Source organism: Falco cherrug, chromosome 19 (assembly GCF_023634085.1).
Source record: "Falco cherrug isolate bFalChe1 chromosome 19, bFalChe1.pri, whole genome shotgun sequence".
Classification (NCBI taxonomy): Eukaryota; Metazoa; Chordata; class Aves; order Falconiformes; family Falconidae; genus Falco; species Falco cherrug.
In genome coordinates, this window is record NC_073715.1 from 3,161,967 (window position 1) to 3,297,145 (window position 135,179).

The 135,179-nt window shown below is 60.2% G+C and overlaps 10 protein-coding genes and 1 long non-coding RNA gene across 15 annotated transcripts; 5 read left to right on the plus strand and 6 right to left on the minus strand.

Annotated features, from left to right (window-relative positions):
• Positions 1-8,144: 8,144 nt before the first annotated feature.
• LOC129734238 (uncharacterized) lies at positions 8,145-12,582 on the minus strand. The gene is made up of 3 exons (XR_008729915.1): positions 12,495-12,582; positions 8,682-8,808; positions 8,145-8,388 (listed from the first exon to the last, which is right to left on the minus strand). It is a non-coding gene; the product is annotated as an uncharacterized LOC129734238 (long non-coding RNA).
• A 20,744-nt stretch (positions 12,583-33,326) lies between these two features.
• On the minus strand, positions 33,327-50,811 carry LOC102048006 (ras GTPase-activating-like protein IQGAP3). Its single transcript, XM_055696561.1, is given in 40 exon segments — positions 33,327-34,604; positions 34,871-34,979; positions 35,468-35,569; positions 35,735-35,904; positions 35,984-36,196; positions 36,478-36,565; positions 36,760-36,904; positions 37,065-37,167; positions 37,466-37,598; positions 37,696-37,928; positions 38,211-38,295; positions 38,796-38,936; positions 39,016-39,240; positions 39,397-39,560; positions 39,642-39,794; positions 40,041-40,249; positions 40,625-40,694; positions 41,248-41,319; positions 41,672-41,755; positions 42,016-42,186; positions 42,268-42,410; positions 42,532-42,699; positions 42,781-42,871; positions 43,467-43,630; positions 43,811-43,935; positions 44,114-44,274; positions 44,402-44,565; positions 44,717-44,804; positions 44,980-45,143; positions 45,417-45,504; positions 45,776-45,954; positions 46,764-46,877; positions 47,153-47,220; positions 47,375-47,406; positions 47,408-47,452; positions 48,243-48,320; positions 49,572-49,661; positions 49,663-49,729; positions 50,097-50,184; positions 50,804-50,811. Coding segments are annotated over 39 exon segments (4,878 nt in total). The 5' UTR covers positions 50,162-50,184; positions 50,804-50,811; the 3' UTR covers positions 33,327-34,490.
• A 1,753-nt stretch (positions 50,812-52,564) lies between these two features.
• Positions 52,565-55,562, plus strand: TTC24 (tetratricopeptide repeat domain 24). The gene is given in 13 exon segments (XM_055696874.1): positions 52,565-52,628; positions 52,921-53,227; positions 53,230-53,363; positions 53,365-53,704; positions 53,799-53,830; positions 53,832-54,012; positions 54,087-54,103; positions 54,105-54,216; positions 54,386-54,423; positions 54,425-54,508; positions 54,601-54,852; positions 55,251-55,318; positions 55,439-55,562. Coding segments are annotated over 13 exon segments (1,617 nt in total). The 5' UTR covers positions 52,565-52,580; the 3' UTR covers positions 55,443-55,562.
• Positions 55,563-55,658: 96 nt separating this feature from the next.
• LOC129734228 (cuticle collagen 40-like) lies at positions 55,659-57,102 on the minus strand. Its single transcript, XM_055696819.1, has one exon. It carries the CDS (start codon positions 56,637-56,639, stop codon positions 55,710-55,712), a length of 930 nt encoding a protein of 309 aa, XP_055552794.1. The 5' UTR covers positions 56,640-57,102; the 3' UTR covers positions 55,659-55,709.
• Positions 57,103-57,232: 130 nt separating this feature from the next.
• Positions 57,233-59,840, plus strand: NAXE (NAD(P)HX epimerase). The gene is made up of 6 exons (XM_055696821.1): positions 57,233-57,439; positions 58,435-58,543; positions 58,628-58,738; positions 58,878-58,991; positions 59,074-59,221; positions 59,297-59,840. Exons 1-6 carry the CDS (start codon positions 57,258-57,260, stop codon positions 59,497-59,499), a joined length of 867 nt encoding a protein of 288 aa, XP_055552796.1. The 5' UTR covers positions 57,233-57,257; the 3' UTR covers positions 59,500-59,840.
• LOC102048353 (G patch domain-containing protein 4) lies at positions 59,803-62,756 on the minus strand. Of its 2 annotated transcripts, XM_055696779.1 has the most exons (8): positions 62,603-62,756; positions 61,904-61,977; positions 61,723-61,815; positions 61,392-61,499; positions 61,112-61,218; positions 60,956-61,006; positions 60,539-60,833; positions 59,803-60,466 (listed from the first exon to the last, which is right to left on the minus strand). In XM_055696779.1, exons 1-8 carry the CDS (start codon positions 62,676-62,678, stop codon positions 60,152-60,154), a joined length of 1,119 nt encoding a protein of 372 aa, XP_055552754.1. In that variant the 5' UTR covers positions 62,679-62,756; the 3' UTR covers positions 59,803-60,151. The 2 variants fall into 2 exon arrangements, with proteins under 2 accessions (XP_055552754.1, XP_055552753.1); XM_055696778.1 differs by having other exon boundaries at positions 59,803-60,833.
• Positions 62,757-67,760: 5,004 nt separating this feature from the next.
• Positions 67,761-81,025, minus strand: UBQLN4 (ubiquilin 4). 3 transcript variants are annotated; one of them, XM_055696700.1, is made up of 11 exons: positions 80,831-81,024; positions 78,536-78,687; positions 75,851-76,056; positions 75,260-75,522; positions 73,845-74,003; positions 72,909-73,134; positions 72,376-72,515; positions 71,841-71,924; positions 71,105-71,220; positions 70,367-70,544; positions 67,761-69,038 (listed from the first exon to the last, which is right to left on the minus strand). In XM_055696700.1, exons 1-11 carry the CDS (start codon positions 80,978-80,980, stop codon positions 68,886-68,888), a joined length of 1,827 nt encoding a protein of 608 aa, XP_055552675.1. In that variant the 5' UTR covers positions 80,981-81,024; the 3' UTR covers positions 67,761-68,885. The 3 variants fall into 3 exon arrangements, with proteins under 3 accessions (XP_055552675.1, XP_055552678.1, XP_055552677.1); XM_055696703.1 differs by lacking the exon at positions 73,845-74,003 and having other exon boundaries at positions 80,831-81,025; XM_055696702.1 differs by lacking the exon at positions 71,841-71,924 and having other exon boundaries at positions 80,831-81,025.
• Positions 81,026-81,893: 868 nt separating this feature from the next.
• LAMTOR2 (late endosomal/lysosomal adaptor, MAPK and MTOR activator 2) lies at positions 81,894-83,935 on the plus strand. Its single transcript, XM_055696856.1, has 4 exons — positions 81,894-82,018; positions 83,030-83,192; positions 83,303-83,392; positions 83,683-83,935. The coding sequence occupies exons 1-4, from the start codon at positions 81,921-81,923 to the stop codon at positions 83,737-83,739; spliced, it is 408 nt and encodes a 135-aa protein (XP_055552831.1). The 5' UTR covers positions 81,894-81,920; the 3' UTR covers positions 83,740-83,935.
• A 175-nt stretch (positions 83,936-84,110) lies between these two features.
• Positions 84,111-87,882, plus strand: RAB25 (RAB25, member RAS oncogene family). Of its 2 annotated transcripts, none has more exons than XM_055696844.1 (5): positions 84,111-84,637; positions 85,531-85,726; positions 85,842-86,035; positions 86,192-86,272; positions 86,600-87,029. In XM_055696844.1, exons 1-5 carry the CDS (start codon positions 84,598-84,600, stop codon positions 86,608-86,610), a joined length of 522 nt encoding a protein of 173 aa, XP_055552819.1. In that variant the 5' UTR covers positions 84,111-84,597; the 3' UTR covers positions 86,611-87,029. The 2 variants fall into 2 exon arrangements, with proteins under 2 accessions (XP_055552819.1, XP_055552818.1); XM_055696843.1 differs by lacking the exon at positions 86,600-87,029 and adding an exon at positions 87,056-87,882 and having other exon boundaries at positions 84,112-84,637.
• Positions 87,883-89,230: 1,348 nt separating this feature from the next.
• LOC102055591 (ras-related protein Rab-11A) lies at positions 89,231-94,471 on the plus strand. Its single transcript, XM_027799073.2, has 5 exons — positions 89,231-89,313; positions 92,816-93,011; positions 93,106-93,299; positions 93,386-93,466; positions 93,721-94,471. Exons 1-5 carry the CDS (start codon positions 89,274-89,276, stop codon positions 93,858-93,860), a joined length of 651 nt encoding a protein of 216 aa, XP_027654874.1. The 5' UTR covers positions 89,231-89,273; the 3' UTR covers positions 93,861-94,471.
• Positions 94,472-107,374: 12,903 nt separating this feature from the next.
• Positions 107,375-121,424, minus strand: MEX3A (mex-3 RNA binding family member A). The gene is made up of 2 exons (XM_055696736.1): positions 120,884-121,424; positions 107,375-109,092 (listed from the first exon to the last, which is right to left on the minus strand). Exons 1-2 carry the CDS (start codon positions 121,353-121,355, stop codon positions 107,987-107,989), a joined length of 1,578 nt encoding a protein of 525 aa, XP_055552711.1. The 5' UTR covers positions 121,356-121,424; the 3' UTR covers positions 107,375-107,986.
• Positions 121,425-135,179: the final 13,755 nt, after the last annotated feature.

Sequence of the window (135,179 nt, forward strand, 5' to 3'; positions counted from 1 at the left end):
AGCCAAAGGCTTCGCACGTGACTGAAAAACAGGTAGAAAAAAAAAATATAGGCTTGAACAGCTCCAAAAAACCCACCTGAGCTGATTTTTCCCGGCTGTTAGCATCACCTAACCCACTGCTGCTGCTGCTGCTGCTGTGGGAGGTGCCGGCACAACCAGCAGCATCGCTGCCCCCCACCACACCGGCAGCCCTCGCCTCGCCATCCCCCCCCACCAGCATCGCCGATGGTTTTCCAAAAATTTTTTGAAATTTTGGAAACCCAACCCACCGTAGGCGAGGCCGTAGAGGGTTTCGCCGGGGCCAGAGAGGAGCAGTGTTGGAAACTTACTGTAGAAAATTGGCCGCTCGGCTCCGGCTCCTTGTCCCTACTGGTGGGAAAGTCTATAAATCTCTAATAAAGAAAAAAAAAAATATCCCCTCCCATTTTATTCCTTCTCTCTCTCTCCCCCTCCAAAGGATTGCGAAACCAAGAGGGCAGCCGGGGCTTGGATCTGCAGCATTTCTGAGTTCCTACGGAGTCTGGGCTCCCTGCCACCAGCAACAGCGGCTCTGGGGGTGTGGAAAAAGGGAGGGGAAAAAAAAAAAAAAAAAAAAAAAGAAGAGGAGAAAAAAAAAATTATATAAAAAAAAAAAAAAAGTCCTGTTTATTTTGGGGGATGAGAGAGAAAACTTGCAATGCACAAACGAGGGGGGGTGGGAGTGCGGCTCTGGCATTCCCGCAGGCACCACGCGCTCTGGCATCGGAAAGACTTTTGGGTTAAAAAGCCTGGATTATGGGTGGGAATACCGAACTCTGCGAGGATGCTCTTTCCTGGGGTGCACGCAGGCAACAAGCAATCTCCTCCACAGGGAGCACAGCACCTCCCGGGGCTGAGGGACCCCCCCAGGGAGCACCCATGGGTGCTAAGGGTGGCTCTGCCCTGCCCTGACACATCCCCCAGGTCGCAGTAAGGGGAATTACTGAAGACAGGCTGGAAGAAAAGCCTGCTCCAGCCGTGACCCAGATTCCCCTCCAGCCTGATCCCTCACTGAAGTCATAATCCTTGGAGGGCTTCTGGTCTTTTTTTTTTTTTTTTTTTTTTTTTTTTTAAATACATCCCTGCGCATTGCCATGGCGACGAGGGTGATGCTATAATTTCAGCATTATAGACTTCAGCGCAAGAACAGGAGGGAGAAGGTGGTTGAAATATGGACGAGCTGCACTGGTAATGTATTTAGGGAAAAAATTCCAAAAAAAAATAAAGAAAGAACCAACCCACCACGGTGGCACCTTCATTAGAAGGTGCTGGAGGAGCGGGGCTGACCCTCTGAGGCAGGCGATGGGGGTCACCTCCTGCCCCCGGGCACGGGTCCCGCTTTTGGGCATCACCTGGGCTTTGCCAGGCACGGATGCTGCAGACCCCGCAGGGCTTTGGGGGATGCAGGCTGCCACCCTGCCAGGACCGAGGGACACAGCCGAAGCTCCCAGGCAGCGCGGGTGGTACCCGAGGCAGCCCCCAGCAGCAAGACCCCCTATTTCAGCCTTAGCTCTGCCCACCACAGCTCAGCACCCGGGCAAACCAACCAACTTTGCAAAGCAGCAGCTCCGAAATTGCTGCCCAGCCCTTTTTGAAAATCTGGTTTTCATGCCTTTTCCTCTCCGCCTTGCTCTGCCCACGTCAGGTGCTGGTAGCATCCCATCGCCGATGGGATGCAGGAGCCCCCCAGCTCCTGCCCATCTCCCAGCAGGATTAAAACCCGCTGCTGCTCTGTGGTTTTGCATGGCCAGGAGACACCTCAGCGCGCTCACCGCCTCGCACGCTCACGGTCCAGCCCCAACGAGCCCCCGGGCTGGTGGTGGCCAATTTGTTGGCTGGAAGGAGACCCATGACCCCACAGGAGGGATGGACTGGGAGCAGAGCCGGAGCCCCCAAGTCGCTTCAGCCCCCCAAATCCCAAGAGCCTCAAGGTGTCCTGCAGCAGAGGAACGGGAAAATTGCACCAGCAGAAGTTAAACCCGTTTTAGCCCTGTCTCCATCCCCGCCACGCCCCATCGCCAAGCACTGAACCGGCACCTGCCGTGACACAGAATTTCCAAAAGACACACAAATAAAAATAAGCTCGTACACAAACAACCTCTGCCTAAACGCAGCCCAACGGCCCGTGACCCCCACCGCCAAGGAGGTGGGCTACCGGTGGGCTCAGGGGGGGTCCCAAAGGAAGCCAGAAAGCCCCGGGGGACGCCTCACCTCACACCACGCTCGCCCACGCGCCCTGCCAGTGGGGAGGCGAGAAAAAGATGCTCCGGTCCGGTGCACGGCACGTGGCACGGCATCCAGCACGGCTCCAGCCCTGCAGCCTGCACCCCTCCGTGGTGGGAAAAAGAGCCTGATGGCAAAAGCTGGGGGGGCGATGGGGGGGGGCGGTATGTGGAGATCACCATCATGCCAGCGCCACGGTGCCTGGCCACAGGTTAGAAAGGCGGCGTGAAGCAGTGGTCCTCGGAGGGCAAAAGGATGCTGGGGCAAAAGGGTCTCCCCCCAAGCCCATAAGTGCTTAGGAGAAAATAATAATAATAATTATAATTTAAAAAAAATCACCGCACATCACCACCAACATGGGAAACCCAAGCGCAGCGCAGCGGGTGCAGCCACAGGACCCCCAGCAGGGCTTGCAGTGCTCCTTGGGGCAAAAAAAAACTTATCAAAGGGGGGGGGAAAAAAGCACCATGGAGCATTTTGTTTCAGTCCCCAAAGGGGAGCCAACCCCCCCAAACCACCAGCTTGAGCATCCAACCTTCAGCCCTTGAGCCAGTGGGGCTGCTTTTAGCTCCGTATTTAGCCCCCAAGGTATTTCTTGTCGAGAAGTTAAACCCCAAACTGTGTTTTTGCATAAAAAAAAGACCCGGTTTGCTCGGTCCATGTGTAGCATCGAGGCGGGGGGGGGGGGGGGGGGGAGAAGGCATGCAAAGCAGCTCTCCTCCCTTGCCAAAGCAGAAGGCGCTGAAGGTCACCCCAGCGGATGCTGAGCTCACGGTGGCTGGTCCTCTCCGCTGGAAAGGACAAGGCAAGAACATCTTGGCTTACGGGAAAGCTCTTCCCGACCTTCCCGCTTCCATCTCATCCAGCTGGAGCAGCCCTCCGCGGCGCAACGGCGGGCGTGAAATTCTGCTAAAGCGCACGCTCCTGCCTGGCCTTAAACCTCCAAGATCAGAGGGCAATTAACGGGTTTTTTCCAAACATCTTGATTTGCAACCAGAGCCCGTCTCACCCTTTCCTCTCCTGGGTGCCAGCAGGCAGGCGGAGCCAGGACAGGCGGCTTCATCCCCCCTCGGGACCCCGACCCCGGTTGAGCCATGGGGACCCCTTCCCCCACTGCGTTCCTGGCCCCCACCATGGCTCCCACGACACCCAAGGTCCCCAGGACCTCATCCCACCGGGACCCCCCGCCTTGCCACAGGGAGAAAACACGGCACGTTCACCCATCCCACCGGTGCCCGAGGCTCAACCCCGGCACCTGTGGCGGCGTTTTGGGGCAAAGCCCCTTCGCCAACTGCCACCACCACCCACCCCCCCAACTCCCCATCTCCTCCTTCCCCCGCACCGGCGCGCAGCACCGCGGCCGCTACCCAAACCCCTCATGCCCCACCATCCTGCCCCTCCAGAAAAGCTCAACCCCCCCAAAAAAAACCCAACAAAACCACCAAGGGGGATCACACCCCAACCCCCCAAAAAGCCCCGGCATGCCCAACCTCGCCCCAAAAGACAGATGCTCGCCTCTCCCCTGGCAAGCCCACCCCAGCGCCGGGGAGAGGATGGATGGATGGAGCAAGGAGCAGCATACCAGCCACCAGCTGCCGCGGGAAGAGGCTTGGCTGCCTTCGCCACCGCCATCCTGCTCCAACCATTTGTTCTGCTTCTATTTTAGAAGGCGATGGGGCTCGGCGCTCCCGCGGCTCCCAACCTCCCCACCGCCGAGCGAGGCGACAGATTTCTGCAAAGAGGTAGCGCCGGCTCCTCTCCCCATCTTGGCAGCGGCAGCCGCGCGGGGCCGGGGATATTTTTGAACGAGCGAAGTCGAGAGGTGCAAGTTTTCCCGGCGGCTCGATGCCGGCGCGTGGGAAGGACGGCCGTGCCGAGTCACGGAGGGTTGGCGATGGATCTGGGATTGATCCCCCTCTGGTTAAAACCCAAGGGATGGGGTGTCCACGGCACACGGGGGGGGAAAGCCTCAGCCAAGAGGCTGGAGAGCAGCCTGGCTCCTGCTGCATCCCAACACCACCACCCTCAGCCCCCCCCCCGACCCCCCCCCCACTGGTCCATGCATGCACTGTGCGATCCCAAGCATCGCTCCTCGCCAGAATACCAGCCCGAAAACTGCTCCGAGCCCACATCCCAGCAAGCCCTGCCTTCACCCAACTCTTCCACCCCAATTCCCAGCTCCTGAAATAAATCAGCTGCTCTCGCAGGGTTTTGTTGAGGGCACAGGGAGCAGGCACTTCGTCCCCCGCGCCTCCGTGAGCACCGCAGGGGATGCTCAGGGCCACGCACCAATGCTTTGCTGTCCCCCCTGGTTTTTCCAGCAAGTTCCCAACCGGCCCGAGCGCCGGGTGCTGAGCTCTGCGCCCGACGGCAGAGCCGAAGCCAACGCTCCCTTTGGCAAAATTTTAAAGGTTAAAATTCCCCCAACGCTGCGTGGTGGGGAGAGGGGGCCGGCGGCAGAGCCGGGCTCCAGTAACACCGGGGTGTTAGCAGGCGGCAGGTTCTTCAGCCACCCCAACCCGCTGTCCCCTCGTCTGGCCGAGGGGCACCCCAGGGTCTTCTCCCAGGCCAAGGTGATGCTCCATCACCCCACATCAAGGGTCTCCCTCCAGGCAAGGTGATGCTCCATCACCCAGGGCCTCCCCCCAGACAAGGTGATGCGCCATCACCCAGGGTCTCCCCCCAGACAAGGTGATGCGCCATCACCCCACACCCAGGGTCTCCCCCCAAGCAAGGTGATGCGCCATCACCCCACATCCAGGGTCTCCTCCAGGACAAGGTGATGCCCCATCACCCAGGGTCTCCCCCCAGGCCAAGGTGATGCTCCATCACCCAGGGTCTCCCCCCGGGCCAAGGTGATGCTCCATCACCCAGGGTCTCCCCCCGGGCCAAGGTGATGCTCCATCACCCAGGGTCTCCTCCAGGGCAAGGTGATGCTCCATCACCCAGGGTCTCCTCCAGGGCAAGGTGATGCTCCATCACCCCACACCCAGGGTCTCCCCCCAAGCAAGGTGATGCTCCATCACCCCACATCCAGGGTCTCCTCCAGGGCAAGGTGATGCTCCATCACCCAGGGTCTCCCCCCAAGCAAGGTGATGCTCCATCACCCCACACCCAGGGTCTCCCCCCAAGCAAGGTGATGCTCCATCACCCCACATCCAGGGTCTCCTCCAGGGCAAGGTGATGCTCCATCACCCAGGGTCTCCCCCTGGGCCAAGGTGATGCCCCATCACCCAGGGTCTCCCCTTGGGCAAGGTGATGCTCCATTACCCAGGGTCTCCTCCAGGGCAAGGTGATGCTCCATCACCCCACACCCAGGGTCTCCCCCCAAGCAAGGTGATGCTCTATCACCCCGCCCCCAGGGTCTCCTCCAGGACAAGGTGATGCTCTGTCACCCAGGGTCTCCCCTCAGGCAGGTGATGCTCCATCACCCCGTACCCAGGAGCCCAGCCACTCCACAGGGACATTTATCACGATGTTTTGACAACGCTCAGACCCCAGGGACGGTTACGCACACACAGAGCCCCTCCCTGCTGCCATACCGCCTCAAAATTAGTAAGAAACCACTCATTTCTTCGCAGCCCTGAGCTTTGCAGGAGGTCACAGATGCCAGCACGGACCCCTGGCCATTCCCCACCGCACCCCCCCCTCACACCCCTGCACCCCTTCTTCCCAGGAGATGATGCTCCACCGTGGTCCAGGGTTGTGGGACAGGACAGGCTCGGTGACCGCACTTGTGAAAAAACAAAAATAATTAAAAAAAAAAATCTGGCTGGCTGAAATAACTCGTCCACGTTATTCTTTTTTTTTTTTCTTCCCTGTCAGTGGAAACTTGTTCTACGGCACCATGTTTCAGGGTTACTGCTTGGGGTGGGGGAGGATTTCAGGTTTTACAACCAAAAAAGTCCAGACAGAAACCCAGAAACGTTGCCAGTTTTTTACCAAACAGAAGGTCCTCCAGCCAATTTATTTCATTTACTGAACTTTTTGCTTTTTTCAAGCTTGCTGCAGCAGGTTCGAAGCAAACCCCACTTTTTCCAGCCTCCAAAATTTTGACCGCTCCGATAGAAAACTCTCAGTGACCGTTTTCCAACGTCAATTTCTTTTTTTGAGGAAAAGCAAACCAAAAAAATCCAACTCCGCATATTTTCCCAACCTGCACGATATGGGGTGCGTTCCTGGGTATTTGTCCCTAGCAATTTTTCCCTGAAGTCCTCCAATAATCAAAAAGGGGGGGGGGAAAAAAATCTCTTTTTTTTAAATGAAAACCCCAAAATTTTCATCTTCAAAATAAGAAAAAAAAAAAAAAAAAAAAAAAAAATGCTTTCCAAAAGGATGGAGAAAAGTCACATTGTTCCAAAAGGCACTTTCATTTAAAAAGGAAGATGAAAACTTTCAACCAGGGCTATTTATAACCACCGCTTAAATCCATCAATAACCGACCACCCCGCAAGCTCCACTGCATCTTCCCGGGCAGGTACCGCCCTGCCGACAGCCCCCAGCACCCCGCCGGGGGGTGCAGGATGCAGCCTCACAGGAGGAGAAGGAGGAGGAGGAGGAGGAAGCCCTTTGCCACCTACAAGAGATGACCCCTTTGCAGCCCTGAGGTGGGCTCAGGTCGGAGACCCTACCCCACGGGGAGGGGGGGTGGGTGTGCATCTCCTTACAATTTTGGGAGGCTGGGGAAAAAAAATAATGCATAACATTTTAAAAATAAAATAAAAATGTGGGAGCTGCGGCTTTGCCCTTCCTCCTTCCAAAAAAAAAAAAAGGCTGATGCAGCAGTAGTGCTGCAGGGGGGTCACCCATCCCCAAGACCCCCAAGCATCCCAGCTCGGGGAGGGGGGGGGCACCACCTCCTGGAAGCGGTTTTGGGTTTGTGCCGGCCGCTTGCTGGAAGCTGTTTGAAGTTCTGGAAAAAGTAACAATTCCTCCTCCTCCTCCTCTTCCTCCCTGCCCAGAAATAGGTCGTTTAATTACCACCTCGCCAACCCCAAACCAAGGCTGACTCAAGGCAGGAGGTGGGAGCCCAGCACCGCGGCACGGCTTTGACCTTGAGACCAGGAGGTTCAATTAAAGCCAGGAGGAGGGGTGGTGGTAGATGCGGGTGCTGCTGAGCCCCTCCACGCGCCGGCTCCAGGAAAACCAGCGGCTTAATTGCACGTTGTGAAATAATCCAGCACCGAGGGGAACGTGTGGCCCCAGCACCGCCCAGTCTGGCCGCTTCAGGATGGGACCCACTGGTGGCTCCTGGGTGACACATCCCAGCGCGGGCATCATCCTGCCCTACCAGCTCATCCTCACCGCGCACACATAGGACACCGGCACCGCTCTTGCCGATTCAGGCTTGGCTTTTGGCAACCAAGGGAGCAGCGGCACCGGCCCCACGGGGACCCGAGCAGCACGGAGCTGTTAAAAGCCCCGTTGGGCACCGCGGCGGCACCCGGCAGTGGGGCGACTGCTCCAGCATCCCAGCGCATCCCACCACCACCAGACCCCTCCAGGCGACATGGACCGTGGCAGCGTGGAGCATCGTGTGCACCTGGTCTCATCCGTACCCACCACCACCCTGCTTTTATACAGGGCAAGGAGCTCTATAGAGGGGGCAAGGAGCTCCACACGGGGGGCAAGGGGCTCACCTATAGCTGGGGAATCGGGCAGCAGCTCCCGCATCGTCCCAGCCTCAGCGCAAACCACGCGGGAATGGGCTGAGCTTCCCCTAAAAATGCTCCCCCCCCCCCCCAACCTTTTCACCACCATCTCAGAGAAAGCCAACCTACAGCCCCCCCCCCTCCAAATCAATCACTCTGGATCGATTTAACAATATTTAACAAGTCCTTGCTCCACGTGGGCGCTTTCCGCCCCCCCCCCCCTCAATTTTTTTTTAAGGATGCAAGCTCTTTTTTTTTTTTTTTAAGCAGCAGGGAGCTACCACCAGGAGATACCGGGAGCGAGGGAAAAGGGGAAAAATGAAAGGAAAAAACCCACGAGCGAACCAAACCAGAGCACGAGATGAAAACCAAGGGATCGGCGGAGGTAGAGCTGCTGGCTGGCAGGCGGCTCGATCCATCTTGAAAGCAAAAAGCCAACCGCTGCTCAAACAAGGCGGAGGGAAAAACCGAGAGGTCTGCCGGCACTGCCGAAGCTCTGATCAAACAAAACGATTAACCAATTTCAGCTTTTTTGGTTTTGGTTTTTTTTTTTTTTTTTAGCGAAAGCTTCTCTAACGAGAGAAAAAAAAGGAAAAGGGGGGGGGGGAAATATAATAAAGCAGAGAGGCGCAGTGGATGGTGGAGGAATAATTGTTTTGGGGAGGCAAGGGGTTGATGCATCCTATAGCCTCACCGGTACGGGCACCCAGCTCCCACCCCGTGGCACCTGGCACGGCCTGCCCTCCCTCACCAGCCTTCCTCCTCCTCCCTGCCCCTGCTCTGACTCACTGGTTTTGTGCTGGGCGCGCGTCTGGCTCAGCGGCAGAGCCGTACCTTCCCGGGGGCAGGACTGTCATTTGCAATAGTGTCACCTCTGAACTCCAGCCAGCTCAGCCTCTAGGAACTGCCAAAATAGCTATCAAAAATTAAAAACAAATAAAATAATAAAATAATTTTTTTAAAAAAAGAGTCCCTGGCCCCCAGGAGCTCGCCCTCCAACAGATGGGTGGCTACGGGGTGAGGCAGGGGGGTATTTTTAGCTCGCGGTGCAGATGGGGAAGTCCGGCACGGCATCTTCGCGGCCGCCCACGCCGGCTCGCCACGGCCCCGCTCCGAGCACCCCCACGTGCGCTCCCGGGTATTCCCGGGATTTAACGGGATGCTGCCCGCTCGCTTCCCAAAGCTTGGCCAGCTCCTGGCCAGGGCCGGCTGGCATTTCCACCCAGGGGCACCCGGCGCTGGTGGTTGGTGGTGATGCCAGCGACGCGTATCCCTCTCCATCCTTCCACTCCGATCCCGAACAAGCCACAGCAGAACGGTGGCGGCCAGGGGGATCCCAAGGGATCCCGACCCGACCCCGGCAAGCGCTCCAACTCGGTGGAAAAAACATGGAAAAGCAATTTCTACCCCTCACCACGGATTTTTTTTGTAGGTTGAAATCACTCGCCCAGCGGCGCAGCCTGCACCCATCCTGCTCAAAACCCTCCTGGTCCTTCGGGATTGGGTGGGCAGCATCACCCCCCTACCCTTGCCTCCATCCTTCCTCCATCAGGCCGCACCGGCATTGACACCCCCCTGCCCGGCAGGCTCCCGGCACGTGCCGGCACCACGGCAGCTGGGTCCCGCTCCCGTACTTTTTTTTGTCCGACACTTTGGGCTTTGTTCTCCCTCGCACAAAGCCGCCGTCAAGGAGGGACCTGGGAGCCGCTGTGGTTTATGACCATATTTAGGCTCCTTTACGTTGCCAGAGTCGCAGTAAAGGGCTGCGGCGTTAAATGAGAATCAGACCCCACTTGTTTCACTTGGCAGCCTGGGAAAAAAATTTAAAAAAAATAAAATAAAAAAAATCCACCCCGGGCCACTCCGGCATGGTCCGTGCCTCCACCCTGCCCGCTCGGGGCCAGGATAAAATAGCAACAGCCCTTTCCAGCTCCGCAGTCACACTTCCCAAGCAGAGCCCTGAGCCCCAGCGAGGGGGGAGGAGGGGCAGAAGGGAGAGGGGGGGGATGAAACACATTAACCACCCCAGAGCAACACCGAAGCGCGGGGAAGCAAAGGGACTTGCCCAAGGTCACCCACTGACAAAGGCGGCACTTCCCAAGGTCCCCCCAGAGCCCCCCTGGCGCACACCGGGACGCACACACACACACCCCGGCACCAGCAGCTGGTTTATACTGGGCGGTGTGGGCGGGAAACTGGGGCAGGAATGGGACGGGGGAGCGAATGCCCCGGGAACATGAGGTCGTTCCATCCGTGGCGGAGGCGACGGCGCTGGCAGCACCGGTGAAACCCGAGCGGTGGCCGCCACCGCGGCAGGGCCACCGGCCACCTGCTCCCAGCCCTGCACAAGTGCCCACGACAACTGCAGGGGCTGAAGGACGAGGTGGCGGGGGGGGGGGTGGGGGGGGGTGGGGGGGGGGAACACGAGCGGACACACACACACACAAAGGAGAAGCCATGAGGCACATCCTGGAGGTCCGTGACCTTCAGCGGTGCCCAGGGCAGGAGACTCGAGGGACACGGACACCCCCAGTGCTCCCCAGGCTGGGGCCACCAGCATCGAATCAGCCTAAGGGGGGGGCAACAAAATTTCCCAAATATTCCCAAAATTCGCAAAATAAGGCAAATCTGCAGCCCCTCGCCCAGAGCCGGGGGGACACACGGTGTCACCCCGAGCCCATCCCTATCCCCAGTGAGGTTTTGGGATGGATGTCCTGGGACCGGGGGCAACACCAGCCTGAAAATCCACGTGGGGCCACAGACGGTGGGAGAAAGGCTTGGGGGGGCGGGGGGGGGCAGGATCAGGCCCTTCCCAGTGGGGGGGAGGTAGAGATGCTGTGCCAGAGCGCTGGGGGAATTGGCACCAGCTGTGCTCCACTTACTGGTGTCAGACCCCTGCCTGCAGGTCTGAAGCACGGCGGGGGGGGGGGGGGGGGGGGGGCACCGGCCAAAACCACGTGGCAGCTCCTGATAGCTGGGAATGACAAGGAAAATTAAAATTGGGGGGGGGGGGGGGGGGCACCCCAGCTTGTGGCTGCGCAGACCCATGGGGTGCGGAGGGAAGAGCCATGTGTGTGTGTTGGGGGGGGTGGTGGTGGTGGAGATAAATAAAAAAATAAAAGGCAACAACAAAGCCGGGGGGGGCAGGGGGGGGCAAGCTGTTGGGAAGGAGATAAGCCGCTGGCAACCAGGCGTTACAGATGCTGAGCAGCATCCAGCTGCCAGGATGCCCTGGCCGCCGCATCCCTGGCCGCCAAGCCGAGGAGATGCTCAGCATCCCAGGGAGGCCGCGGTGGTGGGTACCGGGGTTCACCCCCCCAACCCCCCCAAAAAAATAAAAGCTCTAACCACTGTCAAATGGCAGCCCCGGTGCCGTGCCCCCACCAGCCCGGAGGAACAAACAATCCCAGCTGTCAGCTCCGGAGCCGGCAGCCGGCCAAGGCATGGAAGCTCCAGGACTGGGAAAAGCTGCTCTTGCCACTCAAAGCAGAGCCCCCCCCCTGCACCAGCACCCCCAGCCCCACCGGCACCCCCAGCCCCCCACCAGGGTGAGCACCCCCAGCATCTCACCGGCACCCCCAGTATCCCACCGGGGTGGGCACCCCCAGCATCCCACCGGCACACCCAGCATCCTCCCGGGGTGGGTACCCCCAGCATCCCACCGGGGTGGGCACCCCCAGCATCCCACCGGGGTGGGCACCCCCTTCCCCCCCCCACCCCACTTCTCCCTCGGGCTTGCCAAGGCCACCGCTGGGGTCGCCGTGGTGTCACGGGTGGGCTCGTGGGGGTCCAACGGGGGTCCCACCTGCCCCAGTGCTACTCCGGGGGGGCACCCTCCCGGCGAGGGGAGAGGGGGGGGGGGGCACCCTCCCAGTGCATCCCCCAGGACCCAGCGGGCAGGGGGACCCAGCGGGCAGGGGGACCCAGCGGGCAGGGGGACCCAGCGGGCAGGGGGACCCAGCGGGCAGGGGGACCCATCCCCAAGCCTCGCACCCTGCACCCACATACCCCCCCACCCCCCTCTCTCCATCCCGCGACCCCCCCCCCCACGCCCCCCTCCCCTCTCACCTGTCCCCCGCAGCGCCCAGGCCACGCTCCTTCCCCTTCCTCCCCGCTCCCTCCGTCACCTCTGCACCATTTTGGTGACGGTTTGTTTTGAAGCGGCGCCGGGGGGGGGGGGGGGAGGGGGCGGGGGGGGAGGGGGGGGGAGGAAGGATGTGCTCCCCGCCCCCGCCGGCTCCGCGCTCCGGCCGCGCTCCGCCGCCCATCCCCGCCGCCTCGGGGCGGCACCGCGCAGCGCAGGGGGGGGGGGGACGGGACACACACGACTACCGGGGGGGGGGGGTGTGTGTGTGTGCTACCGGGATACCCACACACACACCGAAACACACAGAACACGGAGCCGGTCGCCCTCCCAAAGGCGGAGGGGGGAGGGGGGATGGGGGGGGGGGGGGTTCTCGGAAGTAGCGCCAGCCGCGGGGGAAATAAATAAATAAATAAATAGGTAAATGAAAAATCGTCATTATTAAAAGGGCAAAAGATGGAAGCGAAGGAGAGGGGGGGTGCGGGCGCGGGGGGGGAGGGGGGGGGACGCGGACCCACCTCTGGCGGGGCGCGGGGCCCGGCCGCTCCCGGGGCTGCGGCGGAGCCGGCGCGGAGCGACCATGGCCGGGCCCGGCCCAGCCCAGCGTCAGGGCGCGGCGGCGCAGCGCGGGCAGCCAATGGCCGCCGGGGCCCGGGGCAGCGCGGCGGGGCCGGGGGCTGGGCCCGGCCGGGGGGCTGAGCCGGGGCCGGGGGGGCCGGGCGGGGCTGGGGGACCAAGGGAGGTGGGGGGGGCGGGGGGGAGTAGAGCCTGGGGCTGGGGGGGCTGGAGGGGGCGCAGAGCCGGGGCTGGGGGGGGGCCGAGGGGGGTCGGGGGGCTGAGCCGGTGCAGGGGGGGCCGAGGGGGGGCAGGGGGGAGCAGAGCCGGGGTTTGGGGGGCTGAGGGGGGGGCCGGGGGGACCGAGCCGGTGCAGGGGGGGCCGGGAAGGGGGCTGGGGGGGCCGGGCTGGGCCAAGGGGGTGGGGGGCCCGGGGGGGCTGAGGGGGTCAGGAGCCCTGAGGAGGGGCTGGGGGGGTTGGGGGAGAGCAGAGCCTGGGGCTGGGGGGGCTGGAGGGGGCGCAGAGATGGGGCTGGGGGGGGGGGGCTGGGGGTCGGGGGGGGGGGAGGGCGAGCCAGGGACAAGGGAGACAGAGGTGGGGGCTGAGGGGGGACACAGAGCTGGGTTGGGGGGGCACAAAGGCGGGGGTCGGGGGGCAGAGCTGGGGCTCTGGGGAGCAAGGGGCACAGACAGGGCTGGGGGGGCCACAGAGCGGGGCTGGGGGGCAGAGCTGGGGCTGGGGGCTGTGTGGGCAGAGCCTGGGGGGGGGGGGGGTGTGGGGGGGGTGAGGGGCCGGAGCCAAGGCCCAGGGGCAGACCCAGGGGGGGCAGAGCCGTGACCCCCCCCCAGCACCACCCAGAGGGTCTGGCCCAGCCAGCCCACCCCACTGGTGTGGGTGCTTCCCCCAGCACAGCGCTGGGGAAACCTGGGGGTCCCCCCCCGTGCACCCACCCCCAAGCAGCTGCCCTGGGGTGATGGTGGGGGGGGGGGGCACAATGAGCCTCAGGGGAGTGGGGTCAGGGGGTTGGATTGTGTCCCCCCCCCAGCCCCAGCACCCAGTGTGTGTCCCCACGAGCCAGGCTGGGACACCCCAGTGACCGGTTCTGCCATGGGGATGCTGGATCCGGCACCCGGTGGTAGCCAAAGGTGCCGGTTCCGTGGCCAGCGCCGGCGCAGACCCCTCATGGGTACAGCCCACCCGGCTGGCCCCGGTACCAGCCGTGCCGTGCCACGTGGCCGCTCTCGCCTCCACCATCCCCGACGCACATGGATCCCGCGGGACACGAAGCCACCTCCGGGTCCCCAGGGCCGGCAACGCGCCACCGGCACCGGCCGGCCGCGGCAGAGGGGTCCCAACGCCCCATCCCAGCGCCGAGCCAGGGCGCCACGTTCCCTCTTCTCCCCGCTCCTTCAACCCGGATAAATTGCTCCGTGGTTACCCTCAACAAAAATCGAACGTGTTGACCAACGACTCCCACTGGAACCGGAGCGGTCTGGGGGCAGGACTCTAGGGGGGGTTTAGGGGGTTGAGGACCCGGTGCCAGGATGCAGCGGCAGCAGCGTGGCGGCCTTGGAGCTGGGGATGCGGATGGGGCTGGAAGGATGTGGGCATCCCGCCCGTGGTCCTGGCTGTGCACCGGGGGGGGGGGGGGGGGCACGGCAGGAGCTGGGTGTGAGCTCTCCCACCGCAGGGATTGTCCCACCGCAGGGATTGTCCCACCGTGGAGCTCTCCCGACTCCAAGCACCAACCGGAGAAGCGGCGTTGGGCACAGCTGGGGCTCAGCCATCCCTTTCCTTTCCCAGGGATGCAGGAGCCATGGCCCGATGCTCCAGAGGATGGGGATGCTGAGGGGTGACCATCCCAACCTAAAGGCTGGGGACCAGTGACAAGGATGTCCCAGCCCCGGTGGGTCACATCCAGCTGGAGCGCTGGGAATACGGGTGCTCTGTGTGGAGCCGAACAGCCGCAGGGGCGATGCCGGGGCTGGGGGGGGGGGGGGGCCCAGAACCAGCCACCACATTTTTACCGATGCCCGTAGCCATTAACTATAGGGGGGTCCCGCTCTGGGGGGTGCTCGGGGCCGGGATGCCAGCCACTCCGCGATGGGATTTCTGGGGATTGGGTGCATGCACCCCACACCGGACCGCGCCCCCTGCGCCTTTCCCTGCATTATTTTGGGGGGACACAAATATCTCCAGTTGGGGCAAGGGGTAAAGGCGCACGTGATGGAGAGGCTGGATCTGACCCCAGCATCCCCAGTGCCACGAGCACCTCCATCACCATCACCCCCCTGACTCGGTGACACAGTTCCCTGCCGGCTCCTTCCCCTATTCCTAGTGGACTTTCCAGCGTGTTTGGCTTTTTGGGGCTGTTTGTTGTCAGTTCGTTATTTTATTATATTTATTGTTAGAAATAGGGCTATTTTTAGCGCCCTGTTGGTTTAGATAGAGATGGGATTAGTCATCTCACCAAGAGCTGTTTGCAGTCTCTCCTCAAGGATTCTCTGGGGTTTGTTTTCCAATCAACTGAGATCATGTATCCAAAGAAATAAAAAATAAAAATAGTCATAATAATGTGCAGCAGCCAAGCTCCGGTGCCTTTCCGTGAGCTACGAGCTGGAAACGAGGGAAGGGTCCAACCCAGAATATTTATGAGACGAAGACGAGAACATTACTATGAACCTCAAAGTATTTTGGAAAGTCAGTTGGAGCTGGTCTGCTGGATTTTTTTGTTGGGTTTTTTTTTTTTTCATTTTTTGGTATTTTTTTTTCTCTTGGGAACCAAATGCTGAGTAACTCCCTTCCCACACCGGGCTGATGGCTTCCTACAGCTGGTCCGCAGCCTCTCCATGGTGGAAATTGCTTTCCCTTGCCCTATGCCAGCGGGGAGGAGGCAGGACTCCTGGGTCTTCTAAGATACGCAGCCACCTTCGAGCTATTTTAAAAAAAAAAAAAAAAAAAAAAGACACCCAAAAACCTAAAGTGGGAAAAATGCTCGCTCCTTTCCCGCACCAAAAGGAGAGGAGCCGGTTGAGGGCTGGTTTCAAAGCCGAGAGGTCATCCCGTGCGGCGGAGCAGCATCCCTACCCTCCTCGCCGTGCCTTTGGGATTCTCTGCCACCCTTTTCCCTCCGTGCCACGTGGGAACGGAGCTCCCACACCCGTTTTGGAGGGTTGAAAATTTCGGCGTCAGATGCGGCATCAACGTTCGAGGCTCATCCCATCGGAAGCGCTGCCGCCACCGCGTCCCCCGGCAGCGCCGGTGCCCTTGGGATGCTGCAGAGCTTAAAGCGAGGGAGGGGGCTGCGTGCCTCCCGCCAGCCCCACCGCAGCCGGACCCTCGCCCCGGCGTGGGTGGCGATGGCACAGCCCACCTTTGGGGGAGCGGTCGCCCACCAGGATGCCGGCGGGTGCCACGGGATGCGCCCAGGGCACGGCACGGCGCCCAGGCTGGCACCTTGGCTGCAGGGCGAGGGTGACACACGTGCGGTGACAAGGCACGGGGAGGGGTCTGCGAGGGCAAAGAGGAAGCATCGCCTTCACGTGGCCCACCCCGGCTTATTTGCCGGATTATTTGCCCTGGCAGCTGGTGGAGGCCCCAGAGTTTGCCAGAGATGGAGGCGGGGGGGGGGAACGTCGCACGGAGCGACGCTGCTGGCGATGCTCCTGGGGGACCCCGCAAAGCTGGGGGCCAGGTTCCCCCCGTCTCTGGCCATGCACCCCCCCTAGCCCCACGGCCCCATGGCTCCCTGCAAACGGTCCCTTCCTCCCTGCCCCCCCCCCCCCCCTTCCTCTCCAAGTCTAAATTCTCCCACAGCGGCCATTGACGTCCTGCCTGCGTCACCGTCTCCAGCACAACCAGACAGCACGTGGGAGAGGCAGATTTAAAGCGGCAGGGCCCTGTGAGGGCTCCAGCTGCGCGCCCCAGCCGTGGGGCCACATGGGACGGGGGGCGTGGGACCCCGGCCAGGGGTGCTACCCCCTCCCCCCAATTGCACAAAGCCCCTGGTGCAACCGGGAGGTGTTTCCCGGGGGCACCCAAGGGAGACACGGGGCAGGCTGAGGGGGAGACGAGGTTTTTTCCCTCCCGTAGCAAGGTCTGCATGGGAGCGTGAAAACATTTTGCTTCCAGGTCTGTGCCTGCATCCTCCCTTCCTCCCCGCCGCTCTCCAAATGTGGTCCAGGAGCGCTGGCGGCCAGGGAAAGCAGCTTGCATCAGCCACGCGAGCTCGCAGACCCCGCTCCAAAAGCTGCAACCAGACTCCTTGTGGGTTTTCCCAGTTGCCAGGATCTGGCCCAGTCCTGGTGCCGCCTCTCCATCTGCCCTTTGCCTCTGCCCAGATGAAGCGGTCCAGCTCGGCTGGCTCCGGAGGGCCGGGAAGGGGGTCAGCATGCGGGGAAAACACCAGAGCTCTGCAAGGCTGTGGGGTGCAGCGAGTTTTGCAAGGGCTCAGGTGCCGTCCCCCCCAAGCCCACCCAGCCTTTCTGCTCCTGGATCTTGTCTTCCAGCTGCAGCACTGCGGGACATCGACTTCCCCGTGCCTCAGGTCTTCAGAGTGGGGTGGGAGAGCAACCACCCCCCCAGCCCCAAAACAGCCCTGCTTCCTCTCTGTGTCCACAGTGCAACCCTGGGGGCTATTTTTGTCCCTTCCCTTCTATTTATTGTGCCAAAGCCATGTGTGGTTGGAGAATGCTGTGGTGTTTGCTTTACGATTGCTTCCTTCCCACCCCATAACCTTTTGCCTTAAAACAGGATTCGCCCTGATCCTCAACCCAAAGCCGGGAAGCCTGGGCAGCGTGCCACCGGCACTGGCACCACGAGGCTCTGGGGGGACAAAAATTCCTGCTTCCAATTTTGATGCAAAGCTGAGCGCAAATGAGCTGCCCTGCAGCTCCCCAAGGTGTTTTCCCAGGGCACAAACTGGCAGCCCCAAAACCTTCCCCCTCGAGCATCCCCCAGCCCCTGCTCGGTGCTGCCGCGCTGGCAGCCAGACCTGTGCAACACTCTGCTTTGGAGGGCAGACAGATGGGGGAGTGGGAACCATCGCGGCGAGCCCTCAAACGCCAGCCGCCATGAAAAAAAGGGAGGGGGGGGGGAATAAAAAATAAAAAAATAATAATTAAAAAAAAAAAGCGCATTTTACAGAAGGCAGCCACCCCCAGCGTCCTGCCTGATGTCCCACAGACCGTCTGCGGCCGAGAGAGGAACTGAGTCAGGGCCACCACGGTGGCCTGTGCGAGCATCCCTGAGGCCAGCACCGGGCTCACGGCGGGGCCGGCTCATCCTCGTCTTCTCCAACACCCTGCTCAGGGCACGGGGGCAAAGGCATCGCCCCCCCTGAGCTGGGCTGGGGGCTTGGCACAGCTTGCGGGGGTGCTGGCAGGGGGTAGGACCCCTGCCATCGTAGGTAGGTACCACTGGTGGGGTCCTTTTGCCGGCACCCCGGCACACTGCTGCCTTCACCCCGCCGCAGCTCGTGCTCCCTGGGGTAACCACCGGCGCCAGACCTTGATGGGAAACAGCCAAAAACTTCCGACGGGCAGCAAACCCAGCTGGGACTGGCAGCAACTTTACTGGTCTGTACTGGGGAGGGGGGTTCCAGCCAGGATGGCGGCAGGATCTGGGGCAGAGCGGGCACAGCAGACCGTGCCCCAGCTCCCACTGGTGGGGCTTTTATCAGCGAGGGAGGCATCTTTTAGCCCCCCCGAGGCTTAAGCCCAGCACCAGCTTATCAGCTAACTGAGGTTGTGAAAACGTCTGTCTGGGAGGAAAAACCGCTGAGCATCTTGCAATATCAAATTAACTAAATCTCTCTTTTTTTTTTTTTTTGGTTTTTGGTTTGTTGTTTTTTTTTTTTTTTTTTTTTGCAAAGCAGCAAACTGCAGCTATGCTCCCCCTTTTCTGGTGCACGCGGTGGCTGCTGTGGGGTAGAGCTTCAACCGGCTGCCCCCCAGCCCGTGCAGATCCTCAGCGTGTGGGAGTAGCTGCCGATCAGGAGCAGCCCAGTTTCAAGGAACTGCCCAAAGTTCAAAAGCTTTAGCGTCTTGCTCAATCAGAGCACGAGATCCAGAGCAGCTCCGTGCTCTGCAGCCCGGAGAGAAAGCAAAGATTCTGGGTTTCTACAGCCAGAACTTCCTCGCTTTGCACGACACCCTCCGCTCCCCTCCTGCAGCCCCCATCCTTGAGATGCTCTTTGCGATGCCTGCACACACGCCCAGCCCTAATGAAAGGGCTCAGCACCTTCCCCACCACCCAGCCAGTCCAACTTGCACTGAACGGAGCCCAGTGTGCAGGATAAAACCCTTTCCTGGGTGAGGTCCTTATCACCCCTGAGTCAAAGCAGCCTCCCAGCCGTGGCTCTGACCCATCTCAGCGTTGCTGGGAGGTGCCCAGGGCTCCGCACCATGGCATCGGCTGCGTGCCACTGCGGTTCGGCTGCGTGCCACCGCCTTTTGCCCCACAAAAAGGCTGGAGCCCTCGAGACCGGGGTCCTGGGGAGCATGACCCCCCTGGCAAGGCAACGGCCAGGCTGCCATGGCTGCTGCTCACTTGATCCCGTCTCCTCCCTGTCTAATCCACGCTCCCCTCCCGGTATCCTCTGCTCGGCTTTAATGCCAACCGTTGGCCGGCAGCCACGTGGCTCCGGAGGACGCTTTTGATTCCCCGCTTATGCAACGGGTGGCTGAGCTGTTCGCCTTTCGCTGCAAGGGGCTTTGGGGGGCTTGGGTACCCCGGCTGGGCAGCTCCTGGGGTGCCCCCCATGGGAACAGTGGGGCAGCAACGCTGGCTCCCATCCTCTCCCTGCCCTTGGGGCTGCTATCCATGCCTAATTCCATCTTTTCTCCTCTTTCCAGGCATCCCAGCGTTCGCACAGAGTCCAGCCCTGCTCCTTTTGCCCCTGGGCTCCTCCACGCTGCGGCGCAGCATCCCGGCAGCATCCTGGCTAACCCTGCCGTCTCGCAGCCGGAATAATTAATTCCACACCGAGCTGCGGCTGCAGCCCCATTTCACATCGCCGTGCCCCAGGACCGCTGGCACTGAACCCCGTTTTGCTTCTCCCCACGGGACAGAGGCGCGCAAGCCCCCCCCCCCCCCCTCAGAGGGATGGGGTGGCACGGGCATGGTCCCATGTCCCTGCACCCAAGGTGCTGAGCCCTCCCCAACCCAGGGCCTCCCCTTGCAGCCCCTCGAGCGGCGCCTTCACCTTCCAGGCGATGGGCTTATCTGCTCCAGCGCAGCCCTGCTTTCACGCTGGAGAGCTTTGAAGATAAGCAAAAGCTTGGGAACCTGGGGATTGAAGGCTCAGGCTGCCCCATCCGAGGATGCTATTCCTGGGCTGCCACACACTGCAGCATCAGAACCACCGGCTGGGTGGCCAACCGTGCCACCCGATTATTTCAGAGTAGATCCGTGGTACCTGCCACCTGGGCACGGAGCGGAGGAGAAACCTCCGATCTACAACAGGGTGCCCAAACGGGTCCCTTCCTTGCTGCAGCCCAGGACCCCCCAGCCCCCAGCCCAGGCTGCCATGCCCTTCCAAAACCCACCACGGCAAAAAAAAACCTGCTGAAGAGCTTTTTCCAGGGAAGAAAACTTCCTCAAACCTGGCTGCTTTGGAGGGCATGCTGCTGGCAGAGCTCTGCTCCCAAAGCCCAGCACCCTCCCCGCGCCCGGCCGGTGCCCACCGCATCCTCAGAGGGAAGGTTGGGACACCAAGGACATCTTGTTCCCAGCTCTCCCCTGAAATTATCCTGCCACATATAGTAGATCTCGGTGCTATTTTTAGGCCTGGCTCGTTTAATTATTGAGAAAGATTTTGAAGGATCTCTTGACGGCGAGGAGATGAGCACCCGCGGGTGCTCACCAGATTTCTCTTCCCGCTGCGGAGGCTGCTCAGCTCCGAAGCCCTGGGCAGAGAGCGGGGCCAGAGCAGCTGCCATCCCCCTTTGCCACACAAATCCTCCAACACCAGCTCCTGCCTGTGCTTCATCTGCCTGTGGCGATGGCCGTGGGGATGGGGAGAGCGGGGCTGGGCTTGGAAACCGGTGGGCAAGCAGCCCCCCTGCCATAAGCCCAGCGATATCCCCTCTTATGCACCGGGAAAGCGGCGTGGGGGCTGGGATGAGGGATGAACCTGGTCTCCAGGACAAAGCTTTGCCAGCACAAGGGACCCTGTGGGAGTTGGGAAACGCTGGGTCCCAGCTAGCAAAAACCAGTGCAAACCAGTGCCGGCTTCCACCAGCAACAGATGTGGCCCAGAACTCACCATTTTTATTTTTAACTGAAACGGCCACCTTTCTTACAGAAAAATGACCTTTTTCTCAGCTCACCGAATGACATCGCAATGGCAGGGGATTTTCTTTTTTTTTTTTTTTTCCCCAAATCGGTTCCTTTCATGTTTCTACTTCCAACAAGCCAAACAGGGGATGGCCTTTATTTGAGATTAAAGGGTTACGGTCCACCCGAAGTCTGCTGAGATTTCAGCAAAATCGTACATAACGAAGGAAAAGCCAGTTCCTCAGCTGGCACCTACTGCCACAGTTTTATTATCTTTGGGTTTGCAACACCTATTCGTACCTGCCAGCAACCTGGCCCCCCGACTTCAAGGAAAACATTGATTTACCCCAGCTGCCGGGCTCAGCCAGCCGGGATTAACTTCCACCAGCTGAGGAGATGGGCTGCTCCGGGTATCCGTGAGCTGTCCACATTCCCTAAGGAGCCAAGATGTATAGATATATAGGGAGAGCCACGTATTTGGTCTGGTCATCCTCCCCCTCTCAGCCCTGTTGGGCACAAAGGTCCAGATATTCCTTGGAACGGCGCGGGTCCTAAGGTGCTACAGGTTGCACGGAAATAATTAGCCTTGATGAAAGACCCCGTACTTGCTCCAGGGAAGGCTGGTAGCCCAACCCCCGCATTGGCCATGCCACAGGGTGGGTGCCCCAATGCAGGGAGCATCTTTGGTCCAAAGCCCCATCTACCGCGGACCCACCCCACCCCCCAACCTGCATCCAGCCCCTGGTTGTGCGCCGGGTCTGCCTCTCCCCGGGGAGGTCATCGGGTGATGCCACACTGCCAGGATGCTCCCAAACCTGGCCTAAACTAATTGCTGTAATTAAGGATGGTGGGATGAAGCCCGGCTGGAGGGCCTGGGATGGGCATGGCGAGGCAGATCTGCTCCCGGCGCTGGAGCCGGGCTGGGCTGCTCTAGCGGGCGCAAGCGAGGAAGGGGGGGGGGGGGGGGGGTGCGAGTTGTCAGCCCCTGCTCCTTAACACCCTGACAAGCTTATAACTATTTCATTTGTTACACTGTGAACCTTTTTAAATTAATGAACATAAGGTTGTCACGGTTGCTGTGGCGACGACACGTTGCTGGGGCAACGGCAGCGATGCAGAGCCTGCGGAGTGTAATCAGGGGTCAGGCTAACGATGGAGCCGGGATGCATGTGGGGGCTGCGGGAAGGGGCAGCGAGCCCCGGTGCTCCCACCAACCCCCTCTCTGACCCCCAAACCCAGCACGGATGGGTGGGATGAGCCCCCTCCCAGCACTTCGCTCCCACCACCGCCCTGACCCCAGCGAGTCGCCTTGGTACCCCCGATGCCCAAGGATGCACGTGCTCCGCGCGAGCCCCATGCCCTCACTGCCTCCCCTTCCCATCCTGCCCGTCTCCCTGGGGTCTATCCAGGTCTCCACCTCCCCCACCCCACCCCGCAACGGGGTTCCACCCAGACCAAGGGTGGCCGAGGCAGGACAGATGTGGGGCAAAGAGGCACCGCCGGGTGCCCTCCTGATGGGACACGAGGACAACGGGGTGGATTGCAGGGGGTTGGGAACAGCTCGCCCTGCCTTGCTCTTCCCACCAGGCAGGGGTTTGGGCCAGGATGCCTTGTCCCACTGCCCCAGCATCTCCCCACCCTGGCGGTTCAGCAGCTGCGACTCACCCGGAGCAGCAGAGATGTTGCAGCCTCCAAATTCCTGAAATGCATTTATTCCCCGCAAGGTGCTGGGCAAGGGCAAGGAGGGAACGGGCAACCCAGCACCTCTGCAAAAACCTCACTGCAATTCCAGGCAGGAAAACACCTTTGCAAGTGGGTTTTGAACCTCTCACTTTTGAAGTCCAAGCAGGAGGAGCTCCAGCCCTCCTGTGCCGTGGAGATGCCACCACGCAGGTGGCACCCATGTCCCGGGAGCCCCCGCAGCGGGTTCCAAGCCTGCAGGGATGGGGTGGGTGGGGGTCTGGCCAGCTGGCCCCAAGGATGGCAAAGCCCCGTCAGGGTGCAGAGCGGGGCTCTGTGCCCCTCGGAATTAGGCACAGAGATGGGGTGAAGCCTGAGCAGCTGGGATGAAGGGATGGGGGTGCAGGATGGGAACCATCCCCTCCCCAGTGCAGGGTGCGGGTCCACCCTCCGCTTGGGGCAACGTGGCTGAGATCTCCCCGAGACCAAAACCTAAGGGTGTGAGCGGGAGAAAAATGGGGTGGGGAAGGCAAGTTTCGGGGCTGGGGATGTCCCTGCCTCCTGGGAAGGGAGGTCTGGGCTCATCCCAGGGCCACTGGCATGGAGGAGGGGGACTCTGTCCCCAGCTGCCCTCAGTGACACCCCTGAGGTCCCTGCAGCATCACAGGGTGGGCTTTTCCCCCAGCCCACTTCTGTTTGCCCCCGGGTGCCCCTCCAGTGGGAAAACAGGTGGCTGCTGTGAACCACAAACACCAGCTCCCTTCCCAGCCCTGGCAGATGCACAATGTAAAGCAAAATGTGTATTTTTTCTGTGTGCGTATATACAGATATGAAAGACGTTTTTGTATGTTATATATCTATTTGACATACATAAGATTTGTAGGGTTTATATACATAAATATAGCGATAGCTATTCCCAAAACCTCCCCAAAACCAGCTCGAGCCCGTTTTCTTCCGTAGCTTTTGAAGGTAACTTAGTGCTGGGCTGCTGGAAGGTGGAAGGAGCCCTCAGGGGTGAGCAGTGTCATCCCACCCATCGAAAGGAGCCCTCGGGGGTCAGCGGTGCCATCCCACCCATCGGGGCTCGCAGTGCAGCGCAGAGCACGGCTGCCAAGGATGCGGGCAGCCCCGAGCCCGACTCTTTGTGCTGCGGTTTCATAAGCGCGCATGTGCACGACGCCACCGCGCCAGATCCTTCCGAACCCTTCCAGCTCTACCGCCCATCAGGGAAACGTCTAAATATTTCTATTTTCCCCAAATACATTTTTTCATCCAAATTGGAAGAGGTGTGTGTGGGGGGGAAAGACTAAAATAACATAAAAAAATTCGTGAAAACACCAAAATCCACATTAGGGTTTGAACAAAAGCAGCATCTCGTGTTTGGGAGGAGGATGCATCCTCAGACCCCCAAAGGGATGGATCCCTGCATCTCTCTTGGGGCTTTGCCGGGCTGCAGCGTAGCACAAAGCCCAGTTTCCATCCGTTGATGGGAGGTGAAGCACGTGGAGTCCCAGGGGGACCATTTGCCCGGTTATCTCCCGAGGATATCCACCGCCAGCCAAGCAGCAGGGACCAGAGCGGAGCCAGGCTCTGCTTGTGTCCCAGATAACGCTGTCACCCCACAGAAACCAGGCTGGTCCCAGGGAGCTCAGCAGAGAGGCCAAAGGGTGAAGGAGATATGTCAGAGCATCCCTCCCGCTGGTAAAAGCAGGACTGTGACGCCCAGGAGGGACGAGTGTCCCTGAGACCTTCCCCGGCTGACCCCGGCTCTGCTCTCCATCACTCGCAACCGGCCGCTGGCAGCTGTGGCACAACCTCCCAAGCACAAACCAAGAGAAAACCGAGAAAATTAAAAATGTAAAATAAAATAAAGTAAAATTTTGAAAATTTTTAAAAACCAAACATCCATGACTTGCAAGGGTGCTTGGGTTAACCTGGGGCTTGTTTTCCAGCATGTCACCTTTGGAGGCTGGAGGGTTTGTGGTGGGGAAAAGCACAGAAGCCGGTTTCCCCACAGCCCTGTGCAGATTGAGCAGCTGGAGCTGAGCCCCGTTGCTGCAAGGGGCTGAGCATCACCCTGGGGCCGAGCATCACCCCGGGGGCCGAGCATCACCCCAGGGCTGAGCATCACACTGGGGGCTGAGCATCACCCCAGGGCCGAGCATCACCCTGGGGGTTGAGCATCACCCCGGGGGCCGAGCATCACCCCAGGGCTGAGAATCACCCCAGGGCTGCTGCTCATGAGATCCCTTGCTCCCACTCCAGATGTTCTGCCACCAACACTGCTGCCTCTCCCGGGGGGTCTGCGCGAGCCCCCAGCCTGAGCTTGGCAAGTCGATGCTTATCTTTCCAAGAGGGTCATTTCCAGAGGCCAAAATACGACCCAGCAGCTAAACCACAGCTTCCCCTTCCAGCGGCACCAGAGTCAGCATCATGTGCCTTGGGCGATGCTGTGCTCCCTCCCTCCGCTTTCCTTTTTTATGTGCAAGAATTAAAAAAAAAAAAAAAAAAAAAAGCACAAGGAGCCGAGACTCGTGCAGCCCTGCAAATTCAAGCCAGGGCCAGCTTTAGAGAGGAAAAGACCAGCAAAATCTGCTCCAGCAGCCGTCAAGGCTAATTAAATAGCAAATGCATCCGTTCCCAAAGGATTCGGCACTTGCTAGGCGCAGCTGCTGCTGACCTGCAACGCAACCTTGGGCTGCAGCCGGCGTTGTTCCCTCTGTCCCCGCTGCTCAGCACCCCAAAACCCAGGGTAAAGCTTGCTGCTGCGGGTCCCCTGTTTGGCACCACCGCCTGCGTGCTCCCACCGGCTCGGCCGGGGACCACCGGGTGCCACGGACACATCGTGGGGGCTGCTGGCCCCCCGCCGGTCCTGCTGGTCCCCCTGCCCTAAAGTCAAAGTCATTCTTGCAGAAAGTACCTGCCGGCTCTTAGCATCTCTGGGCGCAGGGGACTAATCCTGTTTTACAGATTAAGGAAGCTTTTTTGCCACGCGATGGGTTGGGAATAGTGCCCAGCTCCCTTCCCTGCTCCAACCCCCCGCCAACCCCACCCCTCCCTCACCGGGGCCGGGACCCCTGTTTTAGGGTGGGAGCCCTGATCCCAGGGTTTCGTTCCTGCCGTGGCACTGGGATCGGTCTCTCCGGTTGGGACCTGGCACCTCCTTCCCCTCTCCCCTTGCCCAGCGCTGGGCACCCACCGCACACCCACCTCCTCTCCCTAATCCCCCCTAATCCTCATCTCTGCCTCCGCCTCGGAGAGCCTTTATCGCGCTCCCTCGTCTAACTCGGAGCAGAGAGAGCTCGCTATCTCCCACCCCAATCTCTTCCATAGTCTATTTTCTTCCTGCCCAGGGTTGATTTCCCTCGCCTAATTGCCCGGAAAGCTCTTTTCCCTTCCTCTAATCAGTCTGGAGCAGACTTTCTCTAGATAATTGTGCCGAGACCTGATCACCCTTCTCATCTCCGTCTCTCCAACACTCCTATTTCTTCACTAAACTCATCTGCCGGAGCTGCGTTCCTTGGTCTAATTATTTCAAGGCTCCGTTGAGTTACTTAATTGCTTGCTTGTCTGGGACCTGTATCCCAGAGCTCCCAGAGCATCTGGGATGGGGCTGGGGTCTGAGTTACCCTGGTACCACCGCATTGCCCGTGAATTAACTTGCTCCAGGTGTGCGACGGTGTGAGCCCAGAGCAAAACTTGCTTTAAAACCCAGAAATTCTCCGGGATGAAGAATTTGCCGCTTCCCTCGGCCGGAGGAGCGAGACCTCCTCTGGCAGCGGAGCCGCAGCCTGGAGATGCTTCGCTGCATCCCACGATGAGTCGCACGGGGCTCACGCTGGCCACAGCCAACAACAGATTCATTTTTAGGCCGGGCTGTGAGTTTATTAACACCCAGCTGAAACAATCCATCAACCCCAGGTGCCCCCCCCGGGGGATCCAGCTGGGATCTTTTCCCTCCCTGCCACCCCCCATAGGAGCTATAGGGGCTGGTTTTCCCGGCTCCGCTCCCCGATTCCCCGTTATCACCCAGCCTCGTCCTCTTTCCCCGGCTAATTGATCTGCTGTTTTTGTTTTCTTATCAAATCGCTCTTGGCCCCTGATGCTCCTTTAATCAATTCTCAGCCCTATCTGTACCAAGGACCGCTGGGAGACCTTTCTTTGCAGCCACCGCTGTATCTAATCACTCAGGGACTTTACCTAATTGGTGTAAAACCTGATTTCTTCCTCTAATCGCTCCGAGGCCCCGATTCACTTATCTAATCGCTCCAAAGCCCAAGCCTTGCACACCTCTCTCCGGAGCTCCGGCGTATCCTCCTCCATCGGTTGGGTGTCCCCCCCCAGCGCAGGTGGCTGGGCTCTCTTGACTCCCTAATCCCTCAGCTGCTTGATCCCATGAAGTAATCCAGCCAAGATTTGGCACACGCGCTCGGCTGCTCCCCTAACCCAGTGCCAGGAGGAGCAAACCCACCGCGGGGGCATTTCCTCCATTTTTCTCCCCCCCCCCCCCATCAGCCAAGCATCAACCTGCTGCGGTTGGGTTTTTGCCCGCTCCACCCCTCCGACGGTCCCTTGGGGAGGGCGACGAAGGGAGGGTGACGCAGGGTCCCTTGGGGAGGGCGATGAAGGAGGGGTCCCTGGGGGAGGGCAACACATGGGACCCTTGGGAAGGGCGACACAGGGTCATTTGGGAGGGCAATGCACAGGACCCTTGGGAAGGGCGATGAAGGAGGGGTCCCTTGGGGAGGGTGATGAAGGAAGGGTCCCTTGGGGAGGGCAACGCATGGGACCCTTGGGGAGGACAATGAAGGAGGGGTCCCTTGGGGAGGGCAACGCATGGGACCCTTGGGGAGGACAATGAAGGAGGGGTCCCTTGGGGAGGGCAACGAAGGAGAGGTCCCTTGGGGAGGGTGACGCATGGGACCCTTGGGAAGGGCGATGAAGGAGGGGTCCCTTGGGAAGGGCGACGCATGGGACCCTTGGGAAGGGCGATGAAGGAGGGGTCCCTTGGGAAGGGCGACGCATGGGACCCTTGGGAAGGGCGATGAAGGAGGGGCCCCCTGGGAAGGGCGACGCATGGGACCCTTGGGAAGGGCGATGAAGGAGGGGTCCCTTGGGAAGGGCGACGCATGGGACCCTTGGGAAGGGTGATGAAGGAGGGGTCCCTTGGGGAGAGTGATCAAGAAGGAGTCCCTTGGGGAGGGTGACAAAGGAAGGGTCCCTTGGGGGGGGGGGTGATGAAGGAAGGGTCCCTTGGGGGGGGGGGCGATGAAGGAAGGGTCCCTTGGGGGGGGCAACGCGTGGGACCCTTGGGAAGGGCGATGAAGGCGGGGGTCCCTTGGGGAGGGTGACGCATGGGACCCTTGGGAAGGGCAACACAGGGTCCCTTGGGGAGGGTGATGAAGGCAGGGTCCCTTGGGGAGGGTGACGCAGGGTCCCCTGGGGGCGCGATGGCCACCCGGGTGATGAAGGCGCACGCCTTACAGCCCCCCCCCCTTCCAAGAGGAATCTCCCCTCTCCGCCGGGACTGGGTGCACCGGCTCAACCAGTTCCCCCTCTGCTGCACCCACTGGGCTGGGTGCGGAGAGGGGATGGGCTGGGGGTGAGCGGTAGCCCAGGGGTTGCCACCAGGCCGCTCGGCAGCCTTGGCCCTCGGACCACAGGGGAGCTGGCGTGGTGGCCGTGGGCTGGAGCCTGCTCACCCGAGCCCTCTCTTTCCTCCTGGTGAGTCACGTCCGCTGATTCAAGCAAAAGAAGTTGACGGGGGAAAACATTCACCAGCGCCAGCCTGGCAGGATCCCAAGGCTGAGGACAGGGTGGCAGGAGCAGAGGGGATGTGTATTTTTTTTATTATTATTATTTTTTCCCCCCCCTTGGAGTTCGGCAGGAGAGCGGGTCCTGGTCTGGGGTGGCTCGCCAAGCCCCACAGTGCCCAAATCCTGCTCCAGCAAGCCCCCCATGCTCCCCCCTCAGAAACTGAGCAGACCCCAGACCTTCCCAGCCTGTTTGTTGTTCCTGTCCCCTCCGGCTGGCTGCTTCAGCCCCACAGCTCATCCTTTGCTTCAGCCACACAGCTCATCCTTTCCCCTGAAGCATCCGTGCTGAGCCAAAGCTTCCCCTTCCCGTGGCTGAGGGGGGAGGGCATGGCCCCCAGCCCACGCTCGCTCAGCACCACAAGGTCACTCCTGCCTCACCCCGGGCGGGAGCTGTGGGGGCTGCATCCCCTTTCTGCTCAGCCCCACACAGGGAGGTTTTGGGGGTGGGAAGCATCGCCCCACCATCCCAGGAGGCGGAGGATGCTTCAAGTCCCAGTTCCAGCCTCTTAGGGCTTCGGTTTTCCTTTCTGCACCCAGAGCTGCCGTGCGGGAAAGATTGTGCCGAGGGGATGGGGCTACGTGGGGCTGGAAGCGAAGGAAATGGGAATCGGGTCTCACCGGGCAGCCACAGCGAGGATGCAGAGAGCTGGGGCCCGATCCTTGCCCTCTCCATTGGGAACAGCAGCGAACCGCTGCGCTTTGGGATCTTTCAGACCCTCGTCAGAGCAAAGCGGTGCTCCCTCCCACCCCCGAAACAGCTCCCAGTGCCCCCAAAGGCCCCACTGGGTGGGAGGATGCAGCGGGAGGCAGGCGGATACCCAGCCCCTTCCCGGGTGCCTGCCCTCTGCGCGGGGCCGGGAACACGTTCCCAGAGCCGAGCAGTGGGAATTTGGTGTGTTTATTTGCAATCCAGCGCTGACCCCGGGACTGGGAGGAGAATGAGTCAGCTTCCAGTTCAGGGCAGGATTCCTCCTCCTCAGGCCTCTCCTTTTAGTTCCAACAAGCGCCATTTGGAGATGGCGGCAATTAAATTATTTCATTCAATCGGTGCTTCTAATCAGCAACAGGCTGCAACCATCCCACCCCGACATTCCTGGTGTTGGGAAGCGGGATGGAAAGCAACAGAGCCCCCAGATCCTTGCCTTCAGGGATAACTACCAAAGCACCACAGGATCCAGGAGGATCGTGCCCACATCCCGGAGGAGCTGCTCCCCCCAAAGATTAACTTGCATTTCTCTTCGGCTGGGCAGAGAGGTTTCTGGCCCCCAGGGGCAAAATCTTCGCCCACCCCCAGACTGCTCCGCCCTGGGGATGCCGCTGGGCACACTCAGCTCCAGCTCTGATGGATGTCAGCCCTCACACAGCTGCGGGAGGGAGCAAAGGAGCATCGTCACCCTCCCCAAGCCCACCCTTGGCCCCTCGCTCCTCCGTGGCCATGCTCCTCTTACCCCATTACCCCAACCCCGACTTGTCCCTGGGGAGCCTGGCCATCTCCCCTCTGCCCAGCCTGGCGAGGAAGCTCCAGGAGATGGGAAGCAATCTAGCCCTGCTGGTGTTAGCCACGGTTTGGCGCACGGATACAAGAGGAACGGCTCCTGTCCTGGGCCGATACGGGAGCACCCACAGACGGCATCACCCACTGGTCCCGCAGCCCCCCACGAGCTGTGCCCTCCTTCCACAATACTTCTGGTTTGCTCCCTTCTGGACAAGAGGAAAGGGATGAGCCTGGATGCTCCCCAAGTTCCCTGGGAATCGCGAGGCTGGCTGCTTTCCCCAGGAGCAAGGATAACCCATCGGACCCTCTAACCCCTCTTTCTTCACCAGATCCCTCCTGGAGGGTGCCACGGCCCAGGGGTGCAAAGCAAACACCCACCCCTGGCCCATCCCGGAGGGTGGCAGCTGAGATGGGCGCAAACATGACCCCCTCAATCCCCCCACCCCACAGCCCCCCCATTTCCACCCAGGGCTGCTACCGAGCCCCCGGCTCCTCAGCACCCAGCGCTGGTACCCAGGATGCTACAGCCTGGCATGTCTTCCCGGGGTTGCCAAAGCAACCGCAGAAACACAACAAACAGCAACAACACACAGCAGACAGTCGGCAAACATTCCCCTCTTATTTTCTCCCCAGTTCGGTTTGTGCTTTTTCCCCTCTCCCACGAGGAAGCTGCTACCATCGGAAGGGAACAACAATATTATTCTTAAGCGCACCCAGCCTGCGCCATCCCAGCGGGAACCGCATCGCAAAGCCCCCGGAGCTGCTGGGAAGGCGGCTGCTTCTGGGGAGGAGCCCGGCAAAGCCACCCTGGACCCCCCAGTCGGACACCGAGCCCCTCACCTACCTCCTCGGTGCTGCTGGCGAGGTCTTCGGTGCTGAGTAATCGGTGCTGTGCCGAAGCCAGGTTGGCCAAGTAAGGTGAATCCCTCCTGTTTTCCCTGCCTGTTGGGATGCCCTGACCTCAGGGCTGGGATGCACCTGGTCCTGCTGACTTCTACACCAGCCGGGTTGTTTTGAAGTGGTGGCGAGCTGGGGCTCAGCACCCTTTCGCACAGGGCTGGGAGCACAGCAGCATCCTCCAGGCTGAAGCGGGAGCAGGCAGAGGATGCTCCCCCCCTGCCGAGGGGCTCTGGGTGCGCGGATGCCCCAGGACTCACCGAGGCAGGATGGCAGCCCGAGCCCCCGCAGCCGCCTTAGCGAGGGGATCAGCGGGCGAAGCGTGGGGCGCGGGTTTTCCAAATAGGATTAGCATCGCTGCAGCACGTGACGCTGCGGGAGAGCGGCTCTCCTGGAGCGCTGCCTTCGAGCCAGCCTGCCCAGCACCAAGCACCCGCTCCACCGGGCCAGGCACCCCCCGAGCCGCTGGGATCAGGGCTCAGCCGCCCGCTTTCTGACCCCAGTTTAATGACTTTTCATCCTTTTTGGGGGTTGTGGGGTCCTGTGAGCGTACTGGAGGAGAGAGGGGATGCTCCCAGGACAGCGAGCTCCCAGCTATAAACCTTCCTGCATTCCTCCATCCCGTCTCACCTCTCCCTCCTAAAAATCTGGGAGACCCCAGGGGCAGCAGCCCCTTTCCCACCCAGGAGCAGGGTCTGCTGGCACCTGTCCCCACTGATTTCACTTGGCAGCTGCCTCCAGTCTCCTTAATTCCTGCAAATGCCGAGTGCTGTGGGCTACAGGGGTTGTAGCCAATGCCCTGAGAGCCGAACCGATTAGATGTGAAATATTTAACACGTATCCCGTACCCCACGCCGTTCTTCTCTCCCTCTTGAGCATACATATATACACATGCATATGCTTATGTGCATACTTCTGCTCATCTTCTCTCATGCTCTTTTCTCCTCTTTTATTTCTTTTTTAAAGCTCGCCCATCTGGCAGCTTGTTCATGCTCCTGCAGGCAAGGGTGGCGATAAGGAAGGAGGGAGAAGGAGCAGGGCTGGAGGAAGCGGGGGCCTGTGTTGCTAAGGGGCTACGTGGCCATTGGGGATGTGGTGCCGGTGCCAGCACCCTGCGGCACAGCGTGGCACAGCCACAGACCCCAGCGAGGGCACAGACCTGGGACTGTGCCAGGGGGCTGGCTGCAGGCACGGTGCACGCGGCCCCTGGCGCTGGAGGGTGCACGGGCGCAAGCGCATGGGTGCAGGGTGCTGCACAGGACCTGCTGGAGCTGGACCGGGTGAACCACGAGCGTCGGGGGAGCCCAAATCTCTGCCTTTCTCCCCATCCCTAAATAATACCTTTCAGGGTGATCTTAGCAGCAGGTCGGGGCAGGACCTGACTTTCCTCCCTGTCCCCTTTTGAGCTGGCTGTCCCAGCCTGGGCAAGTGCCACGCAGCCCCCAGCAAGCCCCATGCCCCGGGGGAAGCCCCCAGGGCAGAGGAGAGGACGAAGGGGGCCAAATCCCCTTCACCTGCCTGCCTCGGTCCCGCTTTATCCCACATTCAGGCTGCACGCCCTGGGATGGGTGTGAGCATCCCTGCCTCCAGGCCTTCACAGCGGGGTCACCTCCGGGACCCCACGGAGGGATGCTGCTGGTACCCGCGACGCTACGGGATGCTCGAAGCACCCACGGGCCACGGCCACGCCGCGTTCCCCCAGCTTGCAATGACATCTAGTGGAGCTGCCTTGGGAAACCTCAGCCCGAGCGGGCTGGCAAGCCTCCTCCAGCCTTCCCAGGGAGGAATTTTCCCCTCCAAAGGCACGGGGAGCAGGCAAGAACCAGCACCCAATTTCTGAGTCGGGGCTGGCCACGGCACAGCTTTCCAGGAGCTAAAAAAAAAATAAATAATTTTTCCACACCAACACCCAGTTCCCTCCAGTGTGTGCACAGACTGATGTAAGATGCGTGCTTAACCATTATGGGATTACCCATACGGGGATTATTACCATTATGCAGAGCCTTTTCCATCAGGATCCCCCCCCATCCCCAAAACATCACCAGTAAATGGTTTTGGGGTGTCAAACACTGCTCCTGCAAAGCCAACGGCGGCTGATGGCAACTGAACCACCCCGAGCCACAGCCAGGGAAGCGCCGGTTCTGCCTCTGAAGGCAAGGAAATAAAAATATATGGTGACCAGAAGGAAAAAAAATTAATAATGTGATAATGGGTGTCACATGCTGGCAGCTCCCTGGGACCATGCAGCACCCAACAGGTTAACGCAGCCCGCTCCTATTTTAAAACTGGAAGAGCGCTGCTTGATCCTGATTCATTCCTTTAGAGATATAATCATAGTCTTTATGAGATGTAATCATAGTATTTATTTAAGAATTAAGTGTGTCTGAAAGCGGCCTAAACTCCCTGTGCAAGAGCTGAGTCAATGCCTCAGTGCCTGACTCAGCGCCGCTTCCAGAGAGCCAGTTCCTGGCTAACGCGGCAAATTCCCGGAGCCGCAAGGCGAGGGGGCACCTTGCTTAGGGGACACGGGGCGATAGAGGAAGCCTCACAAGCCCCAGAGCACCCAGCGAGAGGAGCGGGAGTTGAGGACCATTGGTTTAAGGAGAAAGGATCATCCAGAGCGATGCTGTATTTTGTTATATGTATTTATTTAAATGAGCAAAAGCAGCACAGACAGGGGAAGGGTAAGTGCCAGTGGCAGCTTTTAAATGACAGAAAAGGAAAGGAAAAAATACATTAAAACATCACGAACAAACATCACTTTCCAAAGACAAGCCAGGCACCCTAGATGCCAACTTGTCAGGGTACCGTTGGGTCACCTCGAGGTGCCGAGGCAGTTACCGAAGCAGCGATGGAGATTCCGAGCCCGGGTTCCCCAAAAACCTCCTTTGCGGAGCAGGTTTGAGACCTGCCACCCCTGTTCCTGAAGGAGATGGGGCTGGGAAGAGGCTTGTGACCATTCCCAGCTCCTTTCCCACCACGTGGAGGAGAAAGTGCTTTCAAAGCAGCCGGGGCCAAACCGAGCCGCGTGCTGCGTTTTAATTAAGCGCCGGAGCAAAGCCACAGGGGACAGAGCAGCCACCAACCTAGACGAGCCAGTGGCTCAGCGATGCTCCGCACCAGCTGCCGGGCACCAGCATGCTCCAGGGGGGAGGAGAGGTCCCAGCTCTCATCCCATCCCCTGAGATTTCTGTCTGCCCCCAGCCTGGCTGGAGAACAGGCGGTGAAATTCATGTTTAAAACCCCCAAATTTGCCTTATTGCACCCTTGACTTACTAGAGGACAGCCCATGGGTGTCCCCACCGCTACTGCCTCTGAATTCTCCTTCCCCTCGGATAAAGTCCAATTCTGACATTCCCCCAATCTCTAGTGGGAGGAAGGCAAAAAAAAAAATTAAAATCCCTTTATTTCATCGCTAAAAATGTGCAGTGCCCAGAATCCATAGTGTCCTTGAGCAGCCAGCTGTTAGCAACACAGCAACAGCCAAAAAAACCCAAACCCCCAAAATTTTAAAAGCTACGCGCGCTGCAAAAGCCGCAGCAGCCGCATCCTCTCTGCGGGGAGCGCCGGGTACCAGCTTACCCCGGCACAAGCTACAGGAGCTCCCAGTTGACCTCCAGTTAACACCAGTCTGGGGTCAGCCAGGGCTGGGGCTGAACTCTGAGCCCTCCACTCGCCCCCATGTCCGGGCAGAAATTCCCCCGCCATGGGGATCCCGGACCACCGACCCCCAGGGTTCTCTTTGGCAGGTTTGGTTTGCATCCCCCCCCCTCCCCCAGCCCTCCCCCCCTTGTTACTTCTTAAAGAACTTCTTGTTGAGGAGGAAAATGAGCAGGTTGACATTGATCTTGGCCTTATCGAACATCTTCATGACTGCTACGCCCTCGTATTGCAGCTGCAGCAGGTCCTGGGGGAGAGGTGGGGGGGGACATCACCACCACCAGCCCCCCATGGCCAGCCAGGGGAGGGGGCTGGCCCACCCTCGGCATCCCCCAGGGGTGAGGGGAGCCGGCACGGAGCTGGGTTTCCATCGGGACGTGCAGCAGGGAAATGCACGGCGAGGCTGCCCCCAGCTCAGGGCAGGGCTCCGAGTGTGTGTGACCCCCAAACGAGCCAGATTTGGGGTCACCACCACCCCCACCCCCCAGGTGCCCCAGGATGGGCTCCCCCCACCTGATAGTGCAGCTGGAACCGCTCCATGTCAATCCCCATGAATTTGGCTTTCACCTGGAACCTGCCCGGTTCCTCGCAGGGGGTGATGTCGAAAATCACGTTCCTGAACCTGACGGGACAGAGCCAGTGGCTACCAAGGGGGGCTTCGTGGCTTTAACGCAACCAAGGACCAGGTCACCCAGCCAGTGCAACCCCCTCGGCACACGAGGGCAGCCCCCCAGCCCAAAGACCCCCCTCCCAATCCCACCCCTCCCATCTTCTCCTGGTGATACCCAAACCCACTCACCCCATTCTTGGGTGGGGGGGCAAGGGGGGGAAGATGCCAAGCCTTTGTCCACGCAACCAAGGACCAGGTCACCCAGCACAACCCCCTCAGCACACGAGGGCAGCCCCCCAGCCCAAAGACCACTCCCCCTTTCCCAATCCCACCTCTGCCATCTTCTCCTGGTGATACCCAAACCCACTCACCCCATCCTTGGGTGGGGGGCAAGGGGGCATGATGCTGAGCCCGCGTGCACCCTCCACCCACGCTACGTTCCTCTACCTGCCCAAGCTTTGCACCACAACAGCTCGTCCCACGGCCTGGGGACCACGTACTGGCTGAGCGGCAGGTCCTCGATCTCCAGCAGCACCCCCTTCTCCAACAGCCGGGCCGCCGTGTAGCGCAGCGACTGCGGTTTCTTGCTCTTCCCGCTCATCCTTGAAGAGAAGGGACCACATACTCAGAGCTGGTCCCCAGCCAGGCGCCACCCCTCGGACCCCCAGCATCTCCAGGACCCCCAACATCCAGACAGCACCCCAAAAAAAAAAAATTTGGTTTTTTTTCCCTTTTTAAATTCTTGCTTTTTTTGTAAGGGTACCTACTTGGTGGTGCTGGCTGCCAGGTTGTCAAGGCAGGTTTTGATGTACTGGTTGTAATAATCGATTTGCTCCTCGTAAAACAAGGTCTTGGCGTTGAGGCCCTGCAGGGTCTGCCTCAGCTTCAGGAGTTCCCCTCTGCGGTGCTGCCGGTACCGCCTCTGGTTGCAGATGTCCTGGGGGAAACGAGAAAGCTCATCCGACTCCTTCTCAGCAGGATCTGGAGGGGGGTTGAGGTGACCTCCCCCAGCTCACCTTGGCCAGCTCGTTGATGAGCTCCTGGTACTGATGGGCAGAGTCCACCAGCCCCAGGCTCTCCAAGCGCCGCAGGTTGCGGATGATCTTGCGCTTCTTCTCCTCCATGGACAGCTGGTTGTTGGCAGCCAGCGAACGGTTGCGTTGCAGCTTGGCAGGGGTCTGGGCATCCCGCAGCGCTCGCCTCCGCAGGAGCTGCTCGTGGGTGGCTTCCTAGGGATGAGAAGGGGGTGAGCCAGGCACACGGCTGGAACGGGACGGGAGGAGATGGAGCCACCAACCCTTCCTCACACCCACTCTCAGATACGTGTCTCCTGGCCCCAAAAGACGTGCTGCCTTCTCCGAGAAACAGAGCCCGGCCACTGCGGGAGCAGAAAAGCAGCAACCAAGGCTTCAAGAGCAGCAGGGCAGCGTTCTGCTGAGGGCTTGTTTGCCATTCCCCACCCCGAGAAACTTTTTAGCTCGTCCCTAGAAGCAGCCTCACGCATCCCCACCTCGTGCTCCGAGGCCAGCGTCCACAGGATCTCCGGGAGGGAATCTCCTGGCTGCGACTGGATCACATCCACCAGCATCTGCTTGGTGCTAGAGGCAGGGGGAGACATCAGGCGGCCACTCCGGACCCCCACCCTCCTCCTCATTTCAATCCTCAACTCATTTAGGTTGGAAAAGCCCTTCGAGATCGTTAAGTCCAACTGATGAATTTAGCTGCCTCCCAAAGGTTTTTTGCCCGCTTTGAGCATCCCGACCCCCGCAACTCCCCCACAGCCCGGCCCCACCTCAGCACCAAGCTCCTGGTGTCGCTCTCCTCGCTGCTGGCCGCCGGCACCAGCTTGCCCGTGAGGGTGAGGGAGATCTCCATTTTGCTGAGCTGGGAGAGCATCTGCTCCGCATCGCCGTCCGCCGGGCTGGCGACAGTCTCCCCTGGGAGGGCAGAGAGAGCCCAGGTAGCCACGGTGGGTTCAGGGCAGGTGGCTTCCCCGTGCCCAAAGCAATCCGGCTAGAGCTTCACCCAAGGGAAGCATCCCCCCCATCTCCATCCTCCTCCTGCCGAAGCGGTGGTGGGTCCCAAAGCTCTACCTACCGACGAGGGACTGGACCGTAGGAAGCTCGTCGAGGTCTTCCAGAAGCTCGTGCAGGGGGTCGCCGTGGCGCGGCGCGATGGAGTCCTGGTGCTCGAGCAGGAGCTGGGTGGTGCAGGGGAGGAGGGTGAGCACTGAAGGGGCCAGTTGGGAACGGTGAGATGCCCTCTGCCCCCCAGAGAGGACTGAGGAGTTAGGGAGGGGCAGGGGAGGACAAGCAGCAGAGAACCTGTGGAATCTGGATCATTCTCTTGCTTAAAATGTGGGGGGGGGGGGGGAAAGAGGCCAGGGGGAGCCGTGGTGGTTGTGGGATAGAGGAGTGTGATCAAACGCAGCAGAAAGCCCAGGAGGTGGGAGAAGACATGGAGCCCGCTTGCTTGCGGTCAGGTCCTACACCCTTTACCTTGTGCGTGTTGATGAGCTCCCCCACCGTGATGTAGATGACCGGTTTGGCCACTGCCACCATCTCCGAGTACTCGTCCACGTTAAACCTCTCCTCCGGCCCAGGGACGCAGCAGGCAGCAGAGATGAACCTCCTGCAGAGAGCCACCTCTTTGGTCACCCCAAACCCCCACCGCCGGCTCACAGCCGCCTTCCCCCCTCCCCCAGCCCCGAGACCACCCTGGTGCCCACCTGAACTTGTGATGGGTGTCCTCCAGGTACTGGTTGACCCCACAGAGATGCGAGTTGTCCCCCTCGAAGGCCTTGCGGGCGGCCGCGTGCTGCAGCACTTTGGCGATGGAGCCCAGGTTGCGGCGGTGGTCGGGATGCAGGGTCACCCCAGCCGAGATGTCCACGATGTCAAAGCCGTCGGGGGCCACCACGGCTGGGTTCATGAAGCGGTAGTAGAGCAGGTTGCCCACGATCTAGGGTGCAAGACAGGCTGTGTTTGGGGGGAGTACGGGGGCTGGTGGCCAGGGATGCGGCAGCTCGGCAGGGAAGGCTCTTTGGTCCCGGTGGAATCCACCCAGAGGGGACAACAGCGCAGAGAAGAGCCCGTTGTTGGCATTTCCTCAGTGGCTCAAGGAAAATATCGCCTTGAAGGTGTTTTGAAGTCAAGAGGACATGGCCTTCCATAAAGGAGTACTAGCACTTCACAGGCACACACCGTTGGACCCCCCCCAAGCCCCCCCCAAGCCCCAGGGTACCTTGTCGATCTCCTCTGCTGAAGCCTTGGGGAATTTCTCAGCCAAGGATGTCCTCAGGATCTTGGCCACGTAGCGCATCCCATAGCTGAGGAGAGGGCAGGGCAAGGTCTGTCAGCACGTGAGGCAGCACCAGGTCTGCCACCCTGCCCCGTCCCCACCACCCCTCACCCACACAGCGGCCAGCCCCCAGCCCTGGGGCGATGGAGGAGTCTGCAGGAGGGGTCAGCAGCTGCAGCATCCCCCCAGCTCCCTCCCCTCCCACCAGCCCAGACCCCCCCCACCCCCGGAGAAAGCCTTTATCCTCCGAGGTTATCACAAAGCTCAGCTTCTTCCTTGCAAACACCTCAACACCTGTAGTAAAGCGCTCCCAAACAGAGTGGCAAGAACCACCAGCCCACCGGGGCTGGTGGAGGAGCAGAAGGAGCAGGATTTCCCCTTGTTGCCAGGGCAGTAACTCAGGCCTGCAGGAGCCAAGGGGCCAGAAGCCCCCCCAGAACCCAACCTCCCTCTCCAAGACCTCACCGAAGCTACCTACAAGCCAAGAGCGCCGCAGGGACGTGGCCTACAGACCATCGAGATACGTACGGGATCTTGTCCACGGAAGAGGTGATGGCAGAGACGAACTTGTCCGTCATCACGAGGAGGTTGCGGATGGAAATATCCAACCGCCTTTGGACCTCGGGATGGCTGAGAGCCTGCTCAGGGCTGACCTCGTACGGGAGCTCGCTGTAAATGGAAGACAAGGTCCCATCACCATCCCAACTCCCGGCACCCTTGGCCTAAGCCTCCTTGCCCAGGGCCTGACCTTTTCTGCCCGCTCTGCGACTCGGTCTGGTTGATCCACGCCTTGTAGATGTCCACAGGGTTGGTGCGGATGCTGAGGGTCTTGTCCTGCAGGACCTCCTGCACCGGGCCACCCAGGATTTGCCGCAGGGCGTTCTGCCCGCGTGCGTTGCGGTAGAAGCTGACCACTAGCCGAATCACTGTGGCGTTCCCCATCAGGATGTCGTGGACGTGGTCCACCTTGGACCTGGGGAAAGACCAGGATGGGGGAGGGGGGGGAGGGGAGATGAAGGGGATGGACCCATTTGTTCTCCAACGCAGCAGCCAGGAGAGAACTGCATCCAAACTGGTGTTCAACCTTTTCCTGGACCTGCCCCCACATCAGGCACCCACGGCCACCCACCTGATCTCCTCCTGCAGCGCTGCTTTGAAGAGCTGGAGCAGCAGATAAGCCTCCCGTGGGTTGGACGCGTAGTTGTAAAGCGTAAAGATCACCGATTCCATGAACTTGGTGGACTTGTTCTGGGGCATCTGGAAGATCAGCCTGGCCAAGTAGACAGGCTGCGTCTGCAGGAACGAGGAGGAACACCAAGCTAAGTCCAAGCGTCACGAGGGGTGGTGGGCACAGCAGACCCCCACCAGCCCCACCTGCAGCAGGTAGAAGAGATGCTGGTAGGCTTCCAGCTTCTGCCGCTTCTCCTTGCTGAGAGACTTGAGCCCTTTCTGCTTGTCTAGGGACATCATCTCCGAGAGCTGCTCCTTGTTCTTCTTGGTCAGCTTCTTGCAGTGGGACACCACCTCCTGGAGCCACGTGGGTGAGGGGAGAGAAGGGCTGGTGGCTGCCGGCAAGCTCCGGCATCCAGCCCAGCTTCTGGGGAAAGAGCCAGAGGCATCCCAACGCCCCCCACAACCCCTCCAACCATTTCAAAAAGCCAAGCAGAGAGAAATTCACGGTGTGGTGTGATGCCAAGGAGGGGAGCAGCAGCTCCGTGCCGGCTGAACGGGCTTAGGCACCATCACGCGAGGTGGCCAATGTCCTCTCCCCACCTGCAGCGTGATCCTGTTCTTGACCAGCAGCCCAATCTTGATGTCCATGAGGTCCAGGTCACTCTCCAGCTGCCGGCTGGCGCGGATCCTCTTCACCACCTCCTCCTGCAGCCGCAGCACCTCCGACTCCTCCCAGAAGTCATGCTGGCTCTGCTCCAGCAGGTGGATGAAGCGCCGGACGATGCTCAGCGGCGGGTTCCTGGCATGGACTGCGGCAAGGCACGGTCCCACCATGAACGCTTGCAGGGAAGGTTGAGCAGCCACCCCCACCGTAGACCCTCGGAGCCCCAGCATCTCATCGAGACACCCCGCATCCTCCTCCCCAAAAAAAGCATCTTGTGATGCCGGGATGCAGGACAAGGCCGTGCCACGCTGTGTGGTACCTCCCTAGGAAGGGCACCAAGAGCAGCCCTGGGGATGCTCTAGCTGATGCTAAGGGACCACCAAGCCACTGGCCACAGGGACACTGGTGGCCAGCCTGCCACCACCTCGCCACTGTGCAAGGCTGGCAAGGAAGGAGGCAGAGTCCCCTTCCTAATTAATTAATTACAGCCACTTCAGAGCAGAGACGAGCAGGCACTTACCCAGCATCCTGTAATCCCCACGGGCCTTGTTAGCTCGTACAAAAGCCTGGATTTTAATTACAGCTTTAATCTGCCAAGGCAAACAAGGGGGTGAGAGGTGGTTCCCCGCAGCATCCCCGAAACACAGGGGGAGGGAAGAGTTGGGTGGACACCCGGCTGCCTGCTCCCGCTGCTGGGAATCTGCCCACGGCCTGGGATGACGGTCTCCACAGCCCGGGAATTTCAGGATTTCACTCTCCTCGGCGGTTGTTCCTCCTCCACTCGCCGTATTTCACGTGCCACCGCCGCTCCAGAGGCGCAGCTTCACTTCCCACGCACCCTTTCCCAGAAAATTTCCGTCCCCTCTCGTGGGCACCTTGAAGTCCTCATTGGTTTTTGATGGAACCGGAGGGATTTTTTCTCTCCTCAAGCTTTACAGATCCCGATAATTTGGCTTCAAGACCCACCAGGCATCCTTTCCCACCCACCCATCCCACTGCAAGGGTGCTCCGGTTCCTCCCTCCAGTTGCACCGCCAGCGCTCGGGGCAGAGATCCACCCGCCCCGCCCAGGATTGTCCCCCTCCGTTCCCACGCGTGGTGACACAGTCCCGGGAGGAGTTTTCCTCCCCATCCCATCACTCACATTCTGCCTGAAGTAGCACAATCTCTGCCGGTACCTTCTCCGAGCCCGCCACATCCTCACGGCTGCCTGGATCTGGCAGGGATGGTCAAGCGGTTGGATACTGAAAGGGCTCACCCAGCCAAAGCAAACGGGGGAAAAGGAGAAAAACCGGGGGATTTTTGCTAGATTTTTCCCCCAGCCCAAGATATCCCCCCCCCATCCCCTCACATAATGCCCAGCCATGCCCTGGTCCAGGTTCTGTATCCTCCATCCCCTGCTGTACCAGGCAGGGGGTAAACTCTGCACTTACTGCCCAGTAACCAGGTGGTGATGCCCGACGTGGGAGTGAAGGGGAACCCAAAAAAAAAAAAAAAAAAAAAAAAAGGCGACAGGGAAGCATCCAAAAAAAAAAATAAAAAAAGGGCAACGGGGAAATCTTCCAAACCTTGATCACAGCATCCACGTTGGCTCGCAGGTAGCGCAGCCTCTCCAGGTACGCCCTGCGCTGCCTGGACCCTCTCCACCAAGCCTGGGCGTAAGAAGAGACATGGGGCTACCGAGACCTGCGCAGGGTCCCTGCCGCGCCTGGTCGGGTTTGGCAGCCTGCACGAGGGAAGCATCCGACACAGGACGGCAAAGCAGGGGAGCAGCGCCCAGAGCAGCCGCTACCAGAAAAAACAAGCCCTGTGCCATCATCTGTAATACCCTGGGGGAGTCCAGCCCCACCCCCACCATGGTTTGCATCCCCCCCCCACCACGCGGAGGTGGGACAGATTCTGCCTATGTCACCTGGATCCTGAGGGCAGCCGGCTGGTGGTCCCGCAGGATGCGCCGCCGTGCCGCGACCTCCCGGCGAACGAGAAAACCCCGCAGCCGAGCCTGGAGCCTCACCACGAAGGGGACGTGGGACCCCCACAGGCGCTCCCGGTCGTGCATCGCGGTCACGCGGGTGATGACCGACTGGGGGGACACCACGCACCGGCTCAGCACCAGCGACGCCACCAGCATCCCCCACCCCCCCCAGCACCATCCTGCCCGTACCTGGATCTCCTGCCGGCTCAGGTGCGTGGTGTTGAGGTCACCATCCTGCGGGCGCTGCCAGCTGCCCTCGAAGGTCTGCAGGCTCAGGTAGTACTCAGCACCATCCTGCAGCCTGTGCCGGACCCAGCACCGCTTCCCGCTGCCTGCAGAGATAGACGGGTGCTGCTGGGGCAGGGGGATGCTGCTCCGCTGGATGGCTTGGGTACCCCAGGTTTCTGGGGGTCTGGGGTGGGGGTGGGGATTTCGTGCAGCCCCCAGTTTCACCTGCGTGGCTCTTGGTGGCCATCAGAGCCGCCAGCTGCTCCTGGTAGGCGGCGGCACAGGCGCTCGCCACACCGCACAGAGCCACGTCGGGGTTGCGCAGCACCCGCAGGGTCTGCGCCGCCTTCCCCTCCTTGATGGCCTGGTTGATGGCGGCGGTGCCCAGCGCCACTGCGGGGGCAAGGGGGGGGGCTCGTTGAGACCCTTCACGCCTCCCCCCCACCCAGCGCCAGTGCCGGGGGGAGCACTCACTCCTCCTGGCTGCCACCGTGTCCTGGTTAGCCCTGCTGACGCCTTCCCGGATCTCTTCCCACCACAGCATGGCTCCCTCGTCCTCCGTGGCCTGCAGAGATGGTGGGGGACGGAATAGGGGGTCCAGTGAGCTGCATGACCCCCCCTGCCCCCCAAGAGTTTCAGCGGCGCTGGTCTTGTGTGCTACAACTCCCCTCGAGCACCCTGAGCTCTGCAAAGCACCGCACTGCCGGGGTGGGGGTGGCTCGAGGGGATGGCACCCTGGGGGGGGGGGGGGGATGCTGTGTGGCTCGAGGGGATGCCACACTATTGCGGGGGGAGGGAATGCCACACTGTTGGGGAGGGGGGGATGCTGTGTGGCTCGAGGGGATGCCACACTGTTGGGGAGGGGGGGGATGCTGTGTGGCTCGAGGGGATGCCACACTGTTGGGGAGGGGGGGGAAGCTGTGTGGCTTGAGGGGATGCCACCCTTCTTGGGGTGGGGGAGGTGGGGGGATGCTGGTGTGGCTCAAAGGGATGCTGCACTGCTGGGGGGCAGCGGGGGATGCCACGCTGCCAGGGGTGGTGGTGGTGGGGATGCTGCGTGGCTCGAGGGGATGCGGTACTGGCGGTAACGGGATGCCATGCTACTGGGGAGGGGGGGGGGGGATGCCACGCTGCTACAGGGAGGGGGGATGCCACCCCACCTGGGCTTTCAGCCTTCGCGCCTGGGCCAGCACGTGGTGGTAGCGCAGAGCGGCGTGGGGGGCGATGCCGGGCAGGGCGGCCGCCAGCAGCAGCAGCGCCGCCAGCGTCTTCTCGGGGTCCGCCTGCAGCAGAGCCTCGTTGACCAGCCGGACGGCGAGGACCCCTGAGTGGGGGCGAGGGGACACGCGGCTCAGCTCCCTCCGTGCTCCGGGCACTCACCGGAGCCGCAGCTCAGGGTAGCGCGAGATTCTCGGGTGTCTCATTAGGGTTGAGCTCCTGGCACGACCTCCCTCTCCCAGATTCGCAGAATCCCGCCCTCCTCCCCCGCTCGACCAGGACTCACGGTCGTTTTCATCTCGCACTGATGAGTTGGTGTCATTGACACTGTCCTGAATGTCATTCCAGCTCAGGAACTGGGCTCCCGCTTCCCCACGTTGGCTTTTCAGCTGCACCAAATCCTCAAAATACCTGCAGGAGGGACGTGGGGCAACGGCTCGGAGCATTTTAAGCAGGGACAGCGTCTGCCAGAGCCGGCTGCCTTGCTTTTCCAAGGGGAAAAAGTGGTGAAACAAGCCCAGGGCCACACACACCCCCCCACGGGATTGCTCCACGTCACCAACGCCACCCATGGTGCCCCTCTCCTTACCGCTGTGCATTTGCATCCTCGACCCCCGAGAGCCCCAGGGCAGAGCTGACCAGGCTGCTCCGGAGCCCCTCGGCGTCCCTGGCATCCAGAGCCTGGTTAACCAGCGCTACGGCCGAAAGCATCTCCACAGCCACAAACAGCTCCTCGTGGGCCAGCTCACCCTGCGTGGAGCCAGCAGAGGCACTGACCCCCCCGACCGCATCCTCCAGCCCCAGCAGCCCCCCAGGGGCAGGGGGAGCACCCCCCACGGCCGGTGGGACCCACAGCCCGTCCCTGGGGAGCTCTCACCCGTGGGTGCTGGCGTTGCAGCAGGGCCAGCTGCTGCTGGTACAGGGGGGCAGCCAGCCCGTAGACATCGGGCAACTGCGCCGCAGGGTCCATCAGCGCTTCCAACGTCTCCGCCGGCATCCCTCGGCGAATGGCTGCGTTGATCTGCCTGACAGCCCGCAGCACTGAACGGGAGACCACGGTGGGCTGCAAGGAGGTGGCCGTGCCCCGTCTCCCCCCTGCTGGGGCACTCAGGTTGCCACCAGGGCCACCAGCTAGAGGGATGCACCAGGCGGCAGAACCTGCCGCAAGCACCGCGTCCACCGCAGCACTCACTGGCTCGCTCCTCCTCGCCCCTCTCGTTGGCCACGAGGACCCCTGCCTCCACCTCCTCCTGCTCCAGCAGCTCCGTGTAGCCCAGCTCCTGCAGCGGGCAGAGAGAGCAGCTCCTGCTCTCACCCCACACCCTGCTTGCACCGACGGACCTCAGCCCCTTTGCAGAATGCTGCTGGTCCACAGAGCAACCCAGGGAAGGGGGGGACGGGACCCTCCTTTGCTCCTGGGGTGCCACCCCAGCAGAGGTACCAGCAGGTTCCTACCAGCGCCTTCTGCTCCCGGTCCATGCTGAGCTGCTCCAGGTAGCGGTCAAGGTTATCCCGTCGGAGGCAGCGCAGGGCCAGGCTGGGGTCCTGCAGCGCACGGTACAGTGCCGGCGCATCCCGTCTCTCCAGGGCATCATCCACCTCCTCCAGGGCTCCGTGCACTAGGGGAGAAGTCACTTTACGCCCGGATAAGACAAGCGGGGAAATCATCCCACAGCCCCAGGGAGCAAAGGGAGCTGCAAGCTGAAGCCCACACGCCAATAAATTTTAATTTCCTCCTTGGAAATGCGCAGCCAGCCCCGCTCCCCGCTGATCCGGAGCTGGTCCGAGCAGGCAGCTCCTTTCTGCTGCACCCACCACCCCAGGTAGGCTCCCCCCTGCGGCCTGGGGTCCCATCGATAAGGTCTGGAGACCCCTGCCCCATCTCTGCTCACCGTTCACTTTGTTGATGTTCCCTTGGATTTCAGCCTGGGTCAGACACCAGTCGTAGATGTCCTCTCCCTCGGGGATTACCTGGAGGTACTGGAGAGGGACCCATCACCCTGAGCTTTCCACACCCCGGGGGTCCCCTGCAGATGCTTGGGCTCCTTCCCCCACCCCAAGGTCAACCAGCCCCCCAAGAGGAATCATTTCCCCACCACTTTTTCCCACACCCCATCTTCTGATCATCTCAAGGACTCTCCCAGGCTCTGGAGGGATCCCCCCCTCCAGCTGGAAACACCCACCCACCCATCACCAAAAGGGCTGCTCCTCTCCCAGCCCTGCCAGGACACCCCCTCTGCACCCCCCTCACCCTGTTCCTGGCATTGCTGCCCTTCTCCAGCTTCGCCTGGTGGAGCATCTCCTGGTAGGCGCCCGCCAGCACCTGGCGCAGGTCCAGAAGCATCGCGCTGGGGTTGCAGAGGGCGGCCATCGTCTCCGCCACCACCCCCCGCTCCACCGCTTCGTTGATGGCCAGCACGGCGGCGTGGACTGGAGGCGAAGTGGGAAGGAGGCAGGGGAGGCAGGGGAGGCAGGGGAGGCAGGGGGAGGCAGGGGAGGCAGGGGAGGCAGGGGAGGCAGGGGAGGCAGGGGAGGCAGGGGAGGCAGGGGAGGCAGGGGAGGCAGGGGAGGCAGGGGAGGCAGGGGAGGCAGGGAGGCAGGGGAGGCAGGGGAGGCAGGGGAGGCAGGGAGGCAGGGGAGGCAGGGGAGGCAGGGGAGGCAGGGGAGGCAGGGGAGGCAGGGGAGGCAGGTCACGGAGGGCTGCAACCAACCGACCGCTCTCCTCCCTGCGTGCAGCAGGATGAGCTGCGCCCCCTGCACGGTGGCAGGGACACCCCCCCCCCCCACCACCTTCCCAAAGGGCCGGCTGCCGTCTCCAGCACCCAGGAAAATTCCAGGAAAATCTCCGTGCCCCTACTGCAAGCGCAGCTGACGCAAAACCCCAGCTGCTGCTGCTGGGAAGGGGCTGCAACCAGCCCAAGCAGCCCCCCACAGCGGGCGACCCTTGGGCAAATGACCCCCCCCAGAGCAAGCGACCCCTGGGGCAAGCAGCCCCCCTGGAGTGAGCAGCCCCCCCCCCAGCGAGTGACCCTCAGGGCGAATGACCCCCCACAGTGGGCAACCCTTGGGGTGAATGACCCCCCAAAGCAAGCAACCCTTGGGGTGAGTGGCCCCCTCCCATCAAGCACCCTCCAGTTTTGACACCCAGGGCCAAGCTGCGACCCCATCACGGGCTGATGCTCAGCACCGCTCCCCCCCCCACCCCACCCCCCCCACCCCCCCCAAGTGCCCCCCATCACCTGCGGCTTCGTCCCCCGAGAGCTCCTTGGCCAGGATGCCCCCGATCCGGCTGAAGGCGGGCAGCTGCAGCCCGTACTTCTCCAGCTCCCGCTGCGTGCTGCTGATCTCCTCCTCTGGACCAGAAGGCAGGCAGCACCGCTCAGCAACCGCTCAGCACCAGCAGCGAAGCCCCACACCCCCCGAGCAGACCAGAGGGGTGCAAAGACCCACGCACGCATCACCAAGGCAGCCTTGGAAAATCCTGCCCCAGGGTCCCCCCCTCACCGCATCCCTCCCACCTCAGCGATCCAGGAATGCTGCAGCCCCCCTCCCCAGGGCACCAGGAATGCTGCAGCCCCCTCCCCCAGGGCACCAGGAATGCTGCAGCCCCTCCCCCAGGGCACCGTACCCGTGAAATCCACTTTCCCGTACAAGTCCTGGATCTGTGGAGCCAGCCCCAGTTTGAAGAGGTACAAGCTGCAAGACAGAGATGCGCCGTGACGATGCCATCGCTCGCTCCATCCTCCCGATGTGGTCCCCAGCCCCACGGCGATGCCACCCAAGGGGTCCTGAGTGTGGATGTGGCTCATGACAATAGTTTTAGCCCCAGGGCCAGGTCTGGGATGCCCACCTGAGCGCATGGATGCAGTAGACCACCCGGGGGCATGTTCTTCTTGTCATAGATGTCGGTGGTCTCCGGGTGGAAGATCTGCCGACAAGACAAGAGAGGGCTCAGGTGGGGATGGCACCAGCAGGGTCCGTGGGGACGATAGGCAGGGTCCCTCGGGGGAGGACAGGACAAACTGGGGTCCCTGGGGGGAGGGGGAGGACGGACCAGGGTCCCTGGGGGGAGGGGGAGGACAGGTTTTGTGGAGAGGATGGACGGGGTCCCTGGGGACAGGAGGACAGGACAATGGATGAGGGTCCCCGGGGGAGGGGGATGGGAGGACGGGATGGGAAGATGGGATGGGGGTCCCCGGGGAGGGGATGGGAGGATGGACAGTGGTCCCTGGGGAGGGGACGGGACCACGGGATGGGGGTCCCTGGGGAGGCAGGATGGACAGGGGTCCCCGGGGAGGGGACAGGAGGATGGGATGGGGAGCCCCTGGGGAGGGGAGGACAGGTTTTATGGGGAGGATGGATGGGGTCCCTGAGGAGGGAAGGAAAGATGGGATGGGGGTCTCTGGGGATGGGAGGACGGACAAGCGTCCCCTGGGGATGGGACCCCCTGGGGGACCGGACAGCCTGGGGTCCCCAGGCAGGGCAGGGAGGGTGGGATGGGGGTCCCTGGGGAGGGGACGGAACCATGGGATGGGGGTCCCCGGGGAGGGGAGGACTGGACAGGGGTCCCCGGGGAGGGGAGGACACTCAGAGACGAGGGTCCTGCAGGGAGCCGAGCAGCCCCAGTGCCACCGCCATGGCAAAGGCCAGCGTGTCCCTTGGCGGGGGGGGTGACATTACCGAGGGGGGGGGGGGTGTGTGTGCGTGTGTGACATTACCGAGGGGAAGCCCAGGTGGCTCATGGCATCACGCCAGTAGTTGATGTTGTCCGTGTGCCGAAAGTGAAGCCCAGCTGCCTGCGGGGGGGGGGTGGGGGAGAGCCGGGGTCAGGGTGACCCCCCCCCCCTCACCCCCACCCCTGGGATCCCCCACTCCCAGACCCAGCCAGGACCCCCGTATCCTCCCCCCTGCCCCACTTTCAGCCAGGAGGGAATTCCTTCCCATGCCGGAGCGGGCGTTGGATGCGCCGGGACAAAAACACCGATAACGAGCCGCGCTCCCGGCTGCTGCTAATTAATATTTCCACGAAACCAAGGACCTGCTGCTAATTAATATTTACATTAAACCAAGGACCTCTCCGCTTCTCAGGCGCTGCGGCAGAGGGGAGGGGGGGCGCACAGGAAAACGGGAGGGGGCTCCTCGTGCCCAAGGGATGCTGCGCTCCATGTGGGAACCAGGAGGGGGGAGGGGTATCTGCCCCCCCCAACCCCCCCCCCCAATAGCCCAGAGCCCCAGCCAGTACGGAGCAGATTCCCAGATTCCCCCTCCCCAATTAAACCACTTTTATCCCATCCTGCGACTTTTCCCAATTCCCCCCCCCCCCCCCCCGCCAAGCCCCAATGGAGGGGGGGGGGGGGGGGGGGGCTGCGCCACCAGTTGGGGTTCAACCCTGCGGCGCTGGAAAGGCTCCAGCTGCTTTTGGGGTCAATGGTGATACCCCCCCCCCCCCCACCGGGGTACCCCTCCCCCCCACCTTATAGCACTACTTTTGGGGTCAATGGTGATACCCCCCCCCCCCCAGCGGGTACCCCTCCCCCACTGCCACCACCCCCGTCCCCCCCACCTTATAGCACTACTTTTGGGGTCAATGGTGACACCCCAATGCCCCCCCCCCCCCGGGGTGCCCCCCTCCCTTGTAGCATGACTTTTGGGGTCAATGGTGACACCCCAAGCCCCCCCCCCCGGGGTATCTCTCCCCCTCCCCCCCCCAGCCTTGTAGTGCAACTTTTGGGGTCAATGGTGATACCCTAACACCCCCCCCCGGGGTGCCCCCCCCATCTTGTAGCACGACTTTTGGGGTCAATGGTGATACCCTAATGCCCCCCCCCCCACCCCCATCTTGTAGCACGACTTTTGGGGTCAATGGTGACACCCCAAGCCCCCCCCCCGGGGTATCGCTCCCCCTCCCCCCCCCAGCCTTGTAGTGCAACTTTTGGGGTCAATGGTGATACCCCAACGCCCCCCCCCCCCCCCCATATCTTGTAGCACAACTTTTGGGGTCAATGGTGACATCCCAAGCCCCCCCCCTCCCGAGGTGCCCCCCCCACCTTGTAGCGCGCCTGGTGGCGGTCGTAGAGCTTGGCCAGGGGGACGACGGTGGGGGCGAAGCGGTGGCCCAGCTTGGCCAGGACCACCCCCGTTGCGCAGGGTCTCCTCCAGCTCCGCCGGGGGGGGCAGCTCCTCCCCCAAGCAGGCCTCCAGCCAGCTGCCAGGGTGGGGGGAGGGGGTCAGAGACCCCCCCAAACCCTCCCCACCAGGAGCAGCACCCACATGAACACCTCCCCCATCCCCATAACCCCCCCACGGGCCAGCCCCACTCCCCACTTCCCGACAGCTGGTTGGGGTGCAGCAGCACAGCTGGGTGCCCCCACCCCCCAAAAAAAAAAAATCAAAAAAACCCAAACCCACCTGGCCAGGAAGCACCAGGAACCGGCAGGATTTTGCCACAACCCGCCCACCCCCCCACCCACAAGACCCCCTGTGCCTTACCACCCCTCCCCCTTCCTCTCCTTGTTCCCCCCCCGATATTTTTGGGTTTTTTGGGGGGTGGGGGTCTCCAGGGCCAGCCCCACCGTTTGGCTTCCTCCAGGTGACACAGGTACTGGTAGGCAACGTTCTGCCGCCGCTGCTCGTCCATCTGCTCGGCCGTCAGGCGCTCGCCTTGGCGGGGGGGGGGGAGGGGGGGGGGAAGGGGGGCGTCAGCACCCACACGGGGGTCCCCAGCGCCCCCCCAGCACTGGTGGGGGGCGATGAAATGGCCCCAGGCCCATGTTTCCAACCAAGGTCACGGTCATGGCCGGAGGGACGTGGCTGTGGGTCCGGGATCCTCCAGCACCGCCGGCGCCCCACTGCCCCCCCACAGCCCCCCCGCCGTACCCTGCCACTGCCCCACAGCCGCCACCATCCCACAGCCCCCCCATGTCCCACAGCCCCTCCCCCCGTGTCCCACGGGCACCCCTGCAACCACCCCACAGCCCCCCCCTTGTCCCACAGCCCCCCCCATGCCCCACAGCCCCTCCCCCCCTGTCCCACGGGCACCCCTGCAACCACCCCACAGCCCCCCCCTTGTCCCACAGCCCCCCCCACCACGGCCCCACAGCCCCCCCGTGTCCAAAAGACGCCGTGTCCCACGACCCCCCCATGTCCCACAGCTCCCCCGTGTCCAAACCCCCCCCCGTGTCTCACAGCCCCTTCCCGCGTCCCACAGCCCCCCCCTCGTGTCCCACAGCCCCCCGTGTAGCAATAAGCCCCCCAACGCCCCCCCCCCGCGGGCACCCACCGCGCGCCGGCCCCCGCTCCTTCCATGGCCGCGGTCGCGCGGCCCCACCCGCCGTTTGAATCTCGCGCCGCCCGCCCGGCGCCGCGAGGGGACCGATGGGTGGGGCGGGGGGCGGGGCCGCGCGGGGGGGCGGGGGCGGGTCTTGGGGCGGGGCCGGGCCTTGGGGCGGGGCCGGGTCAGGGGGCGGGGCCGGGGGCGGGGCGGGGGGCGGGGCCGCGCGCGGGGCTGAGGCCGCGCAGGGGGGCGGGGCCGGGTCTTGGGGCGGGGGGCGGGGGCGGGGGCGGGGGGCGGGGCCGGGGCGGGGCGGGGCGGGGCGGGGCGGGGGGCGGGGGGCGGGGCCGCGCGGGGGCGCAGGGGGAGTCGTGGAGGCGGGGGTGGCACGTGTTGGGGTGCGGGGGGAGCCCATGGGTGCTGGGGTGGGTATTGATTGGGGGGGAGGGGGGAACCCGGTGGGGGGAGGGGAGCCCTGGGGTGGGGGGGGAGCCCATGGGTGCTGGGGTGGGTATTGATCGGGGGGGGGGGTGGGAACACGGTGGGGCGAGGGGAGCCCTGGGGTGGGGGGGGAGCCCATGGGTGCGGGGGGGCACAGAGCGGGGGTGCAAGTTGAGCTCAGGGGTGCTGGGGTGCAGGTCGGGGGGCACCCCCAGGCAGCCGCCCCCACCATGGGCACAGCCCCCGAGCGCACCCACGGAGACCTGCACCCACCAGGGCCACCCCGTGCCCAGGGGGGCTGCTGGGGACCCCTGCGGCGACTGGGCCAGGGGACCAGCATGGTGCAGCCCTTTTGGGGGGGGGGGGAGAGGTTTACCCCCCCCTCCCCAGCCTCGGGGTGCCCACGGCCGTGCTCTCTGTGAAATGAGCCCCCCCCCCCCAGCACGTGCCACCCAGGTTGCCATGTCACCAGTGACGGAGCTGAAACTGGAGCCAGCCGGGCCGTGGTGGCGAGGTGGCTCCTCTGGGGGACCCGCTTTGTCCCTGTGCCACCCACAGCCGTCACCCAGCCGGGGGGCTGTGACCCACTGCGGGGGGCTTTCCAGGCAGCCCCAGCTCCGGTGGGACTCGGGGACCCCCCTGGACCCCCTCGGTCCCCATCCGGACCATAACCCCCCCCCGTGGGCTGTGGACACGGGGGGATACTGGGACACAGGGGGGCTGTGGGGTGGTGGCAGGGGGGCTGCGGGACACAGAAGGGGCGGTGGACACAGGGTGGGGGGTGGGACACGGGGGGGCTTGTGGGGTGGTGGGGACACGGGGAGGGGCCGTGGGACCATGGGGAGGGGGTATGGGGTGGTGGAGGGGGAGCTGTGGGACACTGGGGGGGAGCTGTGGGGTGGGGGGGGCTGTGGGACATGGGGGCGGCGTGGGACACGGGGAGGGAGCTGTGGGGTGGGGGGGGCTGTGGGACATGGGGGGGGTGTGAGACACGGGGAGGGGCGCTGTAGGGTGGGGGGGGCTGTGGGACATGGGGGGGGCGTGGGACACGGGGGAAGCTGTGGGGTGGGGGGGGGCTGTGGGACATGGGGGCGGCGTGGGACACGGGGAGGGAGCTGTGGGGTGGGGGGGGCTGTGGGACATGGGGGGGGTGTGGGACATGGGGGCGGAAGCTGTGGGGGTGGTGGCGGGGGGGCTGTGGGGACATGGGGAGGGGGTGTGGGGTGGTGGCGGGGGGCTTTTGGACACGGGGGTTGTGGACATGGGGGGCCGTGGGACACAGGGGGGGGGGCATGGGACATGGGGGGGGCTGTGGGACACAGTGGGGCTGCGGTTTGCAGCGGTGATGCCCCCCACCCCGCTCTCACCACCCTTCGCACCTACAGAGCACACGGTAAGTGCCAGCACCCGACTCTTCTGCCCCCCAAAAGACCCCCCCGGGGAAGGACCCACCGTGCTGGGTGACCCCCCCAAACACCCCCTCCTCTCCCGTGCCCACAAAGGTTTGCGGGGGGGCAGGCGCCGGGCTGGGGTCCCCCTGGGAAAGGCTTTTTTTTCCTCCCGGGAATTTTGGCAGCCAACAGGCTACCAGGCTTTTCTAATATCTATTTTTTGCAAGAATAGAAAATAATCTATTTTATTTAAAAAAAAAAAAGAGAATATAAAATAACGCTGCTTGCTTTAAGAAACCCCCGGACTGTGCCGGCTTAGCTGCCTGCTGCACCCCCTCCTCACAGGGGGGTCGCCACCCCTACCCATGGCTTCGGAGGCGCCTACCGGAGCGCAGCCCCCCGCAGCCCCCGCCATCCCGCAAAAAAGCCGGAAGAAAAGGGAAGGAGCAGCGGGATGGGGGGGGAGGCGGCGGGGTGCCAGGGGTCGAGGTGACGGGGCGGGGGGCCGAGGTGGCGGCGCTGACGCGGGCCGGGCAGCGGGCGCTGGCGCGGGGGGACACGCGGGGGGCGGTGGGGCGCTTCAGGAAGGCACTGCGCCTTCGGGGGGCTCGGGCAGCCCCCGGCTGCGCAGGGCTTGTGCCTTCAACCTGGGGGTCGCCTACGTGGAGAGCGGGAAACCCACCAAGGGCCTGGAATTCCTGCTCCGATCCCAGCCCTCAGAAGGGGAGAGCAGGGAGCGGGGCGGGGGGGCTCTATTTCAATAGGGGGGCGGCTCAGGAAGGGCTCCAGGATTTTCCGAAGGCGCTGGAGCGTCCTGGGGCGACGCAGGTGGGCGGCCGGGCAGGGACCCATGTGCAGATGGGATGCTGCTACCTGGGGATGCGGGAGCCGGCGCGAGCCGCCCGTTGCTTCCTGGAGGCGGCACGGAGCTACGCGGCGGCGGCCAGCCCGGAGGCGGCGGCGGTGGCGCTGAGCAGGGCAGGTGGCTCCATGTTGCAGAGCCGACGCTTCGGGGCGGCGGAGGTGGCGCGGGTCCTCGCCCAGTGCCGCTCGCTCTGCCCGAGCATCCCCGACGCACGCCCTGCGAGGGTACCGCCGTGCAGCACCCCTTTGCTCTCCGCTGCACCCCGAGGTGCAGCACCGGCACCCAGCTTTTCCTTTTTGCTCTGTAGCAAAACTCTACAACGACGTTGGGCTCGGCTACTGCCCGGCTCCGCATCTTCTCCCTGGCTGCCGAGAGCTTCCAGCAGGCGCTCGCCCCCCGTGCTGGCGAGCAGGATGAGTGCAGTGAGGCCGCGCTGCTGCAGAACCTGGGTGCTGCCCACAACGCCCTGGGCAGCTTTGGCACGGCGCTGGGCTGGCACCGGCGAGCGGCGGCGCTGCACGGTAAGGGCAGCTCTTTGCTCCCAGTTTGGCCAGTTGCACCAGCTGGGGATGGAGCCTGGCGTTCCCCATTGCAGGCGCTCGAGGGAACCGTGAGGGCGCAGGGGCAGTGCTTCAGCAACCTGGCGTACGCCTGCAGCCGGCTCGGGAACCATGAGGCTGCCACAGAGAATTACCTGCACGCCTTGCAAGCCTTCCGGGACTCCGGTAAGGTTGGGGGGGGGGGGGGGGGGGGGGACACGCAGGCATCCCTGGGCTGGGGGCAGGGGGCTCAGTGCATCTGGATCCTGAGTGGCGTCCAGCCCACCATGCGCCGCATCCGAAGGGCATCGGCCATGGTCCCTCTGTGGCACCAACGCTGTCCTTTGCCCCCCAGGGGACATGCAGGGACAGTGGCAAGCGTGCGAGGGGCTGGGGGGCAGCCTGCCTCCACCTGGGAGACCCCCAAAAAGCCATCAGGCACTACAAGGAGGCCCTGACTTTGCTGGCCCGCTGCCAGGTAAGACATGCCGGGGATACCCCTGAGGATGGACCCCCCCGTGTCACCCCCGGGGTGTCCCGGGGTGACAACGCAGGCTGTCCCCTCCGCAGGACACCCCCAGAGCTGCCTGCGAGCGCGTCGTGCAGAAGCTCAGCGATGCCATCCAGCACCAGCTCTGCCTCTCCCGCAGGGGGGCCTGGGCGCCCACGCCAGCAGCAGTGAGCATCCCCCTGGGTGGGCAGGGGGACACACGCATGTGGACCCCGAGCTGTCCGCCCCCCCCCGCAGCAGGACCCCGTCCAACTGTGGTTTTGCTCCACGTGGCCCCGTGCCAGGGCGAGGCAGCTCCAGCAGAGCAAGGCGTGAGTAGGGAAGCTCCCACCCCATCCCATCCCATCCCATCCCATCCCATCCCATCCCATCCCATCCCATCCCATCCCATCCCATCCCCATCCCACCCCATCCCATCCCCATCCCATCCCACCCCATCTCATTCCCATCCCATCCCCATCCCACCCCATCCCATCCCATTCCCATCCCATCCCCATCCCACCCCATCCCATCCCATCCCATCCCATTCCCATCCCATCCCACCCCACCCCATCCCACCCAATCCCACCCCATCCCATCCCCGTCCCATCCCATCCCACCCCATCCCATCCCCATCCCACCCCACCCCATCCCACCCTGCCCCACTCCTCCTTGCTCCGGCGGTGACATCCCAGTGTCATCCGTGAGAAAACTCTTCCCTTGAGCCCAGGTCCTTCAAGGGGGGAGCCCAGGCTGGGGACGAGCCGTACGCACCGGGAACACGTCCCAGGCACTCAGGTAAGAGGCTGCAAATTAACCCCCAGTTTTAATTAAACCACGCGGCTAATTTTTGCCGGAGCCAAAGCTTTGGCACCGTCTGGCACCGGGTTCCTGCCCGTTTGTCCTTCCTCCCTGGAGGTAGAGGAGCAGCCCTGGCTGATGGCCCCGCACCAGAGCCCCGCAACCCACAGGACATCCCTGGGGAGGATGAGGATGGTCCCAGCACGGCTGCAGGGTGTCACCGTCAGCCCCGCGCCAACAGGTGGGTGGGCGAGGAGGGGCACCCCCACGCAGGAGTGTCGAAGGGGATGCAGCGAGCGGTGGCGCCCCAGCGATTTCTCGTGGTTCCAAGGTGAAAATCCCGAGATTTTAAAAGATGCACAATTCCGGGGAGCGCCTTGGGGGTCTTTCAGGCTGGAATTTGGGGAGGGTTTGGTGGCGGTGGGGGTGGGCTTGTGGCACAGACCCCCACCAGCAGTCTCTGCTTCACTCCCAGTAACCTCAGCAGCACCCACCAGCCCCCAGCCCCACCGCGCCACGGCAGCCCCCAGCCCCGTGAGTACCAAGCGCCACCGGGGCTGGGTTTGCCCCGGGGGCCACTGCTCTCACCCAGTGGTCCACAGGGCACCGGACCCCCCGGACCCTCCGACTGAGGCCCCCGGAGCGGTAGGTGACACGCTGGAGGAGCAGGCGGGTAGTCTGGGCTACGGGGGGTCCTCTGGGGGGAGGGTTCAGGGATGGAGACCCCCTGGCAGGGCTTGGGACACCCCTGCTGGCCACGTGGCCCCAAGCCTGAAGTCACCGAGGCTGGTGGTTTGGGGACCTTGGGGCCAACACCAGCCCCCCGCCCTAGGGAGGGGGCAGCACAGCACCCCTGCAGGAAACCCACCCACCCACCCGGCACCTCTTCTGCATCCCACCGGACACGCTGTAACACGCCAGTGGCCTCACCACCTCCCAGCCCCGCCGCTGCCACCCCCACCGCTGCCGCCAGCTGCTGGCCCCCCACCAACCAGGCCCCCCGCACCAGGACCAGGGCACTATCCGTCATCTGCAGCCTTGTGTGAAGGCGGAGGGCACCGGGGAGATGGTGGCATCCCACAGTGGCCTCGCATGAGGATGGAGGATATGGTGACATCCCACGGCATCCTCGTGCAAGGATGGAGGACACCAGGGAGATGGTGCCAGCCCACGGCATCCTCGTGCGAGGATGGAGGACACCAGGGAGATGGTGCCAGCCCACGGCATCCTTGCACGAGGACAGAGGACACGGGGACATCCCATGGCATCCTCGTACGAGGACGGAGGACACCAGGGAGATGGTGACAGCCCACGGCATCCTCGTACGAGGACGGAGGACACCAGGGAGGTGGTGACAGCCCACGGCATCGCTGTGTGAGGACAGAGGACCACAGGGAGATGGTGCCCCACGGCAGCCCACCCGCACTGTCCCACCCCCCCAGTACCGGACCCAGCCCCTCCCCCGTTAACCGCCCATTCCGCGCCCCCGTGGTCATTAAACGCGACGAGCGAGGGGTCCCGGGGGACACGAGGGGTCCCGTCCCGTCCCGTCCCCTCCCACTCCCCCCACCACCCCCTCCCCGAGCCCTCGGCGCGGTCGCTAACGGGCACCCCGGCCTGGGCCAGCGCGGTCTTAATACGGGAGGGGGAGGGGGCGGGGCTTCCAGCCAGGTACCGCCCCCCGCACGGGGGTGGGCGCTCCGCCCCGACGGACCGAGCTGAGCCGAGCCGAGCCCGGCCGAGTGCCGCCGGGCCCAGCCGAGCCCAGCTAAGCCGAGGCCGACCGAGTGCAGCCGAGCCGGGCCGAGCGCAGCCGAGCCGCGCCGAAACTAGCCGAGCGCAGCCGAGCCGCGCCGAGCCCAGCCGAGCAGCGCCGAGTGCAGCCGAGCCGCGCCGAAACGAGCCGAGCGCAGCCGAGCGCAGCCGATCCCGCCCCATGCCGGGCCCGCGGTCGCTGCTGGGGCTGGGGCTGCTGGTGGCGGCGGCGCGGGCGGGCGGGCGTTGCCCGGGGGGGGGCTGGCACCGGGACTGGCACCGGGACCGCGGCTGGTGCCGCCCCCACCGCGCCATGCACGGGCCCAGCGCCGGGCCCGGCCCGCGGGAGCTGCGCTTCCTCGGGTAGGGCTTGGGGGGGGAGCCGGGGGTGGGGGTGGGCGGAAAATGGGCAGAGGGGGGGCAGAATGGGGGGGGAGGGGGTGCGGTTGGGGGTCCGCAGGGTGCAGGGGTGTGTGTGCAGGGGGTGGCTGGGGGTCTTCAGGGTGCAGGGGGTCCACAGAGTGCTTGGGGGGGGAGCTTGGGGGTCCCCAGGGTGCGGGGGGGTGGTGTGATTGAGGGTCTGCAGGGTGCGAGGGGGGTGGTTGGGGGTCCACAGGGTGCAAGGGGGGTGATTGAGGGTGTGCAGGGGGGGTGATGGGGGTTCCACAGGGTGCAGGGGGACTGAGGGGGGGGGTGTCTTCAGGGTACCAGGGGACTGATGGGGGGTCCACAGGGTGCAGGGAGGTTGCAGGGGGTGGTTGGGTGTCTGCAGGGGGTGGGGAGGGTGCAAGGGGAGTGACTGGGGGTCCGCAGGGTGCAGGGGGTGCCTGGGGGTCCACAGGGTGGGGGAGGGGTTGCAGGGGGTGGTTGGGTGTCTGCAGGGGGTAGGGGGGGTGCAGGGGGTGGCTGGGGGTCTTCAAGGTACAAGGAGGGTGATGGAGGGTCCCCAGGGTGCAAGGGGAGGTGGTTGGGTGTTCACAGGGTTCAAGGGGGGTGGTGTGGGGGTCCGCACGGTGCAGGGGGATGCCTGGGGGTCCACAGGGTGCAGGGGCAGTGCAAGGGGGGTGGCTTGGGGGTCTGCAGGGTGCAAGGGGGTTGTCTGGGGGTCTGCAGGGTGCGGGACATGGTTAACAGGGTGGAGAGAGGCACTGGGGGGGGTGAGTCGTTGGGTGGGATGCCTGGGGGTGCAGAGGTGCATGGAGTGGGGGCTCAGCACCCTACCCCCACCACCCCCCTCACTTGCTGGCGCTTTGCAAAGTCAAGGGGATGGTGGCTGGCCCTGGGCTGGCCCTGACCCCAGAAAGCCGGGGTCCGGCCGGGGGTCTGGGACCCCCAGGGCTGCCACCCTCCCCCCCCAGGCAGGAGGAGGCCCAGGCCATCGACCAGGAGCTCTTCACCGAGTACAAATTCAGCGTGGACCAGCTGATGGAGCTGGCGGGGCTGAGCTGCGCCACCGCCATCGCCAAGGTGGGCGCATGAGGCGGGGAGGGGGTCCTGGCAGGGGTCCTCAGCATCATCCCCCAGCATAATCCTGCTCCTGGCCCCCTCCAGGCTTACCCCCCCAGCTCCTTCACCACCAGCCAGCCCGCCGTGCTGGTCGTCTGTGGGCCGGGAAACAACGGCGGTGACGGCTTGGTCTGTGCCCGGCACCTGAAAATGTTTGTGAGTCTCTTGTGCGAGCGGCTGCGTGCTCCCCCCGGGGAGGGGGCTCGGCCCCGTGCACCCCCAGCCCCACAAGCTTCGGGGTTCTCGCTCCTCCAGCTGGTGCTGAGCCCTGCCCAGCTCCCTCCTGCTCTTGCAGGGCTACGAGCCAACCGTCTATTACCCCAAGCGGCCCAACAAGCCCCTCTTTGAAGGTTTGACCACCCAGTGCCAGAAGATGGACATCCCCTTCCTGCCCGAGTTCCCGGCGGAGGTGAGGAGCCCCCGGCTGGGGAGCAGCTGCCCTTGGAGCCGTGTCGGGGGCTGGTTTTCACCCACCGCCTTCCCCGCCGCAGGCTGCGCTCATCGACGAGCTCTACGGCTTGGTGGTGGATGCGATTTTCGGGTTCAGCTTCAAGGGAGCGGTGCGGGAGCCCTTCGGCAGCATCCTCGGCACCCTCGAGCGCGTCACGGTCCCCATCGCCAGCATCGACATCCCCTCGGGTGAGTAACTCCGGACCCCCCAGGGGAAGGTGCCTCTGGGGGGTCTTCCCAGCTCCAGCCTGGGGCTCCTTGCAGGCTGGGACGTGGAGAAGGGGAAGGCGGATGGTCTCCAGCCCGACATGCTCATCTCGCTGACGGCACCCAAGGCAGCAGCCAAGCATTTTGCCGGCCGCTACCACTTCCTCGGGGGCAGGTTTGTGCCCCCCGCGCTCCAGAAGAAATACGCTTTAAACCTGCCGCCGTACCCCGAGACAGACTGCGTCCTGCAGCTGACCTAGGGCTGGGGCGCAGCGGGGGCTTGGGGTGCCGGGCTAGGCTTTGGCACGGCAGATCAGGGTCTCATTCTGCCAAAGCTGCAGCTCTCCGCTAGGAGGATGCTCAGCGCCTCACTGGGCTTCGGTCCTACTCAGCTCTGCCACGGGGTCGAGGTTTGCAGCGGACTCAAAGCCCCCAGGAGCCTGGGGGTGATGGGCCGGCTGCCGGGGGACTCCGTTTGGGGTTGCTGCCTCATCCGAGTGTTTGTAGGTGTAGACAAAATCCAGGACGCTGGGGTTTGCCACGTACGTTGCACTTCTGGATAGTTTTACTGCAATAAAGATTTTATTTGTGCCCTTGAAAATGTGGGGGCTGTCCCTCTGTGGCCCTCTGTGACAGACCCATGGGAAACTGGTGTCCCCCCCCTCGGGGCTGGTGGGCACTGGGGTCACCCCTGGCAGAAGGAAGGCTCCCGGGGGTGGTGCAAAGCTTGATCCAGCTCCAGACCAACCAGTCCCAGCCCAGTGTCTCCAGGCAGCGAACATGCAGCTGGGGGCCTCAGTGTTGGGCTCCACCTGGGAAGGGCCCGGAGCACCCCCTGGGCACCAGTAGGCAGGATTGGGACCCTCAGAGCCAGATGGTGCAGCTGTGCAGGGCGGCAGCCTTGGTCCCTGCTCACTCTGGCTCCCTCTTCCTCTTCTTCCTCTTCTTCCTGGGCCTGTGCCCAGCGTGATCGGACCCATCTGTGTCTTCTAGAGGTACCTCGGTCTCAGCTGGCTCTTCTTTGTCCTCCTCCTTCTTCTTTTTTGGCTCTTCCTTGTCTTCCTCCTCCTCCCGATGCTGCCGCTTCTTCTTTTCTGGCTCTTTGTCTTCTTCCTCCTGCTGCTGCTTCTTTTTCTTCTTTTCTGGCTCATCTAGCTCTTCGTCTTCCTCCTCCTGCTTCTTCTTCTTCTTCCTCCTCTTTGCAGGCTTCTCTTCCTTTCCTGCCACCTCCTCTTCCCTGCTTAGCTCCTGCTTCTTCTTCTTCCTCCTCTTTGCAGGCTTCTCTTCCTTTCCTGCCACCTCCTCTTCCCTGCTTGGCTCCTGCTTCTTCTTCTTCTTCCTTTTCACGACCTTCCCTTCCTCTCCTGCCAGCTCCTCTTCTCCACTTGGCTCCTGGTGCTGCAGCAGCTCGGGGTTGGCTCTGTCCCTGGACTGTTTCTTTTTTTCCTTTATTGTTTTCTGCCCCTCAGCTGGGGGGCTGTTTTCTGGGGGCTCACGCTGCTGCTCCTTCCGTCGGTACGTGGCCAGGAAGGCTCGCTCCTGCTCCTCCAGGCGCGCCAGCTTGGCACTCATGGTCAGGCCGTGACGGGCACCCCTGCAACACCGGTGGGCAGCACGGGTCTGGCACCTTCCTGGTGAAGAACCCTCCAGCCCAGCCTGCTCAAAACCCTGCCAGGAGGGGGGAGCCCAACCACGCAGCCCCCCCCAACCACTTACTTGTGTGCCGTGCGGCCGCCGCATGCTCGCATCAGCTCCTCATCCGTCAGCCTGCGGGACACAGATGGGACGCGTCACCCCCAGCATCGGCATGGGGAGGAGGGCGGCCCGGAGTGGGACTCCCCCTTGCAGCCCTTGTCCCCCACATCACCTCACCTCCTGGCTGAAGAGAGGTCCAGCTTCTCCTCCTCCTCCTCCTCGCTGCTCTCCGAGCCAGTGGGCAGCTTCGCCGACTCCTCCCCGGATGCTGTGAGCGTGGCTGACTGCGGTGGGGAGAGGCAGAGGGGCTGTGAGGAAGGGGGACAAAGAAAAGGGGGCCCTGGGGGGGGCACAGCAGCGACTGGCTGGGGAGGCTGCACTGCAAGGGGGGCGCAGAGCTCACAGCAGCTTCCAGAGCCACAGCTGCTCGCCGAGCCGTGTCCCCAGGGCCAGTTACCTTCACGAAGCGGCCGTACAGCATGCTGCCGGTGCCGCCGGCCTTGCGGGGCTTCTTAGTGCTGATCCAGGCTCCCTGCTCAGAAAGGGTCTTCATGGCAACACCGTCCTGGGGTGGGGGGAGAGAGATGCAAAAGGCTCAGGAGCAGTTTTCTGAAGGGCTTTGCCCCCTCCAGCACCGTGGTCCCCATGCAGGGTGCTGCATGCTGTGAAGGGCTGCAGGGACATTCGGTGGCAGCACAAAGCCCACCAAAGGGGGACCCCAAAGCCCTCCCCGCCTGTGGCCCCGTCCCAGCCCCACTGGGGTGCCCCCTCGCCGCCCCCAGCCCTACCTGCCTGGCCTCCACTGCAATGTTGGCAGCTGCCTTGTTGAAGACGTGGTCCCACCAGTGGAAGGAGAAGGGCTCCGCTGCGTCATGTCCCACCTGCGGGGTGCAGAGGGGCCACCAAAACGGCTGCAGCCGGCGACGACCACCGGGTCCGAGCCCGCACCGTGCAGGGGGCTGCACTCACCCCCGCTGTGTCACACTTGACCTTCACCCGGATGGCCTCGGCGATGCCGTCCTCCCGCTTCCCCAGCCCCCGCCCTGGGGACAAGAGCACCCGTCACCGGCCGCAGCGGCTCCCCCGGACCCCCCCCACTGCCAGGGGTTGGCCAGTGGGGGCTGGGGCTGCTGCGAGACCCCAAGTGTGGGGGGCGAGGCCGCGAGGCGGAGATCTGCTCCTCTGGGAAGGGGGCTGGGGACAGGCCATGAGACCGGGGAGCGCCAGGGACCTCCATGGCCTGGGGGCCGCCAGGGCCTGGGACCCCCGTGGCCTGGGACTGCTGGAGCCTGGGGACCCCTGGGGCCTGGGACCTCTGCGGCCCAGGGACCACCAGAGCCAGGGACCCCCGGGGCCGGAGGACCCCTGGGGCCTGGGGATCGCCAGAGCCGGGGACCCCCATGGCCTGGAGACCGTTGGAGCCGAGAACTCCCGGGGCCTGGGGTCCCCCGTAGCCTGAGGCCCCCGCGGCCTAAGGACCCCTGGGCCTGGGGCCGCTGGAGCATGGGGACCCCCGCGGCCTGGGACCCCCGCGGCCTAAGGACCCCTGGGCCTGGGACTGCTGAAGCCTGGGGACCCCCGCGGCCTGGGACCCCCACGGGCGCAGCAAGGCCGGGGCGAGCGGGGGGCAGCGGGGCCCGCAGGCCGGGCCCCCGGGCCGGCCCCCACCTCTCCGCCAGCCGTGCCGCCGCAGCTGCCCCTCCGCAAACCGCATCCCGCGGCCCGGCGGCTCCGTGGCGCTCATGGCCGGGATCCGGGGGGGTCCCGGGGCTCCGGGGGGTGCCGGGGGGGCCCGTCCGCCACCGCCCGCCTCCAAGCCGCCGCCGGCCGGAAGTGCCCAGCGCGCACGCGCAAGGGTCAGGCGGGGTCACGGCTCTGCGCGTGCGGGCGGGGCGGGGCGGGCACGCGCCTGGCGGGAACAGCGGCACGCACGCGGGCGCGCGCCTGCAGCACGCACGTGCGCGCGGGTACACGCATGAACACGCGTCTGTGCACACAGCTGCACGCACACACACGCGCGCGCGCGTGCACATTGCACACGTGCACACACATCTACACGCGTGCATGCACGTACACTCAGGCAATGGGGTGCATGACGGGGTGCATGGGGTGCATGACAGGGCGTGCATTGGGCATGCGGCATGCAAGGTGTGCGTGGAGTGCATGACAGGGTGTGCAAGGGGTGCAATGGGGTGCATGACAGGGCGTGCATGGGGTGCATGGCATGCAAGGAGTGCAGTGGGGTGCATGACGGTGTGCATGGGGTGTATGGCATGCAAGGGGTGCAGTGGGGTGCGTGATAGGGGGTGCATGGGGTGTGTGATAGGGCGTGCATTGGGCATGCAGCATGCAAGGTGTGCGTGGAGTGCATGACAGGGTGTGCAAGGGGTGCAATGGGGTGCATGACAGGGCGTGCATGGGGTGCATGGCATGCAAGGAGTGCAGTGGGGTGCATGACGGTGTGCATGGGGTGTATGGCATGCAAGGGGTGCAGTGGGGTGCGTGATAGGGGGTGCATGGGGTGTGTGATAGGGCGTGCATTGGGCATGCAGCATGCAAGGTGTGCGTGGAGTGCATGACAGGGTGTGCAAGGGGTGCAATGGGGTGCATGGCATGCAAGGGGTGCAGTGGGGTGCATGGCATGCAAGGGGTGCAGTGGGGTGCATGATAGGGAGTGCATGGTGTGCAAGGTGTGCAGTGGGGTACGTGACAGGGCGTGCATGGGGTGGGTAGTGTGCAAGATGTGCAGAGAGTGTGTGATAGGGCATGTATGGGGTGGGTGGCATGCCAGGGGTGCAATGGGGTGCATGATAGGGGGTGTATGGGGTGCATGGCATGCCAGGGGGTGCAATAGGATGCATGACAGGGGTGCATGGCGTGCAGGGTGTGCAGCGGGGTGCACCCGCGTGCAGCAAAGGCACCAACTGTACTTGGCACCGCTGCAGCTGTCGTGCACAGTGCCCACATTTCACCGCATGGCTGAGGGGGTCACGGGACCCCCCTCCCCTGCTCCAGCACCCCTGAGAATCACTCGGGCACCTCCTTGTGCTTGGCTTCCTCCTCCCGCGGCGCCTGCTGCCATCCCCTCCCCTCGGTAAGAGGCTGGGGGCTTATCCCAGGGTGGTGAGAGCAGGGAGCCTGGCAGCAGCCTTGGCCGCTCCGTATTTCCCTGCTCTGTCTGCCAGGAGCCAAAAAAGCAGGAATAACCTTCGCGGAGGAGCCGGCTTATGGCCACAGCCCGGGAGCCGGGAAGCCAAGGCAGAAGGATGGGGAGATTCCCACCAGGATGGGGAGATTCCCACCAGGATAACGTGATGGAGCAGGACCAAGCATCCCAGCCCCGCAGAATCCACCAAAACCAAAGAATGTGGCACGGCGCGGGAGGTTTCTCCTCCATCCCTGGCAGGTGGGGCTGGAGCAGCCCCCCTGGACAGCCCGGGGTCCCAAGGGATCGGGATCAGGGCTCAGCTCCATGGCTGGTACTGGCCGTGGGACATGGGGCACAAGCATTGTCCTTTGTGTCACCGCTGCCAGCACCAGCCGGGAGCACCCCAGCCCCTCTTCTGGTGCACACAGAAACCTGCTGGGTGTCGTGGGTGACAGCCGCTGGTGCACCCATGGGTGCCAGCTCCAGCAAGGATCCCAAGGATCCCAGGACCACCCTCCGCTGCCGGCGCATCCTTCAGCCCTGGGGCAGGCTGGAAGACTTGGGATTTTGTTGTTTCCAAAGAGAACAAACGACAAATCCCAGTCTCCATCCTGCTCCGGGCACAGGCTCCAGGCTGGGCACCACCGGCTCCAGCGCAGCCGACGCCGCACGCTGGGAATGCTGCATCCATGTGCAAACACCGGTGAAACATGCAGGGAACAAAGTCTCGTCTTGCTGGAAAAATTAAAAATAAACCAAATCAAACCCACGGGAAGAGGGATCTGAGGGGTGCCATGGTCGCATCCTGCTGGCGGGCAGCCGAGCGAGCTGGCCATGTCCCAGCTGCTCATAAATCGTGGATTTCTGTGCTGGAATGTCACGGGATTGAGCAGAGGGGCCAAGGAGCATCGTTCCTCCTGCTCCACCTCCAGCCCTTCCCCACAGCAACTGGTGCCCAGCAAAGATGCTGCAGCGTGCAATATACACACCTACATACACACGTATATACGCACCTATATCTCCCTCCTCGTTTGAGAGGTTTGATTTCCAAGTTGAAAGTGGTTTTTTGGGGAAAAGACTCTGGTTCTCCTCCAGGGAATGGTGGGGATAAATTGGAAAGAAGTCCTTGATGGCAGAAATCTCTCCAACTCAATCAGCCAGATTTGCCACTACCCGCTGAGGAAACGGCTCCTTCTGGTGTATTTTAAAGGAAATAATTCGATTTATCAGAGGGAAAAAGGAGAGGCAAGAGCCAGCGAGGAACACCTTTGGGCAATTCCCGCGGGAAGGAGGGAGATAAGAGGGAGAAAGTGCGATTGTTCCTTTGAAAGAGGGGTGTGGAGGGGATGATGGTGTCACTAAAAAGCTCCCTGTCACCAGCCGGCAGAGAGACCCCCGAGCCCCCAACCCACACCCAGGGCTGGAGCACCAGCATCCCTCCCCCCTCCAGGCATGTGGGACCACAGCCCAGCCACCCCCCACCTGCCGCCCCTTCTGGGGAAGCCCCAGCCCCTTCCCCACCAGCTTTTCCCCCCCCATTTGGAGAAGGGGGGGACACTGCTGCTCCCCCCCCGCCCAGCACTGAGGCCACCAGACCCCAGTGGCAGCTCCACCATGGGGGGTCACGATGCTCTTCTGCTCCCCAGGGAAGAAGGACCAGAGCACCAACCCCAGGGCAAACCCCACAAAACGACGGCGCTCAGCACACCCTGGGGGGGGGGGGGAGCACCCACCCCTCGGCCCTCACAGGAGTTCATTCCCCCAGCGCATCCCCTTCGCCAAAGCCGGAGCCACAAATCCGTACGGCAAAGCCCCCCTGGAGCAGCACGGAGGGCGGCAGCTTGGCCAGATTCCCCAGGGAAAGATGGAGAGTGGGGGGATGAACATGGGATGCAAAGGGAGGCTGCAAGCCGAGAGCCCCCTGTCCTCATCCTGATTTTAGCACCTGGGCTGGTGGGATGGCAGCAGGTGAGGAATGATCCCGAACTGACATCGGAGTGGATGTTGTGATGTGGAGGGACGGGAGGAACAGGCTTTGCTGCTTAATGTTTTCCTGCTTAAAAGAGCAGAGAGACACCAAGGACCGAATGGCCTGTGAAGACTCAGCATTCCCAGCTCGCTTCTCCCCCAGGTTTATCTTCCTCCTGTGGGAAGCACCGGAGAACGGCTTCCATGCACTTGCCGTGGTCCAGAGCCTTCCCTGGAAAAGCAGGACCCCAGCTTAAGAAAAAACCATCCTAGCAAAAATGAGAATCACGTTAATTCTCCTCGCTAACCCGCAGCCTGCGCTGCCGGCGGGATCCCTCCACCCCACAGGAATTTCCAGGCACCTTCGCCCACCGGTGCCCAGCAGCCAGCTCCATCCCCACCACGCTGAAGCATCACCAGCTCTTCCCACCTCGCTGGGCCAGCAACGGGCACCCCCAGCCCCACCGGAGCCCGACCGCTCGGTGGGCTCCTCACCTTGGACCCACTGAGCGCCCCTCCCCCCCCGGGTCCCTCCTGCGTCGGAAGCGGGGGGACAGGTCGGAAGCACCCATCCTGCCCGCGAACAGCCCGGGTTCGCACCCCGTCAGCACCTTTTGCTAACACTGAGCCGAGAGGGACCATTCCTGGCTGGCAATGAGAGGCTTTGGGACCAGTTTTTGCTTCTCAGAGCACAACCTTACGGCAAAGACGGGGGGCAAAGAGGGGGGTTTACACGGGGACAGAGCCTTCGCGGAGCTCAACCGACCTCAGCGCGGGCGCAGGACCGCGCCGAATCAAAGGTGTCCCCTCTACAGACCCTTTCAAACCCATTTTTAGCTGCCAAGGGGCCAACCTGCAGTGTTAGGGCAGAGCTGGGACCCACACAAGCCTTCGCACGTTCTTTTTTACATTCGAAGTTGCAAAAAAAAAAAAAAAAAAAAAATCCACCGGTGTGCAAACCTCCAAGAGATTACAGCTCGCCTTTCTGAATCCTCAGCTAAAAAAAACCCCGTCTCGTCGCGACGCACACAGACGGAGGCAGGAGCTCTTCCAGCCCGCGCGTGCTGCCGTGTTTTCTCGAGCAACCGCCGCTCCGTCTCCACTCTCCAACACCGCAGAGCACCGACAGATCCCAGCTCCAACTCTGGAGCACGCTGGGTGCAGCAGGTTTTTTTACAGGTATTCCTCCCGTTCCCTCTCGCTGCCCGATCCTCCCCTACCAGAAGAAACTTTGCGGGGGGGGAAGCGCAAATAATAAATAAAAAGTACCAACAGCCAGCTAACCTCACTATGGAAAAGCTGGGGGTAAAATCCACCGTGCACACGGTGGCCCAAGGGCTCCCCGGGCACCGGCACCGTCCAGCCGTGAGCAAACCCCTCTGGGTGGCTTTGGTGGCTTCTGTAAAGTCACGTTATCCAAATCCAGCAGGACCAAGCGGCCGGTAGCTCGTCCTACACATCCTTCAGAGCCCCTAATCCAAAGGAAATTTCCAAACGGGCCAGATTTTGGGCAAAGTTTCAGCAGCGTTTCTTAGAAACGTCAAAAAATTTCCTGCCGCAAGAGGGAAGGATGCCTGGCCGGGCGGGGGGGGGTGTCACGCGATGCCCCACGCTACCTGCAAGAGGGACAAGACAGATTAATCACGAGTAATTAGAGGATCTCGATCAGCTTCAGCGTGGCAATCAAGGAAGATACATGGAGTGCAGGGAGACAGATGGTTGTGCGCATTTATTTTTCTTTGATAAAAATGGTATGCAAATTACACAGCCATGGAGGCTCTTGGGGAAATATCACCCTGCTGGTCCTCGGGGAGTTTCCTGGAGAGTTGTAACATTCAAACACACCAAAATGGGGCGGGGAGGGAATGGAGGATGGATCTAAACTGGGAAGAACATGAACTTCAACATTTTCCAGTGAAGCGAAAAAAGTCGTTAACTTACTTTTCAATTTCCTTTTTTTTTTTTTAGGCTTTCAGAAATGAGCCGGCTGAGCACAAGAGTCAACACCCCGCCCCCCCCCCCCCCCACTCCAACACCGCTGCGCAGGAACTAAAACTGCTTGGGCAGAAACACACCTTTCAAACACGTTCTTCCGCACGGCACTTTCCACTCCGGTTCAAGAACAGCAAGCCTGATCCCTGAAGGCATCCAGGCTCCTTTACACCATCCCAAGAGTGTAAAAAGGCCGTGCCTCCGACGTAGTTCTCATGCCCATAAAAACCTCCACCAGGAGATCAGAAGCACCTGTGTGCAAGGCACACAGGCTCAGGTCATCCCATGGAACATTAAGACAAATGACATCAGAAATTTCCAGGTAATTTCAATTATTTTCTTTTTTTTTTTTTTTTCTTTTTTTTTTTTTCTTTTTCTTTTGATCCATTCCCAATAAGATGCTGGGAGAAATAACCAAAACCCAAACTTGGCTCAAGTTTTTAAATATTTGCCTGAAAGGAGGGCTAGGGGAGGGAATCATGTACAGTTAAAATCAAGCTACTCAAAACACAATCATTCAGGTAAGTAACTAGAAGTATCGCCTCTACCATCTAGAGAGAGAGAGAAGAGTGTCTGAGACAGAGGGCATATTTAGGAAAAAATACACATCTGAAGTCTCTGTGGCCACGATGAGAACTGGAATCCACATACAAGCCAGTTAAAGAGCATTTCAACATGAAATCTTAACTTAGTAGGAAGGTCAGGGGTTAAGCTGTATCTTTTTGTTTTAAATACATGGGACAGCTGTCAGATATGAAAATGATGGTGGGCTTTCCTGAAAGATCCCCCTGTGCATGTGTATGGATGCATGTGCTGACGTCTGTGGGGCAGCATGACAAGAGTTTAGGAAGGCTGGGAGCCCAGCAGTCTCTCAATAGCTGCATTGATGTCTCCACCGGTGGCAATCAGCGCCTGGAGGTTGGCCTCACGGTTAATGAAGCCCATGGCGTTCAGCTGCTCCAGCTGCTGTTGGAATCGCACTTCAGGACTCTGCGCCTACAGAGGGCAAGGACAAAAGACCTTAAGTGTCAGCCAGGACGGGCAGGGCCACCAACGGCTGAGCAGGGACCCCCAGCTCAGCTTTAGGTGGACGGAGACACCCCAGGCTCGTTAGCGACGTTGCCCCCCTCCCCACGCTGCCCGTTACCCACCTCCCCACGCTGCCGCCCACGGGGAGGCCAAGTTCTGTCCCGACGGTGATGGCAGCGCAGGGGGTTGGGTCCCCAGCACCCCCCCCCCAACACTCTTTGCTTCAAACCTCTGCAGAGGGTCGCTACGCCCCAAAGGAGCCGGCCTGAGACACCAAACTTAGCGTAAAGCGCCGGAGCCAAGTGTAGCGGCTTTGCTGGCAAGGGTTTGGTAGCCAGGGGGCTACAGGGGTGGCTTCGGGGAGTTGCCAGAAGCTTCCCCCCACATCCAACAGAGCCAATGCCAGCCGGCTCCGAGATGGACCCACCGCAGCGATGGCGGCAGCGCCTCTGATGGCGCGTTAAGAAGGGGCGGGGGGGAATAAAATAAATCTGCATCAGGGGAAGAGAGGAGCGAGACTGTGAGAGCAGCAGCCCTGCAGACCCCCAGGGCAGGGCAGGAGCGCTCCCGGCCGCAGCAGAGATGCCCCGGCAGCTGGAGGTGAAGCCCCCGGCGAGGCAGGCTGTGCCCCCGGCCCCTGGGGGAGCAGACCCCCACCCACAGCCCGGGGAGGACCCCACGCCGGGGCAGGGGGTGCCCGCAGGAGGCTGTGACCTGTGGGAAGCCCACGCTGGGGCAGGTTTGCTGGCAGGACCCGTGGCCCCGCGGGGGTCCCACGCTGGAGCAGGTCGTGGAGGACTGTCTCCCGCGGGAGGGACCCCACGCTGGAGCAGGGGAAGAGTGTGAGGAGGAAGGAGCGGCAGAAACGACGTGTGATGAGCTGACCGTAACCCCCATTCCCCGTCCCCCTGTGCTGCTCGGGGGGGAGGAGGTTGAGGAACTGGCAATTAAGCCCGGGAAGAAGGGAGGGGTGGCGGGGGAAGATGGTTCTTTTCTGATTTGAATGGTAATAAATGAAACTAATTTCCCCAAGTCGAGTCTGTTTTGCCCGTGATGGTAATTGCTGAGTGATCTCCCTGCCATTATCTCGACCCACGAGTCTTTCATTACATTTTCTCTCCCCTGTCCTGTTGAGGAGGGCAGTGACAACAGCATCCAGCCAAAGTCAACCCACCACACCAAGAGATGCTTTTTGGGGACATCCTAGAGCGGGGTGGCACTGGGTACAACCTCTAGCTCACCCTGGAGACGTCCCCCCCCAGAAGTGTATCGGCATGCAGCTGGGCGTTACATACTTGAGAGCTTCCTCCGGCCAGCAGCTGGATCATTTGCTGCATGAGCTGCTGTTGGGGGTTACCACCCCCAGCTGGAGAGGCACTGGCCGGCGTCGAAGCGGAGGGAACGGGGTTCTCCGGGATTGTGCTTCCTCCTGTGGAGGACGGGGGCATTCGAGGCATGCCGAAGGAGCCGAGGCTGCAGAGGAAGGCAGGGCGCGCTCAGAGGCAAGCTGGCACTTCTGGGTGACCAGGCTCTGCCACGCTGGCCCTCGCTGAGGTCCGGACTACAGGACAGCTTTGTAAATTAAACCGGCTGCATCGACATCCCGCTCGCACGCGGTGCTGGAAGGAAGCAATCCTAACGGAGGCGAAGGCCTGAAAGGAACTGCAGAGCCTGCACGTGACCCAGAGCAGCCTGCCCCAACGTACCCACCCCACGTCGCGGCTGTGCAGCTCACGCTGTTCTCCAGAGAGAGAAAAATCTTGAGTTCAGCCGATAGGAACTATGGCAAAGAAAGATGGGGGAGGGACCCGAGCGCTTTCCAAACCTTTCCACCAAAAAGAAAGGGTCAAGGGCTTCCCACGTCAAGTACAAACAAGCAGGAAGCGCTAATTAGGCGGAGCGCACACACACGCCGAAGTCTCCATGATGGAGTGGCCTAAGCAGACCTCCTCGATGAATCAACAGCCAGTCTGCCTGCTGGTGTCAAGCACGTCAGCTCTGCCTGCAGAAACCCACTCTGAAACGCTTATTACCTTGGCACTAGTCCTGGGGCCTCCGTTTGCAGCGTCTGGAGTCCCTGCTGGATCTGGAGAAGTGCCTGCATGGCGCGGGGGTTAGTGAGGATGGAGAGGGAGTCTGGGTTCTGCATCTGGGAACAAAGGCAAAAAAGACACCGCGGTACCGAAACAGCGAGAGCTTCGGCAGCCAGAGATCCACCAGCTTTACATCCGAACAGGAATCGGCCCAGAGCTGCAGCCAGAGCGAGCCTGCGAGCCTGGTTCCTCCGTCAAGTCTCCAGACTGCAGGGTTTCTACAGAGATACTCCAAGAGTTTAGATCAGATTGCCTAAATGAACTAGGTGAATCAGATTAGAAGTGGGGGCGCATGCCTTTGGAATGAAAAGTGATTTTTATCTGATTTACTTGAGTGAACCAGCTGCTCTAGCACAATTAGCTGTTTTAATTTCTGTAAACCCATTACAGGGAGAGACTGTCCACACAGGGGTTTGATGTAGCTTAACTAGTCTAATTGGAAAGTCCACCTTTAGGTAATTTAGATTACTTAATTTAGATTGCCTCGTCTAAGCAAGCTCTTCCTTTCTCCCCTGTGCAAACCCCTTTCTTCCACGTCCCCAACCACCCAAGCCCACATGCTTCCTAGTCCTCGCGGCCTGACTAAGCAGCTGAGATACTCCCTTTCCTACGGAGGATGGAAAAACTCTGGAGCCCCGGGGCTGAGAGCAGCGCAGGGCCAGACAGGGGCCTTTACCTGCTGCAGGAAGACAGGGAGCTGAAGGCGGAGCTGTTCTTGAAGCTGTGGATTCCCAGCAAAGAGGGGGACATTTACCATGATCTAGCAAGAGACAGCACAGGTAGGTAGGGTCAGAGGGTTTCTGCCACTGGCTGTTAAGCTCTACGTAACTAAGCCATGATGAACAAGTCAGTCACGCCCCTGACTCCCTCCCTGGGCTTCCGACACGCTCCCCTGCTAGCGGGGACTGAAATAAGACAGCTCGGTTCCTGGCAGCAGTGTTGAACAAGGGGCTGTTTGGCCATGGGCAAGAGGAAGGGCCATCCCCGTGTCCCTTGGAAAGCCACCTTTTTTTATCAGGGGCTCTGCTAAGACAGAGGATTCAGTACCGTGACTGCCTTCAGGCTATTGAGAAATACACCAGAACTGTCTACGTTCACTCAGCTCTCCAGTTTCTGCAGGGGGAACCACTGCAACTACAGAAGCAGACGGGTCTCGCCAGCACTGCGCTCACAGCCCGTCTGACAACACAAGACAACTGCAACGCTTTTACCTGTGCTGCAAAGTCCGGGTTCTGGGCAAGAGTCTGCATCATGCTCCGCATATAAGGGGCAGAGATCATGTTCTGCATCAGCTGAGGGTTTTCAGAAATCTGCTGCAGGAGTCCTTGCATCTCTGGGCTGTTAAACATGCCTGCAAGGGGAAAGGGAAGAGAAGACAAAAGGAAAACCGCTTACAAGCCTGAGCACCGCCGCAATGTTCGAAGTACAACCTGACACGTAACAGCAACACTTTTACTTCGTCCCCTGGCCAACAGCAAATATCGTGGTGGACACCACGGTAGTGCTTTGCTTGCCACTTTCCCATGCTCTCGAGGGCTGCAGGGACACCAGAGTTCCCCCAGTAACCCTCCGACTGGCACACCAGAAAACCCCCCCCCGTTTGTGCTTGCAACCGGACTCGAATCATTCATCTGGAGAGCAGCCACGCACAGGCACTCAACCACCAGAGGGAACTCGGGCTTCCTTGGAGAGCAGCGACCTGTTCAGTCAGTAGCACCCTCTGGCTCCTTTCTTGCTTACGTACCAGCCCCAATGTTAGCAGCGTTCAGCCCAAAGGGGTTGGATACAGTTGGTGTGCTTTGGGTGGTTGCCGAGCCAGTGCTCCCTTCGCTGCTGGGTGCCTGGCTCTGGGAAGCAGGGGGCGTGGGGCTCCAGGGGTTCGGTAACGGCTCTCTGTTCTCCGTCCGCAAAGGCTGAGAGCTCGAGCTATCAGAATTTCCCGTCAAGGAAGAGAAAGGATTGTTGCCAAACTAGGGAAAAAGAAAAAAAAAAAAAAGAAATAGCCGTCATCAGTTAGCCCCAGCAGGGAATGTTGGACTAACCCCACCACCGGAGCTAGGAAACAGCCGATCATATTCATCCAGGTCCAGAATTTGCTAAGCACATGCCGTAATTTGCCTCCCGAGAAATCCGTAATCCACGACGCACCTCGCTCAGAAAAGACCAGGCTCAAGAAGTGACCACAGCCCTCCATTTGGCTCCCCAAACACAGGGCTTCAAAACATCCATGTAAAATCAGCACCCGGACATACCAGTAGGTAATGCTAGACTGGAGTATGTCTGCACAGCTTTTTTTGCAGACAGACCTGCGCTCCCTCCTCCTGCGCTCCGAGCCAGCTGGATCTCAGCCAGCTCCAATCCAAAGGCGTCAGGCTTGAGCTAATACAGCCAGCCGGGCTGGGAGCAGAGGGCTGCGCTTAACGAAGCTGTGGGGCCTTCCCATCAGCGATGGCTGGCATCCAGCCCGCCCGAGGAGCAAAGGAGCGAGGGCAGGTCCCGTCTCCGATACACCAAACCACGCAATAAAACCAGGTGCTGCGCAACGTCTTCCCGCTAGTGGCTGCATTCATCGTTTAGAGCGGGAGGGGATGAAGAACCCTGCTCAGGGTGCCCCGTTAGCACAGGACCCCTTCCCCGTGCTCAGCCCACGACATCCCGCTTACGGGAACGCAGCCGGTACCTGCTCCCTGGCTGCGCTAAACATGGGCTCCTGGATGTCCGTGTACATCCTGCGCAGGGCGTTGTATCCTCCTGGAATGCTCTCGAGGTTACTCAAAGCGCGGTCCTGGTTCCGCATCATCTCCTGCATCATGGCAGGGTTACGAGCCAATTCCATTGTCTGGGAGAAGGAGGAAAACGTGGAAAGCTCAGGCCCACGTGCACCACAGAAGACCAGAGTGGATCAAGAGGCTGGGGAAGCAGCCCAGTGGCATTCTAGTGATCTACCAGCCCAGCACTGAAAGAGTTAAATCTCAGCTCCCACAAGAAAAGAGTATAATTAAACCTGTTTCACAGCCAGAAAGCAGAGATATCTTTTATCCAAGCAAAGAGAGCCCAGGGATCCTGGCTCCTCCCATCCTTGCTCAGCTCTCTTCCTTCTCAACCTCAATTCAAGCTGGATGAGACTGTTTTGTTTCTAAGCAGTATCAGGACATCCAAACATCTAACACCCATATGTTCCCACTCAAAGGAGATGGACTGCATTCAAAAACCGAGAAGGTGGAAGAGATTAGATCCTTCCCATTTCAAGAAACCCAAGAAATTCACCCTCTCCAGGCTTCTGATGGGTCTCCCCTGCGCGAGGGAGATCCAGATCTCATCTGGGGAGCTGCTTAAGTACGGATCATTCACAATTTAGTCCCGCAGCTCTGGCACTTCACGTACGGCTGGCAGAGTTGAAAGATAACCGAGAAGCAGATGGAAACTAGGTTCGTCCAGCACCAACCCAGAAAGACCTCCTGATAAGTCTTCCTGGGGGAACAGCAGAGTCCTGTCAAGGGCTGTTTAATACGCAGGCTCTCACTCAACCCTTACGCTGCCCTTCCGATGAACCTTCAGTCTTCCAGACAGCCGGTCCTCTAAGGCACGGGTCCTCTCAGTTCTGGGATTGTACAGAAAATTGAGACCTCTGGGATCCTGGCCTACGACTAGGAGCACTCTCTGCTGATACAGGTAGTAAAATATCGCCTGCACAGCTCTGCAATCAATACTTTATCAAGAGAAATAGAGAAGCAAAAAGCTTTTGCGGTAGCTTCACTGCTCTGTGACTGCTTTTACTCCTGTTCCTGAATCAGAACCCTGTAGCCTTGTACGCGGCATGCCAGGATGATCCCAGCATCCCTTTTTGCCCAACACATGACAGATTCAATAGCCCTGAAAGGGAGATAAAGAGTTGCAAGTATGTGGGTTGAGTAATCAGTATTCACATAACTCGAGACCACCATCTGTTTGTGGGGAGCTTACAGCAGGAAGGAAGAGATCTCTAAAATCACTGATCTGGCAATTCACACACCCCCTTTGGAGAGGACACACCGAAGCTGGTCCACAAAGATGCTCCTGAACATGCTTTAAAGAGGCCCTGGCGTACTGACTCACCTGCCTCATGAGCTCCGGGTTATTCAGCATGTGGCTTATCTCTGGATTTCGCTCCATGAGCTGCTGCATCTGGGGATTGGCCATGATCATCTGTCTCATGAGGTCAGGGTTAGACATCATGTTCTGCACCAAGGGATTCTCCATGATCTGAGAAAGCATCTCCGGGTTGGACATCAGCTGCCGCTGCATCTGCTGCTGGAGCTCCATGAAGTTGGCAGAGCCCATCCCAAGATTGCCCAGCCCAGTGATGCCGCCAAAGCCAGCTGGAGAGGGAACAACACACGGGGAGAGAGGTGTGAGTCAGTAACTGTCGGCAGCTGCAAAAAGAGGACAAGCACATCAGCTGAACTGCACCCACACTAACCTAGGAGTATCCCACATCCCTACGGCAGCCAGCTGCGAGGGAGGACACCCCCTACACACACTTTACTAAGGGCTTGGGCATTGTCCTGAGCAGGGAAACCACAGTACGCCGGTGGAAGCGACTCATGCGAAGCAAGCAGAGACAACTCCAGGGGTCAAGAACCTCGACTCCTTGGTCTAACCCTAGGGAATTCTTTCTTGCCACACCTTCTGGCAGCCACCACTTACACAGGATGGATGTAGCACTATTAGGGCCTCCGTCTCCAGGACCTCCCATGGTCCCTGACCCACTGCTCCGTCTGCTGCCGCTCCCCGCATCAGAAACGGCGCTGCTGGATGTGGAAGGCTGAGACGGGGCAGCAGGAGAAGAAGGGGTTGCAGCGGGGGCAGAAGCAGCATTGGGGGCAGAAGCAGCAGATGTTGAATCTTGGACCCTGCAAAGAAACAAAAGAAGGTGTTAAAACTCCTGAGATTCAGGAGCGGTGAGCAGAGTTCCCCGTGGGGGACACAGGCCAGCGCACCCCACACTGACCAAGCCTCCCCTCACGCCTGCTGTCCCCACAGCAGCCAGCCCTGGCTGCTTCCATCCCTGCCTGCACGGAGGCACAGCTGTGCTCCCAGATGCCTTCCATCTGCTGGAATCTGCCTCCCACCCTGATGCAGAACAGCCTCTGACATTTTATCCTGGCCCACACGAAGCGGCTTGACTGGTCTTACCCCCAGTTGCATCTAGCTCTTCCTTGAATCGCACTGAACTATTTACCTCAGCTATATCCTTGAGCAATGAGTTCGCTCCAAACAGGAAAATCCTCCTGCTGCTCCCACAGAAACCACAGGAGGTTACAGCAGGGCTAGTGCATGGGGTAAACAAGAAACTACTTTTCTGCAAATCCTCCCATGCACTGCATATTCCTACCAGTGCTCCTGGGGGCAAAAATAAGGATCAGCATTACTCTCCAGATCGGGAAACCGAGGCACAAGGCAGCTAGCATCTGTCCCACGAAGCTACCGAACGTTTCTGGCCAGCCTGGCTACGAATTTACGTCTCTGCCACTGGCTGCACCTTGCATGCAAGCCTTCCCCGTCCAACACAAGTTGACGAGAGCTTCTTTTAATACACACATGCAGATGCTGTGCCAGAAGCCACAGTGCAGCAGATGCTGGACATCAGCTTTATTGAGGAAACCAACCCAAGCTAGTACCTTGTAATCACAGTTCCTCCTCAGGATTTTTATAGGAATTTGAAAAAGAGAACATTTAAAGATTCTCTGAGGCATCTGCAGACACAGCAGCAAGTCCTGGACTAGTGCTGAAGAGCTTTCACATGAAATTAGACCACAAAATTCATTTAACTCGCCTCAAATAATGCTATTATGCCCCTGACAAGTAAATAAGAACAACAATTTCTTGATTATATTTTTTCCAAACCAAGAATGATTCCTTTCTCTAACTCTCTTTCTTTTTTCACTCTTATTCTAGGATTTTAAAAATCAAACCTAAAGGTCCCTGTCCACTTTCCAGACTCACCTGACTGCTGCTGAAAACCAGCAGCCACCGAGAGGGAGGCAGAGAGCGGGGAAACAAAACAAATAGGAAGCTGAACAAAAAAGGAAGAAGGAAGCTGGAGAAAGGTCACTTGGTTTCTCTCAGCACAGGAAGAGGCTGTAATGTCTTCAGTAAGCAGTTATCTGTGACTGTTAGAGGGGGGGAAAAAGGAGCAACCCAGGACAGCTCTCTTGTTTACCCTTTGAAATGGTTCAGACAGTGGTAAACAGCACCAGACTATCAGGCTACCTGGAGATGCAGAACCCAGAGAGAGGCCTCCTGCTGAAGCTGACAATACACACGGTTGTCTTGGGGAAAAAAAAGAGGAGGGTAAAAGAAGAAGAAAAAAAAAAAAAAAAGCACTAATCTTAACTAAGCCAGTAAGGCAGCTCTCCCAGGGGACAGCAGAACGGCACAAATAGATGCAGCCTGTTAGTTCACCAGGAGCCTGATCAAACCACAGCAGGAAGCCCAAGAAATGGTTGCGAAGGGGGTTTTGAGATCTACGAGATGTAGGCTGTGCCTGAGGTACAGCGACTGCTCCCAGGAACCTGCCGTGCCCACCACTCCACTGGGCAGCACTGGGAAAAGCCTGACCCTGCAGGACCCTGCCATCCATCCTGCGTCCCGTTCTCAGGCTGAGCAACACGGTGCAGACGGACACAAGTGAGCCACGTTCAAACTGGGAGCTGCCAGGGTGCGCCCGCAGTCCCATACTGGAGCTAGCAACCACAGCGCTGCGGGCAGGTGGTCGTACACCCCAAATCTCCACTGAGGAGCACCCACCTGTCTGCACCTGCCCGTGCAGAAGCGCCTATAGGTAGCGCAGACACTGCTCTGCACGCGCGGCGTGCCTCCCACGGCACCCCTAAGAGCGTGAGCACTGGCTTAGAGCAGAGGACGTCATAAGAAGCAAAAGAAAAGCTGGGTGTTAATTTTAACTTCAACACGAATTCACTGGGAAAGTAATTTCTGTTACCTGCAACTTATCTCTGTTAGAACTAGTATTAAGTTTCAACGGGTTTTTTCAAGATTACTAAATTGTAAAGGCTCAAAATACGCAAAGCCATATACACGAGCTGTGTTAAAGAAGAGTCAACCCCCTCAGGCACTCGCCACAAACTTACACAGTTGTGTAACTTAGGGAGAAGAGGCAGAGCGATAAATCCCACAGCTGCGTGGCAGAGCCACAGCAGGGAGAGCCTGGGAGAGCTCTCCTGCCGGATCGCCGCTGCCAGACGCACGCACGCTCCAAAGGCAGCGCTCTGGCCTCGCCTGCTTCAGTCACAGGGCAGAAATGCTCCACCATCGTTTATTCGCATCATCCGCTCACTCTCGGCCCCCCCCCCCAACGAAAAACTTTCTTACTTTTGCGGAGTCTTAATGACCAAGTGCACAGTCAGCCCATCTTTAATCCCGTGTTGATTCAATGTGTCTCCATCCTTCAGGATCTTCCCGGCAAAGATCAGAACCAGCTGATCCTGTTTGGCTTTAAACCGCCTGGAAATCTCTTCTTTGAACTGAAAAACAAATGAAATATTTTTCAGGCAAAGGACCAAGACTAGAAATTTAAAGCTAATACTCCAGATATCATATCCACTATGCAAACAGCATAAGGAACTGACAGTCCTTCAGTACCTCACCCAAAAGGAGCCCATGCAGGTACCAAGTCAGTCACCAGTTGCTGAGGATGTCTGAGGCGTTAAGAAAAAAAAAAAAAACAACAAACACAAAGACAAGCTCTACACTTACAAAACGTGGAGTAAATTTCAGAAAGAATAGAGCAATTACCTCAAGAAGAGCTGGAGGCTTCCAAAGCAAGATCAACTGTGTCTCTTAGGTCTAATCCAAACACACCATTTATCCTCTGAATGACTGAACTGTTTTTGTCTCTGCTCATTTGATTTTTTTTTTTTTCCTAAGGAAAGCCCAACTCTGATTTAATACAGGACAGAGCTCTATGGAAAAGGGAACAATCCTTTACCAGCCAATGGAAATAAACTAGGTCTCCTCCAATTCCTATTTCTGCAACCGAATTCCCTAGGAGCACGCCATGCCACTAACACCGACACCTCTTCCTCACTGGGAGATGGGGTGGGGTGAACACCTACCAAGAAGATTGTCACGGCTAGCCCAGCTGGGGCATTCCTAAGTTGATTTGGGAGGAAAAAAAAAGCCTTGCATTTGGAAACCTACAGGAAATTCAGAGGGGAAGGCTAGGCTGGAGAGCAAAGCGCACACCTGTCCCAGAGGAGCTCGCAGCCTTCGCACCAGAATCCTCAAAAACAACACCTGGGAGAGCAGCCCGGAGCCCTGGCTCATCCCGGCCGCAGAGCTCCATGCCCTCCTCCGTACAAAGCTGTCACTAATATCCCACTTACAGCAACGGGCTCCGGGAAGAAGCAGGAGGACCACACGTACTACAGCCCCTGCCTACCCCACGGCTCCACTCCCCAGAGATGTCCACCGGGTCCTTCACACCACAGCCTCCTGCCCTACACCCCAGACCAAAGCGCGCAGCAAGCTGAGAGCCGCACCGATGCCACCTTGCCCCAGTGGGCACAGTTGCTCCATCGGTCCTCCAGCCAGTCCTTGCAAATTCCAGCACCCTTCCGCTCACCCCGTGCCACCGTGCCCGGTGACGCTCCCTCGCAGGAGCAGACCCCCCCAGCCCACGTGTGGGGTGACAACCCCTTTCCTCCGCTCCATCCGAGCCCCCTGCCCCTCTCCATCCATCCGAGCCCCCTGCCCCTCTCCATCCATCCGAGCCCCCTGCCCCTCTCCATCCATCCGAGCCCCCTGCCCCTCTCCATCCATCCGAGCCCCCTGCCCCTCTCCATCCATCCGAGCCCCCTGCCCCTCTCCATCCATCCGAGCCCCCTGCCCCTCTCCATCCATCCGAGCCCCCTGCCCCTCTCCATCCATCCGAGCCCCCTGCCCCTCTCCATCCATCCGAGCCCCCTGCCCCTCTCCATCCATCCGAGCCCCCGCCCCTGCTCCATCTGACCTTTGTCCCAAACACTCATGGAGCTCCTCTCACCCACGGGCTCAGCCTCCCAGTGTCTGGACCCACCCCCCAGCACCCCCCACGCACCCATCCGGCTCTACCCCCAAAGCCACTTCTCCCCATCGCAGCGCCCTTCCCTCCCGCTCCCCACACAGCCCAGCCCACAGACACACACCCCCAGCCACCATCCCCCTCAAACCCAATCTCCAAGCCCCTCACCCCCTATTTCTGACACCCACAAACCCTCCCACGGATTGCCCCCAGCACCATTCCCCCAAGGCTGTTCCCAGCCTCAGCCCCCCACCCACCCCCCAAGCACCTGCCCTCACCCACATCCCCCTGCCCCCTCGCAGCCTGGCTCCCACCAGGCCCCAAAGGCCAGGGGTGCCCCCCAACCACCCCCCAGGCCCCCCACCCAAGAGCCAGGCCTCCAAAAGCCCCCCCAGTCCCCCCCTCCCACCCTAAGCCAGGCTCCCCCGCTCCTCGGGGCCCCTCACTCCCCCTCGAAAGCCCTCCCCCCTCCCCAAAGCCAGCTCCATACCCAAAAAGCCCCCTCCCTCAGACCCCCAACCCCTCACCCTCCCAGCCCCCCCCTCACCCCACAGCCAGGCCCCCCCCGGCCCCTCCACACAGCCCAGGCCCGCCCCCGCCCGCACCTCGCGCACGGAGGCGCCGTCCGCGATGACGATCTCCTCCTTGTCCTTGGGGGTCTTCACGGTGACGCGGATGAGAGCCCCGCCGGGGCCGACCAGCCCCGCCTCGCCCTCCCCGCCGGGGCCGGGCCCGCCGCCGCTCGGCTCCGCCATCTTCGCCGCCCGCCCCGCCAGCCCGGGCCGCCACCAGAGAAAGGCGGCGCGCGCCGCCGCGCAAGAGCGGCGTCACGACCCCCGGCGCCGGGGTTACCGCCCCCTGGCGGCCCGGCGGGGAGTTGCACCGCGGCGGGACGGGGGCGGGGCGGGGCAAAGAGGGGGCAACTGCCCACACCCCCGGGCTCCGGCAGAGCCCCCTTAGCCGGATCCGTCCTGTGTCCCCCCCCCCAGTAGCCAGATCCCTCCCGCACCCCCCCATTAGCCGGACCCATCCTGCCCTCCCCCCATTAACCAGATGCCTCCTGCACCCCCCCATTGGCAGGACCCATCCTGCCCTCCCCCCATTAGCCGGATCCCCCCTGCACCCCCCATTAGCCGTGTCCGTCCCGCACCCCCACCCCCCATGTACCCCCCTTCACTGGGCAACCACCCCCCCGCACCGTGACCGAGGGTTTGGGGGTCCGGGGGGGGGAGGGGGCTGGCTGGGGGGTTTTGGGGGTCCCGCCGGGGGGAGGTTGGCTGGGGGGTTTGGGGGTCCAGGTGGGGAGCGGGGGAGGATGGGCTGGCTGCGGGGTTTGGGGGTCCGAGCGGGGTGGGGGTGGGGGGTCTAGCTGGGGGTTTCGGGGTGTCTCGCCGGGGTGTTGGGGGTCCCACCGGGGGGGGTGACGGCTGGCTGGGGGGTTGGGCGTTCCCCTCGGGGGGCTTGGGTGTCCGGCCGGGGGGGTCTGCCTGGGGGTTTGGGGGTGTCCGGCCCATCCCAGCCCTGCCCTGCGCCCCCTCGCCGCCCGTGGTGGCTTCACCCCACGGCCCCTCGGGGGGGACACACCCCAGGGCACCCCGAGGGGACCCCCGCCCCCCGAGCTGGCGGGCGGCACCCGGGGGGTCCCCCGAGGGGCGGGGCGGGCGCGCGGGGCGGGCGGGGACTACACGTCCCGGCATGCCCCGCGCGGCCCCGCCCCCCGCCGCCATGCTGCGCCCCAAGGCCCTCACGCAGGTGCTGAGCCAGGCCAACACCGGCGGGGTCCAGAGCACCCTGTGAGTAGGGGCGGGGGCGGGGGCATGATCCTGCCCGGTGCGGGGAGCAGCCGGGGGGGACAGGTTCCTGCCCCCGGCCCTGCCAGGGCCCCACCGGGGGGGTCCTGCGGGGGCCGTGCACGGTGCTGGGCCGTGCGTGGGGCTGTGCGTGGTGCGTGGGGTCGGGGCTGTGCACGGTGCTGGGCCTGTGCACGGTGCTGGGCCTGTGCACGGTGCTGGGGAGTGCACGGTGCTGGGCCTGTGCACGGTGCTGGGCCTGTGCACGGTGCTGGGCCTGTGCACGGTGCTGGGGAGTGCACGGTGCTGGGGAGTGCACGGTGCTGGGCCTGTGCACGGTGCTGGGCCTGTGCACGGTGCTGGGCCTGTGCACGGTGCTGGGCCTGTGCACGGTGCTGGGCAGTGCACGGTGCTGGGCAGTGCATGGTGCTGGGCCATGCACGGTGCTGGGCAGCGCACGGCATGTGGTGCTGGGGCTGTGTACAGTGTCTGGTGCGTGGTGCTGGGCCATGCACAGTGTGTGGTGCTGGAGCTGTGCACGGTGCATGGCGCTGGTGCTGTGCATGGTAAATGATGTACAGTGCTGGGGCCGTGCATGGTGCTGGCACCGTGCACGGTCCTGGGTCATGCATGGTGCGCTGGGTTGTGCACAGTGCATGGTGCTGGGCCGTGCACGACACATGGTGCTGGGTCTGTACACGGCGCGTGGTGCTGGGCCTGTGCACGGTGCATGATCCGTGGTGCTGGGCCATGCACGGTGCCAGGGCCATGCAGGGTGCACCGTGCGTGCCCACCGGGCTGCTGCCCATTCTGCACCAGCCGCAGCCACCGCGGACCCCCACCACCCTGCACCCCTCACCCCCTGCCAGAGCCCCCTGCAAACCTGGGGTGCCCTGTGCTGGCGCCGGGTGGGGGGGGGGGGCGGTTTGCTCTGCCCCCTGGCACCACAGTGGTGTCTGCTGCCCCGCTACGTGTAGAGGCACCAATTTGGGGCCCCCCCCCCCCCATTTCCAGGCTCCTGAACAATGAGGGGTCCTTGCTCGCCTACTCGGGCTACGGGGACACCGATGCCAGGGTCACCGCAGCCATCGCCAGCAACATCTGGGTGGCCTACGACAAGAACGGCCACCAGGCATTCAATGAGGACAACCTCAAGTTCATCCTCATGGACTGCATGGTACGTGGGGCTGGGGGCTGCCCCCCCCCTCCCAGAGGGTCCCCTGGGACCCTGCTGGGGGTCCCTGCCGAGCTAGGGGTGCGATGGGTGCTGTTTCTCCCCCGGGGCAGGAGGGACGCGTGGCCATCACGCGGGTGGCCAACCTGCTGCTCTGCATGTACGCCAAGGAGACGGTGGGATTTGGGATGCTGAAGGCCAAGGTAATGCTGGGGGGGGGCGGGGGGAGGCGCTGGGGCGGGGAGGGGGTCCAGGCTGCGTCCCACTTGGGAAAAGGAGGATGAGGATGGGAGTGGTGGAGGAAGCTGCTGCGCCTGGGATGCATTTTTGCTCCTTGCCTCCACTGTCCCCCATGCCAGCCCCACGCACTGCCCCACACCTTTTTAATGCCCTAAAAATTAAATATAAATTAAAATAAACCCACGGGTGGTGCGCATGGGTTGGGGGGGGGGTCCACCTCACATCCCCCCTTGACGCCGCTCTCCGCTCGCAGGCACAGGCGCTGGTCCAGTACCTGGAGGAGCCGCTCACGCAAGTGGCCGCATCCTGAGCACGGCGCTTCAGGGGCTTGGAGGTGCAAAGGCTGTTTGCTTCCATGCCCTCACTGGTGGTGCTGGGGGGTGGTGCTGAGCAGCCTCACGGGCATCCTGGAGCTTGGTCCTGCTTTGGTGTGGCCTTGATAAAAATCAAGTGGAGGGAGTATAAGAGATGCAGGGGCGGGGGAATAAAAATGCGTGTGATGGTTCCGTGCTGTGTGTCTCTTGTGAATCCAAGGAGCTGGGGGGGTAGCGCAGGCACTGGGGTGCCCTGGGCAGTGCTTTGGGGTCAACCAGCGCTGCCAGGGGCTTGTGTCAGCGTGGTGCTGAGCCCCCTGCACCCTGGGGGGGCGGGGGCGGGGGGGGGCAGCGGGGGTTGCGTCCCTGCCCCGCTTTGCCCAGCTTTCACACGATGGCAGCAGAGGCGGGGTAACACATTGGAGCTGGGGGCTCAGCTCCTGGCCCCCGCTGCCCCAGCCTGCCCCGCGCCGCTGCCTCCGCCACCCCCAGCTGCCAGGATCAGGCCCCGGCTCCACCTCCGGCCACCCCGTGACGGTCCCAGGGGTGACACTACCTGCCCAACCTGCGCCGCGACACCCGGTCCCACCCCTTGAGTCAACCAGCCCCGCCGCGACGCCAACCCCGCTGGCCTTGCCGTCTCTCTCCCGGACCCCTCTAGCCCCCCCACACCCTGCTTGCACCCCCAGACCCCACTTGCTTCCCCCCCCCCCCCTCCCCCTCCCCGGAGGAAACTTTGCCCCCTCGGTGCCTCCCGGAGCCCGTCCCACCCCGTGCCGCCTGCTCGAGGCTCTGCAGCGGGAAGGAGGAAGCCAAGCGACGGCAGCGCCAGCAAGGGTGGCAGCCAGGGCAGCATGGGCAGCGCCGAGGAGGATTATAATTTTGTCTTCAAGGGTGAGTCCTGAGCTCGGGGGGATTCCCGAGTCCCCCCTGCCCCTTCCCCAAAAGGGATGGAGCAGGAGGCTGGGGGCTGCGGGGAGGGAACTGGGATGTTGTTGGCCGTCCCCGCGGCTTGGATGCCTGCCAGGGTCAGGGGACTGGGGAGCAGGCGCCGGCCGTGACCCCGGGGCTGGCGGCAGCGAGGCCAGGGCTGGAAACGGCACAGGGAGACCCAGGCCCACCACGTGGGACCGCAGGCAAGCTGTTGGCACAGAGGGTGCGAGACATAAATGCGGTGAGAGCCCATTAACCCCCGAGAGCGGCGGGCGTTTGGAAGTCATTCTGCTGCAGTGACCTGTGGTGGCACAAGCTGAGGACACAGGGGTCAACCCTGGGCTGGAGAAACGGGGGCACAGCCTCGTACCCCCCCAGCTTGAGCTCCTGGGGCACAGGACCCCGGCGTCCTGTGGGTGCTACCGGCCAGATCCTGCTGGACCTTGGTGCTCCCGTTGGGCACGTGGAGGTGGAGTGGCTCCGGTGTGCCACCAGCTCAGGGTGCCCACCCAAGTGGGGTGACCAGGGGGTTGCCAGCGTGTCCTGCTGCCCACAGCCTGGTAGCCACGACCCCCTGGGCAGCTGGGGTGGCTCAGTCGCACTCGAGGGGCTGCGAGCTCGTGGTGTGGGGCCAGGACCCCCGTTTGCTGAAGGTGTGACTGTGGTGGGTATCAGACCCATGTGCTTGCCCAGGTCTGGGGTCACCAGGTGACAAGGGGTGCCCGTGCACCGAGGCGAGGAGCTGCTGGGTGGTCTGGCTCGGGCTGGGAAGGAATATTTAATTACCGTAGAGGGTCTTGGAGCAGCCCTCGCCCCTCCCCAACGACTCCGGTGGGCTTTTTTCCCTTCCACAGTCGTCCTGATCGGGGAGTCCGGGGTAGGCAAAACCAACCTGCTCTCCCGCTTCACCCGCAACGAGTTCAACCACGACAGCCGCACCACCATCGGCGTGGAGTTCTCCACCCGCACCATCCTGGTGGGAGATGCTGTGGTGAAGGCTCAGATCTGGGACACGGCCGGGCTGGAGCGATACCGCGCCATCACCTCTGCGTAAGGCTGGGGCTACCCAAAACCAGGGCTCTGCCCCGGGTGGTGATGCCCTCACAGCTGAGCCCCACGGGTGAGGATGCTGGGGGACGGGGGTGACGGTGGGGTTCTCCCGTAGGTATTACCGGGGAGCTGTGGGTGCGCTGGTTGTCTTTGACATCACCAAGCACCAGACTTATAACGTGGTGGACCGCTGGCTGAAGGAGCTGTACGACCACGCTGAGGCCAGCATCGTCGTCATGCTGGTGGGGAACAAGACCGACCTGGCACAGGCTCGGGAGGTGCCCATGGAGGAGGCGAAAATGTTTGCAGGTACAGGCTGGCATCCTGCTGTGGTGCTGGGGCTTGGCACCCTCCTCAAGAGCCAGGACCCGCACCTATGCCGGCACCTGGACACCTCGAAAGAGGGTCCGAACTGGAGTGGGGGGCTGCATCGGTGCGGGGGTGGGGGGTCTCCTCTCATTGCAGACAACAACGGGCTGCTCTTCGTCGAGACCTCGGCGCTGGACTCCACCAATGTCGAGCAGGCGTTCGAGACCATCCTGAAGGGTACGTGCACCGGTGCCGTCATGCACCAGGGTCCTGGGGATCAGGGCACCGCGGGGTCCCTTAGCGGGGACAGGGGGCTGGGCAGAGGGTGCGTGCGCTTCGCTCTGCCCTGCTCCACGTGAGCTCCTTGGGGCTGGTTCCCTCTTGTTTTTCTGGCTGGTTTGGTTTCTGGCCTTTCCTGCCGGGGTGTTTCGCTCTCCGCACCCCTGGCTTTGTTCTCACAGCCCCTGGGCATCCCCAAAGCCCCCGGGGGCTCCCTCTCCCCCCTCCCCTGTAATCCCCACTCCCCCTTCCTGTTGTCCTGGGCTCCTGACTCAATGTCTCCAGCACCCTGCTGAACCGGCTGGGGGGACATGGATGGCAGGAGGTGATGCTCAGCCGGGAGCACCTCTCCAGGAATGGCAGCCAGCAGCGGCAGGGCAGGAGCGCAGCGAGGTGTGCCGTGCCGTGCCGTGCCGGAGCGTGCCAAGCCAGGCCGGCCCGGCGAGCTGCCAGCACCAGCGTGGGGTGAAGCATTAATCCCAGGTTGGGCAAGAGGAAATTGCCTCAGTGCAGGGTGTTCCCCAGGCACCGCAGGGATGCAACTTGGGGAGATCTGCTCCCTTGGCACCCTCAACCCATCCCCTCTGCCGCATAAAGGGGAAGGAGGGCCACCGGCGTGGCAAGCAGTGGCCCAAAGGGCGAGCAACGGGGGCTGCAGGCTCGAAGCTTCCCTGGGGGACCCTCAGCTGACACGCAGCCCCCCGCCCCCCCCCCCCCCCCGCGGCACCTCTTGTTTTGCAGAGATCTTCCACAAAGTGCAGAAACAGAAGCAGAGGAGCAGCCAAAGCAACCTGGTGGCACTGGCCAACGAGAGCGTGGAGAGCACGGCCCCAGCGGCGATGGAGAAGCGCCCGTGCTGTGTGGCCCTCTGAGCCGGCCGGGCACCCCGGGAAGCCCCCGGGGACCCCCGCAGCCCTGGGACGTGCCAGTGGCGTAGAGCTCTGCCTCGGTGCAGACTGGTCTGGCCACCGGCACAGGTGTCACCCAGCCTGCGGTGCCACACGGTGTCACACCTGTCCTGGTGCAGTGGGGACCTGCAGCCCGGACAGGGGCCAAATCCTGCCATCACCGGTGAGAAGCACCAGTGCCGGCAGCTCTTCTCTGTCTGCTTCGGTTCTGATGAGCTTCGCCACCGTCACGCATGGACCTCCCAGCCCCTCCGGACCCCCAGGGCACGGAGACACCCGAGGCATCGCGGGAGAAGGAGCCGGGAGGTTCTGGCCAGGACCGTGGCAGTGACCGGAGCCTCTCCGCTTGCGTCTGGCCCTGGAATTACTCCTGTGGGTTCACCCTGCGCCACGCGTTGGGGACGTGGCTGTCCCCACAGGTCTCCATCCCCACCGGGGGCTGCTCTGGGGTCATCCCAAGCCCTTGGCAGCGCTCAGCCCTTGGCACACCTCTGTCCCCAGCGCAGGCGTGGGACAAGCGTGATGGCAGGACCTAGCAAAGGTCCCTTGTGCCTGCATGGTGGGATGGAGCTCAGTGCAGAGCCGGGTACCGAGGGGCCTGGGAGCAGCTCCGTGTCCAGCGCGGGGGTGACGCAATCATTAAAGGACTTGTGAAACGCAGCTTGGCTGAGCTGGAATTCCTGTGTGTTTGTTTTCCCATCCCCTCGTCCCCACCTCCATGGCATGCCAGAGATTGTGGCTGCCCAAGCAGCTCAGCCCAATGCCATGGCCCCCCCGTGCCCCCCCAGCCCAATGCCATGGCCCCCCTGCACCCCATCCCACCCTGATGCCGTGGTCCCCCTGTGCCCCCCCCCCCTCCCCGATGCCGTTCCCCCCCTGTGCCCCCACCTCCTGATGCCATGGCCCCCCTGCACCCCATCCCACCCTGATACCATGGTCCCCCTGTGCCCCGCCCCCCCGATGCCATGATTCCCCTGTGCCTCCCCAGTCCCATGTCATGGTCCCCCTGTGCCCCCCTGCTGATGCCATGGTCCCCCTGCACCCCATCCCACGCTGGTGCCACAGTCCCCCTGTGCCCCCCCCCCAGCCTGACGCCATGGTCCCCCTGTGCCCCCCACCCCGATGCCATGGTCCCCCCGTGCCTCCTCCCGGCCCAATGCCATGGTCCCCCTGTGCCCCCCACCCCGATGCCATGGTCCCCCCGTGCCTCCTCCCGGCCCAATGACATGGTCCCCCTGCGCCCCATCCCACCCCGGTGCCATGGTCCCCCTGTGCCCCCCCCCACCCCGGTGCCATGGTCCCCCTGTGCCCCCCCCAGCCCTATTGCATGGTCCCCCTGCACCCCATCCCACGCTGGTGCCACGGTCCCCCTGTGTCCCCCCACCCTGATGCCATGGTCCCCCTGTGCCCCCTCCCAGCCTGATGCCACGGTCCCCCGCACCCCCTCCCCACACAGCCTTTCCCAGTCGCATCCCCACCCCCTCAGTGACTTATGGGGGCAGCGGGTGGTGGTTTATCAGCCCAGACCCTGCCTTGGCCTCAGCCAGTTCCCGACCCCCCCCTTGGCAGTGGGCGAACTGGTGCTGGGTGCCCCACATCCCCCTTACTTCTGGGCACTTGCAAGATGCGTCAGCCCAGCTCCCATTTCATGTCAATGATTCTGCACCGAAAGCGTGACCATGGCCGTGACCGTGGCCGTGACCGTGGCCATCCCGGTCAGTGGCACGCGTGGCTGTGACCTTTCCCTGCTGCTACACAGCGCTTTGTGTGAGGACACCGGGGATGGGGAGGTGTAAGGAGGCCCAGAGCCCTCAGGCAAGTGGTGCTGAGCAGGGTGCTGAGCCCTGGCATCCCCTGCTGCATGCCTGCTCCGCCTCACCTGGCCCAGGTGAGCACACCTGGAGTGACGGGCAGCCCCGGCCACCAATGGGTGCAGGGGAGGAAGGGCTGTGGCCACCAATGGGTGCACAAGGGACAGCCCCTGCCAAGGCTGGATAAGGCCCGGAAATCCCAGTTTGCCCAGTAGGAGCAGGGCTGTGGTGCTGGGCGAGATGCGGGGCAAGGACGAGGAATACGACTACCTCTTCAAAGGTGGGTGTGATGAGCTGTGCACGGCCTCAGCTCCCTCCCTGCAGCTCCCTGGGGATGGAGCTGGAAGCTGGATTTGGGCTTGTACTGGGGTGTAACTGGAGCCCCCAGTGCTGGGGACCTGGGGGGGGGATGTTGGGGTGCTGGTGGTGGGTGTCGGTGATGCTGGGTCTCAGGGTGGAGTTAAAACGCTGCGGTGGTCCGAGGGTCTGCGGCCGCTGGGTGTGAGCGGCTGTTTGTGGTCCCGGTGCTAATTAAAGCAGCTCGTTAATGCTGTGGGAAGAGGCTGGAGCCCTCAGCTGGGGGCAGCACCCAGGGGAGGGGTGGCCGTGGCAGGGTGCTGGGTGTCGGGGGGGGGGGCAGCGGTGGGAGCTGCTCCGTGCGGTGCTGAAGGTGCTGTGCTGGCCCCAGAGCCCCTCTGAGTGGGTTTGGGTGGTCTCCTCTGCGTGGCGTGGGGGGGTGAAGATGCCAGTTCTGGGGGCTGAGGGAGCGATCCCGAAAGGAAGAGCTGCGCTGTGGCTTGGCTGCGGTTAAGGGAAAGGATCCAGCGCTCCGGCATTGTCCTTCCCGGCGCTGGTGACCTCTCCGCTGCGCCAAGGCGATGGGGATGGGCCCTTGGAAATGTGACGTCGGTTTTCCTGGCCCAGTATCCCCTCGGAGCATCGCCATCCCAGTTGCCACCATGCCGGGTAGCCCTGCCATCAGCAGCTCTTCCCCCCCGCCCCCCCCCCCCTTGTGCCACAGCTGGGGGAAGTGAGGGGGACAGCGGGGCAGCATCGCAGCTTCCTGGGAAATACCTGGGGGGGAAAAAAATACCTGGAAAAACAACAACAAAAAAAAAACCCAACCCAAAAAAAACCCCTGGATTGAGCTCACCGTGAGCCATCCTCCCTCCGCAGCCCTGAGTAATTCCAGCCACCGACCTGTCGGGAGCCCCCGGCTCCTCGCACACCTCCCCTGGCTCCTAAAATCCTCCTCCCTGGAGTTATTCTGGGACGTGGCGAGGAGGGACAGGCTGGGAGCGAGGTGCCGGGTGCCAGCGCATCCTTCTCTTCTCGCCCTGCTCCGAGGTGGCCCCGGCACGGTGTCCTCCCCTGTGCCCGTCCCTTCCCTGTCATCCCACAGGAGCCAGGGCTGCCGCGCTGGGCTCTGCGTCCCCCCTCCTTGGTCACCCGGGGGTCTCTGGAGTCCTTAAAATGAAGAGGACTTGGGTTGGAACGCGAGGTCTGCTCATCCCTCCCGAAGCAGGAGCGAAGTCCGAGCGGGATGAAGGGTTTAGGGACACAGAGCTGGGCCAGTGTTCCTTGGGCTTGGCTCTGCTGGGACCAGTTTCTGCCCCTGAGAAATGGGAGATGCTCAGCACCCGAAGCCACTTTATCCCGATTTCCATGGGGATGGGAGCGTCAGCTGCCTTCTCCTGCAAAGCGGGTGGCAAATTCCAGCTGTGCTCACGGGAAAGCCCTGGATGCTGCTGGAGGGGCTTGGGGTGGACGTGAAATGGCCCTGGGCATGGCTGCTTCTCGGACCCTTCCTCAGGGCCCCTGTGCGGAGCCCCAGGCTGTTCCCAGCCCCCTCGCTGGGGTGGGATGGGATGCGGCAGGGATGTCGCACCGCGGCTTGCGCGATGCCCACTCCCCACTTTAAACAGCTCCCGCTGCGTGTTCGGGGTGGCAGGTGGTTTTGTGCGTGGGGTGGAGGATGCTGCTCCAATCCCTCCCCCCTTCAAGCTCAGGGGGATGGGGCTGAGCTGCCCCCCCCCACTCTGGGGCACCCTCGTGCATGCTGCTGGACCCCTGCCCCCTCCCTGGCATGGTGCGATGGCCGTGGGGGGCTGCGCGAGGCCAGTGTGCCACCGCGGGCTGGCTCTCCCCCTTCCTCCCTCCCCCAGTTTGCTTTCCTACAGCTTTCCTGTACCGAGATTTTAATTTTTTTTTTTTTTTTTGCGATGCAACACGGCATGCTCGTGCCTCAGTTTCCCCTGGCTGTACTTAGTGCTGCTTCCCAGCTGCGCTGCCATCCTGCCCCTGGGTCGCGGAGGTGCTGGGGACCAGGGACCCCGGTACGGCCAGGACTGGCGATGCGGCGGTTGAGCCGGGGGAAGTAGCAACTTCCCGTTGATTAAACGCCAAGCCCCGACCAAGGCGGCGATGCTCGGTGAGCGTTAATGAGGCTCGGTGAGCGTTAACGAGCCCGCCTCGTCACTGGCCTGCATTTTCCTACCGGTTTGTCCAGGATAGCCCAGACTGTCCCAGGCCTCCATTGGAGGAGCCACCCTTCCATCTTGCTAGCCACCCTTGATACTGGGATGGCCAGCAACGCTCCAGTGCCTTCCAGCTGCCTTTGGTGGTCACGAGGAGTTGCTCCGCAGGCTGTTGGGCTTCTCGGAGCGGTGCCACTTCCCACCAGGGGTTTGGCGAGGGGGAAGGGAGCCAGGTCCCTCCCGGGGGGAGCTGATGGGGTAGGGGTCACCCAGGGTGTGGAGCAACATCTTGGAAGCTGGTGGCTGCTGAGCCTTGCAGGAACGTAGATGCATCTTGCTGCCAAACACAGGGTGCTGTGCAGCCCAGGGGGGGCGGGGGGGGGGGGGGGGGGGGGGCACGGTGGCGTGCCATGGCCGGGGGCCCCTTGCTGGTGGTGTTGCCCCCCCTCCCCCCCGCGGAGCCATCTTTCTCCCCAGGGTGGTGGCTGGATGGTTGGGATCTCGGCCCTGCTGTTGTCTGGCCCTGGTGGGGGGATGTGTCCCCCAAGCTCACTCCCGGGAGGGTGGGCGAAGTGGAGCAGGCTGCACTTGAGGGCACCTGGAGTACGAACAGAACCGGCAGCAAGGGAATGTAAAAAAGAAAAAAAAAAAAAATTTTTTTTGAAAAAAATCAAAGCCGGTTGAGTCATAAACTCAACAAACTTGATAGGGGAGCCGGGTGATAAAGCCTCCCCAGAGCCTGTTGCACCAGATTTTACAGGAACCATTCCAGTCTGGGGCAAGTAGAAAGTGCACTGAACTAGCCCACACCCAGGGACCTCCTGCGGATCAGCAGGAGGAGGAGTAGGATGCTTTTGAGCCCAAGCCTCTAACTCCTCTTGTGTGTGTGCCCTTGGGGTTGGCGCTGGGCTGGAGAGAGAAGACCAAATCCTGCTCAGCACCTCCAGCCTGGCTGGCTCCGCACAGGTCCTGGCTCTGGTTTTTTTGCCCGATTTGTGTGCACAGGTGCCTGTGGTGCCCCCCCCCATCCCCGGTGCTGGGGTGGAAACCCACGGCAGCTCCCAGGAGATGGCAGGAATTTTCTCGAGGGGTCTTCACAGGTAGTGGCGGTGCTGCCAGGATGAGGGGAGGCTGCTGGTCCCTGTCCCCAAGTGTGGCTTCAACCCCTGGCCCTGCATGCGGTGGGGGCTGTTGGGGAGGGGGTTTGCTGGGCTGGTGGGTACTGCAGGAGGCAAATGCCTTTGCTGGGTGTCTGGGGGGGCTGACGCTGTGCTTGTGACAACCCCCCCCCCCCCCCCCCTCTAGTTGTGCTCATCGGGGACTCTGGGGTGGGGAAGAGCAACTTGCTGTCCCGCTTCACCCGCAACGAGTTCAACCTGGAGAGCAAGAGCACCATCGGCGTGGAGTTCGCCACAAGGAGCATCCAGGTGGACAACAAGACGGTGAAGGCTCAGATCTGGGACACGGCAGGGCAGGAGCGGTACCGGGCCATCACCTCAGCGTGAGTTTCCTTGCCCCCCCCCTGCCATGTCCCTCACCCAGAGCCCTGCTGTGACACCCCCCCCCCCACCCCCCCCCAACTCAATGTCCCCCAGGTATTACCGAGGGGCGGTGGGAGCTCTGCTTGTCTACGACATCGCCAAGTACCTGACGTACGAGAACGCCGAGCGCTGGCTGAAGGAGCTGCAGGACCACGCCGATGCCAACATCGTCATCATGTTGGTGGGCAACAAGAGCGACCTGCGGCACCTGCGGGCTGTGCCCACCGATGAGGCCAGGAGCTTTGCAGGTATCTCCTCCATCCTGCCCTGTCCCATCCCACCCCAGGGTGGCTTTGGCTGGTGGCACCTGCCTGAGCTCGCCCTGTCCTTGCAGAGAAGAACGGGCTGTCCTTCCTCGAGACATCGGCTCTGGACTCCACCAACGTGGAGACAGCTTTCCACAACATCCTTTCGGGTAAGGGGCAACCAGGAAGGACGGGGTGGGAAGGGATGGGGATGGTTTTGGATACTGGGTCCTGCTGGGGACCCTGGTTGTGCATCCCAGGGTCCTGCTCCCCTGGGTGGGGAGATAAAGGCATTTACACCCCTTGAGCTGTGTGTTTTGGGAGAGGGCAAGTCCCCCCTCGTCCTGTGTCCCCCCCCCCCCCCCGAAATATATACTTAAATAATTTTTCTTTTTTTCTCCTTCTCTTCTTTCTTTCCTGGCAGAAATCTACCGCATCGTGTCACAGAGGCAGATCACCGGGCAGCCGGAGTCAGAATTTGGCCCCACCACGACCATCGAGCCCATCCGCGTGCTGCCCACGCAGCAGGAGGGCAGGCAGGCACCCTGCTGCCAGAACATCTGAGCCCCCCGGGGTGCCCCCACCGTGACACCCCCACCCCACCCCCCAGCATCATGTTTCTCACCCTCTACCTGTGCTCGCTGCAGCCCCCACCCCCCACCCCCCCTTCCAAGAACAGGGCGAGCTGGTGGCTGCTTCTGCATGGGCGCTCCTGTGTGCGCCATCGTGCTGCTCTCCTTGTGTTTGTGTAGGACCTACTGAAATGGGGCAGGGGGTAGGGAAGCAGCGGGGTCTCTCTCCTCTCTCCCCGTGGTTCGAGACATGCCATCCCCTCGTGTCCATGCTTCTTCCAGCCCTGAAGGTCCAATCACTGCGTGTCCAAACAGCGTGACTCCCTTGTTTGGTGCCACGTTTCTGTGGCACCCCTGGGTGCAGCCCTTCGGGGCAGGGTGGGACACACACACACACACACACACTGGCTGCACCTTTTTTTGTGCCTGGTGAAGCAGTAACGCAGACAGTCGCACCCACTCCAGCAGCACTCAGGGTTGGGTGCACCTCTGGGTGCTGCTGGGGCACCTGGGGTGTGTGGGGGGTGACTCCCCCCACTCCTGCTTGGAGGGACCGTGCAGGGGTTTGGAGCAGGGATGTGGGGGGACACATCCTTTGGGGGAGCCCCCAGGAAGGGGACAAGGGGGGTGCTGGGGCTTTGGTGGGGGCAGGGATGTGATGCTGAGGGTGGGCATGTGATCCCTGCATGCACCTGGCTGGTACCAGCGCAGGGGGTCCCTGGGCTGGGGGCTGCAAGGAGTCTGGAACCTGCCCCACTCGTGGTTTTGTCACTGGTGGGCCAGCTTTGGGGACACGGCTGCCACTAGATGGAGCATCTGCTGCACCTACTGGGTGACAGTGGCCCACTCCTCCCAGTTGCCCAAAGGGCTGGGACAAACGGGGCTGAGCCCAGTGCTGCTGTCGGGGGTGATTGGCAGGTGTCAATCAAGGTGGGTGTGTGCGCTTGGGAAAGCCTGTCCCTATTGACCCCAGTGCTGGGAGTGTGTCCCCCATCACAGCGGGGTGGGGGTCTCTGTCTCTCCATGGCTGCCCCGGGTCACCCCAGCCCACCCAGGGGCTGCGCCGGCAGGATCTGGGCCAGGGTCTTGCCTTGGGGACCAATTTATCCAGGAAACAGGAATTTGAGCAAAAATTCCCCAAATAAAGGTGCTGCTGGAAGCGCTCGCTCTCTCTCTCTGCCCAGGGTCCTTCCTCGAGGCCAGCTCGGGCGCTGGGCAGCACCCCAAGTGATGAAGGGCGTGAGGGGGGAGGGGGAGGAGGGGTGGGGAGGGAGGTGTGACCCTGGGTGAGGGGGTGTCTTGCTGGGCGGCTGCAGGGGAGACCTTGAAATTCAGGCTCTGAGGGGTGGGTTGGATCCTGCACAGGGGGTGCTGAGATGGCTGCGCCGTGGGGGTGCTGGCCCCCCTGGGCTTGAGGTTGCCCCCTCCCCGCCCCCAACCACCACCCCCACCCCACCCCCAACCACCCCAGCCCTGGCAGCATCATAACCTTGGCTCCAGCTACCCCGGTGCAGCGTGTCCGCGCACCACGGCACTGCTGCATCCCAGAGGAAGCATCACCCCTGGGCCAGCCGGACCCATCCTTGGCCACATCCCCGGTCCCTGTGGCTGGAGGGTGTCCTCAGGTGAGTGACAGTGTCCCCAGGTGAGTGACAGTTATTACCTGACCCAGCCGGACCAGCTGGCAGAGGCAAAGCTGCCCAGCATCACCCCCTCCCGCACCACCATCTGCCCACACCGAAACGCGGTGCCAAGGGGTGATGTCAGCCCTGCCGCCGGGAGAGGTGGGTGCTGTGCGGGGGCAGGATGGTGCCCCTGGCACTGCGCAGCGTTGAGCCAAAGGTCCCTTGGGGCTCGCTGCCATCGGTCCTGCCATCCTGCCAGGTGCTGGCACGCACACGCGGGATGATGAGCTCATTTAGGCCCGTGGAGATGCTTTCAGGCTTGGCAGCTTGGGTTTGGTCCAGGCTTGGTCCAGGTTTTCTACGCATTTCTACGATTTGTGCAGGAATGAAGCAGCGGGAAGGGTGAAGCCAGGCACGGGATTGCACACAGGGCTCACGGACCCGGGACACGGGGAAGGGCAGCTGGCACAGGGGGGCTGAGCGTAATTAAGCCCGTGGCTTGATGAGGGACCCGTGGAGGAGGGGGCAGAAGGGGGTCATGGGCTGGCTGGGGGTCCCGTTCCCCACCACCGCTCCCGGACCCCCCTCCTAAAGCGTGAACAGATAGAAACCAAGAGCAGCCACCAAGTTTCTTAAGTAATAATACTTTAATAAAATTAAGTTCTTAATGTAATTTAGCACATTTAATACATTAACCCTTTCCCTTCTTTGTTTTCTACAAGTTGTGCAACATCATTATTTTAATTTTTTATTTTATTTTAATTTTTTTTTCCTTCTCCCCTTATACTATATGCCTCAAAACTCAGACAACGAGCCTAACTCTACTTCTATGTTCGGTTATATCTCTCTCTCAGGCTTTTATTTTTGCGTTAACGCCGGAGAGATGAAAAATACCTGGATGGAACATGTGATCGGTTTCCAATAGTAACAATCCCGACTACAGGTTTCCTATGACGTTAAAAGAAAAAAAAAAGGGGGGGGGGACGACGACCAAAAAAAAAAAAAAAAAAGAAATAAAAAAGGAAATACAACATAATAGGGAATGGATTTTCAATGGAAGGGCCACACAGTCAGGATGGCCAGGATAAAACCGGGCAACTCTGTGGCTGGCTGGCTCAGCGCGAGGTTGGGAATCCCGACAGCGCCCGGATCCGTGGGGAAAGCGGATACACACAAACTTGTACAGCGTTTTGGAGCGAGGACGAGAGAAAGCGAAGGTGGTAGCGGTCAAGCAAAAAGCCATGAAGGGTTGGCGGGGGGGCTGAGCTCTCCTGGCAGCCTCCGCTGTGTGGGTACCGGCCAGGTTGGCCGCCGACGGGCCCCGGAGGTTTGGGGTTCCTTTTAGCTCCTGTTTTAACGGGGGAAATCCCACCGGAGCTGCTTTGCCAGAGTCCCAATGGCAGCAAGCCGGAGCCTGGATCTCTTTGATACCGGAGGAAAACCTCTGCAGCCCCAAAGGCTCCCAACTGTTGCAGCCAGATGCCTGGGGGGCTGCTCTGGGCATCCCTGGGGATTTTCCTGGCTCACCTGGGGCTGGGATCAGAGCCGGCTCCGTGGCCAGACCCGCTAGTTTGGGATTTGCCAGCGCTCATGCCCGCTGCCTTTCATGTTTGCTTAACGCTGCTTTTGGCCCAGGAGCAAATCCTCAATTGCAAAACAGGATCCGGCCCCGGATTTTATAAATTTTTTTCCCCCCTTTTTTTTTTAATGATTATCTTGACCAGAATTCATAAGGAAAAAGGGAAAAAAAACCCTGCTGATGGTTTTGTAGATGAGCAAAGCAGCCTGCGACCGCGTTTCTCCATCCCAGCTCCTGGGAGCCGAGAGATCTCCGCAGCCACGACGTGCTGCTCCGTCTCGCCGCTCCGTTTCTCTGCAACTTGTTTCAAAAGCATCATCGCAAGACCAGAAAACACGTTCTGCCATCAGCTGCCTGGTAAACTGGTGCCACCATTGGAGGGTGACTTCATTAGTATTATTATTTTTTTTTTAATTTTTTTTTAATCCCTGCACAGGCACCAATGGAACAACTCCAGATTTTACATTAGTGTCACTTTACCGGGGGTGACTTTCAATTTGCTCCATTAGCAGCCCTGAAGCGATGCTGGAGTGGATCCAGCGGATCACCGCAGCCTGCCAGGGCTGAAGTGACTTCAGATTCCAGAAGAGTAACCCCATTGAAATCAGGGGTGAGTTACACGGGAGTAAAGGCAGGAGCACCGTCCCCAGCCCTCAAACTGAAGTCAGCCCAGCCCAATCACGGCTGGATTTTCCACCAGGTCAACAGACAGCAGAAGGTGACTCTGAGTTTCTACAGGACGTGAAAACCCACAATAAAATACAGAGATTGCTCCCTAACATCCTAGAAAGGTTTTTGGAAGAACCAGCCCATCCTGGCTCTGCTCCTGCCAGTGCTGGCACCAAGGAAACCTCGCTGCGGGCTCAGCAGAGGCAGGATGGGACCCCACTAGCAGTATACAAGTTACTATAAAGTGCATCCACTCTCCAGTCCAGGGCATCACTGTACAATGTCAATCACTGACTCTTCTTCAAGTATCAAAACCCAAAACAAATGAGGTAAAAACAAAAACGAAAGAGCAAACAGGCCGCCTCGCCGCCCCTGCGGGGAAGGACCGGGTGCTTTGATTCCACCAAGCACGACCCCCTCCGAAAGCGTGGCAGACGTGGCGCCCGCGCTTTCTGGAGCGGGGAGGGTCCCGTGGCGTCACCTCCGATTCACAGTGCTATACGCAGAAACCGAATGAGAACTGTCTTCGCTTCCTGTCCTAACCTATTGCATGGCTTTGCTGAATGAATGCTGGTGAGCGGCGCCGGGCGAGGGGATGAGGGGCAGCCGCTGCGTGTCTCGAAGGCTTTGGGATCCTTGCGGATGCTCCACGACATCCCTGGGTTCGCTACGGCCGAGCCACGACACAAAGGATTAGGAGCAAAAGCTAAACCCAGAGGTAACCGCCTTGCACAACGCTCTGCTTCTCTAAGAAGAACAGAGTTGACGCTAGGTCATTTTTTTTTTTTAATCGAGTTCTAGCATGTAAACGGTGATTTTGGTGCAGCGAAAAGCAGTCACCGACGCTCCGGAGAAAAGCGCTGGCCTGGTTTTGAAACGTTAAGGACCAAGGTTTAACCCGCCGGGGCCGGGGCTGTGCCGAACTGCCCCAAGCGCCTCTGCCACCAGCAAAAAAGCTCCCCGCCACGCCGACGGAGCCACCGCCCCAACCTTGGCACCCAAACGCTGGTCCCCTGCCTCAGGCACCCACTGCGAGGGTTCGGGCGTCTGGTTGAGAACAGCCTCCAGCCTTCTCCTTCGCTTTGGCAGCCAAAAAACCCAGGCGCTCGCCATGGATGCCACCCTCCCGCGAGCAGGATGGCGCAGGCTCAGGGATGCCATGGTCCCGCACGGCCACGGGAAGGACCAGGGGAGCTTTTTGCAAATATTTCACCTGTGGCACCGGCACTCGTACCGGCTGAGTATAAAATCCCTTTACGGGAGCATCCGGCACGGCAAACACCCCCAACGAGCCAAATCAGACATCCTGAAAGATGCCGGTTGCTGAACAAGCGAGCCAAGGGCGCGCATCGTCTCCCTGGTGCAACGCTTCCTCACCGGCTTGAGATATAACCAAGAACCCAACGACGACGACGACGACGACAACGAAAAAGGGAACAAACCAAACCCTAATGTCCTATGTCCACTGCCCAGCTCCGAGGGCAGAAAGCCTAACCCACGGCCCCGGAGGAGCGCCGGAGCCCCGCGCCATCACGCCAGCACCTCGCTGCCCTCCAGCTCCGTCCGTCACGTTACGAGAGGGGAGTTCATCCAATTTTCCTTTCCTTCGCTTTCCCACCCAGGGACGGGGGTCCCAGCCGCGCGTCACGGGGACCTGCCGACCCCCTCGGTGCTCGGAGAAGTTCAAAAAAGCAAGAACAGCACAAGAAAAGTAACAGCAACTGGGTTGTTGTTTTTTTTTTTAACCTTTTTCTTTCTGAAATTTCATGCTCCAAGCCCTGAGGCTGGAGGTCAGAATAAGGCAAAAATAACGGCCTAAAACTTTCTTATTTTGTTCAGTGACTAGCCAAATCTTTATATTTTTATTAAAAAAGCAACATAAAAACCCAAAAGTATCTTTTTAAAAAAATACATATTATTAGATCCCTTCTTTTTTTTTTTTTTCTTTTTTTTTTTCCCCTCTATAAAAATAACTTCAGGACTTTGATTGACAGAAGGTACCAGTCGGTGGTCTCTTATTTTGTTAGGCTTTCGTTCGTTTATTTGTTTGCTTCAGAAAAATAGTACCAAAAAAAGATGGAATTTCTGGGGAAGTTAAAAATGATAGCTGATCTCGTTTACAAGTTTATTTTACATTCTGCTCTGTCTGGGATCACTTGGATCTACTATAGATTAAACAATATGGATAGCATCTACTATTTGAACTAGTTAATTTTATTTTAATCTTTACTCTAGGATTATATGAAATAAATTTGAATGTTTATTATTATTAACTTTTTTTTTAATACCCATCAACTCAAAATTTTTTTTTTCTTCTTCTTCTCCTTTTTGGTTAAAAACAAACAAACAAACAAAAACAAAATTATTTTAAAATGCTTCTTTGAAAGGCAACAGAGCAGAAGCATCCCCCACCTTCCTGCTGCTTTGGGAAGGGGAGCGGGACAAGGGCCGGTGGCGTGGTGGGGGTCTGGGACCCCCCACACTCCCCAGCCCATGGGGAGGTTGAGGGTGCTCAGCTCGTCTTGCAAAGCACCTCCTTGGGCCTAATCCTGCAAAACCCCCGGGGCTGTGGCCGGAGCTAAGTGCCAGCTTTATGGCTTTCCTGGATTAAAGCAGGTGCTTGGCGAACCCCGAGCCTCGCCGGCGAAAAGCGGGGTGCTCCAGGCTTCCTTACACCGGTCGTCTGGCACAAGACGTGCCCACGCTGGCTTAAGGGGGGGGAGCAGAAAGGGTGACATCTCCCTGCCTAGGATGGGTGGAAGGTGGGCAGGAGCTCTGCACCAGCTGCCCCATCTCCTGGCTGCTCAGAGCCCCAGGTCCCACGCAAGCCCCTCGATCCCAAAAAAATTAAAAGACGATGGTGGATGGTTGCAACTGAACGATGGGACAAAATATTCCCGTTCTTGCAGCCCGCTCTGCTAAAGGAACGGAGCCAAAGCCTCAATGGAGGCAAGGGATGGCAACCACCCACGCTCCCGGCCCGGGGTGGGGGTCTGAGCTGGCACCGGCTGGGGTCCCTCCCGTCGAGGCTGCGGGCAAGACCCTAAATCCTCTCGCCTCCAACAAGAAGCAGTTTTAGGCAGGGCTCCACGAAACCCCACTGCGACGCCAAGCCACGGCGACCCGCTGTGCCGGCTCCCTGGGATGGGACGGGGCTCGTCGTCACCGGGAGGAAGGCTGAGGAGGGGGGTAACACCAGCTTTGCTTTGAGAGCCCCCACGCTCCTGCCCCCCCCCCCCCCCCCAAGAAACCCCGGCCAGAGCAAACCATCATCACCCAGCGCCTGCCCTGGGTGCTGGGTGGGAGCTGGACCCCCCTGGAGCAGCCCATGGGAGTCAGGACCACCAGGGACCCCCATGGAGTCCATGGGAGCCAGACCCCCAGGGAGCCCATAGGAGCTGGACCCCCGGGCAGCCCATGGGAGCCGGGACCATCAGGGACCCCATGGGAGCCAGGACCCCCAGGGAAGCCCATGGGAGCCGGGACCACCAGGGAAGCCCATGGGAGCCAGGACCCCCAGGGAAGCCCATGGGAGCCAGGACCCCCAGGGACCCCATGGGAGCCAGGACCCCCAGGGAAGCCCAGGGGAGCCGGGACCACCAGGGACCCCATGGGAGCCAGGACCCCCAGGGAAGCCCATGGGAGCCAGGACCCCCGGGGAAGCCCATGGGAGCCAGGACCCCCAGGGAGCCCACAGATGCGAGGGATGCGCTGAAGCCCGGCGCTGGGTGATGCTGCTGACAGACCCCCGAGTCCCCACCCGGGGGGTCTCCGCAGCCAGGGCCTGACCCCACAGAGCCGTTTCAGCGTGCTCAGCCCGCGACCCCCTTGCAAAGGGATTGTCAAGACAGAGCAACCACAGGACGGGGGCTTCAAAATGACCACACGGGCTTTGATTCATAGTGGTTTTGTTTTTTTTCTCTTCTACTTCTCTGGTTTTTAATTACCTTTTTTCTTTTTTTTTCTTTTTTTTAAATACATCCAACTGTGTTAATTTCTTATTTCTGGAAAGGGCTATCTGCACCATAACTATCACCTTTTACATACACACACGCACACACAAAAAAGGAAACATATATTAAAAACACTTTTTAAGCAATACTCTGGATACAAATGTATTTTTTAACCTACATATATTCTAAACCTTCTAAACTTTTAAGGATCACTTTATCATAAAATAAAATATCCTTTTTTCTTATAATAAATTACCTAATAAAAAGTATTTTTATTAGCCCAGTTCCTTGCTACATTTACATGTAATAAATGCATTTATTAAAATAGAATATTAAATTATAAAGAAATGTTCTAATTTTAAAATCTTAAGTCTTTTTTTCCCTCCTCTCTCTCTCTTTAAAAAACACCAGTAAATGCATCAAAATAAACCCTTCAAATACCAAATAAACAGGTTGGAGCATTTTGATTTAAGAGGTTCACAATATTAACAGTCTGAGCCTTTGTATGGATGGAGATTATTTTTTTTTAAGAAAGAAAGAAAAGAGAAAAAAATAATAGATATCCCTCCAGCTGAAAAATACTTTTGCAAATGGGAGCTAGGACAAGATATTTTTATAGTATCTCCTCATTAAATATAAATCCAATTTTGGTTCTTTTTTTTTTTCTTTTGTTATGTATTATAATACATACTATTCTCTATATAATTTATGTCGATGAGGATGACATCACAGCATGATATTACTTTATCCCTCCGTTTCCCTTTGTTAGGTTTTGTCACCCTCTCCCCCGCATCGTCCCTTCTCCAGGAGTCCCTGTCCCCGTCGCAGCAGCTCGCAAGCACCGGCCGAAGATGCGGCAGGTTTCGGGGGACGTGGCAGAGCAGCGCAGGCAGCACCCCAAAACTCCCCTGCTCAGCACCCCGCCGCCACCCATCCGCGCCCTGGCCAGGACCGGGGAGCCCCCGCTCCCACAGCTCTGCCCGGGAGGTCACCATCACAAGGAAAGGTCGCAGGATGAGTCCCAAATTCAGCGAAGCACCGCAGCCCCCCACTTTCTTGGTTTTAGCAAGTGCCGAAGCCGGCTGAGGTTTGGCAAAGCACGTCTGTACATCCCGGCGGCGCACCCGGCACCCAATCGGTCCCGGTTTTGGCCAGGTCTGCTCCATTCCCCCACGGGTTGCTGCTGCGCGGCCCCAGAAGCCCCCTGCTAACAGCTCAGCACCTTCCAATGCGGCTCTGCTCCGAGACCCCTGGGTTTTTGGGGACCTGCCCTCCACCCCACTGCTTGTGCCCTCGACGGCCGTGCCACCCGCCTCGCAAAGCGCCCGGATACAGCTCAGCCCTGTGGCAGGATGAGTGCCTGGGGGGGAGGCACAACACACTGCCACCCGGGCATGGCAAGTCACAGGCGGGTCCTCAGCCGGCTGCCCACCCTGGCCTCACCGTCCCCACGGCAGATGAAAACCCTCGGGGGAACAACCCGCTCCCCTGCCTGGCCAGCAGCACCCAGGGGATACCAGCAGCACCCAGGGGATACCAGCAGCACCCCTCGGCACTGGGCCACCCGCGAGGTGTGGAGGATCCATCCATCCCAGGATGGAGCATCCTGAGGACCAGGCTCCCTGCGAGGCTTTTTGCTGCTCCTTAAACCAGAGGAAGGGAGAACTGGGTGGCTCGGCAAGACCCGGCACCGCGTGCCTCCCCCTCCCCGGGCGCAAGCAGGGTGCCCCCACCTCAATTCAGCACCCCGAAAGGATTTATCCCACGGAGTCCTGGGTGGGATGCTCAGGGCAGGTGATGCCAGCCAGGTTTAGCCTGGCTTGCTGCAAGGTGGGTCACCAAAGGCATCCCTGCAGGGGGGGAGGGGAGGAGGAAAGCACACCCGTTGCACGGGGGGGGACTCCCCCCCCAGCTCAGAGCTGGCTGAGAAGGGCAGGGGTGCAGGGAGGAGGGGTCTCTCTATAGTTAACGTTATTGCTGGTGAATTAGACCAACAAGCCATTTTTAGTCACCTATCAAGGAAGATACAAGTCAGAGCAAATAGTTAAGGTCATGGGCATTTTTCTCGTTTTTTGTTTTTATTTTTTTTTTTTTAAGATTTTTATATATATACATATATTTAAAAAGAGAGAAAAAAAAAAAAAAAAAAGTTACGCAAATTTGTTGTTTTAAGCCCCGCAACCGGGCTCCCCTAGGATGCTAAAACAGGCAGGGCCCGGGACTGCCGCTCTCTGGGTGCCCCCGACGGCCTGGGGGGTGGCGGGGGCCGCAGCTCCCCCACACTGCCCGAGCCCCCCCCGTGCAGCCCCCTTCTCGGGCCAGAGGTAGCTCTCGGTGCGTTTACAGCGCCTGTTTTTCTTTCTTCCAAAGTTGCTACATCAAAATATGGAGGGGGGGTGGGTTACGGGGGAAAGCAGGGGAAAAGGAGAACTCAAAATAAAACAGGGGCTGAAATACTTCTATTCATTTTAAACTAGAACTGCTACATCAAGCTTTCTTTTAATATATATGTATATGTATATATATATGTGTATATATATATATATAAAGGTTATTGGAACTGAAGATTTTATTAAAGGCCAACTTGGAGACTTGAGTAGGAACCTCATCTGCAGAGGGGGGCACGGGCAGCCCCCCCCTCCGGTTCCGATCAGCAAGCATGGACGTTTGTTTGGGTCATTATTCCTTTTTTTTTCTGGGTTTTTTTTTTGTTTTGTTTTTTTTTTTTTTTTTAAATCAGTGTGGGTTTTTTTAAACTTATTTTTATAAAAAAAGAAAGGTTGTTCTTTTTTTCTCTAACATTTTTTTCAGCATGCAGGAGGCTTTTACATCGTTTTTCGCTTGTTAAGGTAAGGGAGGAGATAAAAGGAGCGGAGAAGAGCCCCCCTTACCTTCCCCCCCTCCCCACTCCCTAGGGTCAGTGCTAGAATAAGGTCCCCCCCCCCCAGGTCCCCTCCCCCCCCGACACGGGTGTCTCCTTCCCCCCCCCCCCCCCGCCCCCGCTCCCCCCCACCTCTTCACAACCTGGCCATCAAATAAAGACATTGATCAAAAACTTGCTCACATTACCACGAACAGACTCCACTCAGCCAAGAACGACTAGTCACCCAACTAACACAGCGGCCCCGGGGGACGCGGCCAGGGAAGCATTTGCCATTTTGCAGTTTCCAGCTAAATCCCCTCCGTTTTACCAACACCAACATTTCCGAACGCCCCTTCGAAGGGTGTTTGGATCCCCCCCTGCCCGTCCCGCAACCCCCCCCCCCTCCCCTCCCTCCCAGCTCTTGCCCCGACCACTCTCTCGACATCAGCGGGAGAATTTTGCACAATGAACGGGTAAAACAGAACCCTGGGGGGGAAGGGGGGACACAAGGAGGTGGTGGTGTGTGTGGGGAGGGGAGAGGTTACCGCTCAGGGAACAGGATCGTTCCCCCTCTCCCTTCCCCTTCTTTTACTGGGACCAAGCTGAAGCCAGATTTTGGACGAGAACTGGGCCAGTTTTAGAAAGGAGGTGGCCAGAGCTGGCCAAGGCTCGCGAGCCTTTGCCAAAGGCCACGCTTCCACGGCGGGGAAGAGGGGGGAAGATGGCTTTCACATCCGTGCCCTGGGACAGCAGCGGGGCGCAGAGGCTTTGGGAGCTCGGCTGGCCAGCACCCCCAGCCCTCCGTCACCCCATGGCTCCCCCACACAGCACCCACACCGGCGGGTCCAAATGACGGCGCCTTCCCCCGGGAAGCGCTCGCATCCCGACCCGGTCCCGGTGCACACCAGAGCCGGGAGAACCAAGCGGCCGGAGATTTCTTAAAGCTTTGGGGAGGAGGCGAGTACAAATTCGACCTGACAGTGTCCCTTTAGCACAGCATTAATTATTTTTTCTTTTTCTTTTTTTTTTCTTTTAAAACTTTTTTCCAAAACATCAGCATCCACTACAGAGCCTAGGAACGTCGTCCACCCCTCCATCTACGTCTTGCCCCTACGTAGTATTTTACCGTTGATGCAAAATGGTTGGAGGCACATCATTTCACGCCCCTCCACCCGATATCTGAAGATCAGAAAATGGATCTTTATCGACGCAGAGCACCGGAGCAGCCTGTCCCGAGAGTGGCCGGCTCAGCCTCTCCTCCGGTGACCGAGGATGGCTCAAGCGGACCATACCGGGATGGAGGCAGCAACCGGGAGCAAGCAGCAGCAAACCGAGCAGAAGAGGGGATGTTCCCAGGAACATTATTACGATGAAAATAAAGTCTCCTGTAACTGAAGGGAAAAAAAAAAAATCTCAGGCGATTTTTTTTTCCTTTTTTTTTTTTTGTTTTTTTTTTTTTTTGTGTGTGTTTTTTTTTTTTTGTTGCTGTAGAACTGTCTCTGCCAAGTTGTGAAACTTGTTGGTTCAGTTCTAAATCAGGGTCCAGGATCTGTGAGCAGAAGTCGAGGGGTAGGAAACGGGGAAGCGGTGGTGGTGGGAGAAAAATTATATATATATAATTTTATATACACATATATATATATAGAGGTGCTTGATGAGTCAAGCGCCCATATATATATATACACATATATTCATAGATAGGTATACTGGTACTTGATAGGTTAATCCAACACACATCTTTACCATCACAGCATTTTGGCATCCAGAGACTGGTTGAACAAACCTGATGATGTTAAGACGCTGGCTTGCACCTCGTGTGCATTGGCACAGAAGCCAGATATTCGAAGCCCATCCTCTCCCACTACCCAATGGTTTAAAAAGTATCTCACTTAACAAAACCAGGAGTCTTGAAATGATTAAAGGATGTTCAACAAGGCAATATTTTTTTTTTGTTTTGTTTCGTTCTGAAAAAAATATAATATATAAAAGTGGCCAACCTCAGGAAGATCCAGGTAAAGGACAGCTGAAGAGGTTTTGGTCCATAAAGAAATACTTTTTCTTCTTTTTTTTTTTTTTTTTTCCCCCCACTCGGTTTTGGGTAACAAAAGTTTTGGTCCAGTTTAAAAACGACGACAACAAAATTATATATATAAACTCGGGGTTTTTTGTTTGTTTTTTTTTTTGCTTTCTGTTGGGATGCATGTTGGTTTCGTATGGGCTCATCGCCTGTATTGCATGATCGTCTTTCTTAGGTTTTGGTGCGATATATATATTTTTTAAGAAAAGAAAAGCACAATGTTAGGTGTGTGCGTGTGTGTGTGTGCGCATGCGTGTTGTGTGTAGCTGCAGCTGGCATCGCTTGGAAAAAAAAGGATGAAGAGTGAACTACGGAAACACGGAAGTCGATACACTCCCCCCATGGATGGGAACTCAGGACTGCTTTTGAAATACCCTGTTAGTGACTCCTGATTCGTCTGATGAACAAATCCCTGCTCGGATAAGGAAAAAAGAACAAAGTTCCAGACTCCACGGTGGCTCAGAATAATAAAATAAATGTTAATCGCCCAGTGTGACTCCAATAGGTTCTTCCAAACCTTCTTCAGTTTCACCGGCGTCATTTTTATTTCTTCATCTTCTTTTTGTGATTTTCTTTTTTTTGTGGGTTTTTTTTGTTTGGTTTTTTTTAGAAAAAAAGGAAAACAATAAAAGTTCTTTAGCTGCTGTGGTTTTTTTTTTTTTTTTTGTTTAAATCTTTGAGGTAATACAGTTGTGCCCTCGTTCTAACAGGTTCCCAGAGGTCGATGGTTCCTTTTTCGCTTTTCTAAATCCCCGTCATCCGTTTTCCTTTCTTTCTATTTGTTTCTTTCTGAGCTCCCAGTTGGGCTGCCATCCCTGGGGGGGAGGAGAGTAGGGGCTTCAGACCAAGGTGAAGATTGAACGTGGCTGGAGAAGAAAGGCTGCCAGGGCCCTCCCCGCGTCCCTGCTCCCTTCCCCGTCCGATCAAGATGGCCCGGCTTGGTCAATGCAGAGAAGTCCCAATCTCACCACCAAAAAAACTGAACTAAACCGCTTTGCTTGCGAGATCCGAGTGTGCGTTCAGAGTACTTGCTTTAAAAAAGACATTGCAGGCTGGAGCATCGTTCACCCTTCAAAATTTCTGGCTTTGCTATTCATTTTAATTTTATTATTCACTTCTTTTTTTTAAAAAATAACATACATTGCTTGTAAAATAATTTCTTTTTTTTTCTTCTTCTTCTTCTTTAAATTAATTTATTCTTTCATTCGTTTGTTCTTCAGATGTCATTATTATTATTATTATTATCATTATCATTATTATTATTATTATTATCATCATTTTTTTCTTTCCTGGACCCCCCCCACGCTCCCTTCCTACCCCCACCCCCCCACCCCAATGCCCTGCTCGTCTCTTTAGGAAAATATTCTAATGGCCTGAGTGGCTGCAGCGTGGCAAACCGGGCACTCTGGATCAGTCCTCTCACAGATCCTCACGGCACACTCCATGCAGAAGAGGTTGTGGCCGCACGGCACCAGCGCCGCCGTAACTTCGCTTTCGAAACACACCATGCACTCGCGGCTGCTGGAGACAGACGTCCGGGCAGCGGTCGTCGTCCCCAGCTTGGAAAACCCTTGGAGCGGTTCCCCCTGCGACCGCCTGGGGAGACCGGAGAGATTGGGCTCTTGGATGGAGGAGGACGGGGAGCGATGTGAATTTGGGTGGATGGTGCCGGTACTGCTGGACCGCTGCTGCTTTGAGAAGAGCACCGAGACGGGGTTGGTGTTCTCCTGCCCAGCCCACATCGGGGCACCCGACTCCGGCACCCCGTAATACAGATCTTGCTTGTTCACGCCATAGTTGGGGAAGAGGTAACCGTAATTGAAGTCGTTTTGGTCGTTCAGCCGGGGAGTCTCGTAGACGGGGTCAACGGAGCAGTCGCCGATGCACCCCAGGCTGTTCTGCCGAAAGGTGGAGAGGGGCTTGCAGCCCGGCGCCGGCGTATGAACCCGCCAGGCCTCCGAGTAGCGGTTCTCCATGCCGGAATCAGGGCTGCTGGAGAGAAAATCGTTCTCGTTGTTGTACTCCAGGATCTTGCCCGTCCTCACTGCAATGTGGGTCTCAATCTCCTCCCGGGCGCGCTCCACGTTACCCGGTGCGCCGGTGATTTCAAAGACGGGGTCCCGGTCCCGGCTGGGCGTGATGATGTAGGTGTTGGTCTGCTGCTGGATCCGTTTGATGGTGGCTCCTTTGGGGCCCACCACCAAGCCCACCACGCGGTAGGGCACACGCACCCGGATGGTGACTTGCCCCGGCAAGGTCGGAGCGCTGCCAAAAGTGGTGCCGGCCTTGTTGCGGGAGGCCCGGATCATGGAGAAGTGCTCAGCAGCAGAGATGATCTCCCGCCGGGCCATGGCCACGTCCTCCCGCCGTCCCGTCACCATGAAGACCGGCTCCTCGCCCCGCACCGGAGTCTTGATGTAGGTGTTGGTCTTTGCCCGCAGGGCTTTGATCTTGCAGCCTTGGGGAAGAGAGAGAAAACAAAGCAGGGAGGTTAGAGAGGCTGTCCCGCCACCCTCCTCTCGCCTCAGGAGACCGCTGAGCCGCCATGTTTTCACCAGGCCCTGCACCACACAGCAGCCACTGCCTGGGGACCGGCCATGAGGGAAAGGCTTTTTACCCCCTAACCCTGCCAGGAGAAACGCCTGAGGAAGGCTCCCCTCCCTCCATCCTCACAGAGTTGCTCCCTCAGGGGCTCCCCACTCCCTCATCCTCAGGCAGGTGTCGCCATTTTGTGTGCTGCCCCCCACTACAAGATCCCCCTCAGCTGCCTCCCCTCGGCCATCAGCAGCCCCTCAGCAATCCCCCATCGCAGATCCCCCTCTCACACACACCCAGGCACCAGGGAGCCGGGGATGGGGGGGATTCCAGACCTCCCTGTGAGGAAGCCTGTCCCCGCTGAGGCCCAGGCGCCATGCTGCCCCTCAGAGAAGATGGCCGCCCTCCCGCCAGAGCAGCTCCCAGGGTGGGAAGGATTTGGCCAACACTGAGGCGGCAAGAGAGACAAGATGATGGGAGAAAGCAGGGGGATGCCGAGCCCACGGCCAGGCATGGCCAATGCGGAGCCCCTTCACCCCCCTGCTCCAGCTCACAGGGAGCACGAGGGAGAGACAACTGCCGTAACTCAGGGGAGCAGAGCCCTACAACTGCCATAACTGAGGGGAGCAGAGCCCTACAACTGCCGTAACTCAGGGGAGCAGAGCCCTACAACTGCCATAACTGAGGGGAGCAGAGCCCTACAACTGCCGTAACTCAGGGGAGCAGAGCCCTACAACTGCCATAACTGAGGGGAGCAGAGCCCTACAACTGCCGTAAATCAAGGCAGCAGAGCCCTCCATGGAGACTTCTGTCCTACTGCAGAGCTTTTGGGGTGAATCCGCCATGATCCGGGTCACTTTTGCGGGGCCAAGTTTCAGGGGGGGATGCAGCAGAGGGTCAGCCATGTGGGCTCCCCACTGCAGATACGGCGGGACCCCAAATGTCGGTGGAAGGCCGGGGGGTAGCAGGCTGCTGGTATTTGCTCGGGGGTCAAACCCACAAGCCATCGGGCAGGGATTCCTTCCCGTGTTTGCAGAGCCCTGGCACGGGCTGCGTGCGGACCCCAGGCCCGGCAGCGGCTCCCGGCGAGGGGAGGCCACCAGCCAAGGGCTGCGTTTTGCCTTGGACCCTCCACCCGGTACATAAAATACCAATGGCCGCAGCCCCCCCCCCCCCCCCCGCCCCCAGCAAGCCAAGCGCTCGGCCCCTTCCCTCGGAGCACTCGCCATGCCAGTGCCTTCGTGTACCAGTACCCACCTCGTGGAGCCCACTGAGCCAAGTCCCCTGCTCCTCACAGCTCAAAAACCATCTTTCTGCTTTTCCAAAAAAGGCAAGAGACTTTTCAGTGTGTTTTGGCTTCCAAATTGCTTTTTTGGAAGGCTTTAGAGCCAGCTGTGTGACTCCAGGTTCCTAGATGACACTAGGATGCCATCAAGCAACTAAATATTTTTACAGATGTGGCACAGGTTTCCAAACGACTTCTGGAAACCCTCCCTGCTGCTGTCCCTCTAACCTCTCTCTCCAAAAGCCTTACTCAGTGCCTGAAGGCATTTTCAAAGCCTGGCACCAAGCTCCCGTGCAGACCAGGGCTTCCTCTGTGGGGAGGTTTGCTCTAAGCTCAGATCTCGAAGAAGAAACTGAAAAAAAAAAAAAAAAAAAAAAAGATTCTCCAGGGCACCGCATTTCTGCTAGTGCAGGTGGAGTAAAGCGAGCGTTTTGCCGTGGTTTCCCAAGGATTCAGGTGTCTGACTCGGGGGCTCACGGAACAAGAGGATCAGGATATGGGATTGAAACCCCTGTGAGATCCCCCACCTTCTTTCCCCAGAAGAAGCCTGTCTCCTGTCCTCTCCTCCGACCATCTGACACCAGCAAGTGTTCCTCAAGGTACTACACTGACATCATACTTTAACACAAGATGATGGGCAAACGATGCTTTTGCAACCAAGAAGTTAAGATTCCTCAGCTCGTGGCCTGGAACGTTATTATTTATACAGTTCCTAATAGATAACAACATCTCTCCCAGCTGGGAGTTCAGGGCTGCCACTCAGTGCTGCCACGTATCTGGAGCTCGTCTCATGAGACACAAGACTTGTGACATTGGGGTATTTACGGGAACGTAACGATCCCACCACCACGTATCATTAGCAAGAATCGAACCCCACACCTTTAGCGATAAAAATGGGAGCCTTGTGCCACTACAGCTGACAAGAATAATTCCCCGCGCTCGCAGCGGTGGCAGGCGCCGCACACGGTACAACCAATAGTTACAGCTGCACAAAGCATGCTCAGCCTGACAGGTCACACTCGCATCTCGCAACATCGCATGGGCACCGGGGTGCAGCCTCATCAAGCTGCAGGAGACTGCGCGAACACGAAAACTCACGGCGTAGCTTCGAAACCCCACCGCCTGTCAGAGGGTCTTGGCATGGGTGTAGGACACGTGCCGGTAAATCCTGACTTCGCTGTCGGCTCCCAATGTGACTTTTAACTCCTCAGAGCTACTACTTCATCTCTCTGAGCCTCAGTCCCCCATTTGTAGAATGGGAAGAATAGCTGTCTTCTGCCTTGTGCTACTGCAAAACTTCCTACAACGCTTAACGTTGCGATGCTGCTGCATCAAACCCATCTCTAAGCCATCAATTTCACGTTCCTGGGGAATGGAAATGCTAGATCTGACCCGGAGAAGGAGCTGGGCAAATCCCCAAAATCCAAACAAAATCCACTCCCTGCCAAGTCCAACGTAGCTCACATGTTACTACTCCCCGCTGAGTTTGCACCCTGAAGTATATTTGCAATGCTTTGTTTAGTATAAAGTTTCTGAGCGGTTGATGCGGACCGATGGTCATCGACAGCGTTGCATTATTAGTACTTGGGAAACTCACAGAAGATGACTTTACGGTGCTGGGCACGACACAACCGTAGAATAAATCAACACAGCCGGAATCGCAGGATAAAGGTTCATCCCAAGGAGCCCATGGAGGGCGGGATAAAGCGATAAGGGGTCACCTACGCCCTCCTACAGCCCCAGGGCAAGGTCGGCTCTCCCTGCCCCATCCCTGGCAGACATTTCCCTGCCCTGCTCCTATGCCGCTTGCTCCAAAGATGGAGATTCCATCTTAGGAAGATTAACCGAGATGCCACCATTTCCCCTGGGATATCACCGGAGCATCGCATGGAAAGAAAGGGGGTGTCAGTGGCAAGCATCTGCGCTGCAATGACCCCCGCGCATCACCCCAGACCGAAGTAACATTTGCTGAATTCCTCGGTGACCCATGTTCTGCCTCCCAGGAGCACCGGGCTCGCTCTCGTTTGCAAAAGGACCTCAGGTAGGCATTTGTCAGGGCTGGGCTTGGGTTCGGCATTTTTCTAAGCCACGGGACAATGACTGCATGGCTGGGGGGGGCGGGGGGGAGAGGGATCTGAGCCCAGCACGACAGGAAACAATTGGGGAGGCAACACAGAGGGTCAGGCGAGCAGAGCAGTGACAAAGGACGGGGGCTCCGTGCTGGGGACAGATGGAAGGAAACGGTGGTGGCAAGGAATACACATGAATGAGGGCAAACGTAAGCGAGTTACACGAGCTGGAGAGGGTGGGAGGGAGTTAGGGATGGGGGAAAGGTGATGGAAATCGAGGGAGAGGCACGCTGTGATCCCTCTGAGGGAGGGGAGGGGGGGATTAAGGGTGTGGAGGCAAAGGAGAGACCCCCCCAAAATGGCAAAAGGGAGCCGGGCAAGGAGAGAGCATGGCGAGAGGGGGAGGGAGGATCTAGAAACGGACAAAAGGACGCATGGTGCAGTCGATGGTGTGAGAAGCAGGGGGAGGAGGAGGGAGGGTCTCCGTGCAGGCCTGCAGACAGGAAAGCCAGCTTTGCAGAGACAGACAGATGGGGGATCCTGTGCTTAAAAACTGGAGAAAATAACCCTACAGGAAATTAGACCAACTCCATCAAGACCAGCAGCCCAGCAGGTTCAGTGGCCCAGATCTCTAGCAGCTCGAAACTGGTGCAGACAACAGGCCAAGCCATCAGCGATACAGAGCCGGGTAACTCCAACTTCCGAGAGAGCTGCACCCATCTACATCAGCTAAGATCAGGCTGGGCTTAAATCTGATTTACCCACTCAGTGCCAAGGCTCCCAGCCCATCTCGCCCACAACCCTGACTTTACTTCGCACAATTAAACAGGGGCTGAGCCTCCTCCGACATTGCTCCAAAGCCAGATCAGGATGTGGGCCCTTTGCATCCTGGCCGGATGAGTAGCACAGTCCTATGTGCTTTTTTCAAATGAAATCTGTCCCGTACGTTTTATTTTCAATGAAAGGTTTTCTTCGTGCATAACCGAAATTTGAAGACAACATGCAACAAACCACGTTACTCAGTGGATTATTAAAAGGGGAGAGAACTGCTTAGTAGGTGGTGTTAAAAATGTAAAACTAAAAGGAGAGAAGAACCTGCAGAAACTATAATAATATACAACTTTGCTGTGGCGTTCCACTCTTTAAGGCAGTGTGCAGACATCAGCTAATTGATCCCTGGCAGACTCCTGCCAGTTAAGATTTTTATCCTGAGAGCGAATTGAGCCCTTTCTTGTTGTGTTTCCACTACCTAGCTTCTATTACTCTGTTTTTTTCCCAATAACGCAGATCCCAAAGCGTTTTGCAAAGGAGGCTTGTACGATTATTTCCTCCCCCCACCCCTTTTTAACTTCGGTTAACTGATTGCCAATTGACTCAAAGTAAATGTGTTTGCAAATTACCCTAGTAAGCCACAAATGTTAACACACAGAAACAAACCCTTGAGGACTGTCGAGCCTCCTGCACCCTGACCAGTTATCTAACTGGAATTAATCCACAGAGCAGCTCACTCTGGCTAAAAACAAATAAATAAATCGAGTCTAGACATTGCCAAACGGGTGACAGCTCGGGAGGGGGGGTGTGGGAGGGTGTGGAATCAGGGGGAGATTTGGATGCACAGCCACATGCTCTCTGCTTACCCCTGCATCAGGGGTAAACAAATCTATCAAAACTCCCAGAGAAGGATGCAAGAGCTTGGTCCACCCTTCCAGCTATGGCAGTTGCTCACGAGGGCGTCAAGGGTGTAGGATGCATCCGACCCAACCGCCGTTTGCTTTGCACGAACACATCCCAAATCTTTTCGCACTCAGAGTGGCGTAAACCCAAGGTGCTGCCATGGGACCTCGCTGCGGTTTGCACCGAGGCTTCCGTCCATGCCCTGGCAGAAAGAAAAGGCCGGAGCAGGGTACAGGATGGATGTGCGCTAGATGTGCCCACTGCACCACGCACGGTGAAAATGCCAGCAGGACGGTGCAATGCAAAACGAGCCATGCCTATGGAGCAGTTCCATCAGATATTTGACTTTGGTGGAAATTCAGAGTTAAACCTGCTGGCAACCTTTTCCTTGCTGCTGCTAGAAGGCCAAATCCTGCACAGGGGCATACTGCTACTGATGTAGTTCTAGAGGGTCTTTATCTGGCACAAACTGGCGCACCCCCAGCATGTACCAGTTTATGCCCAGAAGTGTGGGCTTCACCTGAAAGCATGAGAGGTGCCGTACCAGCTTACAGCAAACAGCTAAGGATCCAGCACCAAGGTGCAGGGTGGGGTTTGTGTGGGGTTTTTTTGTGTTATTTAAAAAAATAAACACACCACACAAATCACTCCAGGTCCTTAAATTGCTTGTTTTCATCAGATACAAAATCACCTCTACAGACAAAAGATTTTTAGCCCTCTTCACATATATACTAAGGCACCTTTACACTGCACTGGTATAAATTACACCTGTAAATACCCTACTTAGGATATTTTGACATTGCCGGTGTGGTGTAAGAGAGCCTAAGGGCAAATTAGAACTTGGTCTTTTTTCTGTTATAGTCATAAAATTAAAAAGAGGACCATAAAATAAACAACCCTCAAATATCTCTGGTAAGGTGGGGCATTCTTTTCCCATTTAAGATGAAAGCCATGTTAAAAGACAAGCACACAAAGAACATCACAAATAAACCCTCCTGAATATCTGTGGGGTAAGATTTTGCTGCATTGAAAATCTGATGAAAGTGGTGTCAAAAAAACACAAATGCACACAAAAGGACCACAAGCAAACAACTAAATCCCTTTGCATTGAGGTTTTATTGTACTGATGATGCAAGTTGTGTTTACAAGAAGGGGCGAAAAAAAAAGACACACCACACCACCACGCCATGAAAATAAGCAACCACCTCACATCAGTGCAGTAATTTAAAGCTTTTTCACGTAGCGATGGAAGTTGTTTATGATTAAAAAAAAAAAGGGGTGGTGGGGGTGGTGGTTTTTTTTTAAAAAAAAAACCAAAACAAAAAACAAAAAAGAAAAAGCAACGCGACCCAAAAGCAACAACCCAGATGCCACAGACAATCGCTGCCTTGTTGTGCGGTGGAGGAAAGTTGGGAACTCGGGCTGGAAGCCCCCGGCCCCGAGCAGCCGCTCTCCGCCAGCAATGCATCACATCGGGGTGGGTGTGACCGCGGCCCCCTGCATGGCACAATCCTGCCGCGGCCCCGCCACACACGCTCAGCGCTGGACGGCGCGCAGGGGAAAGCGGGGCAAAGCGAGCTGGTGGGGGGACGGAGGGACGCAGGAGGAGGGGGCCGCCAGACAAAGGCAGCAACGGGGGGCGAGGGCCCCCACCCAACGCCAGCACGCTTTCCCACTGCCCTAGATTCCGGCCGGCTGCGCTGCGGCGCGGTTCACTCGGTCAGCGCGGCATCCAGCAGCCGGCTCCGATGCGCGGAGCGTGCGTGTCTCCCTAGAAAATTCCCTTTGTCTCTCTCCCAGACCCATTTTCTCCTCCCACCTCTAGTTCAAACCGCACAAAGTCGATCCCGTTCGGCACTTTTCCCTGGTGTAAATTCAGATGGATTCTCATTAACACTTTATAACAATCTGACACCGACTGCAATTTCTCTTTCCCTTGAAGGCCCATCTCGAGCAGCGTGAGTAGGTCGGTTTTCAGGTCCCGCCGGACCCGGTGGCTTTAGCTCCAAGATTTACGCGAAGCAAGCGAGACAACAGGATCTGACCCCCTTGCTGCTTCTCGGATGCTGTACATCCACCTCCACATGGTGGGTGGGGGAGCTGCAATCATCAGACTTCCTCAATGAAAAAGGCTTCCTTGGACTATTTTTAAATGCTGAAAGCATTAGAGCATGTTTGGAGCTACACAAAGAGCCCCATCACCTGGGGTTAGCGGGGCCTCTTGTTATTTGACTTCACCTTGCCAAGAAAGAGCAATTTATGTTAAGCTCCTCTCTCACATCATCTCATTCCTGTTGACAACAGGCTAGTTAGAGCAGGCTGGGCGATGCTTCATCAAAGGGTGGCTCTGGGTACAGGTGACAATGGATGCTACTATTGATGGTGCGAGCAAAAATGCCCTTACAGGGAAGGTACCTGCTGGGAGCGGGCGGCTTGCGCTGCTCTTCTGCAGGCAGCAGGAAGCCAAACTGACCCACCACCTTCTCCCTGTGCCAGACACACAAAGAACCGCCACCGTGCCTCCCTAACCACGAGATCTAGCCTTAAACATGCCCCGCTTGAGAGTCCAGCGGCCCCTGCCCTGGCTCTGCTGACGGCAGCCCAGTTTGTCAGTGGGAGTGGGTTTAAAAGTCACATTACACATCTCCATCAGGCTGGTCTACACCTGCCTCGGGTGACTTCTAGGGAAGAACCTGGACATCTCAGTGACTGAGGATTTCTGCCCCTTTCTAAGTCGACAGCCCAAACAGCCAAAGCATGAGACCTTCAGACACTCTCCACTCTTCCCAGCATCTCGCCCTCCTCAACCCACGCCCTTGAGCTGCAAGAACCTTCTCCTGTGCAACTCCCTTGGTGCCCCACCATCTCCTCAAAACCCACCTGCAAACCGCTTCAGTGCTTTGTCTTTACACCCTGGCAAATTCACCTGCGTAGCCCCGGGAACACGCGCAGCCCCGCAAAGGGTGCCACGGGGAAGATGCCCACAGTAAGAACCGGCAGGCGAAACGCAAGAGCCACCAAGCGCCCCAAACCGACTCCAGACCCTGGGAGCACCGTGTGTGCCGCGGCACACGCCAGGAGCTTCAGCCATCCGAGCCGAGCGCGGCTGGAGTTCACACTCATTGCCACATGCCGAGGGATGGGGGGAACAATCTGCAGGAGCCACGATGCAGACAGAGCCACCCCTGCTCCTCACCCTAGCAGCAACAGGAGGGCACGCGTGAAGGTCATGGCTCCACTTCCAGGCAGCGAAGGGAAGTCATTGCCAACCATGGCCAGGGGCAGAACGGAAGAGGTCATAAACGTCAGCCAAAGGGATTGTTATGACTTTATCCCCTCATCCTTCCTTTTCCAGTTTCCTTCAATTGGCAAAGCGGTCCTTGGCACATTCCACCAGCCACCCAGCTCTCCACCGCAGACCGTGGGGCATCACGGTGGAGGAGCCGCTCTCGGCACCCGCACGGCCGATTCCTGCAGCGTCCCACGATTTCAGCAACCCACGATCTCATGCCGGTGACCCACTACCCCATCCCACCCAGCCAGCGGTCACGCCGCTGAAGAAGCGCTGCTCAAATTCAGCACACAAACCAGTACCAGCCCAAACTCCGGCGAGTTTTCCAGCACGCCACTGGCTCCATGAGGGCACGTTATCCCGGGAAAGGCAAGGAGCCACCGAGCACAGGTTTTGCTCCTGCAGCATCCCTCCTTCGAAGCGGAGCCACCCCCTCCGCCACAATTACACCTCTTCACAAATCACACATACAAACATTCCAATAAAAATATATGGGGCTTGAGCCGTATTTATACTCAAGTGCCTTTACACCCTTCCAGCAGGGTAAAGGACAATCTGGTGGCAGGTGGAAATGCCGTTGCCAGATGCACGTAAGAGGGCCCCCGTGCCCAGATCCAGGCCTCTCCCATACATACATCTGTCAGGAAGGTACACTTTCAAAGGCAGTAGATCCTATTTTAAAATAATCTGAAGGAACAGCGTGGTGCCTCAGATCAGAAAATACAAAGTTAACGAACAAGCTCAACCCTGTTTACTAATTAAAGCCCTGAAATAATTTTTATTTCACCGTTACCTTCCCCCCTCCTCTCTCTTCTCCAAGATGTTCATCACCCTATTCACAAGAACCTACCAAACACTCATTTCCTTCGAAAACCACCAGCCCCACGAGCAGCATTACCAAAGGGGTGACACTCTGCGGTTTGTGGCATCCCCCCAGGATTCCTGGGTGGGCATCCATGAGAGCACAGGATCGGGCCCCCCAGGGGTGTCCTGCGCCCAGCACCATCTGAGAGCAGACCCCTGTAATCCAGCCGATTGCAAACATGACCGAGGAGACATTCCTGTAGGCCTTTAAAAATAAAAAGTGTGAGCCACAGTCTCTGCCGGAGTAAAGAGCTGTGGCTGCGGCGACCCTGCTGAAGGAATCTCGGTTTCTGCCAGCACAGGATCCGACCCAGCCGCCTCGAGAAAGGGGCACAGCTTACACCGCCTGCCCCACGAACTGATGGAGCGCTGCCGAGGCCGCTCGCCGGGGCTCTGCTCCACTGACATTTCCCAGTTTCCCAGCTGTGGGAAAGCCCTTACACACAAGCGCACTCACACACACACACACTAAAAATGGTGGAAAAAAATCCAGGTCTCCACGTTCTTCTCCATCACTCCGGCCACCACCAGGCATGCGGCTGCGTACCGAAGGCAGCGAAACACACCCCCTTCTCGGGAGTTTGGGGCAGCAGGGAGATCCAGGGAGAAAATACCCCAGGCACCTCCCGCATCCCCTCGATTCCGCCTGCCGAATCCTTTCTCTTTTCTAACTTTATGAAACAAAGGGGGCCTGATTCTCCACGGCCTTGCACCCGCCGGCGCAGAGTTGGTGCAAAGCCCCACCATTTCTGGCCACGCTCGGCTCGCGGCAGTGTAAAAGCACAACCAGGAGGATCAGGCCCCGGTGGGATCTCCTCGGCCGGACCTCCAGCCCCCGGCGCCGGGGCCACGATCCCAGGTGACGGTGGGGAGCAAGGGGGGGAAGCCGGGGCAGGAGGCGTTCCCTGCGCTGCAGACACCCCGAGTTTCAGGGGAGGACGGCACCACACTCCATCCCAGCATGGGGAACAGCCTCCGGCTTGGCTGGTGGCAGGGTGCTGAGCCACCCCAGGCCCCATTGTTCCCCTAACACGTTCCAGCAGATGATGTACAGCCATCAGCCATCGGGATCCCTCTCCCCACGGCTTCCCCTCGCCCACCCCAACCTCCGCACAGCCCCTCCTGGGACCACCGGCCCCAGGGAGCCACTCCCCCCCCCATGTCAAACTGCAAACCCCCTGCTCGGGGCGATTTCAATTCCCAACCCAAGAGGAAGCATCTGGATTTGGAGCCGCAGTCTCTGCCCGTCACACTTCCAGAGCGTCAAGTTACTTGCTTAGAGAAAGAAAAAAAAAAAAAAAAGAAAAAAAAAAATCCCACTTAGCCACACTATTATTTTTTTCTTCTTTTTTCCTCCCCCTCCCCCCCCCCCCCGTAAGAGACACAAAACTTCTCTCGCCAGCCCCACGGTTCAACCCTGCCACAGCTCCCGCAATGCCAAGGAGGGGGGGTCGGCAGAGCTGCCCCCCCCGCAGCGCACCTCGCCCCCACACGCACACTCGGGAGCCCGGAGCGGAGGGGGGTGGGCGAGGGGTGACTTAAGAGTGGGTGTGGTGTGTGTGTATATATATATATATATATATAATTATTTTTTTTTAAAGCCCTCCTCCATTCCACCTCGCTCCGAACAGAGCCGTCAGGAGAACAAAAGCATCACTGTGGCGGCGCGCGGGGCCGGGCGCGCGCGTGGGGGCCCACGCGGGACACCCGGGTCCCCGCTCCGGGAGGTGGAAGGGGGGTGGGTGGGGGTGCAGAGAGAAGGGGGGGGGGGGGGGGGGCCCGCCGCTCACACGCTTTGCAGAAGGAGTTTAACTTGCCCGGATCGGAGCCGGGCTAGGCCCGGTACAACCACACCCCCTCGCTCCGAGCCCAACAAAGGGGATTTTTTTTCCGACCCCCCGACCGGTGCACGGGGGTCGGGCTCAGCCCGGCTCTCGGCTTTCCTCCCCCCGCTTTATTTTTATCTTTTGAAAAATTATTTTTATTTATTTATATTAAAAAAAAAAAAAAGGAGGAGGGCGGAGAGCGCGGCTCAGGAACAGCTCTCTCGCATAAACCGGAGAAACCACGGGCTCGGGGGCTCCGGTGCAGACAGCCGGTCAAACCCACGCAGGCATTCCTATAGATTCCATAGAGACACCCCCCCCCCCCCCCCCAAAAAAAAACAACAAAAAACACCCCCCGCCCCCAAACAGCAAAGCAGCGACCCCGGGAGTCCCGCGGAGGACGGGGCGGGGGACACACACACCCACCCGGGCCGCCCCCTCCGCTTTGTCCCCGGTAGGGCTGCGGCGACCGGGGCGCGGGTGCCCGCCCGGCCCCGAACAATGGGAGGGAGGGGGCGGCGAGGGAAGTTGGCGGGGCGGTCGCCAGCCCTCCCGGCCGCGGGGATGCCACGGGCGGCGGGGGGGAAGTTTCCCGTGGAGGGGAGCCCGGCCGGGCCGGGCGATGGATGGAGGGGGGACGGACGGACGGGACACCCCGGGCGCGGGGAACGGGGCGGGGGGGGTCCCCGCACCCCGGCGCTCACCTTGCCGGCCCACGATCTCGGCCACGTGCTCGGAGCTGGGCACCGGGACGCACTCGGTGGTGTTGGAGCTGCTCTTGAGCCGCAGCTCGGCCTCCTTGTACAAGGCGCACAACTTGGGCTCCGCCGCCCCGGCGCTGGGCGCCGACGAGCCCTTCGGGGCCGGTGGAGGCGGCGGCGGCGGCGGCGGCGGCGGTTGCTGCTGCGGCGGCGGCGGCGGCGGCGGGGGCTGCTGCGGCGGCGGCGGCGGCGGGTTATTGTTGTTGTTGTTGCTGTCCTCCACCAGCACCACGGCGGAGGAGGAGGAGGAGGAGGAAGGCTCGCCTAGCCCCAGCAGGCAGAGCTGGTCCAGGGCGAGCTGCAGCGCCCGGTCATCCTCCAGCAGCGCTCTGTCTTTGCCGCTCCCACCGAAACAGCCTAAATCGCCGAAACCCCCGTTCCTTTCCATTATCCCTGGTACTACCAGGCTAGGCATGGCTAACAAAGACTTGAGAGGGGGTTGGGTGGTGGTGGTTGGTTGGGGAGGGGGGGGTGTGAGAGCGAGAGGAGGGGAGTGGGGGGGGGGGGGGGGGGGGGACACAAAGAGCTCGGGAGGGAGAAGGGAAAAAAAAAAAGGCAGAGGGAGAGAAACAGACAGAGAAAAGGACCCTCCGCCCACCTCCCCTCCGCCTGGCCAAGCCCCTTTCTCTCTGTAACCCGAGCTCCCTCGCCCAGGCACTTCCAGCCCGCCGGGGTCCCCCCGCCGCCGCCCCCGCCCCCGGCTCCCAGCCCCCGGCTCGCAGCCGCCGCCGGGTGTGCGGAGGCCGCCGGGGCGGCGCGGAGCCCCGCGGGGGGAAACTCTTTGTTTGAAGGCGGCTGGGCGCAGCGGGAGCGGCCCCGGCCCGCGGCCTGCTGGGGGATGTAGTCCCGGCACCGGGGGGCCGTGCCGGGGGCGCTGTGCCCCGGGCGGGGGTCCCGCTGTGCCCCGGGGGGGGGGGGCGCCCGGGGGGACCCCGGGGGGGCACGGGGGGGGGGGGAGCTGCGTGGGGCCCCGGTGTGACACGGGCTGGGGGGGCAGTGGGGGGACCCGGTGTGGCATGGGCTGGGGGGCTGCGTGGGGACCCGGTGTGACACGGGCTGGGGGGGGCAGTGGGGGGACCCGGTGTGGCATGGGCTGGGGGGCTGCGTGGGGGACCCAGTGTGACACGGGCTGGGGGTCTGCGTGGGGCCCCGGTGTGACACGGGCTGGGGGCTGCCGTGGGGCCCCGGTGTGACACGGGCTGGGGGCTGCCGTGGGGACCCGGTGTGACACGGGCTGGGGGCTGCGTGGGGCCCCGGTGTGACACGGGCTGGGGGCTGCCGTGGGGACCTGGTGTGACACGGGTTGGGGGGGCGGTGGGGAGACCCGGTGTGGCACGGGCTGGGGGCTGTGTGGGGACACGGTGTGACATGGGCTGGGGGGCTGCGTGGGGCCCCAGTATGACACGGGCTGGGGGGCTGCCGTGGGGACCCGGTGTGACACGGGTTGGGGGGGCGGTGGGGGGGACCCGGTGTGGCAAGGGGGGGGGTGACCCGCTGTGCCCCGGGGAAGGGATGCACTGTGGGGACCCGGTGTGGCACGGGCGGGGGGGGCTGCGTGGGGACCTGGTGTGGCACGAGGGGGGGGGGGCTGCGTGGGGACCCGGTGTGGCATGGGGTGGAGGGGGGGTGGGGGGGCTCCAGTGTGCCACGAGTGGAGGGGCAGTGGGGGGGCTCCAGTGTGTCTGTCACGCCTGGAGGGGTGGAGGGGATCCAGTGTGTTCACGGTTGGAGGGGTGCTGGGGGGATCCAGTGTGTCTGTAACGGGTGGAGAGGCAGCGGGGAGATCCAGTGTGTCACAGGTGGAGGGGACTGCGTGGGGACCCAGTGTGTCATAGGGGGAGGGGGAGGGGGGGGTGATCCAGCGTGTCGTGGGTGGAGGGGTGACGGGGGGACCCAGTGCGTTACACGTGGAGGGGCTGTGTGGGGATCCAGTCTGTCACGGGCAGAGGGGCAGCTGGTGGGCCCGGTGTGTCATGTGTGGAGGGGCTGCATGGGGACCTGCTGTGACATGGGTGACATGGGTGTGACATGGGTGACGTGGGTGGAGGAAGCAGTGTGAGGACCCAGTGTGTGATGGGGGGGGGGGGCTGCATGAGGACCCACCATGCATTGAGTGGAGGAGGCTGTGTGGGGACCCGCTGTGACATGGAGGGGTCATGGGGGGAGGGGAGGGGGCCTCGTGGGGACCCACTGTGACATGGAGGGGTCATGGGGAGAGGGGAGGGGGGCCTCGTGGGGACCCGCTGTGACATGGAGGGGTGATGGGTGGAGAGGAGGGGGCTGTGTCGGGACCCGCTGTGACATGGAGGGGTCATGGGGGGAGGGGAGGGGGGCCCCGTGGGGACCCGCTGTGACATGGAGGGGTCATGGGCAGAGGGGAGGGGGCTTCGTGGGGACCCACTGTGACATGAAGGGGTGATGGGTGGAGGGGAGGGGGCTGTGTGGGGACCCGCTGTGACATGGAGGGGTCATGGGGGGAGGGGGCTGTGTGGGGACTCATTGATGTGCATCCCATCCCCGAGGGTCTGTGTGGGTGCTGCCCACCCGTGAGGGCTACTGTGGAGGGGTGAAGGGTTGGGGGCCTGGAGACCTGGTGGGACGGTGGGGACCCTCGGGAGAAGCGGTGGCCAGGCAGGGACACCCCAGGGGGTGACCGGTGGGGGCAGGGGCACCGGGACAGATCCTGGAGGGATAAGCCCACCGGCTCCATCCTCATGCCAAGGGGGACACCAGCCTTCGAAGAGGTGCTGCCCCCCCCCCAACACGGGGCCATCGCTCTTGTGATGGGAAGACCCCCAACCCAAAATGCAACCGGTTGAGGGCTCAAACCACGTGTCCAGTGTGGGAAGAGAGGAAAAGGGGGGACCCCCCGGCCCCCCACAGGCCTGGCGCCGGCTGCAGGTACAGGAGCGGCGAGGTTTGGGGGGGGGGGGGGGAAGCTGCTGGGGCTTAGGCTCCCCCTCCCAGTAAAGCCCCCTCTGCAAACTGGGGATGCTGGGGGAGAGCGGTGGGATGCCCTGCGTGGCTTTTCTCATTGAAATGAGAGGCGGTTGAGTGCCGAGGGGAACATTGAAAATTGCTTTTTTTTTTTTGGAAATAGCTTTTCCAGCTCCCCGCCAGTCGGGCTGGGCTCGGCGCGTGCGAGGTGCCCCTCGCTCCCCTCTTCCCCTTCCATCCCTTCGAGTCGATCCGGGGGTCTCTCCCACGAAACGAGATTTCCCGAGCTTACACCGGGGCAAGGGACAATGCGGAGCGATGCCAGGCTCCCAGCGAGCCACGTTGCGCCGCAGCTCTGGCAGCAGCGACGGCTGCGGCGCTGGCTGGGGACGGAGCTGGCGGGGGGGGTGGGGGGGAGGATGGTGGCACTGGTGCCTTGTCACCGAGGCAGGAATTTTTTCTAACCCCCCCCCCCCCCCCTCCTTTATTTTGTCTGATTTCCTCTTTCTGGCTCTCAGATCCTCACAGCGAGGTTTCTCCCCCTCCCCTTTTCTGGGTCTACCAGCAGAAGATCTCAGCTTGCAGATGAACTAAGCAGATGGGGCACCCAGCACAAGGAAATGTCTCATCCACTGACTCAGACGGTAAGGTGTTGCTAGAGCTTTTCCCTTGCCCAGGCACTTTGGGAATGGGAATTTTGCTTGCATTTTTGGCTTGGCATCCCGGTTTCCCGAGCTGAGCCGTAGCAGAAAGTCGGGGAGATGCTGGGACGCCGGCCAGCCGAGCTGGTGGTGGCAGGTTGCTTCTGCTGCAGGACCCGGAGCTGAGGTGCTGTGAGGTTGGAGTTTTTACTGTTTGTGTGGCGAGTGTTCAAAAAAAAAAAAAAATCTCGCTAAAAACACAAGAAACCCCCTCACGCTGCTGCGTTTCACGTGGCTCATTTCGGGCTTGGTTATAGAACAGTGCCTTGAATTAATCTTTTTTTTGTAATTATTATTATTATTATTATTTTTAACCTTTGCATGGTGATGGGACTTGTGAAAGCCTGGCGGTTTGGGATGCTCTCCTTCATCAAGGAGGTGGCATCTGTTCGTGTTGCGATACGATGGCTAGTAGCTCCGTGTGCACATACACACGCGTTGCACGGAGTATTTAGTGGGGATACTCATGGTCCCGCGTGCCACACGGAGGTTACACGGCCAAACCCACGTGCGTTTAATCCACGTGGATGTCCACACATGCACTGCCTGCTGCTCTTGCACACACCTGCTGCCCCTGGCTCCCTCACGCCCCTTCAAACCATGTAAAAAGCGTGTGTGTACGTGTAAGCATGTGTGTTACGGGGTGTGTGTGCAAAATGCCAACACGTAAAGCGAGCGTGCGAGTGGTGCTCCCTTGAAAGACGTACAGAAACTGCAAATCTGTGTTTATATGCAGTGATTTTGTGCACACGTGTGTCCGTATGCAGGTGTGTTTGTAACACGGGTGCATGTTCATGCATGCATCCGTGCCCGTAAACATGTGTGCATTAACACGTGTGCATACAGTGTGTTGTGGTCTTGTTAAGAGCTGGCGTATCTTGTCCTGTAAATTATAAAGCGACATTTTCATCTGTCAAAGTTGGATCTGGTTCACGCAGCCAATAAAGGTGCCTGGTCTGTCGGTATCGTGTCATTCCAGGGACACCGTTTTGCTTCCAACCTCTATTTTACGTTCTGTTCTGGAGCTTTCAGGAGAAGAAAGTGTCCCCCCAAATCATAAAGTGAAAGGAGGGGGGGGAGAAAAAAAAAAAAAAAGGGAAAACTGCAGTGCTCCAGCTCCGAGCTTTCAAACAGAAATGATAAAACTCAAATGTTTGCGTGACTCCGCAAAAATAACGAATAGGGGGCTTCTTTTCATGTGCCTTCTCCCGGGGCTTTGGGAATTTTCTGGGGTTACGTCACCTCGCTGTTCTGCACCGCCACGAGGTCGAGCAACTTACTTTACCAAATGAAAATTCCGCCTCGCGCCTATTCACGCGACTCGGGGAGCTGGGAATTTCAGGCAAACGTGAGTGCTCCCGGAAAAATGGCAAGAATTGGCAAAGCAGGCGGTGACTAATCCCGATGGGTTCCTGATAGCGCCGTTCCTCAGTGCAGATGGTATTTTGGGGGTGTCGCTGGGCTCCGACCAAGATTTTGATCCTCCTCACGGTGATGGCGATGGCTTGGGAATGATCTGCCCCACCGTCTGGCACCGCTGCTCTCTGGGGAAGCTGGATTTCCATCATCATTCAGCTTGGATCGACTCAATGAGCTGGACTAGATCACCGGGGCTCCTAGCCTGGGACCGGCGGAGCCTCGACTGGTTGTAGCTCCCTGGATGTGGGAGTAAAAGGTTATTTCTTGGTTCCAGGTAGCTGTGCTGGGTTACGAGCTGAGTAATTTGCTACGGGTGTAGACTCTGTGCAGCTACATCCACTCTGCAGATATACCTACCGGGCTTTTGGCAGAAGCACAGTGTTTCTAGTTAAAAAGTTGGTATTTCCAAATGTTTCAAAATCCACATCCCTGAATTACTGTCAGAGAAAGGAAAAAAAAAAAAAGTATTAATTAAAACCAGGGCCGACGGAAGACTCTGCCAAGTTGGGATCATATAGCGGCGTCACGTGCTGCTCACCCCCTTCCTGGGCAGGAGGTTGCGGAATGATCAAAGAAAAGGGAGAAACTGCAAACGGCAACGGCTGGCGATGCCAGAGCTGTCGGGGAGGGGAAGCCGGGCACCACAGCTTGGAACAGAAAACCCCGTCAAAGGCAAGAATAAAGCTGCCATTGACTGAGGTGGTGCCAGCAGATTGTCCTCAGGCGGAACAGTAACGTACGGTCACCGTCGGGAGCGAAGGCAGGAAAGGAACTTTCCGGGTTCGTTTGTGTCATCAATGCAAAGTGAAGTTTGGTGCATCCCTGTGCGGCGTCCTTCTTCCCTCTGGAAGGACCCGAGGCGGCTGCTCAGAAAGCGTTAACGCGGGGTGAGTATCCCTGGTTTGGGAAAAGCCAAGGGCGATGCAGGCAGCGGCGAGGCAAAAGCGCTGCTGGTGAGCGGGACGCTTATTTTTTTAGGTATTTCGTTTTCACAGGGTGTGAGGCCAGAGCTGGGGTAACATCGCCACCAGATCCCGAGGCATCGTCTCCCCATCCCTGGGCAGCTCCTTTCCAGGCCAGGAGCATCCCAAGGGATGGAAGGGATCCCTCCCACCCTGCGGCTCCCTGAAGCCTTGAGCCCACCGCCTCACCCGGCAGCCCCTGGCCCTTTCCTACAGCACAAGACGCAGAAATGGATGTGCCCACCCGTGGCAGCTGACCCACCCGGGGGTCCCTGGCTGCCCCCCGTCTGCGACATCCTTACAATTCCTTCACTGCGCCTCGATGTTAAACCTCTTTGCTCCGTAGACGGGACCGATAGCAAAGAGGCATCTTGCTGTCCACGCCCGCGATCCTCAAGTGCTTTGCAACCATTTGTTCATTAAGCTCTTCTATGAGATAAGTCCATTACCGCAGAGCTTTGATCCAAAGCTCCTCCAAGTCCATTGGGTTTGGCGAGTCCAGGTCCATGGGATCAGGCCTGGGAGACCAGATTTAAACCCCCCTCAATTTTGTTAAGAGCTCAGCATATTGGCTGCAGATGGGGTGCTAAGCTACAGGGACAATCTGGCGGTGGGGCGGCTGGTGCTGAGCGCTTGGCGGGATTGGTCGTGGTTGTAAGTGCGGAGGTTTGGGACTCTTGGTCGTGAGGGTTTGGGTTTTTTTTGAAAATCTGCCCTAAAGTTGTTGAAGTAATTCCTTCTGTTTGAAATCCGGATGATTTCAGGTCTGGGATTGGAAGGGGGTCTCAGGGTGATGCTCTCCCCTTACTCCTGCTGCTTATACAGGTCGTTTGTTTTCCCAGGAATACGTTTCCCTCCCATTGGAATCCCATCTTCTTCAAGCAGATAATTCCTGATTTCAATTTACAGAATGGCAGGATTACCACGTGGTTTTGTCTAAATTTTGTTGGGGGCGGGGGGGAGGGGGAGTTAGGATTTTGGCTGCTTCCCTGGTGTTTCTGAACCAGCATCAGCCTAGAGATCCCGGTGCGGCTGCGCTACCACGCGTCGGACCAGCTCCCTGGGCATCGCATCATCCGTGATCCCAGTGGTGCCGATATCCCGCACGGGCTCCCATCGGCTGCCCCGTCCCCCCGCAGTGAAGTCAGATGCTCCCTGGATGTGTCGAGCCCCCAGCCCACGTGCTGGCCAGATGGTCCACGTGTGCCCAGCGAACCCACCACGTCCAGGATGTGTTGGATTCACTGCACGTTGATTGTCGAGCCGTGCACGGATTTCTCTCCAGGAATTCTTGTATGGAAACGTGGCAGCCCCATCCGAGGGGCTCACCTGGCTCCTGTCACCCCAACAAGCGAGGACTGTCTTTACAGCTCCAGCTGGGAGAGGGTGGGATGTGCCGTGTTTCCAGTTGGGAGACGAGGATCTGGGTCCTGGGGCACTGAACCAACTTGGTTTAGGGTGCAACCAGGGGGGCAGGTGTTTTTCCCCGAGCTCCAAGCAAAGTCTCCCAGCATGGACACGTCTTCCAGCTCGGAGGCTGGCTGAACCTGTGGGTTCCCTGCTTTTTCCAATTATGGGTGATTTTAAATGAAAACAGGGAAGCTTTCTAGCCAGGGGTAAGGTCCAATGAAATCTCATTGCCTTCAGGAGTATGGATGCGGGCTGCAGTCGTCTTTTTGGCCAACCAAGGCCAACAAAGTGTGGATTTGGATATCCTGGCATGGAGTGAAGGACCAGTGCCTCATCCCTTCCAAAAAACAGTGCTGGAAAACTGACACTGATTATTCACAAAGCGCTCTCAACACGCAAACTTAAATAGATGTAAAAGAGATATATATTTCCCCCCCCCCCGCCTCTTTAATCTAGGTGTTTGCTTGGAACCAAAGCTGTTTCTAAATCCCAGGCGGTGGTAGCGTGTGTGATCCTTGAGATTTTTGTGTCTGTAGAAGCAATTTGACCAAACTCACCCGGTGTGTCCGTGGCACACTCCTGGTTTCGCTCCTCTAGGTGAGCACTATCACTCCAATGTGCGTAGGAGCTATTGAAGAATATATATTATTGTATATATAGTGAATGTGTGGATGGGACCGATAGCAAAGAGGCACCTCGCTGTCCACGCCCGCGATCCTCAAGTGCTTTGCAACCATTTGTTCATTAAGCTCTTCTATGAGATAAGTCCATTACCGCAGAGCTTTGATCCAAAGCTCCTCCAAGTCCATTGGGTTTGGCGAGTCCAGGTCCATGGGATCAGGCCTGGGAGACCAGACAATATCTATTATTGACCAGACAATAATATTTTGAAGACTTTGTATAAGAAACGAGCCCTTTCTCCCTTCCTTCCATTTCCCCATTGTATTCCACAACGGTCGTTGTGCCAGGGATGAGGCAAGTCATTACATTGCACGTGATGCCTCCTTCCCGGGGATGCTTTAATCATCCCGTCGTCCTCTGGAGCTCTTCCTCTCACTACTAATTTTAGTCTCGGGGTGGAAGTTGCAGCGCGGCGTGGCGGGGTGGGATGGAGGCTAAGCCACGCAGGTGTGTTGCGATCACTGCGATGCGCCTGGTTGCTCCGGGTGCTGCTGTGACATCCTGCGGGGCACAGCAGCGCGGGTGCTGGGTGGGTTGGGGGAAAAAAACCCCAAAGCACATTTTGCAAGTGGTTTTTTGTTTGGTTTTTTTTTTGATGACTCGAAGTTGCTGGCGCGAGCCTGGGGATGGATAATGCCTCCCCAGAGGCTCAGCGCTGACAGTGGGGACCTGCTTTCCCAAACAGCTCAACTCTCATGCCGGTACCTAAATCAGGGCCAGGTTTTCCCAGGGCGTTCGCCTCCTGGATCAGCCTCCGGCGGGAGCACTGAGCAATTCCGAGCGAGCCGGTCCTCGCTGCCGCTGTGCGAAGCAGACTTTGTCAGCCAAGAGACTCTGGGCGCAAAACGAGCAGGTTGACGCTGTCAGGTCTTTGCATTTCTTTGCTCTCTGCAATTCCAGATCCTTCGGGATGCACCTCACAGCTTGAAGAGCCTCCACTGAGTCTGGCAGAGGGACGGAGGCCCCGGAGGTATCAAATCTCTGGAGTTTTGTGCCAAGTGATGCCTCCCAGCCCTTCAAGGCCAGGCTGCGGCATCCCCTCCACCCAGCAGAGGATCCATGTGGGATCCCTGCTCCACATCCAGCTCCAGCAGCAGCTCGGCTGCACCTGCAAGCGATTCCTCGGTGCTCAGGCGTGCACCGCTGCACTGCGCCCGCTGCTCTGCCTGCTGCAGCTTCGGGAGCAGGGCGCTAAGGGCTGGCGTGCACCGGGCAAAGCGGGATAACCCGGCTGGCCGGGCTGGGGGAACTGCCAAGCCACAGGGACCGGTGAGTCCTGGAGATTCCAGCTTTGTGTCAGGGCTGGGAGCGGATGCAGCAGCAGGAGGCTGAGGGTGATGCTCGTTTTCATCGCTTCCTTCACCTCCCCGGGCATCGCTCTTCAAGGGTCACTGGAGTCAGCAAGAGCCCAGTCACTGTGGAACTGGGGTTTGCTTCGTCCAGCCCAGTCCTGCATGGCTCCAATCCATCGGTTCCAGCTAAAACCCTCTCCCTGCCACAGGATTTGCCTTCCTCGGGCTGGGACGGGCTGCAGGATGGTGTCACTGGCGGCTGTGCCCCAGGCTGTGGGTTTGCTCCACGCAGAGCGCGGAGGCAGTGAGGGCATAGTACCAAGACAGGAAAATAAGAGCTCAGAAAAGCTAATTTGAGCAGGTTAAAGGTTTCTTAGAGTTCCTCTCACTCCTGCCTGCCAGGGGTTAAGGATCCTGATGATACCTCTGTACCTGCTAGGTTTAAAAATGGGAAGAGCAAGGGCTGTGTCCAGCCTGGCTGCGGCCACTCAGCCCCAAACCATCTTGGTTTTGCCCACAAGTTGCTCCCAAGGGGGCCGGCGTGTGCCCAGCCACCCCAACAGCGCCAGGAAGCAGAATCGGGCCCTGAGCCAATTTAACCCTTCTTCTTATCAGTCTAGACATCCTCATTATCCAGATAAATGTCTGATCCCTCACTGAATCCCGCTAAGCTCCTGCCTTTAAGGTGCCGAAGGCAGAGGGCACTCGCCCTAACCTGGGACTCGCCTCTGGGTGGGAGATGCTGCCCCCAGCCCCAGCTCCTGTGCCGGTCATGGAGGGAGCGTCTATTATTAAGAGTGCTTTACCAATTACGAGTCATTACTAATGCCTTTATTACTATTATTTAATAGATCGTGTTAATTATTATTATTCATTTCCTTTAAAAGCAGTGTTTCCATAGCAACGGGGAGATGTGCGCTGCTTTTCAGGCACGTCAAGTGGACGCGTTCCTGGGCTTTTCCAAAAGGGGCTGACAGCCCACCGCAGGGCAGGGTGGCCGAGGGGAGGACCTGGGACACCCCGTATCTGCGCTTAGACCCCTGGTGTGGTCTGGTACCAGCAGGAGGAGGTGACAGCACCATCTCTATCACCAGGAGGTCCCTTGTGCCATAAAGAAGTTCCTGCTGGATGCAGACTTGGTGCCTGAGTGTTGAGGAACCTCTAAGAGAGGGGAGTTGCTGCAATCATGTTTGTCCCCTTATATCCCAGGGATGAAGGCACCTGCTGTTACCTCTTGCATTGCTGAGTGGCCCAGACCCCAGGGCTTCCTGAGAAGGTGCTTTGTCTCCTTTTGTATTTTCCAGCCAGCTGCAGAAGGACCAGGACTTGGAAGCCAGGCTGAAATCCATCAGATCTGGCATTACCCGGCTGCGGGATGCCGAATCCCTGGGCTAGTCCTGAAGTGGGATGGGAAGCTGCTGCGGGCATGTGGAGCAGGCTCCAAGCCTCTGCGTGTGCTGCGATGGTTCCCGGGACAAGGGGCCATCCTGCAGCGGCTGCTCCGATGTCACCTCCCTGCTCCCAGCTGCTGGACGGGCTCTGGTACGGGCAAGCTTGTGGTGGAAGGGGAACGTGGGGAATGGTACCCGCTCCTCCAGCGTTCATCAGATGTATTCAAGGCATCACGTTTGCAGAGGCTGGAAAGGAAACGCAGGCTTGCTGCTTCCTCCTGACTTCGCAGATGAGCTTAAAACACCGAGTCCATGTTTAAAGTTAGTCTCGGGCTTTCCCAGCCCCTGCTCGTGCCGTACCCAACTGGCCTTTGCTCAGCACTTTGCTGCGATTGTTCATCTGGTGTGAAGCCAGACCACCCCGGGAAGGATGCGCCTCATCCCATGGTGTCTGGGGGGGCCGAGGGGCTGGGGGTGCGAGCGGGTGAGCAGCGGCATTTGGTGGGGACCATGCAGAGCAGCGGCGGTGGAGATAACTGCGTGTGGGGCTGTGAGCTGTGTTCTCTGCCAAGGAGCTTGCAGCGGAGATGCAAGTGGCCTCAGTTGGAGCGGTGGGGCTGGGGCATCCCCCGAGCCCCCCAGCATGGCTCAGCGAAAGCCCGTGCCCAGTGATAGCTCCGAAATGAGCTGGTGCGCTAATTGGTACCTTTGCTGGTACCAGTTGAGCACAGGGCCCGGTGCTGGGGAGCCTGTGGGGACCACCGCTCCCATCTGCCCAACCTCGAGGGGTCCCTGTGGGGCTGGAGCGAGACACGCTGTCGCCTCATCCCAGCCGGGTAGAGGTCGGATGGGCGTCTGGTGGCCCCAGGGGTGGCCCTGGCAGCACATGTGCCCACTCACCCCAACTGGGTCCCAGTCCCCTGCATCGTCTCTGTTGTCGGAGCGGTGGATATTGGTTCCTCTTCGTGGAAGTTGCAGCCAGCGGCACTGGCGCGATGCTCCTGAGCAGCAACCTGAACGCTGCAGCCTGCAGGGAAACCAGCAGCAACGGCCCAGGCGAGCAGCAACGCTCGAAAGCACATGCTGCAACACCCAAAAGCACTTGTTCAGCGACAGCGTGTCCTGCATCGCTCCAAGTTACCCCAGCACCTGCCTCCGCTCTCCTGGGGCGGTGGGTTCCCCGGGGCTGGGCTGGGGGATAACCCTGCTCAGCCCCACGTGTCCCCTGGGGAAAGCAGCTCCTGGCGGCGCTTCAGTGCTGGCTGCCCAGAAATGGGAATGGCAGGTGGCTGGGACAAAGCATGGTGGAACCCCCCCGTTGCCAGCCCGTGGCACCCCCAGGGTTTTGGGGGGCTACGCATGCGGGTAAGTCAGATGCAGGCAATTATATCTCAATGGGACCTGCCGGGAGCACGGTGGCTTAATGGTCCCGCGGGGACACCCGTGCAGCTTGGTGCGGCACAAAAGCTGCCTGAAGAGCCCGTGCCTCCCCCTGCTCCTGGAGAAGTGGAGAAACACAAAAGAGAGAAGAGGCAGGAGGGGCTGGGAGCGGGTGGGAGAGAGGGAGGGAGAATCCCCCCCATGCCCAGCAGCTAATCCCAGCTCCAGCTCGGAGAGGGATCTCAAATAACAAACATCGAGGCCAGATGGATTTGATTTAATAACAAAGCGGGGGGGGGGGTGTGGGGGGTGTGTAGGGGCTTGGGATCATTTCAGAGCCTGCCAAGGGGCCGGATCCTCGGCGAGCAGCAAAGGGCCACCTGGTATAAATCCAAGGCTGAGCTGCAGGCAGCTGGGATGCTCCCCCGAATGCTGGGCTCGCCTTGGCTGCGGGAGCATCCCCCTGCCCTTGGGAGCTCACCGGGTCCTGGCCATGGGGACGCAGGGATGTGCCGAACGCACCAGGGCTGAGGTTTTCTCCTGGATGTGGCCAGGAGGGAGAAGCTGAAAGGGAGCAGGAGGCAACGCCTGAGGTTTCCACCGCCCCCCCTGTGACGTCTCACTGCCTTGGGCTCCGACATCTTTATTGGGTGGCCAGCAAGAGGAGCAAGGGGCAACCCTTGGCCACTACTGCATCCCATGGTGGCCGAAGCCTCCCGCTCCCTGGCTTCGGCATTGCAGAGGGGGCTCGGGGCAGCGTCATCCCATCCCAGTGACATGGCAGCAGTGGGTCGGGTGAGGGAGTCGCACCCGGAGCAGCGATGCTGATGTTTTATCCTGCTGCTGCTTCACATCCCACCCTGGCTCTGCCTTGGAAGCAGGTGGACGGAGGGGCTCGGCCGCCCTGCCTTGGTGGCTGATGGCAGGGAGGCGTTTCTTGCCTATGGCACAATGTGGTGCTTTGGCAAAGAGCCCCCCTGATGCCCCCGTAGGACATGTGGGGCCCCGTGCTCCATCCCCGTGTCAGGAGATGCGCTGGGCTCCCTGGGCCATGCCGGACCCATCGCCTTGCCTGGAGGAGTTTCAAGGTCAGTGTCAGCGGGACGGATGCTCGGGGCAGGGCTGGGGACCTGGCTGGCTGCAGGCAGCACCAAAAAGTCTTTCCCCAGGCGATGCTCCGGCGACAGGCAGGGTGGTGGCACAGCAGGGTGGCACCACGCTGATGAGCCGTCACCAGCAGGGTGTTTGCCACATCTGCCAGTTGGTGCCCGGGCCAGGCAGCCTCCCTGGAGATCTTGTTTCTGGAAACTGGAGAACCTTTGGCGCTGCCACCACCGCCCTGAGCAGTGTCAGCCCAACACCTGCAGCTCAGCCCGGCTGTCAGCCCGCTGCCTGCTCCCGGCTGGATCGCTTGGCGCTCTGCCTCGGGAGCAATGAGATCCCGGCGCCAGCGATCTGCCGGCAGGAGCAGGGGAGTGTTTTGTGCTCAGGGGAGGATGCTGGCACCATGCAGCTGGGCTGGGAGGGCAGTGGGAGGCAGGAAGGACCACAGGTCCATCCCAGGAGCCAGGGATGCAGGAGCTGGCGCATCCCAGGTCTCCAGTGGTCTCTTTTTGGTCCAGCGCTGTGACGTTTTACCTGCACAGGGATTGTGTTCATCACCATCCCGGTCCCACCTTGGTGGCACCACGTTAGCTTGCTCCATGCAGGGGCTGCAGCTGGTTTCTGATTCCTGGCAGCGTGTCCCATCTCCTGGCTGCCTCACGGGGACTATCTGCTGTCCAGGAGCCTTTTTCCCCCTCTCCCCGCTCCTCAGCCTGCTGTTGGCAAACAGCCTGGAGGGAGAAAGGGGTTGGCATAGGGTGGGAGAGTGATGGAGCGCGGTGCTGCCCACCATTGAGTGCCCACCATTGACTGCCAGGTTCTGCTGTTCTAACGAGAAGCAGTTGCCCAGCCCCTGGTGCTGTGCCTGTAAAAATGAATCTGTGCCTGTGCCGTCGGTGCCATGTGCTTTGCAGGGGGAGCAGGGATGTGCGGAGCGGGGTGAGGGGGTGGAGGGGGGGGGG

Coding starts and splice junctions, on each gene's coding strand:
- LOC129734228 (XM_055696819.1), bottom strand. CDS start 56,639: ATGCCGTGGGCTGTCACCATCTCCCTGGTGTCCTCCGTCCTCGTACGA.
- NAXE (XM_055696821.1), top strand. CDS start 57,258: ATGCCGGGCCCGCGGTCGCTGCTGGGGCTGGGGCTGCTGGTGGCGGCG. Junction 58,739..58,877: donor CCCGGCACCTGAAAATGTTT/GTGAGTCTCTTG, acceptor CTGCTCTTGCAG/GGCTACGAGCCAACCGTCTA. Junction 58,992..59,073: donor TGCCCGAGTTCCCGGCGGAG/GTGAGGAGCCCC, acceptor TCCCCGCCGCAG/GCTGCGCTCATCGACGAGCT.
- LOC102048353 (XM_055696778.1), bottom strand. CDS start 62,678: ATGAGCGCCACGGAGCCGCCGGGCCGCGGGATGCGGTTTGCGGAGGGG. Junction 61,219..61,391: donor TGTACGGCCGCTTCGTGAAG/GTAACTGGCCCT, acceptor TCCCCACCGCAG/TCAGCCACGCTCACAGCATC. Junction 61,007..61,111: donor GACCTCTCTTCAGCCAGGAG/GTGAGGTGATGT, acceptor TGTGTCCCGCAG/GCTGACGGATGAGGAGCTGA.
- UBQLN4 (XM_055696700.1), bottom strand. CDS start 80,980: ATGGCGGAGCCGAGCGGCGGCGGGCCCGGCCCCGGCGGGGAGGGCGAG. Junction 76,057..78,535: donor GTCATTAAGACTCCGCAAAA/GTAAGAAAGTTT, acceptor GTTTCTTTGCAG/GGTCCAAGATTCAACATCTG. Junction 72,516..72,908: donor CGCTGCTAACATTGGGGCTG/GTACGTAAGCAA, acceptor TTCCCCTTGCAG/GCATGTTTAACAGCCCAGAG.
- LAMTOR2 (XM_055696856.1), top strand. CDS start 81,921: ATGCCCCGCGCGGCCCCGCCCCCCGCCGCCATGCTGCGCCCCAAGGCC. Junction 82,019..83,029: donor GGCGGGGTCCAGAGCACCCT/GTGAGTAGGGGC, acceptor CCCCATTTCCAG/GCTCCTGAACAATGAGGGGT. Junction 83,193..83,302: donor TCATCCTCATGGACTGCATG/GTACGTGGGGCT, acceptor CCCCCGGGGCAG/GAGGGACGCGTGGCCATCAC.
- RAB25 (XM_055696843.1), top strand. CDS start 84,598: ATGGGCAGCGCCGAGGAGGATTATAATTTTGTCTTCAAGG. Junction 85,727..85,841: donor TACCGCGCCATCACCTCTGC/GTAAGGCTGGGG, acceptor GTTCTCCCGTAG/GTATTACCGGGGAGCTGTGG. Junction 86,036..86,191: donor GGAGGCGAAAATGTTTGCAG/GTACAGGCTGGC, acceptor CTCTCATTGCAG/ACAACAACGGGCTGCTCTTC.
- LOC102055591 (XM_027799073.2), top strand. CDS start 89,274: ATGCGGGGCAAGGACGAGGAATACGACTACCTCTTCAAAG. Junction 89,314..92,815: donor ATACGACTACCTCTTCAAAG/GTGGGTGTGATG, acceptor CCCCCCCTCTAG/TTGTGCTCATCGGGGACTCT. Junction 93,300..93,385: donor TGAGGCCAGGAGCTTTGCAG/GTATCTCCTCCA, acceptor CTGTCCTTGCAG/AGAAGAACGGGCTGTCCTTC.
- MEX3A (XM_055696736.1), bottom strand. CDS start 121,355: ATGCCTAGCCTGGTAGTACCAGGGATAATGGAAAGGAACGGGGGTTTC. Junction 109,093..120,883: donor CGAGATCGTGGGCCGGCAAG/GTGAGCGCCGGG, acceptor CTCTTCCCCAAG/GCTGCAAGATCAAAGCCCTG.